This window comes from Ceratotherium simum, chromosome 30 (genome assembly GCF_057802395.1).
Source record: "Ceratotherium simum simum isolate JZ-2026a chromosome 30, ASM5780239v1, whole genome shotgun sequence".
In the NCBI taxonomy this organism is placed as follows: domain Eukaryota; kingdom Metazoa; phylum Chordata; class Mammalia; order Perissodactyla; family Rhinocerotidae; genus Ceratotherium; species Ceratotherium simum.
The window spans coordinates 8,526,156-8,658,934 of NC_141929.1; the positions used below are offsets into that span (position 1 = coordinate 8,526,156).

Genomic DNA, 132,779 nt, shown 5'->3' on the forward strand with positions numbered 1-132,779 from the left:
GACTTGGAAGCAACCTAAGTGCCCATCAAGGGACGAATGGATAAAGAAGCTGTGGTATATATACACAATGGAATACTACTCAGCCATAAGAAACGACGAAATCCAGCCATTTGTGACAACATGGATGGACATTGAGGGTATAATGCAAAGTGAAATAAGTCAGAGGGAGAAGGCCAAATACCGTATGATTTCCTTCATTAAGTAGTAGATAATAACAACAATAAACAAACACATAGGGACAGAGATTGGATTGGTGGTTACCAGAGGGGAAGGGGGGAGGGTGGAGGGTGAAAGGGATAATTCGGTACATGTGTGTGGTGATGGGTTGTAATTAGTATTTTGGTGGTGAACATGATGTAGTCCATGCAGAAATAGAAGTACAATGATGTACACCTGAAATTTTTGCAATGTTATAAACCAATGTTACTGCAAAAGTTAGATAGTTTTATGATTTATACTTAGATCTATTATCCATTTTGAGATTTTTTTTTTTTTTGGCATATCGATGGCCAGTTGTTGCAACATTATAGTTGAAAAGACTCTCTGCATTTAATTATTTTTGCATCTTTGTCAAAAATCAATTGGCCGTGTTTATGTGGGTATATTTCTGGACTCCCTATTCTGGCCTATTGATCTATATGTCTCTCCATTCACCAATACCAAACTGATTCCTATAGCTTTATGGTAATTTTTAAAACTGGATATTATGATTCCTCCACTTTATTCTTCATTTTCATAATTGTTTTAGCTATTATAGTTCCTTTGCATTTCCTAATAAATTTTAAAACCAGCTTGTCAATATCTATAAGAAATCCTGTTCTAGATTCGTATCTTGATATTCAGCAGTTATTCCTCCGACTTCTTCTTTAAAATTGTCTATCTATTCTTGGGCCTTTGTATTTTCATTTGGATACATTTTAGAATCCAAAAAACTGAAAAGAGTTTTAAGAAAAGAATTATAATGTTATAGGCACATAGTCTTATCTTCCTAAGATCTAGGACTTCCCATTCTCAGGGGCCCTGGACTCTATTTTCAAGGACCATAAATGTCCACATTTTAGGTGGTGACATTTATAGTACATAAAGGTCACTTGCTTTATATGTCACCTCTGATGATACCGGACCAGTGTTACCAAGACATTACTACTGGTCATCAAAATCTAGTTTCCTTTTCCTTCTGGAAATACAGGAGGAAGTATTATCCCCCCTTCTCCTTGAAGTTAGGGAGTACCTTGTGACTTGTTCCAGCTAATGACATGGGGTCTGAAGTCATATGAGTTACTTCCAGGCAGAAGCATCTAAGAGCCAGTGTGTGATTCCCCATGTTTGCCATCACATTCTGTCATCACAGTTGGCTATGATGGTGCCTCCATCAGTTCAAGTTCCAGAGTGAGGATAATGCAGAGCAGAGTACACGACATCATACAATGGACGTGTAGCATGAGTTAGAAATAAACTTTTGTTGTTTTTTATCACTGGGAAAAAAATCAGGATTGCTTGTTATTGCAGCATAATCTTGCCTATCTTGACTACTACTAGGTAGCTGAGGCTAACAGGGACCATGCCAAACTGAAGTGTACCCTGGTAAGGCTGCCAGGGCAACTTTTTCCAGAAATAACTCGACAGCCTGAGCCATATCTGGGGCAAAATAACAAACAAAAACCAAAACAAAATTTTAGAGTTTTATGGGGATTTTTTATTTATTTATTTTTTGGTGAGGAAGATTAGCCCTGAGCTAACACCTGTTGCCAATCTTCCTCTTTTTGCTGAGAAAGACTGGCCCTGGGCTAACATCCATGCCCATCTTCCTCTACTTTATATGGGATGCCGCCACAGCATGGCTTGACAAGTGATGTGTCGGTGCACTCCCGGGACCTGAACCGGCGAACCCCAGGCCGCCACAGCGGAGCACGCACACTTAACTGCTACACCACTGGGCCGGACCCGTTGGGATTTTTTTAATAAATCCATTTCTCACTTCACTTTCATTAAAATGATAAAATAACCATATTATCACCTTGTTGATCAAAGAAGATCAAAGAATACAAAGAAATACAGAGGCCCTTTCTGTACTAGTATGGATGGTATTTCTGTCTGTCTTTTCTTGTCTTCTGCTGTCCTTTTTCTTAGCTTCTCTTCACCTACTAACCTTTTGGAAATGTCTTTATATTCTTGGTCAGGCGGTCTCTTTTTTTCACATATGTTTTTCTTGGGGCAGCATTACTTATTTGCAAATAGTAGATATGGTCATTGTTCTTAGTTTACATTGATTTCAACCTCTCCCAGCCCATTTTAACTTTTATACAACACACCATGAGGGTAGCAACAGAAAACGTATCCTTTCGCTGGATTTGGTTGTAATATTCGTGTGCCTCTGCCATTGACCAGTGGTAGCTTAATGGAAGTCTGTTCATTTCAGGAGCAGGACACTTAGTATTTTAAGTTACAGAATGGTTAGGGCGTTAAAGCTACATTGATTTTGCCAGATGTATAACAAAGAGGCATTTGGTAGTCTCCGTATTTCTCTGTTCATTAACAAACTGCATGATCATACTATAGAGTCAGAGATCCAAAAGGTAATGTCTATTTTTTTCTGCATTTCCAACCCTTTCTTTTGCTGTTCAGTAAATTCAATGAGAAGGCTTTGAGTACTTTGACTTAAGAGTAACTAGACCATTATTTATGGAGTTTCTCTAAATCACCTTCATAAACTCTGTTCTCTGATTTTTTATACCTTTGTTGTACATCAGTTCTTTTTCAATAAGTCCTTGTTCAAGGTCTCCTAGTCTAATGTAAAATTATACAAGCCGTGTTATCTATTCTTTGATACATTTATGTCAGTTTGCTTAAGGTCAAAATTCATGGTATGCTCACCACCACCATTATTTGACATTCCATTTCTTGAACCACTCTGGTAACGTAATGGCTTAAAAAACATTTTATTATGACAAATTTCACACTTACATAAAAGTAGAAAGAATAGTACAATTAACCTCCATGCCCTCATACCCACCTACAACAAACAGAACTTGTGGCCACTTGTATTTCATCATTCTCTCTCTAACCACAACCACCCACCTCCCCTTGCAGGATTATTTTAAAGCAAATTATAATGGCTTATATTTGATTGGTAAAGTAAAATAAAACGATTTTACAGTTTTGTGGCTGATCATTTCCTTTCCATTTGTGTCTTTAAATGCTACTAGAAAAGATTTTTTCTGGATCATAGTGAGTTTCCATAGGCTCTGTTTCTTAGACTCTCATTCATCTTCTTTATTTCATTTCCAAATATCTTAGTTCCTTGATCAATTTTCCTTTGGGTTTATTCTTGTTTATCCAAACATGTACTCTGGGGGCTTGGACCGCAGTCAACTTCTTTGTGCATTTTGGTTCTCGTCACTTCGATAGCATAAGTCATAGGGTTTAATACCTCCTGGCCTACATCTGTGTGCCTTCCTGCTTTGTGCTCCAAATTCAATTTTCTAGTTGCATCTGCAAATGCATTTTCCTGTGGTAGCATTTTCACTGTGATTTTTGTGTTTTCTTGATGTGATTTTCTTGGAAAACATTAGTATGGACTTTGAGATATGCTTTATACCAGGGATGCTCAGACTGGATCAGGTATTAAAGCTCCAGGAAAGTCAAGTGGAATAGCATGAGCTAGATTAGATTTACTTCAAATCTGTAAACTAGGCATAATTCTACTATCAGAAAATATGAGTATTAGATCAATGCAGACTTCTGCATTCCAACATAAAAGTAAAACTGCATACAATTTGTAAGAAATCACATATCCACATTTTTGGTTGATCTTTGCTTGCTTCTTGTACATTTCTATTTTTCCTCTCTCACATGAGCTGGAAGACAAGAAGGGGCAATAAAAGTTGAAGGCATGTTTACAGGAGGAAAGCTTAAAATTAAGACTATTCTTTCCACTAACTAAATTTTTTTTTCTAATTAGGAAAAGACCACCAATATTCTTTCTTAGTAGTGGAGAATTTTGATCCAGCCTGAAGAACATCAGTGTTCCAGCAATCTGGTATGCAGTAATCTCACCTTTTGGCTAAGAACACTGCATTTACTGACTCAGAGATGATTCTTAGTTTTCGGTCATAAGGAGATCATAGTTCCCATGAGCTCCCATTAAATGAGTAAAGTACTTATAAAAATGTAGTATTTATAACTAATATGTAAAGTGCTTATAACAGTGCCTGGCACATAGTCAGAGCTATGTATCAGTAAGTATTATTATTAAATTATTATCGTTACCTGGGTTCCTTTTGGCACTTTGTAATATAATCTGACTGGAACCTCTTCTGGTGCCCTTGCTGGGTCCAACTTCTACTGACTCCAAAACAGAGGCTTACCCAGTATCGCATCTTTGGCCTCTGCTGTTTCTCTCTCTAGATGTAGAGATAGAGATAGAGATCTAGTCTTCCCCTCAGATTTCACAGATTCTCATGACATGTGAGCAATAGTCGAAGGAGCTGGAGATGGTTAACCTGAAAGAGAAGAGTACAGGGGACGTTGTTGTAGGGCCGTAGGGAGACTGAGGTAGTGGGCCGTCTCTGGATCAATGATTCTTCCACCTTTCTTGGTGGCAGGCTGCTTTGTAGCTCTGATGCAAGCCCTTCCCTGAAAAAAGGATGGAGCATTTTCAGAGGTGTCATAGACCTCCTGAAGCCCAACCATGGATGGGAAGGCTGCCCATCACAGAGCTTGCTCTGGAGGGCAAAACTAGGACCAGGGCGTGGAGGATGTTGATGGGGCAGGGAAAACAGTGTTGGTTCCATATAAGGAAGAACTTTCAAACAGAGCAGTAGTTCTCCAACTTGGCTGGATTTTAGAATCACCTAGGGTGATTTTAAAAATCCTGATGGCCAGGCAGTGCCCGGACTAATTATAATCAGAATCTCTGTGGGTAAGGTTGGGGCATTTTTATTTTTTATAAAGTATTTTTTTATGACTCCAAGGTGCAGCCACGTTTGAGAAGCAGGCAGTTGGAGCACTTTGCCATTGGAACAGGCCTTCTAAGTAGTGAGGGCCTCATCAGTGGAGATGCTTCAAGCACAGAAGATCTTTCTTACTGATTTGAACATTCTAACTATACTTAATCTCTCCTAAACAGTATCTGTTTCTTTGCTATCTTAACCTCAAGTTTAAATTTATTTTATGATTTAATAAAATGGCTTTGCTTTTGATTCTCTGCTTTTTTCCTTTTGAATTGTACACTTGTTAAGTCTCTGGGGTGCTGTGGTACAAATGCATTGGTAATTCAGAAGAGAATGAGATCTGAGTGTACTTATAGAAGCTTCTTTGGCCTGGGCAGTGACCGAAATGAAATTTCACAATATGAAAGATCAGGCTGGTTTGCACAATCTGTCTGGTGCTTAATCCTGCTTCTGTTTGTAAACAGAATAGCACTTCTAGTTTTTAGTCACTTGTAATATCGTTTTTTTTTTTCCTTTCAGATTTCATTCATTTCCTCTGATGTCATATTGGAAAACATTAGGATGTCCACAGATCTTTGACCTTCCATAGGTAAATGGAATTTTATTACTATCAAAATGCCATTTTAAGCCTGTATGAAAAAGCCAAAATGGTAATTAGACAGATATTGTTATAAGAAGTTACTAATCTCTACCTCAACAGAAAATGAAAAAAGTAGATTTCTGGCAGGGGTCACATTGTGGTGAGAGAAAGCAAGGTGTGTGGTCCCCAGTGGCCTTTGTCTCATTACAAGCAAGAAATTCCTCAAGAAGGTACTGGCTGTTCATCAGTACTCAGCTGGACCATTGGTGGTCACTGCTGAGGCCTTAGAGTTCATCTGTGCAGCTTGAGAGACATACATAGAAGGAAGACCATGTGAAGACTCACGGGGAAAAGATCGTCATCTACAAGCCAAGGAGAGAGGGCTGGAATGAATCCTTCCCTCACAGCCCTGAGAAGGAACAACCCTACCCACACCATGATTTTGGACTTCGAGCCTTTAGAACTTGAGCCTTTAGAACTGTTTTTTTGGTCTCCAGGAGGTCCCCAGGAGGAGCCATTGTCTGTGGGAAGGTATTATAATCATTCCTGTTTTATAGATGAACAAACAGACCCAGAAAAGTCACTTGCCCAAGGCCACACAGCTAGTAATAGGATTGGAACCCTGGCTGTTTGGCACCTGAGTCTGTGCTCCTGATCAGGATTATAACTTTCCTAACCCTTTGACTGGATTATAAATGCCAGGTCCCATTTTTTCAACCCAGAAAAGCATCAGTTAAGGATAGATAGTATCATTATCATCACCACCACCACCGCCGCCACCACCACTTACTGTGTGAGTCAGCTAGGGCTGCCATAACCAAGTACCACCTTCTCAGGGCTGTGAGGGAAGGATTCATTCCAGCCCTCTCTCCTTGGCTTGCAGATGACCATCTTTTCCCTGTGTCTCTCACATGGTCTTCCTTCTATGCATGTCTGTGTGCAAATTTCCCCTTTTTATAGGACACCAGTTATATAGGCTGGATTACGGCGAACCGACTGACTTAGCCCAGACCACATGCTCCACCAGCTTCCTCAGAAGCCTAACGATCCCCAAGCTGATATCCAGAGTTGTTGGGAAGGGAAAGAGGTGGAGGCTGGTGTGCATAAGTCACACACATATCCATGATGGCTCTCTCGACATTGGCACAATACCTTTTGGATGTTTTTGGAGTGGAGGGTAGGGATGCTTACACCTACATTCCTTAAGGCACTCTGTACCCATCACGAGGGTTACAGCCTGTGCTAACATCTTCCTATCCTCTTTTCTTCACCCCCAACTTTGGTCTTTCATTAAATCCATTAGTCTTTAAAATTAGCCTTATCCTTTATAATGTCAGTAGTTGGCAATGAATGGTTTTGTAATATTTCTTCTCAGTCTATTCCTGAATGTGTCTTGAAGATATTTTGCCTGAGTTATTGCATTGCTTTAAAAAAAAAAAATCAATATTAAAAACTGAGTTTAATCTGTATTTCCAACTACAGGAAGAAGATGTTAAAAACTTTAAGCAACCATCACAGTAATGGATCTTGGTCAGAAAAATGAGACTGAGTTAGAAAATAGTGAAAATAATGAAATTCAAAGTACAGAAGAAACTGAATTAACCTTTACTTGTCCAGATGAAATAAGCGAAAAGAATCATGTTTGTTGTCTTCTCAATATCAGTGATATTACGCTTGAACAAGATGAAAAAGCCCACGAGTTTGTCATCGGAACTGGATGGGAAGAAGCAGTGAGTATCTTCTTGAGTTAGGTCTCTTGCAGGTCAGTGTTTTGATGCAAGCTTTTTCTTTGGCTTTTTTCAAAAATAGTTACTATTACCAAAAAAATGTGTAAACAGTGAGATACAGAAACCTTTGGAACAGAGGTAAAATATTAATGACGATAATAGTAGTACCTTTTATTGGGTATTTATGGGCACTTAGTATTGGCAGGCACAGTCAATGCTTCATATACATCAATTCATTCAACCTCACAATAGCCCTATGAAGCAAGCATTCTGAACAGCCTCATTTTTTGGACAAGGCTGCTAAGTCACCCAAAAAATGAGATGACGTGCAAAGATCACCCAGCCAGTGGCCAAGGCAGGGCTTGAATCTGGGTCTTCTAGACTCCAGAACCTGGGCTTCTTAAGTGCAGTGCTCAGCTCCCCAAGAGACCTGAGATTTGTGTCTTACTGGTTCAACTCAGAACCCTGTGGGTTTATTAAACTATTCTTAGAATCAACAATAGAATCCTAAATTGAGAACTAAGGAAATTTGAACTAATCCAGTGATTCTCAGGTAACACTTGGCGATGTCACACCTGGGGTTGAGGGAGAAGGGATGTTACTGGCATCTAGTGGGTTGATGCCAGGGGTGCTGCTCTACAATGCCCAGGATGGCCCCCATCCTGTCTTAGTTCGAGCTGCTGTAACAGAATAGCATAGACAGGGTGGCTTAAGCAACAGACATTTATCTCTCACAGTTCTGGAGGCTGGAAGTCCAAGATCAGGGTGCCAGCATGGTTGGGTTCTTGGTGAGGGCCTGTTTATTTCTTCACATGGCCTTCCTTGGTGTGTGCAAGCAGAGAGAAAGATCCCTTGTCTCCTCCTCTTCTTATAAGGGCACTAATCCCATCATGAAGGCCCACCCTCTTGACCTCATCTAACCGTAATTACCTCCCAAACGCCCTGCCTCCAAAAACTATCACATTGAGGGTTATGGTTTCAACATAGGAATTTTGGGGGGACACAAACATATAGTCCATAATAAGCTCCAAATGTGAGTAGTGCCAAGGTTAGGAAACCCTGATCTAATCGGTTTATTTTATAAATATGGAAACTGAGGCCAAGACATGGCAGAATGACTCACCCAAGTCTACTCGACAGTTGAAAGAATCATGTCTTCAAGAGCCCTTCTCTAGTCCCCTGTCTACTGTACTGCCTCCACCGCCACTCTAAGCATTTATGACCTTCCATACACGCACACCCATGCCAGATAAGTCAGGGTTGGAGACAGTTCTATTTAAGAATTAAAAATGTTCTAAGTTTAGAGGGTTCAGTTTACTATTGAAGGCAGCTACTTTGGAATATATATCTAAGGGCTGTTGGAGAAGAATTTTCTTTTAATTGGAAAAAATCCCCCACATGCCCGTAGCTTAGAGTATGTTTGCTGTCACACTCTGTCTGGGGATGGTCGTGCCACCTCATCTCCTCCTGCTTGCTGCTCTTTGCTCCCCCTGCCCAGCCCCCTACCCATGCCCACCTAGCCCTGCCCTGCCGCAGCAGGAGGCCTTGCTTCAGGAGGGGAGACGGAGGCCTGTCCTGCCAGAGGCCAGCTTCCTGCACTGGCTCCTGGCCCTTTGACACGTTCTGCGCTGGAGCCAGGGACCCCTGGCCAGCATTTAAAGGAGGACAGAGAACACTGTGCTGGCAGCAATTTGTGCGAGTTTCCTATGCTTGCAGAGCCAAGAGACAGGAGATAGACGACGGGCTGCCTCAGGGGTGTGCGTGTTTGACCCAGACTGATTGGACACAAGGCCTTTCCTGTCACTACACTAGTTTCCACATTAGCAGCTCAGGTGACTCTCAGGGTCAGGCAAGTGGAGAGCATTTGCTGACTCATCAGGTGGGCCTGTTGGATAGATTCAGCAAGACAAAAGTGCAGGGGTTGCTCCAGAATTTGTTCCCCTCAAGAAATACACAATTAAGTAGAAGTTGGCTTGCTCCAAGCACAGCCTGGAGACGAATCTCCTTGTCTGGCTGGAGGAGGGAACTGGGGGACTGTCTCATTCCAGCTGAAGCCACCATCTGTCGAGAGGCCTGTCACCTGAAGACCTGGTAGCTAGCGGGCTGGGACCCTTGCCTTCCTGCAAAAGCTGGAAAACCGCTTGCGGAGCCAGGACCGAGAGCAGAGAGATTTGAGACAAGCAGCGGGGTCCTCTAGAAGAGCTAGTGCCAACTGGGCATCACGTGAAGGGACAGGGTTCCTGGAACAGCGGCGGAGGGAGGGAGTGCCTGGGGAAGGTGTCCTTCGTCTGACTTGGTGTGCAGCACGGGGCAGCAACCTTGCCCCTGTATATAATCACCGTCTAAGAACTGGGACTTAACTATGCAAAAGAAAAGGGGTTTTTGGCTGGAATATATGCGAGGTATCAGGGTGGCTTTGGGAAGAACTAGGACCTTGGAATAAGAAAGAACGATTCAAATCTGCCACTCACCGGCAGCTAACCTTGGGGAGGGTTCCTGTCCCTTAGCTCCAGGCTCTTCATCTGCAAATTTGGGCCACAGGGGTGTAGTGAGGAGGACACAAATGCCGCATGCGGTGCCAAGCACTTACTAGACTTCTTTTTAAAGTGATGCTGAACACTTAGGAATTTTTAACTGGAGGCATTTGGGGAGCTGAGCACATGAAGTGAGTGAGGGGAGGGTGAGGAGGGAACGATGGTAAAGGGATGTTTTGTGCAGGATGACCAGAGGCTGGCCCTATTGTCAGGCCCTGGAGACACTGCCGCTCCTCAAGGCCTCTCTTTGTCCTTTGCTCGGGAATGCACAGACTCTCTGAATGTGCCAGAACTTGCCATTGGCTGTAACAATGTTTTGAGCCTCAGTTTCCTCCTCTGTAACTGGAGTATCAGAATGCCTGAATTGTAGTGCTACGGTGAGAATTAAATGCACGATGCCAACAGATCCTCAGCTCAGGGCCTGGAACATGGTAAAAGCGCAGAAGCTACTTTTGCCTTTTTTACACATAAGGTTGCCAGATTGAGGAAATGAAAACAAAGGACACCCGGTTAAACTTGAATTTTGGTAAACAGCACCTAGTTTGTTTAGTATAAGTATGTCCCAAATGTGGCCTGTATTTTCAGCTGGCAACTCTATTTAATGGTGACCTCTGCGGCAAGGTCAGCCAGGGGACTCCTGGTGTGGGCGGGGGCGTAGGTGTGCCTGGGCTACCCCACCAACTCCAGGACCTGCCTTGGCTCATCTGCTCCCCCTCCAGCCCCTCTACACAGCGGTGTCTCGGGTATGGGAAGCAGAGCCTGGAGGCACATGAAAGCCTGGTAGGGAGGACAAGTACAAACAATTTTGATTTTATTTTAATGGTTCTGAATTTATTTTAATGTGCATTTGAAAAAATACACAGCACATCAATGTGGCCACAGATATTTACAGATACTATTGCTTAGTATTTTAGTATTAACAATTCCCATGGCTAGTATTTCGGATTAACAAATGCTATTACAAATACTATTGCTTGGTATGAGGCTAAAATAGGTATTAAAAGTTAAAAAAAAAATGGTGAATCAATTTTAAGGAAAATATTACTTCAAATAGGAGGGCCAAAATGGGGGATGTAGCCAAAGTTGGGGCAGCTCGGCTGAGAGTAACGTGCTGCTTTATTTGCAGGTCCAAGGCTGGGGCAAGACTTCACCAACCGCCTGCATCTGGCCCAGAAAGAAGCCTAAAAAGGCAAGGGCGGGAGAAAGTGCCAGCAGCTGCTTCCTCTGTGTCAGTCTCTCCCAAGGGAGCTTGGAGGCCAGGCCTCAGTTGGAGGCGGGCAAATTGGAGTCAGGGGCTCCGGCTGAGGTGGGCCCAGAGAAGGATCAAGGCAGCCCCTCCCAGACTCAGGGGCGCCCCCCTGCCTCCAGGGAGATGAGCAAGATCTGCTTTCCCACCTACAATCAGGGAGAGAAAAAAAGTCTGCAAATAAAGGAGTTTATTTGGTGCATGGAAAACTGGGCCATCCCCGAAACTGTTAGGGGCAAGGACCCCAGAAATCCCAGTGGAGGCGCTAACAGAGGTCCCTTCATTTCAGACACCTTGACTTCCAAGGCCTTGTTAGTTCTACCTCCCCTGAAGGCTGCACCCCCAAATGGCCTGGATGATCTGGGTAAGAAGAGTGAGAACTTTTTCTTGGAGCCGGAAGAGAGGGAGCTGAATGTGGAAAAGGATGAATGTGTGCCTTGTGCATATGGATTGAATACAGTTGATGGGAAAGGTGAGAAGAGACCCACTGAGCTGGCCAAACACCTTAAGGTCAACGACCCCCCGCCTTTCCCTCCCCCGGCGGCCCGGACATCCCTGCTGGCCAGTCCTGAGCCGTGCTGCCTGCACTGGTCCCTCCTGCCTGAGAAAAACCTGGCGTGTCCTCCCAACTCCAACAACGTTCGCTATCTTGCTGCCTTGCAGCTTTTGCAGAAACAGGGAGTGCAAAACCACAAAGCCAAATTCAAAGCCAGGGAGCCGAGACCTCCCGTGAACACCCAAAAGCGCGCTCTCACGGAGGCCAAGCAGGAAAACAGGCACCAAACGCTGGAGACCAAAGTGTTCTCAAGATCTCCCTTGCCGTCCGTCACAGTGAGCAGGGTTGTTATTCCTGTCTCCTCTCACAGATTCCTCTGAGTTGCCACGATATACTTCCCTGGGAATAAGCACGGCTTGAAATTCATTCATCCTCTTTCCTGCTCCCACCCTATTCTCCTTGGCTCTGGCTCTGTCTCCGTCTCCTTTTCGTTTGGTCTCCCATACTCTTCCCTCCCTCCCTCCTTCCCCTGGTCCTTTTTTTGTACTAGACCGGAGGACATTGAACCTCATTGTATGAGTTTTGATTTATTCTCAAAACCCCCATATTTATGTGTTACCTGCTTCTGTTGCTTAGTTATTTATACAATGCAAACTGGTAATGCCAGTCTCTCAGTCTCTGCCTGCCTTATCTCTCCACTCCCACTGGAAGCCAAGTGGATGGTGGGCAATCCGAAGGGCCTCCCTCAGTGATGCCCCCATGTCAGCCCCAAACTGACTGCCCCACCCTAGTGCCGTAAGCTAAGTGTACTGGGCTTGTTTAGATCAAATTGTTTCGTGATCTTTTGAACCAGGCAGATATGTTGCCTCATTTTCTCTTGCAACAAAGATCTGAAACATTGCTTTAATAGAAAACTCCAGCCTGTGTCCAAATGAATATCCTTGTGTCCAAGGTGACATGTACTTATTATTGTAGTGTCATGCTAGTCTCTGTGTCTGGGAAGTTTTAGCCATAGCTCTACAAAATCTATCTTGGGAAGAAGGTTAACAATAATTAATTATTTGAAAAAAAAAGTCACTGTGATTATTGTCACCTCATATGCTTCCTCCAGCCTTAACTTGCATCTAATATTTGGGAACTCTACAACCCCAACAGACACTTGGGAAATGGGGCTATTACTTTCTCCCTTCTCCTGTCCCCCCACCCCTCTCATTTTATCCCAATGCATATTTCCTGAAGTTGTATATAAATTAAGCGTTTGTAAATGTTATACTTTAAATGCCAGGTGACAATGCTATGTAGAGAAATGCTCTGAAAAACCATTTTGTGATATGAATAACCATTTAGCCACTCTGTAATTACATAGTTTGCATTTGCTTAAGGTAGGTTGTACTTGAACTCTGGACTTTCCATCTCCTAAATGATGGGCAGACAGAATATATGACCGTGTTTGTAAACATCTGCTCTCCATGACTGGTCTTTGTAATGTCTTGTCTGTTAGTTTTTTTGTTTTGTTTTGTTGGTTTGTTTTTATGAAACACCAGAAATGCAGGAATGATTATAGGACAACAGTCATCAAAAGGTATACTTTGCCCACTGAGGTTGAACACCTCTTTACAGCCTAGAAGCAATTCCTTCTTCCCTTAATGAAGAAATCATCTGGATTCTGTCCCCCAGAGGAGGCCCCAATTCCCCACTGTGTCTGGACAGTGAGGGTGTAGGAGCTGGTACTGTTTGAGGACCCTGCAGCCTGCCCACCTAAGACAGTGGTTTGTCAAGCCCCCTTTACAAGCAGCAGCATGAGCTCAGTATGTAAAATAGTCAAAAATGTTTGATTGGGAGGGAAGGGTACGGAGCAGTGTGAGTGGGGACAGAGCCCCACCTGCTCAGCCCGGACATACTTACCTTCTGAGAGCTTGAGGCAGTTTGAAAACACTGATCTAAGATACAACAGAATATTTTTTTTCTTAAGAAAAACTCGTTTGTTGAGATAAGGGTTATAAATTCTGTAGATTTTGGGGTAAACATATAATAATTTAGAATTAAGGGGAGGGCCCAATTTAAAGATTTGTAGTATCCTTTTTGGGCAAATAATTAATATGGGCAGAAAAATGTTGACTAGATGATTCCTCTGTGAAGAGGTAAGAATGTTTTACATTTGGCATCTCTTTGTCTAGATAATTATTCAAGTACCTGATAAAGGTATCGCTCTGGGATCTTATTTGCATTAGCCCAGGTTTAGCTTGTTTCTCTGCAGATAAAGTCACTCTAGGCCTTGTCCCAATGTCCACTCAGATTAAATCAAGACATCCAAACTGGTCTTTGATGTTCAAACCTAGATAAAGGCTGAATTTTTACAGAATGTAGTCCTCATTAGGGTTCTAGGTCACTAACAAGACTTTGAGTGGAAATCCTGCCATTTTAAGGAGCTAAGCATGTTATAATGTAGGTGCCAATGGCCCTCTTCCTACCTCAAGGTGATGATCTCAATTAGGTTTTAGTTCCTCTAGTCCTCTCCAAACCAAGCATGGAGGGCTCTGTGTTTCATCCCTCATTCTATTATTTTTGGATGCCTCAGTAGTAAAACTTTCCAAACTCCTATTTTTCTTGAAACCTTAAAAAATCACCAAGTGGAATTGTGGCAGCACCTGCCACAGGGCTCCTGCTGGGCTGAGGCCAGGGGATGCTGCTGAGGGTCTAGGTACGGCAAGGGAGGCCCCGGAGGGGCAGGAAACCTCAGACAGACAGAACGTCGACAGGACAGAGACGTGAGGGGTAGCGCTCTTGAAGGGAAAGAGGAAGGCTTCAAGTCAGAATAGGGCCTGGCTACATTTGGACAAGTACGTAGGACTTTGCCTGCTCCGGGAGACTTTCCCCAATTTTTAGCTTTATTCTTTTTATTCTGGACTTTGCCCCCTCTTGTGAATTACCTGTACTTCAAAGACCATGTGATAAAATGATTTGAACCTAGAATCATACTTGCTTTCACTCTCCCTCCATGTTCAGGAGCTTCAAGACCCAGAGAGACCACAGAAGCCCCAGCCCGTCTCCCTTTGGGAGCCCCCAGCTGACCAAGCAGGCAGAGCTGCACCACTGGAGGCCTCATATTTTGGGCTTTTTCGGGTGCCTGGGCTTGGGTCCAATGCAACCCTGATGCTGCTGTTGAGGGGCTACTGAGAAGCAAGGTGGGGAAGAAACAGTGGGGTTCTTGTGACTGTGACCAATGGCAGACAAGGGCAGCCCCTGGTACCATAGGGAACACTCTCCCACCGTCTGCCAGGCTAAGTGGGATGCTGGAGCCAGGAAAGACTCAATGCCATGCTCTTGATGCCCAGGCTAAACTCTGCCCTGAGTCCTAAGCAGCAACATGTTTGAGATGCAATCAAAAAACCAGATATTTCACCCAGAACAAGGAAAAAGCAGTGGATCACCAGAAAGCAGAGAGTAAACAGGGGCAAGCAGAAGCAGTAAGAAAATGCCAAGCTTGGAACAAGGTCTTATTGACACATACCATGCTAATATGCTCACTCCACTGGGCCAAAAAAAAAAAAAGTGTTAGTTCACATTAAGGTAACATAGGTAATTTTGAGAATAACAAAGTCACCATGGAGATACAGTTTTTCAAAATTTTTTTCATTTTCTGAAATATTTGACTCTGATGAACTAAAAAAGAGTATCACTTGTTTTAATTTTGTTGTATCTTTTTTGCAGCCTTATGTCCTGTAATATATCTTGCTTGAGAATAAAGTACCAAAAAATAGTGGAAGGGCCTTGGGAATAAGTTTCTCCTATGCCAACGTTCACTATTTTTGAATTCGTGCATTTAGAACAAAGTTACAAACATGTTTGTTATTTATTAGTAAGGCAATATAAAATTTAGTTTTTTCTGAAGTTTGTTGAAAGAACTGAATGAATATTGGTACTCTTTCAGTTCAAGTATTATAGATAATGCTTTTTATTCATTCACAATTTGAGCATTTGCTTCTTTCAAACATGCATATTTTTAAATGACTTAGTGCCCACATTTGTTAACGTTTAAAATAATCCTCTAGGGCCGGCCCTGTGGCTTGGTGGTTAAGTGCGCGCGCTGCAATGCTGGTGGCCCGGGTTCGGATCCCGGGTGCGCATCGAGGCACCACTTCTCCGTCCATCCTGAGGCCGAGTCCCACATACAGCAACTAGAAGGATGTGCAGCTATGACATACAACTATCTACTGGGGCTTTGGGGGGAAAAAATAAAATAAATAAAATCTTTAAAAAAAAAAAAAATAATAATCTTCTCCACTTGCTCTTCAGCCTGCTCTCAATATGTAAACTAATATCAGTGTATCTGCTAATAAATACAGTTCACACAACTGAGAACTCTTTGGATTTTAACATTGCAAAACAATGGTCTTTAGTTGACTCTTCTTGGCCATGAGAACATCATAGTAGCCAGCATCTTGCTGAAGAAACGAGACTAAAAATTCATGTCAGTTAACAAAGACTTTTAGATGTTGGGAGTATGAAGCCAGAAAATTAGCTATTCTCTCCTACTGTCAAATCTAATCAGTGGCACTTGAACACACTTCAGATGAGAACACACACACGTGTTGTGAGATATAGGGAAAATAAAACTGCATGATTCTTGAGACTTCAAAAGCTTCATCCCTAAATCCCTCAAAGCTACATGTTCCTCTTCTTTCTTTAAGAGTCTTCCAAGGACAAGTTGGAGAAGCACTGCTTTAACTATACCAGATAGTAAGTGCTCTTGGGAGTCAATATTAGATAGCAGATTTTGATGAGCAGGTTTGGACTGGAATTGAGATAAACATTCCAAAATTGAGGCCATAAAGGATTACATGAAAATATCACCCTGTCATTTTCTACTATTACTGAAACAACTCAACTTCATCACTAGACTGACACTGATACATTTTCTCTCAATCAAAAGTAGCTTCAAACCTTACTCAGCATCTTTAGGGTAAGTCTACAAAATTTTTTTTAAATTTTCCCTTTATGTCAAGGGAATCAGAAACTCACAGATTTGGCTTTCCTGCAAGTTAGTGACTGAGCAAAGAATGACTCATACTCTAACACTCTTATTTTTGCTCTTAAACCAGAACCACATCATTTACGAAGATAAAATGCACCCCATTATAAAATGGTAACATTTGGCAAATACATGAATTGGAGTAACTACCTTTGAATATATTTTCCAAAACTTAAATCCTAAGGTGTAGAGTTTTTATCAAAATAAAAACTTTACATCAAAATAGAAACTTTGGGCTGGCCCTGTGGCTTAGCGGTTAAGTGCATGCTCTCTGATGCAGGTGGCCCGGGTTCGGATCCCAGGCGCGCACAGACGCACTGCTTCTCTGGCCACGCTGAGGCCGCGTCCCACATACAGCAACTAGAAGAATGTGCAACTATGACATACAACTATCTCCTGGGGCTTTGGGGGAAAAATAAATAAATAAAAATTAAAATAAAATAAAATAAAATAAAATAAAATGTCATGACCATTAAAAACAAAACAAAACAAAACAAAATAGAAACTTTGGTAATGGAGTGTCTTTTCATTTTCTATAAGAAAAATTATTAGCATATTTTCACGAACAAAGGTAAAACAATAATGAAAATAACTAGGCACATCATTTCATTGTGTGACTTTCAGATGATGAGTTTGTGAAAAGGCGACAAAATAAGTCATTATGAACACGTTGAAGAATTCACACAAAAAAGTAGAATTCTGACTTCTCTTTAATCACTGAATTTCAGTTTTTACAAATATCTTAGAACAATTCAGGTAACTAAGGTTTTTGGGGGAAACAGTTCTTACTTGTACATGAAGAATTATTACATGCTCCATTTTTCTGTAAATAACTCTATTGGCTGGATTAACAAACACTGTCACAGAAACAATTCTTTTTAAAGCCATAGATCACTGCATTTATATTTACAAAAAACCATAAACAAACATGCATTTCTCCTTTACTAGGAGGACTTGAATAGATGTTTGAACATTAAGGCAGTGACGATTCTAAAACATAATGAAATTCTAAGTTAAGGCTTTATGTTTGTTTCGAAACCCATGTTCATAGGCAACTGTGACCCAAGCAAACTTAACTACCAGGTTGAGTTCATCTGCCCAGGATATGTTATTTATCTATTACCAGCAATTCTTCTATGGGATAGGAATTAGTAACAATGCCATCAGCTTGCTTTAATGAATTATTAGTTCTCTCCTTAGGTTTTATTTTGAGGATTTAGCCTTCAGCAACACAAGCATGTGCCACAGAAGGAACAGAGCTTTTTTTTTTCTTTTTTTTGGTAAACTTAGAAAACTTACAGGCTGCACTGATTTTTACTTGCCTGAAAGTTGATCAACAATCAAGAATTCAAGATCTCCTAAATACAGAAAACCCCAAAAAGCATACTTGACCATACTCCCATCTCAAAACATAGATGTTCTTGATTATTGAAGCAACTGTCTTCATCTCGTTTTCTTTGAAGAAGACTGTTTGGTATTACCCTCTCTAAACAAACAAATAAATAAAGCGACAAAATGCAGAATACTATATTTCAGATGAATCTATTCTATAATTGCTCTCAAGGAACAAATATCCTTGCTAGACTAATGTCTTTCCTTACTCAAAAGATGAGAGGTGGATGAAAAGAAGATTCACTTTAAAATAATTACTGATTGCACTCTTGCCCTATCAAGCGTATGCAAAGTAGTGAAATTTAGGGGGGAATGTCCTTTTCTCTTTCCATTCTTTTTTCTACCATTTAGAGCAACAAAACTCAGAGGCAGCCTGTTGGTGCACTTCTAGCAGCAGCTCTGGAGCACCACCCGGCCCACGGGAGAGAGCAGGAGGCATGTGCACAGGGCACACTCCAGCAGGAGCTAACAGGCGTGACTCCACAATCCAGCACCTCCATGGCTGGGGTGACTTACTCTTGTCTAGACTAGAAGGATCACTATTTACACTAAGCGCTTGCCTCTACTTCTTTAAGCAGTAATATTACAGCAACATGTATGTCTTGTGAGGAAAGTACTGTACACTTACACTGGTATCAGTAATAGTTCATGTAAAGAAGGAATGGCATTGATTACACAAAAACTGTCTCAAAAGCTCAAGACAGCTGTAGTTTTCCTGTGTCTTCAAATCAGAAAAGAGTGAGATGTCAAAGCAGATGCAGCTGTAGGCAGCACGAGTCTCAAACCACCCAAGCACTGGTGTTGAAACCTGATGGTGCAGCATCAGAATTCTTTAGATATTACTATTAGGAAACAGGAATTTCTAACAAGCACTGTCAAAAATATTTTAGGTACAAATTTAAGCAAGTCACACTTTGACTAAAATGTTTTGAAGACTTGAAAAGTTTGTACCCTAGTACCTGGTAAGCTTGGCTTTAGATAAATGGCTAGATGGGTTTTAAAGGTGAAATACATTTTTTTTAAGATGGGAAGACTAGCTGTGAAACAGCAAACGTCGGCAACACAAAAACAATCATTTTTAGATCAACATCTTACACTTTACAATACACTCACATTTATACACAAATTTCATGTTTACAAGTACAAAAGGCAAAGAAGCTCAAAGAATTGAAATAACTGCATCATCAACTACATTCAATAGAGTTAATACTGTTGTCCCCATTCTCCATTTTCTAAATCCAGAAGGAAATCGTAAATGCCAGCCCACACAAGGCCTCCACGTTTAGAAGTTGGAGACTGTGTGTGGTTCTGCACACGTCTGGGTTTCTACAGAGCTGAACTGAGATTCCATCGTATTCCAGGCCAAATCGGCCAGAAGAAAGTCATCCATTGCTGTTTGAGTTTCATTGCTGGTAAAGAACAAGCTCCCCAGGGTTTCAAAGCCAGAATTCATGGTCTGCGTTTCTGTACTGTTCAACTGAACTTTGCTTTCTAGAGCAGGTATGTTTTTAGCAGCGGAGATTCCTTCAGTTTGGGTCTCTGTGTCAGACGAATCAGTACTCATGGAAAAGCTGGAGTGTTTCAGAATACTTCCCAGAGGCAGATGAGGGCTACTGTCTAAAAAGAAGTTTAAGTCTGTCTGCGTTTGCGTGTCAAACATTTCAAGGCCTAAGAAGTTAGAATTTCCCCTACAACTGTAGGACTGGGCAGAGGTGTCTGCAAGTAAGAAGTCAGTTTGGGTCTCTATGTCCAGTGATTCCAAGACTGGCTCAGTGGTCATGGTGCTAAGCTCGCTCTCTTCAGTTTGAGTCTGGATATTTGAGGCCGAAAAGAACTCTTCAATATCAAAATCAATTGCAGGATTCTGGGTTGGGCCAGATGGGAGCTGGTTGTCAGGTCCAGTATTTGTGTCAGACAAAAGACTACGATTGTCCAATGTCTGACCAGGCAGATTACCTGACAAGATGTTTTCTAAATCACTTAATAAATCTATGGTTTGGGTCTGATTATCTGTCATGTTCTGTGAAGGAAGCATACTGTTCTGTGCACTGAAGTTTATAATTGGTGCAGATTTCTCAATATCTTGATTTAAAGTCTTAGGGTGGTTCTGAGGTAACAAACCATGAGGTACAGTCTCTGCTACTAAGCTGCTGCTTATAATACTGTCTGTAGAAACACCGTATGATGAATGGACACTCTCAAAAATGGCTCCACACATTACAGCTTGGTCCATCTGTACTCGGTCATCTGTTGGACTTTGCATTCCACTGGTTTGAGTTTCTCTGGAGATCCCACCTGACTGGAAGCAGGCATCTACAAACGCATCAGTTTGAGCAGCTATAGATGTGGTTACCTTAGAATCAGGCAAAAATGTTTGAGTATGAACACTAATGGGAAGGGAAACTTGAGAACCAAACGTCAAATCAGTTTGAGAACAAGACGATACAGAGGAATCAGGGTTAGCCCACTGTGCAGAAGGTATAAAGTGTTGTGTGGCATAAGACAGATCTGTCTGTACATTGATTGAAGAAATGCTGTTCTTTTGACATGCATTCCCTAGTTCTTGTAAAGGAGCAGATGAACTTTTACCCAAGTTCACTTGAACACCTGTACTAATTGGCTCAACAGCAACAGGATTTACAACTTTTGAAAGAGGGAGGCTCTCCTTAAGAGAGCAAGCGTCTGAATCCAGGCCAAGGATCAGGGTTCCTATTGACAAGGGCAGTAAGTGCACAGCGCCCGGGGCAGAGCCCTGATGATCAACACTGAGCACCACAGGCTGGGCAGAGGAGTCGGCTGTAGGCACAAAGACAGGCAGAGGAGAAAACTGCATAATGGGTAGTTTAACCAAAGCCACTTTGGGCTTTGGTAAAAGCAACTTCTGAGGATATCTCGGAGGTGTTGTAAGAGTCTGCTTTCTGGAATTAGAGCTGCAAGAGTCTTCAAAGGAAGCGACTAGCTTTATTTCTGAAGTTTCTAGTTCTTGAGTGTCTGCTCTTGGGGCTGGTTGGTTGCTCAACGATTCAATGGTCTTACTGGACAACTTCTGGTTGTGCAGGCAGTTTTCCATTTTCCTTTTCTTACTAGGTGGATCCCTGAGAACAATGACAGAGTAAAAAGAAAAAAACAATTTTAAACTGCAGCCTTCCTCAACCCTGGCACTGTATCTTCACTTACAAACGCTATTTCCCACATCTACAGCAGAGGTCAGATTCAACCCAGTGAAGAGAAATCCATTCTTTCCTAACTCTTTGAGAAGTGAGCCTACCATACGGAGGCAGAAGTTCAGATACATGCAAACAGGGAGGGAGGAAGCACATCTATTTTCTGGTAAAGCTCTAAGTACTAGAACTCAACCTAGATCTGTAAGCATAAGGAAAACAGATTATATAATGCGACTTTTATCATTTCTCAAGTAGGACGCTATTACTCCAAATATAAATTTGACCTTTAAAATGAAGTACAGTTTCATGATAAAACTTGACTCTTCAACAATCTAATATCCCTCTAGTAGAAAATGCTGGAAGTTGAGATTTTCAATTGGGAACAATAAGGGACCCTCAAAAGGAGTTAGCAGAAAGAATAAGGAAGAACAATTGGGTCAAGTAGATGCTGATGCTTTGGTAGCACTGCTGCCATGTCTGAGAGTTCCCTTCTTCCATATCACATCTTTTCTCCATTATTCTAGGAAGTTTCACATGAAACTCTTCCCACAGCTGTTGACTTTTGGGCCACCATTTCTTCCCCTTTACCTGTGTTCTGCAGGGATCTCATGGCCAGTTCGGTAAATGTGGGACTGTAATGCAGTTCTACTGGCATAGGGACAGCCACACGTGCACTGGAAGGTCTTGCCACAATCCTCTGCGTGTCTTTTCAAGTCCCATTTAGTGCCATAAGAATTGCTGCACTTACTACATTTATGCTTCTTTTCAGCATGCATTTTCATAAAGTGCTAGGAAGAATACAGAAGGGACTAAAATGAAAAACTGCAAATGCTCAAAACATTTCAAAAACCACCAATATACTCAAATTAACAACGATTTTAGCTGATAAAATATAGCAGTCCAAATCAAAAGAATGTAAAAGCAGGCAAACTGCAGTTTATTATATGCCTCTCCTATCACTTCTGCTCTGTGAAAAGTAAGGAGACTGTTTTGGAAACAATCCATGGTACACACCATTTAGGTTTCTGATCTGCTGCAGACAGAGAAAAAAGTTTGCAACACTTTGTTCAGGACCCCCTCCAGCGAACCCTGAGGGAAAGATTTAAGTTGCCAATCTCTTCCAGTCCTGAATCACCTCTTTCCCCAGTCCCTCTCCTTAAGTAGCTGCTTCTGAAATTCTTCTTTCCCAAATTTGGGGAGTTTCTTCCTCCCCTGAGAGAACAATTCCTTTGTGCCTTTGCTCTCTAACCTTGGAGGCATACAGATTCACACTGAGATCTGGAAGTACACATGTTCTCATTCTTTGCTGAATTGGTCTTCTTTTCTTTCTCTCTGAATCCACTTCTGGACATCTTCCCCTCCAGAACAAGCCCTGTTCCTTCAACTGCATTACACCCTACTCACTGTTTCCCCAACTGAGAGACTCTTGGGTGGCTGTCCTCACAAGCAGCTTTCTGCTCAATTCTCTAGCTACGTTTGGTAAGTAATTAGAATGCACATTAAGTTTATAACATCTGCATCTCATCCTCAGAGAAGTATACTTAAGACAAGTAAAATACCTGTTTTACGAGAGAAAATTGAGAAAATGGTCTGTCAGGGCCTCTAGGGCATCCTTCAATTGGACAACAGTAGAATTTTGGTACAGTTTTCAAATCTTTTCTTATTGTTGGATTTACTATGCCATCCTGCAAAAGAAAACTGACTTTAAAATTTTCAAAAAACATATTCTTTAAATATTATTTTCAAAATATTCAATATTATTAAATATTATTTTCAAAAAACCAATAGGACAGGCCGGGAGTAGAAACAAGGAAGGACTAAAGATGGGCACAAGACATCTTTTTAGGGTGATGAAAATGTTCTAAAATTGGATTGTGGTCATGGTTGTACAACTATGTAAATCTACTAAAAATAATTGAATTATTCACTTAAAACGGGTAAATTTTCTGGTGTGTAAACCATAGCTCCATAAATCTTAAAATTTTTCAAAAAAACAAAAAAACAAGCAAACCATGTTCTTTAAAAATCTTCTATCTATTCCTTTAAAACTCCTTCCTTCTAAACAAAATCTCTGCCCTTAAAGCCAGCTTCTCTATTTGTAAGTGGTAAATTTAGTTTCTCAGGCTCAAGATTTTGGTATCATCCTTAAGTCTTCCCTGCCCTTTTATCCCACCCCCAGTGAATTCGTGTGAGCCCTTGGAACAAAAACCTCCTGTGACTATGATCTAGGCCTTCCTGATAAATAGCATTGTGACTTTCTTTCATCATCAATCACACTGCCCCCTAAAGTAGCTAAAACATGTTGACAGAACTTTTATAATAGCAGTTTGAATATAGGCCCCATGCTATGTTTGAAGATTAATAATCCTTATAATGGCCAGTACTAACATAGCTTTTACTACTGTGTCAAGCACTGTTCTAAGCACTTATATTAACTCATGTTACTCTAACAATCCTTTGTTATTAAGTATGTGATTGACTTTTTGGCTTGGAGTTTTAATATAATTGGTGAGTTAATTTAGCTTGACATGCTCTGTCTTGTTACACTTGATGAGCCCACATACCTTAGGTGTGAGACACCTATGACCTCCAGTTTAATTCTTGTCTGGCTACTCCCAGCTGGCCCCAAAGCAAGGTAGGGGTTGACAGACTGCTCTACAGGTCACTGGAAACAATGGGACATGCGCTCAGGCCTCGACACAGCAGCACTTAGACATTCTGGTCCTCTAGTGTTCTGATGAGAAAGGACTCACTACTTTTGGAACATGCTCACCTCCTTCTCTACCATCAGGGTGTACCTAGAAAAGTGGGAAATTAATAACCGTGTGGTGAAGACTCTCCCTTTGCTTTTCCACTGAATCTCAAGAGGAACATGTTGATCTTGTTGAGTCTGTGTCCACTCATTTAGAGGGGAAAAGAAGCTATTCTTGTTTTATTTTTAAACAAATAATTTATCTTTCAATGATATCACAGCTATTCCTCCATGTATTCCACACTGGTCCATCCTTTTATAATCCTACTGTACTACACTGTCTAGATATTTATATTCATTTGGATTATTTAAATAGTCTCCTGAATAATTTTCCTTCCTCTTCTAATGTTATAACAAATTTGACAATCCAAAAAATTATATGTATATATCACCTAATGGTGTTTTTTAAAAAAAGGTGTATATAATAAAATCCCAACTCCTCATTATACCTCCAATCTACAATTATAACCATATCTTTTTCTGTTCCCTTTTCATACACTACCCTACTCAGCCTAACATTCTTCCCACCTCCAAATCCATCCTCTATATCCGTTCTTGGGTGATTGTCCTTGAAGGTCCAGTTTGTCCCACATCCTCCTGTCTCCTTTCAGGCAGAATGCAATGGTGGAAAGAGCGTGTGTGAGAGATGTGTAAGCCATTTCTACCATTGACTAGGGGTGTGACCAGGGACAAGGTCTTTAACCTCTCTGAGCCAGTTTACTCACTTCTAAAACAGAATAGTTAACACTCAGGATTATCTTGCATTGGATTAGCACAGAGCCTAGCCCAGATCACATTCTCAATAAACAGCACTCCCTTGTTCTGCTTACCACCTGGATCTAAAGACCTATTCCTTGTCTAAATTCTAAGATATTACTTAACTTAAGCTATCTTAAATACTATCATTTTCTTCTACAGTTTCTGTCTCCCTAAACCAAATTTCTTAAGGGCAGAGATTCTTTTATACACCTCTTGGTATTGTCTTCATGCCTAAAGAAGAGAGCAACTGCACACTAAATGCAGAGCATTTTTACAAAGGCAGTCCAGTGTAGGGCAATGGTTCTCAACCCTGGCAGCCTATGAAGAATCACTTGAGGCACTTAAAAAAAGTACCTATGGGGTCCAGCCCGGTGGTGTAGTGGTTAAGCGTGCAGGCTCCGCTTCGGTGGCCCAGGGTTCACCAGTTTGGATCCCGGGCACAGACCTACACACCACTCATGAAGCCATGCTGTGGCGGTGTCCCACAAACAAAATAGAGGAAGACTGGTAACAGATGTTAGCTCAGGGACAATCTTCCTTACCAAACAAACAAACAAATAAACAAACAAAAAACCTACGCCTGGTCCCAGCCTCAGGTATTCCGAAATAATTAGTTTTGGGTAGGGATTAGGGATCCATATATTTGGTTTTAAAATCTCCCCAGATGAACTCAACGTGTAACCTAGCTTAAGAACTGCTGATGTAGTGGTGAAACCCATGGGTTCTGCAATATGGAATGTAAGTTTGAATTCTCTACCTTGCCACTTTCCTATGACCTTAAGAAACATAACTGTCTTGGTTTCCTTATCTGTAAAGTAGGCATAATAACAGCATCTCCTTCAGGGTTACTGTGAGGACTTAGTTAATAATGTACAGGGTTTAGAACAGTGCTTATCACATAATCTCTTAATTAATTATAGCTGTTAGTTATTTGCTATGGAGATTTTTGTTTCTTCTTTTGCTTTTTGCCAACCAACGTAATGCCAATAAGCTAATCTAAACTAGTACTTTACATTAAATACTGTCCTGGTGAATGTCTGATTGAAATGCTGCTTTTGTTAAAACACTAGCATCTGCTAGCTTTAATGACAACTGTCATTGTTTCTGATCACCAAATTCATCCCATTCACCAATTCATCTAGTGTTTTTCTTAAATGAAATACTTTTAAGTAACATATTTTTTCCGTCTAGTGTTATCAGCGAGAGAAAATGAAATGTGGGGAGAATATTAAGGAAGATTCTAAAATCCTTCATTCACTTAACCATTATCGAATTCTTCTTAGGTATATGCCAGGGAGATGGCTCCCTTCTATGTTCTAGGCTATCAAATGTTCCATAAAACTCTGCCTACGGGGTCACTACAAAATTCACGCTCACTTCTAATACATCCTCAGTTCTGCTTAGTAACCCTTTTATTATCCCTTTTCAAACACCCTATCATGTTCTCATATACCCGTTCACTTCACTTTTTATAAGATTAATAAACCTTATTTTTTTAGAGAAGTTTTAGGTTCACAGGCAACATTGAGTGAAAAGTACAGAGAGTTCCCATATAACCCGTCTCCAAACATGTACAGCCTGTTCCACTATTAACATCCCCCACCAGAGTGGTACATATATTACAATTGATAAAATCTACACTGACACATCATTATCACCCAAAGTCCATAGTTTACATTAGAGTTCACTCTGGGTGTTGTACATTCTATGGGTTTTGACAAATGTCTAATGACATGTATCTATTGTTATAGTATTGTACAGAGTATTTTCACTGCCCTAAAAACCCTCTGGGCTCCACCTACTCATAGCATCCTTCCCATTAAGCCCCGGCAACCACTAATCTTTTTACTGTCTCCATAGTTTTGCTTTTCCAGAATGTCATATAGTTGGAATCATACAGTGTGTAGCCTTTTCAGATTGGCTTCTTTCACTTACATTGCATCTGAATTTCCTCTTTGTCTTTTCATGGCTTGATAGCTCATTTCTTTCTAGTGCTGAATAATATTCCATTGTCTGGATGTGCCACAGTTTATTCATCCGTTCACCTACCAAGGACATCTTGGTTGCGTCCAAGTTTTGGCAATTATTCACTTCTCTTTCTAAATATCTTCTACCACCTCCTCACTTTTCCTTTCTCACTGTTGCCATCATTAGTTCAAGTCCTCCTGACTCTGTTATCAACCTCTTAACTAATTTCTAGACCTTCAGTTTCTTTTTCATTCACACTTTGTCAGATCCGTCTTTCTACAGTATATCTCTGATCATGTCATTACTTCACTCAAACATTTTCAACGGCACCCCAATACTACCCAGGTCCAAATTTCTCTAGCCTGGGACGCTCAAAGTCCCTTACCATGCATGTAGCTTCAAACCACATTTCTCTTCTGTCATTTCTCTGTTATATCTAATGGAACTATTTAAAATTCCCCAAACGTTTTCAAGGGGAGGAATATATTTGTATCTTTTATTGCATTTGGAAATGTTTTGAACAGAGTAAATGTTCAATAAAAACTTGTGGCATTATACTGAATATGTTTATGTGGGGATCTAAGCCAAAACTGTATCATGCACCAGGATGAGACACTAAAGATAGCCATACTGGACATCAACAATCTCCTTGTTGCTGTTATTACAGGCATGGCAACAACCTGACACTGTTCACTTTCCTGCTCTCTGAGGGCCAACTCCTCAGCCCTCCCCATCACCACCTCTCCACCCCAATTCCTGGGCCTTCTTCTCATTCTTGTCCTGAGACAATAAGCTCCAAGGGTAGGTTGGCTGAGAAGAGAATAGGGGAGATAAGAAATGGTGATGGCACAACAAAACAGGAATTGCAGTGAGAAAGTGATGTTTTTGTTGTGAAGTTCTATATACATCCGAGAACAAAATTTACCAGACTTTTTGTACTTTATCTTTTGTGTGATAACCAAAAAAATATGTACACAAAAAATATCTCGTTTGGTGTACTTCTTTTTGGCAGCTGCTTACAAAACATTTTAAAGTAAAAAAAAATTTCATAAAATGTTTATGAAAGATTTTAAGTAAAAGAGTTTGAAAAAGAACCTATGAGAGGAAACAATTGAAAACAAGATGGAAAAAAGCAAACATACAGAAGAGAAAAGCAAGAGGAAGGATACAATTGAAGAAGAGAGGAAAAAAGGAAAGGACTGTAAGAATCATGGCAAAAATTGGAAAATTAGAGGCATTATAGCTACTCTAGCACCTGACTGTCTTTACAGACAGCACCCAAGAAGAAAAGTATTTCACTGTGTTGACTTCTTACTATAAATTTAAAATTAGAAGCTCTTGTACCATATGGTCTGTAGAGCAACTTGGAATCTTTCTTTTCCTTTGCTTTTAAAGAAACTTTCTGGCAAATCATTAAAAGTAAACCCCTAGACTGAAGACAACACAAAATCCTCTAAGCTATGTTTTAAGAACATAAATGTTGCTGGATAAGAGGTTCTTTAAGGTCCCTCCTGTCCCCTTCACTGCTTTCAAATATGAGGAATAAAAGAATCTCTAGCAATCAAGAAATGTCCATTTACTCGTATTCTTCCTTTCTCTGAATCAGCAGGTTTCATTCCTCCATGGATTGCCCTGTAGGCAAGGCCAGACTAGAATATAGTATTTCCAGATTTCCCTACAGGATATGAAACATAGACATATATCTTAAGAACCTACATAAAACCAAAAGGCAGTACATACTCGACACCTTACGGTTCAATCCCCACTCTTATCCATTATCTTTCAGAAGAGTCTGTTAATCATTTATGTTAAGAAAGGAATATTTGGTTGGGGACGGGGTTATCTTGTTCAGAAAGATTAGAATAAGAACCATACAGCAACAAATGGGGAAGGGAATAAAGATTATAATAATCTAGAAAAAATAAAAACTAGGAAAGAAACTAGAATTATGCAAGTAACTGTAACCAAGAGAATGAGGTATTCCACCAAATATTATGCAAATCTGCCAAGCAGATATGCTCAGACTAGCTTCAGGGCACACTCAACTGGTAGTGGAGTCTCTGGTCCAAACACAGACAGCTTTCAAAACCACAGTCAGCTAGGCCCGGTGGCGCAAGCGGTTAAGTACGCGCGCTCTGCTGTGGTGGCCCAGGGTTCACAGGTTCGGATCCCAGGCGTGCACCGATGCACCACTTGTCAAGCCATGCTGTGGCGGCATCCCATATAAAGTAGAGGAAGATGGCCACGGATGTTAGCTCAGAGCCAATCTTCCTCAAGAAAAAAGGGGAGGATTGGCATCAGATGTTAGCTCAGGGCTAGTCCTCCTCACTCACTCACACACACACACACACACACACACACACACACACACAAACCACAGTCAGCTGGTTTTGTGGTTCCTAAATGCTCCCAGTCAGCTCTTGTCCCCAGGCCTCCTTCTCCCTCCCTCCTTCCAAACTTTGAGAACATCAAGTGTCAAGAGTAATGTTTGAACTCAAGAGCTTTCTACTTGGGATCCAGACTGAGGGTAGAGATTCATCACACTGGGCCACCACCATGGAGATACACTATTTTGTCACACAGGCCACCTTCGTTAAAGAAAATGAACTCCCTTTCCATCAAGACAGCAGATGCTCAGGGGGTGCTGGGCACCAGGGTTAGAAAGGCAGAACAAAGCAGGAAAGTGAGCCTGTTTGACAGGAAAAAATAATGATGGTTCCGGGTGAGGTTTCTTTAATTTCTGCTGAAACAGGCTCCCCAGTGACCTAGGAAGGAAACTCAAGAGAGTCCATTTTTTCCTTGTTCAACGTTTTCAGTTCAGAAAAGGATCTTGAGTGCACTGTGCTGTCTTCAGACAAGAGAAATCCAAAAAATGACTAGAAGTGGAAGAATGACTTCACACAGTTAATTCTAAGCATGGGAGGATACCGATACTCTGAAATGCTCAAGTTCAAGTAAAAATTTGATGTCAAAATTTGTATTTGCCTCAAACGTATTCCTCCTTCTTAGGCCTCGTATATTTTATGTATTGGTATCTTCATGAACTTTACATATTTTACATATTTTAAAAACATAATTAGAAATAAACATATTGTATACTACTAAACTAGTCCTGTTGAGTAAATGGTATCTTTATGCTTACAGATGCTTCACAAAGTCTTGAGAGATACAGAGCTCCAGACAGCAATTCCAGAGAAAAGAACAATATAGACTGTTCAGGCCAAGACCAGGGTCCTGGTCAGACTGACAGACTGACAGCTTCACCTGTGCTCAGAGACATAATGCCTGCCTCTGCTGTCTATCACTGAGGGGATGACAGCGAAGGTGGGTGGTGGCTGTTGTAGAAGAGCTCAAGAGAACCAAGGGATTAGGGTGTAGAATTCCTACAAATGTATAGTTCATCCACTCAAGATAAAATATGGATAGGAAAAGGAAGGACTTACTTATAATTTAGTATCAAAGAGAAAGCAGGAGATGGAAGACCACTCCCAGAGTTACTGCACTTGTGTCCCGGAAGGACATCAGAACTGTTTTCTGAGGAAAACTGCAGCCCCACCTGCAGGGTCCTCCTCAGCGTCTTTCTACGGACGTTTCCTGACTGGGCTCCCGAATCCTCAGGAGAACGTCGCTGCATCTCTGCTCCGTTGGCGCTAGAAGGGGACTGCCCCACTGGAGACTATAACCCCAAACTTGCTGCTGCGAAATTCCTGTCAGAGCCTGACTCTAAGCAAGTTTCCAAGGAGGACTTTCCCGAAGGAGAGGCAGAACACGCACTGCGGGAGGCAACCTAGGCTCACTCCTCCACCAGTTCGGGCCATCAAAAGCCACGTACTCACGAAACGCTTTCAGCGACACGCGGTGGCATTATGTCTCTGTGGGCACAGAAAGACTAAGAAGTGGTGGAAGGAAACTTCCTATCGTGATGACTGAGAAACGATGACTGAATAGGTCTGGACGTCTGGGTTTCTAACGAGCTTTCCAGAGACGGGCGCTAAAGGTTGAAAATCTCCGCCCCACTCTGCACAAGGGGGACGGGCTGTTCAGACCGCTGTCATGCTATTATGCAGTGTCCCCTCGTAAAGAAGACCCACGGCGCAAGTGCCCCCGAGGTCTCACTCCCGAGCAGAGCTGGGTTTCCAGCACCGTGACACTCGTCCCGACGGCGGGCCGGACCGCAAGGCCCGGGGGCGGTACGGCGGGTGTGGCGGAGACCGGGCTGCAGACCCAGAGCCCAGCTTCACACGGCCGCGCGAGTCCGGGCGCGGGACGGCCCCGTCGCCAGCAGGGGGCCGAGGCGCTCCTCGCGAAGTCGCCGTGAGAGCGCGGGTCGGGGCCAGCAGCGCCGGCCGCTGCAGCCTGACAGCCGAGCCGCGGGACACGGTGTTTGCTGCCGCCGCGCCTCCCCGTCGCGGCCCCGCGGCCCCCGGCCGCGCTCCCTCCCCGCCCGGCCCGGCCGTGTCCTCGGCAGCGCCTGCGAGGCGGCGGGGGCTGGACACACGGCGCCCCCGCCGCGGGCCGCGGCAGGCGGTGCGGTGCGGGTGCGGGCCCGGCCGGGGGCCGCCGCGCGGGCTCACCTGCAGGCGGTGGCTCTTGACCAGGTGCATGTTGAGCGCGGGGCTGTTGGGCAGGATCTTGCCGCAGCCGCGCACGGTGCACAGGATGTTGGTGCGCACGGCCCGCGACAGCTCGCTCACCGACGGCTGGATCAGCTCCCGGGCCGGCGGCGCCGCACCCGCCGGCGGCTGCCTCGCAGCCGCGGGCCGCGGCCAGCTGCCCCTCAGCCGTCCCGGGGGCCCCCACGGGCCCGAGGCGGCGGCGGCTCCCCTCGCGGCCGCCGGGACGGCCGGGGCGCCCGAGGCCAGAGCCGCGGGCCCCGCCGCCGCCGCCTCAGAGGCCGCCATGGCTCCCGCACAGCAGCCTGGCCGAGCTCGCAGGCCCGCCTCCCGCCGCAGCCACTTCCGGCAGGGGGCGGGCAGCCCGGCTCATTAGCATCCGGCGGGGCCCGGACGGCCGCGGCGCCCCCTGCCGGCCGTGGAGGGCGCGTCTGCGGAGAGCCGGCGGGTTGCGCAACTTCACATGGTTCCTGCGAACAGGCAGAAGGTATTGGTCCAGCTGATCCATTCCCAGAAACTTGACCTCGGGCAATAATCGGATAGAAGAAAAAGCCATGCGTCCAAGAACTTCACTTCCCAAAGATTAGAAACAACCCAAGTATTCAGCGGCAGGAGAGGCAATAGTATGTTATTCAGCGGCAGGAGAGGCAATAGTATGTTAATTACGGTTATCGTTTCTTGAGGGCTTACCATGTGCCAGACACTAGGGAATGCACTGTTCATTGAGTATCTCATTTGTCCTCAAAACAACCGTAGCGAGTATGCACTATAAGTTTTCCCCCATTTTGCAGAGAAGTAACTAGCCCTAGGTCATTTATACAAATGAAAGGATTGTTATAATTGACAGAGTTAATCATTTTACAGAGGCTGGATTACTCGCCTGTACTTGAACGCTGAAATTCAATTACTATTTGGGAGACAGTGTATCTCAGGGCAAGGTTCCAAAACCTAAGTACCCAGAGGAACTAGGTAGGTCATGTAAATGGCGGAGGCCGGCCAGGTGTAGACAAAAGGGTGGGGCGAAGACTGCAGTGAAATGGGAGATACATCCATTGTTTAAAGGAGGCAGCTGCTACTCATGGTTGGTATCACTAGGTTTATTTTTAAAGATTTTTATGTGAAAACTTCCAAATTTTATATATCAGCAGATGTATTAGTTTTCCATTGCTGCAATAACAAATTACCACAAACTTAAGTGACTTAAAACAACACAGCTTTGTTATCTCGCAGTTCTAGAGGTCAGAAGTCTGAAATGAGTCTACCGGGCTGAGATCAAGGTGTCACAGGGCTGCATTTCTTCTGCAGGCTCCCTGCAAGAATATGTTGACCTGCCTTTTCCAGCTGTGAGAGGCCGCTTGCATTCCTTGGCTCATGGCCCCTTCCTCCCTCGTCAAGGTCAGTAATGGTGAGCTGAGTCTTCGTCACATCACTCTGATTTCTTCAGTAGTCACATCTCCCTCTGCTCTCCTATTCCTCTTCTAATTTTGAGGAGCCTTGTGATTACACTGGGTCCATTCAGGAAATCTAGCATAATTTCCCCATCTGCAAAGTCCTGGTGCCTTGTACCATATTTACAGATTCCAGGTATTAGGATGTGGACATCTTTGAGGAGGCGGGCATTATTATGCACACCAGAGGAACTAATTCTGATTTAAAAAGTGCTGTGGGCCAAAAGAACCCCCCAAACCTCTGTGTGGGGTAGATAGCATCCATGGGCTGTTGTTTCTTTCTGCAGGGTGTCTAAGAGTGCAGGCTCTGGAGTTCAACTGCCTGGGGCTAATGTGGGCTCAGCCACTTACTAGTCTAAGTTTTGGTGTTCACTTCAGTAGAATAAGACTAAGACTGCTGCCTGCCTTTTGGATTGTTATGAAAATAAGATAATGCATATAAAATACTTAGCACGGTGCCTGTCACATAGTAAATGCTCCATAAACATTGGCTATTATTCATTTTGGAGACCCTACCTAATGTGCAGTAAATTCCTGTGGCTGTAGAGGTCCTTGGATCTGCATTTACCGCTCCATATGTTCCCCAGACTACGTTTGAATGCAGTATGTGTCTCTGAACCATCAAGCACATAATAGATGAGAATTCCATGTATTCTCATTTCCTTAAGCAGCAGCCTGTCTGGGAGGGGCACAGAATGCAGCCTCAAGTGATTCCTCCATAGACTGGAGAATACAATTAGTGTTTCTTGTTCGGGCTCCAGTTGCACACCCCTGCCAAGCACCAGGGAGTGCTGTGAGCCTGTGAGAAACCATCCTGGGAACTGCAGAGCCTCTGTGCAGACCTAACACAGGCATTCAGGCACCGAGCAGAAGTGCCTACCACGTGTGTGCACATAGGGACAGATGTTCTAAACCATGACTGTGGTCTACAAGGAAATTAGCATTATTAGGTCCCCACAGACCCAGTGCCTTTCTCTGAGATCACTGAAGTATCTATGCCATTTGCTGATTACATCTAAAAACATATTTTTCACATAAGATACCTACAATCTGTAGATAATGCCATTACATCATAAAGCATTGTTTAGCCCTTTTTTTTCTGCTTATACATAAAATCTGTATATTAAGCCTCTTTTTGATTTTCATCACGAGTAACTGATGTACCAGTTTTTAAATATCTTCATTGACAATCGGTATTTTCTTCTCTGCTTTGGCCACTGGCTAACTCCACTTCAAATTTTCAGTCTTCTTCTAGCAGCTGGAGAGGCACTCGTACGTTCTTACGTGGTAATCTTATCCCTAGCTTTATTCTGTCCTCCTATTCTTTTATTCTCCTCTCATTTGCCCAGACTTTCTCACTTTTTAATTTTATCATAATTGTAACATATGTTTTTATAACCCCAAATCCTTTGTGGAATAAGATAGGGACTAGATTTTTAAATGTTATTATAAGAGGACATGCTATTTAGTGATGATCACTGAAGAATTTTCATCAAAAGTAACGATATACCAGTTTTTAAATATCTTTATTCACAAATCAGTATAATATTAGTCAGTTTGAATGCCATACATATGATAAAACAGACTATGAAAAGTATCATATTTACAACAAAACCATTATTTTATATAACTGGGATCATGTGATATGCTACCTCCTACATTAATTACTTAATGGACCCAGCTCTACCCTCTGGATGGACCAATTTTATGATTCTCCTAGAAAGTTTTGAGTTGGGTATAGTTCCTTGGTGCTTCTTTCCATGATCCAAGGCTTAAGAGAAAATCCCTGGAAACCAGCAATTGGAACCAGACCTCTCCAGGACTGAGGAGAGACAGGAGTGAGTGAGAAGAAGGACATCCTGTAACATCTTACAGACCCACAACTGCTGTGCTTTGCAGGATATGGGAGAGATGGGACACATAGTGGATGAGGAAAGAATCAGTCACCAAAAATTATATTGAACATTTCTAAAATGTCAATATTAAGAATTTCTAAAACACAAGTTTATAGACAGAAGCTATTCAGCTAGCTGTTAACTGACAGTGTATGCAATATAGTGAAGGAGCTGCTATGCTTAAAAAACCACATACATCTTATTTATCTCTAATTTTAAAATAGTTCATTCCCTTGTTGGGTATGCAAGTGAGCAATGGAGAAAGCGGTGCATCTGCAATACCTGAAATTTAAAAAAAAGGAAAAGAAAAGACAATGAAAATAATCACGGGGCAAAGATTTGAGTCAGTTTAAAAATGGCCAATATTAGAGGGTAGATCATGGACCCCCATTATGTGCAGAAGCAGAATATGCAAAACAGGGCATGATGGGATAGCAGGCTAGAGCCCCAAGAAAGCTCAGAGGTAATTAGTCAGCGAAGAGAGGATTGGATATAGTATGTTGTTCATTCTTACAGCTTATAAAATAAGCTGACCACTTACCAGCTGGTGCTAAGGATTTCAATGCTTCCAGAAGATTTGGGCTAGAGAACTTGATTAGGCACCGGAGGGGTTCTTCTCTCTCGGCCAAGATGCCCCCATTTAAGTCACTTTTGAATTTTGTTTCAAGCTGTCAACAAATATATTTATAAATGACTACTATATATAACAGTTGGAATGGCAAAATGTAATGAAATTAGATTACTCATTTCATTAATTCTCATCATCAAGAAATATAAGGATTAATGGGAGTGGGATCCATTTAATTTGCTAACTGCAAACATAGAGGGAAACCAATAGATTAAACGGTATCACACACAAAATGCCAAGTGTACACAGTGTCTGACACATAGGAGACCTCGGAGGTGAGTTCTGCCTGTGGGTGACCTTTACAGTTTGCATTCTTAATGGAAAATTAGCGCTATTTTTTGTAATCTGTCATTTCAATGTAAAAATGTCATGTCTTTTGAGTCACTATCATGATTTCTTTTTAACTTCTTCTTATGGAAGATTTCAAAAATATACAAAAGAAAGGAGCACAGTATAATGAGTCGCCATGTGCACATCACCCAGCTGAAACAATTATCAGCTCGTGGCCAGTATTCTTTCATCTATTACCCCACCTCCGCTTCCCTACTGCCCACCCCCACTGGATTATTGTGAAGCAAATCCAAGACACCATAGTATTCCATCTGTAAATATTTCAGTATGTATCTAAGAGAGACCTAAAAAAGACTCTTTTTAAAAACATCACCCCCTTCCACTACCACACCTAAAAAAATTAATAACAATCCCTTAGTATCATCAAATATCCAAGTACTACTACTTTAGTAGGTACCTTGGCTCTTAGTCTAATTTCAAATTTTTTTACTTAAAGTGATCTTTAACATTTACAGGCAGAATGCTGAAGTATTTAGAGGGTGATTATTGTATACAACTAACTCAAATGGTTCAGAAAAAGAGAGAGAGAAAGAAAGCAAATGTGGCAAAATGTTAACAACTGGTGAACTGAAGCGAAGGGGAAATGGATGTTCATTGTAATGTTCTTGTAAGCTTTCTGAACGTTTGACATTTTTCAAAATAGGTAAGGTAGGGAAAAATTGGTAGCAGGTATGAGTCAATGTGCACCTTGAATTATAGAATAGAGCTATTCTAAGACGTGCATAAAGCGAAGGTTTGCGGATTAAATCCCACCTATGCTCGCTCAGTGGTTCTCTAACTTTAGTGTGCAGAATTAGGGAGAGGGCTTGTAAAAACAGAGGGCAGGTCCCACCTCCTGAGTTCCTGATCCAGTAGGACTAGGGTGGGGCGAACAAGCTGCACTTCTTACCCATTCCCAGGTTATGATGACACTCCAAGGACTACACTTTGAGAACCAGTGTCCTAGAGTATGAGCTGTTTAAAGGAACTAGGTTAAAACCTGACATTCAGGGGACCCAACTTGAAAAGTGTCAATCAGCTATTCTCACTAAAACCAATCACACCAAACAGGCGTGAGGCCTGAGCGAGCAGATCAATGGCAGATTTAAGGTGTGGCCCATAGCTGTAGGGGGCCAAAGCAGAAAGAATTTTATTGGAGGGTGTGGGAGGAGAGGTGTTGTGAGGTGTTATGAGGATAAGCATGAGAATTAGATTAGGGTGATCATGATAGAAACCTTAAATTCTTCTTATTGTGGCCGTGGACTTGCCCCACAACTGGCCTTGCTGTTGGGCAGTGGCAAACTCCCGGAATGAGCTAGGTTAGCAGTTCTGACTAGGCTGCTGGTGTTTTCCCATGTGATGCCAGCTGGACTATGTAATGACTTATTTATTCACTCTTTTATTCAACAAGTATCCTTTTTTTTTTAAATTTTATTTATTTATTTTTTCCCCCCAAAGCCCCAGTAGATAGTTGTGTGTCACAGCCGCACATCCTTCTAGTTGCTCTATATGGGACGCGGCCCCAGCATGGCTGGAGAAGCGGTGAGTAGGTGTGCGCCCGGGATCCGAACCCGGGAGCCAGCAGCGGAGCGCCCGCACTTAACCGCTAAGCCATGGGGCCGGCCCTCAGCAAGTATTTATGAGCACCAATTACATGGAAGTATTGCTCTAGGTGTGGGTGGGCTAGAAAGATATAACCTACAATTTTTTTCCCTCAAAAGTACAGATCACAGCCAGTTATGCATAACTGAATTAATATGTACGATGAAATGAAAAGGCAAATTCAAAATTTCCAAAAGTCCTCTTCACTAACAGAACTTACTAAATATGATAAAGAAGTCTATTTTAAGTCATCAATTTATTATACAAAATTAAAGTGATAAATGAAAAAGAAACAGTTGCTTAGAACTGTTTTCCACTAAAAGTTTTTGTTTTTAACCTGTAGTTCATGTTTATAGCAACATCCTACCTTATATTGTGCAAATTCTAGTCGTGGTTGAGGATAGTGTCCAAAAGTTTCTTCAGTCACTCTTTGGACTCTCTCTTTTTCTATTCTGTTTTCATGGATGATCCTTGAATCCACTATAGATGGAAGATTTCAAAAGAAACAGCTGTTAGGAATATATTTCATTCATAAAGTATCCTCCTTGCATTCCTAACCTTTCAACTTGCTTGTATAATTTTTAAATGTTTACTGTTTCTTCTCTTGATTGTAATAATTTCTTTTTTTTTTTGTGAGGAAGATCAGCACTGAGCTAACATCTATGCTAATCCTCCTCTTTTTGCTGAGGAAGACTAGCTCTGAGCTAACATCTATTGCCAATCCTCCTCCTTTTTTTTTTCCCCAAAGCCCCAGTAGATAGTTGTATGTCATAGTTGCACATCCTTCTAGTTGCTGTATGTGGGATGAGGCCTCAGCATGGCTGGAGAAGTGGTGTGTTGGTGCACGCCCGGGATCCCCACCCGGGCCGCCAGTAGCGGAGTGCGCGCACCTAACCGCTAAGCCACGGGGTCGGCCCTGTAATAATTTCTTATTGTAGAAAAGTTGGAACTACAGGCTGATAAAAAAGAAAATAAAAATCACCCGTAATTCTACCACGCAGAGATAAGCACTATTAACATTTTAATATATTTCTGTCAGCCCTTTTTTAAGTGAACAAAAAGATATGTATTTTTTAAACTAGGATTATAAAATACACACAATTTTGTATCCTGCTTTCTTTATTTAACATGAAATCAATACCAGGTCCTATGCCCTTGGAAAGTCACAGAAATGTTTAGTTCATAACGGCTGTACCATTTCATTTTATTGTCAAATCATTGGTAAGAGATAGGAAAATTTTCATTTTCATAAATTTATATTGTGTCCTACCACTTTTCTGAACTTTCTGATCCACTTTAGTACTTGCATACTCTACTCTCTCGGGTTTTCTAGGGAAAGACTCCCTGTCATCTGTGGGTAGTAATACAGTCATAATTCTGCTTCTTTAAGAAGCAGTTTATCCAGCACATTAAGAGCCTGGGCTCCAGACTCGGACAGATTTGGATTTCACTCCTGGCGTTGCCAATTCCTAGCTGTGTGACTTTGCCTTGCAAGTTACCAAACGTCTCTGAAACCCCGTTACCTGATGAACAGAGCTTATTCATGGGACTCCTGGGAAGATTAAGGAAATAATACATATAAACATCTTAGTATGGTGCTTGGCACAAAAGAAATGCTCAATGACTATGAGTTAATTTTTGTTTTTCTTGTTGTTATGATTAGATGCTATTCCAGCAATTCTAGCATTCTAAAAGAGAACTATGGTAGCTTAGCTTCCCTCCTTCAACAGAAATTTAATTTTCAATTTTTCTGAAAGCAGTAAATAGTTCTGAATAAGGATCCTAATACATAAATATTTTATGGAGTGACAGAAATCTAAAAAGGAATGTACTTCCAAATTTCAGTTTTTATCTTGAAACACACATACTATTTATATCTAGTCCAAGGCTTCTTTCTTGTAGAGGTGTAGTAGAGTTGTGAGTTTCAAAGGTCTAGAGGAAAAAAAAAAGAAAAAATGAGTATTTTCCTAGTTTTAACATCTTGAAGTATAGATATTGTTTTTAGTACATAAAAGTATGTCAAATCTTATCTTTATTTTTTCCAACAAAAGGAGATTTGATGCCATATCCAGGCTGAGTTGAGCATTTCTCCTAGAGCAGGATATGGGCAGAGCCGGCTGGGGCCAGCAACAGGGCTGTTTTGTTTGAGGAGCTCTGTACTTTGTTAACATAAAATGGGTCTGGAAGGAGTATGGGTGGTGAGTGCAAAAGCCAGAGGAAGCAAAGGCAGTATCTGCGACGTGATGTTTCAGCTTTATAGCTATGCCTTGATAACTGTGAAAACTCACTGAGAGACCTTTTGGAAAAAGCTTTCCTGCTGTAAGTCTGAATCTCTCAAACCACCTCTCTCACTTTCCCTCACTAAAGCCGTTGTTTTTATAATTAAGTGTTTGACAATGTGAATTTTCCTAGGAATGCAACTGTCATAGCAGATCAGTGATACCATTGTGGTGGGAAAGAGGGGAGGGGGCTGCTATGGAAGAAAATCATTTTCTAACTTCTTAATATTAGATTTTTTTCCTTAAAGAGTGGCTTGCAGAGAGCCATCACTCCTTTCTACTTAGAACAGATGAAAATACATAAGTATAACATATCTAAGGGCTCAAAAATATACACAGAGCATTAAAAATCCACCTACAGGGGCCAGCCCAGTGGTGTAGTGGTTAAGTTCGAGTGCTCTGCTTTGGCAGCCCGGGGTTCGCAGGTTCAAATCCTGGGCATGGACCTACACACCGCTCATCAAGCCATGCTGTGGTGGCATCCATATACAAAATAGAGGAAGACAGGCATGGATGTTAGCTCAGGGCTAATATTCCTCAGCAAAAAGAGGAAGATTGGCAAGGGATGTTAGCTCAGGGCTGATCTTCCTCACGCACACACACGCACACACACACACACACACAGACACAAAATCCACCTACAGCTCAGCACCTGAGCATATTAGCACACAGATGCCATGCGAAGGAAAAAAACCGTGAGCCTGTGAGTAAGGCCAGATCCATTCTTATCATTAAAGGGAAACAATGCATTCAAATGATTTTAACAAATAAACAAGTGGTGGGACCTAATAAACCAGTGCTCTCTCCTTTACTAACCGCTGTATCACCTGCTTGACTGATGGGACAAAAAGTTAATTGTACTTTTCTCTTGCATAATAGAATAATATAATTAGCTTCAAAAGACAATGTCAAGTTACTCTAAAGAGAAAATAAATTCTAATTGGAATAGCTGATTTGGAAACGGGGATCTATAACATAGAATCAATGAACAGTATAAAACACAATACAATTATAAAAAGATGATAGAAATTATTTTGTTTCCTTTCATCTTAACTAATTGAAAACTTTCTCCACTTCAGTAATATCTGAAGTGCTCTCCTTTTGTTGGAGGTGGACTTTCCCACCTGCTCGTAGCTTCTAACTCACGTGTGAAAGAGACAATGGAGACTTAACGTTAAAGAGAATCATTGACCTGCTCACCTGATTATACTGTTTAAAAACAATAGCCTTGAGAGAGTCCAGATATCGGCTTCTGAGGTCCATTTTCACAATCTGATGGTGCTTGCCAGCAACTGTCAGTGCCTTGAAATGAAAATTAGCAAGACTGTTAGGGTTAATGTCCCTGTGTTTATAATATTTGTCAAAGTAAAATGTAGGGGCTGCAGTGAAGTTTCCACTTGAGTGAAAAGAAATTCAAAACAATTCAATCTCATGACCTGTTAGTAAGCTTAAAAAACAAAAAAGTGGCTAATGGCATTAAGATTCTCATAAATGCAAAGTCTTTTGTACCATGTTTAGAAAAGTGATTCGGTTTAAAGTTAGGAATTATAATAAATTAAGTTCAGACTTAGGAATAAACAATAAATGCTCAAAATGTTACTGTTTTAGAATATCAATCATTTAATACTACAGTGATACTGCCACATAAAAATGTATGCTTTAGGACAAATATTGAAGAAAAAAGTACATATTAAATGCAATTTATAAAAGCTTTTCATCATCTGGGGGAACAAATTAAAAAACTGAAACAGAATTAATAAAATAAGATATATACCTGGAACTAGAGGGTAGAATTAAGTTTCCCTTAAGACACACAACAGAAATGTACATTAGCTTTTGGGGTAACATTTAAACTAGTTGTGGCAGGGTGGACTCACCTGGCTGTAAGTGGTTGAACAACTGCTATGTATTATAAAGGAAGAGACCCCAAATGTAAAGTTGAATTAAGTGTTAAAGGGAAGTAGAAGCCAGCAGCAGGAGAAATCTTTCTGCCATTTCAGTAAACAGCCAAGGAATTTAAATGACAACCAAGTCTGCCCGCTGGGATCCTATAGCTCGTTGGATCCACAACCCTGGAGTGCAAGGTGCTTCACTTAGCAATAGAGATGATGGAGCCAGGGTGGCAGAGATGCTCACCTATAACCAGCTGAAGTGCTAGCTCTGGAAGCAACGTGAGGTGCCACCGTGTTGTGAATGTTAACCGACAGTCAAAGTGGTGGGAGTCGCCAGGCTAATTTAGGGATGGCTTATTTTGGGGGGAAGATGCTAGGAAGCCCATGATACCAAAGGAAGAACCATAAAGAGAAGCAGACTCTGAACAGAGGCTCCTTCTTGTGTTAAAGCAGTTTTCTTATGTACAGAACATGGGGAAAATGGAAATGAAAACAATGTTCATCAATAGGCAAATTATGCAGTCATGAAAAAGCAGTGAGGTATATTCACATGTAACCACATGGAAATGTTCTGTTAAGTTAGAAAAGCAAATTGTAGACACTATGTACCACTCTGATTTTATAATAAAACATCTTCTGAAAGGAAATAGCAAAACTGTCAACAGTAGCTATTTTGGGTGAATGGGACTGGAAAAAGGGGTATGAAGATTTAGAAGAGTGTTTATCTTTAGAGACTTCTATGTTGGTTGAATTTACATTAAGCATGCATTATTTCTAGATTAAAAGACGCTAATGAAGAGTCCAAACCAATGCTTATGTCACGTGCCCACTTGTAGAATAACAACACTTTCTGCTCCTTATTTTAGGAGATCAAGAATTACATGTGGTAGTTTATGTCAGATGCTCACTGAGCAGTTTAAACCTACATACATATTTGAGGTAAAGATAATAAAACATTATAGCTTATAGTAATTGATTCCATACCTGACCCAGAAGGGGTATATTGCTCCTCAGCCGGGAGGAAGAAGTGAAGGCATATGGAGTCTGGGAATAATATACCACGTAAGTAGGTTTGTACTGGTTTGGCTTTCTATACTGTGTTCCCCAGGCAATTCGAATCCATACTGCATTCTCCTCAGCGTCTCTGAAGCTGACTGTCACCTTATTAAAAAAAGATTTAAGTCCTAATTAAAATCTCATTGTGGCACTAATGACACGTGCTTTTTAGGAGTGATGGATGTCACTATCATCTTGCACACAGGCTGAGATCTGGCAGCAGTCTTTTCTCCTACTTTTCATTACAGTGTTTTGGGATCTTTGGGAAGATATTTTGTGGTTGTTTTGTAAAGACACATACATGCCTTGCAAAGTCTTCTGAAAAAAAAAAAAAATTTAAAAACCTACAGTCAGAGTATGACATCAAAATTTTTCAATAATTTCTTTGGCTTGTCCTGAAAAACTGTATTCTTCTTATGAAGTAAGGCAGCCTTACAAATGATACCTGTTTTATAATGAAACCTTTTCAGCATCAAGCACAGACCTAGAGTGTACTATAAAGTTTAACAGTAAGATTTCTATGTAGTAATGGGCTTAAAAATATGCTAATCCTAATGCTTTTATGCATTTAGCTCAGATGCTAAAAACTACTCTAAAGGAAAGTCATATGGCAAGAATATAGGAAATTCTCCTTGGTTTCCATTTCATGGATAAAAGACAGACCTTCCTAAGCTTTTAAATATGAATGCCAGTTGGTCTGGAATTGTATAGCCCGCTCCTAGACTGTTAGCTCCTCCTGCCTCAGCTTTCCCCTGGAGCTGAGACCCTGGAAAGGAGGCATTAGAGACAGGTGCACTTGCCCCACCCACGTCTCTTTATTTCCTCCCTCTTGTATCTGACTCCAGGAAAAGGAAATTGTAACGTGGCTGCTGGCATTAGCCAAGAAGGCAGTTACTTTGACTGCCCACTCTTTATCTGGCTGCTTTTCCAAATTGCCTCAGTGCATCAGAAAAGGAACTCTCCCCGTCCGGGGTGTGGAGGGCGTGGCTCTGTCTGACCTTCCCCTGAGTGAGCAGCATAGCATTCAGCCCCAACAGGCGCTCAGTGGACCTCTGCTGGCTTGAATGGAAGAGGACAGGGTCTCATTCTGAATAGCCTCTGCGTCACCTTACAAAAGCAAAAATGCCTGTAAAATCAAGATTGAATGTAATATACGGAGAGCACATTTTTACTAGAGGGAGCAAATTGGTAGCACTCAACATATTTAGGTAGTCTCTCTAGACTAGAACGAGGATAATTTAAGTGAGGGCTCATGAACGGGCTGAAAGAGGTCTGTGGCCTCCTGAATTGAATGCGCAGTCGAGTGTGCATGTCTAAGTGTACACTTTTCTGGAGAGAGGTGCTGTTTCATATAGGTCTACGATCCAAAAAAGGTTAAAAATCAGTGGGCTGGGCCGGCTCCGTGGCTTAGCGGTTAGGTGCGCGCGCTCCGCTACTGGCGGCCTGGGTTCGGATCCCGGGCGTGCACCGACGCAATGCTTCTCCGGCCACGCTGAGGCCGCGTCCCACATACAGCAACTAGAATGATGTGCAACTATGACATACAACTATCTACTGGGGCTTTGGGGGGCGGGTGGGAAGGAGGAGAATTGGCAATAGATGTTAGCTCAGGGCCGGTCTTCCTCAGCAAAAAGAGGAGGATTAGCACGGATGTTAGCTCAGGGCTGATCTTCCTCACAAAAAAAAAAAATAATAAATTAATTAATAAAAAAAAAAAATCAGTGGGCTAAGAGAAAAGGATGTCCACAGAGTCAGTCTAATCCTGGCCCAGATGGCTTTCAGATGTTCCATCCCACATTCCTGGAGTAAAGATACTGAGATACCTGAAGAGGTAGGGCCCAAATATAGACCTTTATTATTATCCAAAGAAACTATCTCAATAGATATCACCCTGCAATAGCAGGGATAAAATATTTTTCACAGAGGATAGCTCAGATTAACATTGCTCAAGTTTAACTAGGTGACTAGTTCAGACAAGGGTCCTAACTGGTCTGGTTAACCTGGGACTGTACTGCTGGCCAGGGTACTTCTAAAGGCTATAAACTGTCAGCCACCTGTCACGACCCATAAGCTACTGAACATGTTAGAAAAAAGTTTAGTGTAAGAATCAAATGAAACTTACAACACATAGAATTGTCACATATTTAACTATATTAACATATTTAACACAGACTATCATTATTATACCACACGATACACAGGCATGAAAAAGGAGAGTAAATGTGCTCCCTTTTTACAATTGATATGTATTTTTTAGTTTGTCTCTTCTTTCTTTGAAAGTTTTCCAAGAATATTGTATTTTGAATAGTTTTACCTGGTAAGATATGCAGTTAATCCTTCCTTCTCCCTCCCTCTCTCACACACACACTCTCACACACACACACACACACACGCACTCAAAGGCTCTAGATTGGATCCCCTGAACCACAGGCTCCACTCATCACTCTCCAGTGATATTCCCCGCGCCCTCTCACACAAGCTTCTCTACTCAGTTGGTTCAAGCGCAGGAGTTCTTAACCTGAAGATCTTGGTGAGAATTCAGGGCATCTACGTACTTGGTGAGGGAAAAAAATTACATCTTTATTTGTGCTAATTTCTAATGAAATTTAGCATCTCCTTCAATTGTGAAGGTAGGCAACAAAATAGTAGAATTTTAGGACCTGCTACTCTGTTGTCCATAGAAATCCCAACTATTTTATCACATTACAATTGTTGCACATGCCTCAAAAATAGTACATCACTATTATGAAACTAGTTATTTTTAGAACCACTGTAAGATTACCTATTGTGTTAATAAAGAAGCACATGTATTACTATATCACAATTTAGTATTTTAATACCTTAACAGCTGTATTTTAATATAACTGGTTTCCCTGGTAATTCTATGTATTTTATTTTACAGCATTTACAAACACTCTTCTGAGAAGTGGTCCATAAGCTTCACTAATGGTCAAAGGGTCCCTGGCACAAAAAAGGTTAGGACACCTGTCCTAGAGCAACAGATGAGTTACTCTTCACTCCTGGGCACCAGGAGACTCTACTTGGCAGGATATCACCATCATCAGCCTTTGGGAAAGGGGGGTTATCCAGCTGCTAGTTAAGTTATGAGGAAGAAAGTGAATATGAGCTGGAAGTCCTTGGTCAATTGAGAATAGGCATCAGGACCTGTGGGCCAGCTTGGAGCAGGGGAACAAGGGACAGAGAAGACACAGGAGCTTCACCTGTTCATCCTCATCATCTAAAACCTACAGTGCACAGAGCATGTCTCTCTCTAGCCAGCCTTTCAAACAGGACAGATGTGATCAATAAAAAAGCTCCTTTGTTCCTCCAGCCTCCCCTGCTAGTCGGCCTGAAATTCACTCAGGAGGCAAAAGCTTTTGGAACCCAGCAGTGATGACATGAGAAGAAATCTAACAGCTGAAGTACAGGGGCATTAAAGGAGGAGGAAACACAAGGGTTCAGGCTCTTCTTGTGGAACGGCAGGGGCGGGAGGCATGGGGTTCAGAGAACAGAAGTTCCTGGTGCCTAAAAGAGGGGCAGGAAAGACATCATATGGGAAGAGGGCACCGAGAGAGGACGCAAACCCTGAATTAGAGCCGAGAGAGGAGCTTTCTAGGAGGTTTCCTGTTTTGGGTGCAGTCCAGTGGGGACATTGCCGCGAGTGTTGCTCGAGATGAGTTAGCCAGGAATGTTCAGCTTCATAAAAAGGCTGGTTCCAGAAGGGTCCAGACCACACATCCACAACACTTGTGGAGAGCCAGCCAGGGATTCTGTGCCCGTGAGGCTTTGTTTAAAACAAGTAGCTGCATGTGCCGCACTCACAGTCCAGGTGGGCTCTCCTTTAATCTCTAGAAAGTTTATAATTTCATGGTAAGAATAGTTTTCAAATAATGTAATTAAAAATAATTAGGTAGAAAAAAGTGCTTATTCACAAGACGGAAACAAAGGAGAGACATACCTTCTCTTGGCTCACAAATCTTGAACTAATTTATAAATTAAATGGACCCTCACTCAAAATGCTGATTTTGTTTTGTTTTATAAACCTGACAAATTGATCCTAAGGTTCTTCTGGAAGAGCAGTCAGGACATTTTTGATAAAGAATTGTCAGTGGGGGTAGGCGCAGGGTAGACTTGCCTTAACCGATGTTAAAATATTTTAAAAACTCCAGCAATGAAAGGAATGGAGAGTTTGCAAAGAATGCGCCCAATTCATTTACTCCCCGGCATTTGTTTAGCCCTCACCTGTGTCAGTGGGGAGCAGGATGGTCAGGGTGCTGCTCTCAGGGAGCCTAGCAGTTAAACCAGAAAATGGGACGAGTATGGTGACAGGAGCACAGGACAGGGGGACAGCCAGTCCAGGGGGTCAGGGAAGCACTCTCTGAGGGAGCACTCTTTAAGTGGACGTCAGGAGGATGGGGAGGAATGAGCTGTGCAAAGTCCAGGTGGTGGAGGTTGTTCCAAGGAGAGGGAACAGCCTATGGCAAGTTGAAGAACTCAGAGAAGTTTAATTCAGTCTGGCTGGAGTGTACAGTACAGGTGCTGACACATGAGAGGCAGGCAGTGGATCCAGGAGGGCACGAGAAGAAACAGATCAATGAGTAGAATACAGACTCTTAAAAGTATGAATGAATGGGAAGAATACGATGATGTTAAACCAGTGGAAAAAGCTGAATTAATCAACCAGTGGTGTTGGGACAACTCATTAGCTTGTGAAAGAGAAATTATAAAGCACTCTATCCTGCCTCCTTTAAAGTACTTCCCTTCTTTCTCCCACCACAGTAAATTCTCGTAGCTTAACCTCATTGGAGGAGGGCTGGGTGCAGAACCTTGTGAGATGCTCCAGCAAAGGGAGAAGTGAAAGAAAGGAGTTAGTCATGGAGACAATAGGATGGGCAGAAGACAACCAGAAGACAGAGATTCAGGAACAAGAGAGTTGACTGGCAACTGTCTGAGAGTATGACCTTCTTGAGCACAAGAAATGGATGGTCAACATATAACTTATAGTACCAAGAAACTGTGACTGGCTCATATCTGCAGGCAAGTGGCCCTCCTGATATCCAAACCCAGAGTCAGGCAGTTACCCAAATGGTTGCTGGCAGAATTACTCTGGATGGCCTCCCTTGCCCCTGGAGGAACAGACTAGAATAGGTGTCCTCTGCTCTCTCTTAGGTTAAGTCAGTGCCCCTGCCGGAGAACGGTGAAGCGGGGTGGTGAAGAGGGGCCAGCACTACTGTGCCAACAGGACTTCCTGCACACGAGGGACACATCAGGAGCAAGAATAAATATCTTCCTCCAAGAATCTTGTGGTAGAAAGAACAGAGCTTGAGGATGAGCATGGGGAATGGATGTACTTTTACTGAGACGTAAGCATGTTTATGAGCAGTAGAGCAGGAGATGGTAGAGGAAGAGATTAAGAATGTGAAAGAGGACAGAGAAAAACGCAGCAGGTAGGCCCTACGAGGATGTAGGAGATGGATTCAAAGCACACACGGAAGGGTCATTATAGGAAAGGAGATGAGAGAATATGCTCCGTGACAAGAGGATAAGTAGAGAGTATGACAGAAGTTATGGACAAAGGGTGAGGTAGGGAGATGGAAAGTCAGGTCAAGGAGTTTGTGTATGAAAAGAGGGGACACTACTGTTTTAGAGAGGATGGCCATAGCATGGTGAATGTGACAGATTTTTTGGCATGTCTTTATATGCAAGGAGGACTGAAGCAGATAAGGTGGCAAGAGACTGAAGTAGGGGAGGCTGTTAAAAAAATAATTGCATCGACCTACAATAAGACATTAAAGTGGCGCTTGTGGAAATGGAACGGCAGTAGAAGATTCTGTGGGTGCTCTCGAGCTGCACTGACTGACACGGTAGCCACTAGCCACCCGTGACTGTTTAAATAAATTCATTACAGTTAAATAAGATTAACATTTTAGTTCCTTGGTCATACTAGCCAGAATTCAAGTGCTCAGTAGCCACACGTGGTACTAGCTAGTGTACTGGACAGTGCCGATACAGAACATTTCCATCATTACAGAGTTCTGTTGGTCGGTGGTTCTTAACAAGCATTTCGCCTGAAACTGAGAAGTGAGGGGAGATGAAAGTTTTTACAGTTAGAGTTTGTCTTTGATATGGAATAAAGTAGTACGGAATATCACTAATTGAAATTCTTACAGATAAGAAAACAAGGTAGTAGCAAATTTTAAGTGCACAGATACCATGAAATTGAATTTCATGGAAATTCAGATAAATTTTATTCTTACATTTTTTAATGCTCTCTGAAGAATTTTCTTAAATGAACTTTTGAATTGTTCCATATCAAAAAGGTCACTGTCTTCACCTGTCAAAGTGAAAAGAAAAATCAAGAAAAATCAAGGGAGCTACAATGTCTTCAATAAATACATCTGCATAGACCCTGAAGGTAAGCATTTTGGGTAACCTCAAAGAGCAATAATGATCAAATCACACAAATGCTGCAGGTACCTCCAACACAGCGTCACCAAATATATTTCTCATTTTCCCATCAATGAATAATAATCACCTCATTTTGAAAGAGAAGAGATTTAAGAGGAACATACTATTCATTTTTAAGTTGTCAAAATATGAAATAGAAATGTTCAACTTAAAATGGAAAACATTACCTGGTTCTTTACTCATCCGAAAAACATCCCAAACCTTCTGGTGCCGATGAAATTGAGTATCTGAGAGGGAAGAAGAACTTATTACTATTATATCACAGAACTTTCAAGTAATATGCTTGTAAAGACGTATTTTTAATAATATGGAAGTAGAGAAAATAACAGTAATTTACAAATAATCTTATACAGATTTTTATTCAAAATATAAATTTTATATGGATTAAATTTACTCCAGACAAATAAACCAAGTCATAAAGAATTACTCAATATATGTAGTACAGATGTAGCATTTATTCTTACTTAGTCAGACCATTTATTCTACTTCCATACTGGTCTGTTCCTCAGAATGCCACATTTATCCGGCATGCCAGGGGGGACATGCTCTCCATAACTGGTGTTTGCACTGGCCGTTCCTTTGTCTGAGCACTCTTCTCCTAGCTCGTTACACACCTCTATTCCTGCATCTCATTCTGTTCTCAACTAAAATGCCACCTACACAGAGTGGCCCACCCTGGTCACCCGACCCAAATCGACCCCCCATCCCGCTCTGCTTTAATTCCCTTCACGGCACTTATCACTGCCTGACATTACATCATAGATTTAGATGTTCAATTGTGTACTGCTTGTCTTCCCAACTAGAATCCCGTGGAATACAGGACTTTGCTTATTCACTGTTGTATTCCCAGCATCTAGCCACTGGCTGGCATTAAAAAAGCACTCTGCATATATTTGATGAATGAATGAATGATATAGAAGACACCCTTCAGGAGTTAAAAACTTAAGAGTATCTTGGGGTAAAAATGGGCTTAGGAAGTTCTCAAGTTCAATCCCACCACATTATCATCCTGGCTCTACTCTGTCCCTGCGCTGACCTCTGTCTGTCTGCATGTCTGTCTTTGGACCTAGGACCAAGGTGCTCTGCACCCCATAAAGAGGGGCCCAACATGCAAGGCTTGCTCTGCTTTTTGTACTTATTACTTTTCTTGTCTTTTCTTCAGTTTAGTGTCTTTTTTTTTTTTGGTGACTTGGTGTCCCCATCTCCCCCCACCCCACTCCATTTATGGCAATGGCCTGGCAATTCTTTATTTAAAATTATTTTTATTTATTTTTTATTGAGGTAACATTGGTTTACAACATTATATAAATTTCAGGTGTACATCATTGTATTTCAATTTCTGTGTAGACTACATCGTGTTCACCACCCAAAGTCTAATTGCCATCCGACAGACGGCAGTACACACGTGCCCTTCTACCCCTTTCGCACTCCCTCCTCCCCACTTCCCCTCTGGTAACCACCAATCTATTCTCTGTGTCTAAGTGTTTTTGTTTTTTTTTTAATCTTCCACACGAGTGAAATCATATGGTATTTGGCTTTCTCCATCTAACTTATTTCATTTAACATAATGCACTCAAGGTCCATCAATGTTGTTGCAAATGCAAGATTTCATCTTTTTTACGGTTGAGTAGTACTCCATTGTATTGATATGCCACATCTTCTTTATCCATTCATCATTTTCTGGACACTTAGGTTGTTTCCAGGTCTTGGCTATTGTGAATAATGCTGCAATGAACACAGGGGTGCATATATCTTTTCGAAATAGTGTTTTTGCGTTCTTTGGATAAATACCCAGGAGTGGTATAGCTGGATAATGCGGTAGTTGTCTTCTTAATTTTTTGAGGAATCTCCATACTGTTTTCCATAGTGGCTGCACCAGTTTACATTCGTACCAGCAGTATATGAGGGTTCCCTTTTCTCCACATCCTCTCCTACACCTGTTATTTTTTGTCTTTTTAATAATAGCCATTCTGACGGGCATGAGGTGATATCTCACTGTAGTTTTGATTTGCATTTCCCTAATAATTAATGATGTTGAATATCTTTTCATGTGCCTGTTGCCATCTGTACATCTTCTTTGGAAAAATGTCTGTTCAGATCCTCAGCCCATTTAACAGGGTTGTTTTTTGCTGTTAAGTTGTATGAGTTCTTTATGTATTTTGGATATTAACCCCTTATTGGATATATGATTAGCAAATATCATCTCCCAACTGTTAGGTTGTCTTTTTGTTTTGTTGATGGTTTCCTTTGCTGTGTAGAAGCTTTTTATTTTGATGTAATCCCATTTGTTTATTTTTTTCTTTTGTTTCCCTTGCCTGGTGAGACATGATATTCAAAAAGATACTGCTGGGCCTGCCCCATGGCTTAGCGGTTAAGTGTGCACACTCCGCTACTGGCGGCCCGGGTTCGCATCCTGGGCGCGCACCAACGCACCGCTTCTCCAGCCATGCTGAGGCCGCGTCCCACATACAGCAACTAGAAGGATGTGCAACTATGACGTACAACTATCTACTGGGGTTTTGGGGGGGAAAAAAAACCAAACAAACAAAAACAAACAAACAAATGAAAAAAACCCAAAAAGATACTGCTAAGACCGATGTCGAAGAGCCTACTGCCTATGTTTTCTTCTAGGAGTTTTATGGTTTCAAGTCTTACATTCAAGTCTTTAATCCATTTTGAGTTAATTACTTATTTACTTTTTATTTTTTTGGTGAGGAAGATTGGCTCTGAGCTAACATCTGTGCTCATCTTCCTCTATTTTGTATGTGGGATGCCTCCACAGCATGGCTTGATGAGTGGTGCATCAGTTCGAGCCTGGAATTCGAACCTGTGAACCCTGGGCTGCTGAAACGGAGTGCATGAACTTAACCACTACGCCACTGGGCCAGCCCCCCATTTTGAGTTAATTTTTGTGTATAGTGTAAGATAACGGTCTACTTTCATTCTTTTGCATGTGGCTGTCCAGTTTTCCCAGCACCATTTATTGAAGAGACTTTCCTTCTCCATTGTATGTTCTTGGCTCCTTTGTTGAAAATTAGCTGTCCATAGATGTGTGGGTTTATTTCTGGGCTTTTGATTCTGTTTCATTGATCTGTGTGTCTGTTTTTGTGCCAGTACCATGCTGTGTTGATTACTATAGCTTTGTAGTATATTTTGAAATCAGGGAGTGTGATACCTCCAGCTTTGTTCTTTATTCTCTGGATTGCTTTGGCTATTTGGGGTCTTTTGTTGTTCCATAAAAATTTTAGGCTTCATTGTTCTATTTTTGTGAAAAATGTAATTGAGACTTTGATATGGATTGTACTGAATCTGTAGATTGCTTTAGAAAGTATGGACATTTTAACTGTGTTAATTCTTCTAATCCATCAGCATGGGATATCTTTCCATTTCTTTGTGTTGTCTTTGATTTCTTTCAGCAATGTTTTATAATAATTTTATTTATTTATTTATTTTTCCCCCAAAGCCCCAGTAGATAGTCATATGTCATAGCTGCACATCCTTCTAGTTACTGTATGTGGGACACGGCCTCAGCATGGCTGGAGAAGCGGTGCATCGGTGCGTGCGTGGGATCCGAACCTGGGCCGCCAGCAGCAGAGTGCGCGCACTTAACCGCTAAGCCATGGGGCCGGCCCTCAACAATGTTTTATAGTTTTCAGTGTACAGGTTTTTTACCTCTTTGGTTAAATTTATTCCTAAGTATTTTATTCTTTTTGTTGCGATTGTAAGTGGGATTGTATTCTTGATTTTTCTTTCTGTTATTTCATTGTTAGTGTATAGAAGTGCAAGTGATTTTTGTATGTTGATTTTGTACTGCAACTTTACTATATTCATTTATTATTTCTAGTAGTTTTTTTGTGGATTCTTTAGGGTTTTCTATATATAAAATCACATCATCTGCAAATAGTGACAGTTTTACTTCTTTCTGATTTGGATCCCTTTTATTTCTTTTTCTTGCCTGATTGTTCTGGCTAGGACTTCCAATACTATGTTAAATAAGAGTGGTGACAGTGGGCATCCTTGTTTTGTTCCTGTTCTTAGAGGGATAGCTTTCAGTTTTTCACCTTTGAGTATAATGTTAGCGGTGGGTTTGTCATATGTGGCCTTTATTATGTTGAGGTACTTTCCTTCTATACCTATTTTATTCAGACTTTTTATCATAAATGGATGCTGTATCTTGTCAAATGCTTTTGTCTGCATCTAATGAGATGATCATATGTTTTTATTCTTCATTTTGTTAATGTGGTGTATCATGTTGATTGATTTGTGGATGTTGAACCATCCTTGCATTCCTGAAATAAATCCCACTTGATCATGGTGTATGATTCTTTTAATCTATTGTTGTAGTTGATTGGCTAATATTTTGTTGAGGATTTTTGCATCTATGTTCATCAGTGATATTGGTCTGTAATTTTCTTTTTTGGTGTTGTCTGGTTTTGGTATCAGGGTAATGTTGGCCTTGTAGAATGAGCATCCCCTCCTCTTCAATTCTTTGGAAGAGTTTGAGAAGGATAGGCATTAAATCTTCTTTGAATGTTTGGTAGAATTCACCAGGGAAGCTGCCTGGTCCTGGACTTTTGATTTTTGGTAGGTTTTTGATTACTGTTTTCGATATCCTTACTAGTGATAGGACTATTCAGATTCTCTATTTCTTCTTGATTCAGTTTTAGAAGGTTGTGTGATTCTAAGGTTGGAGAAATTCTATCCATTTCTTCTAGACTATCTAATTTGTTGGAGTATAGCTTTTCATACTATTCTCTTGTAATTCTTTCTATTTCTATGGTCTGTTGTAATTTCTCCTCTTTCATTTCTGATTTTGTTTATTTGAGGCTTCTCTCTTTTTTTCTTGGTGAGTCTAGCTAAAGGTTTGTCAATTTTGTTTATCTTTTCAAAGAACTAATAGCCTGACAATTCTGGATTATCTAGTTTTGTCTAATATAGGTGTAATCAACTACAATGTGATGCCTGCCAAAGAGACAGCATCCAAAGGGTTTTTGTTTCTTTCTGGTATTTTCTTCCTTGGTTCTGTGTTTCAGTTGAGACAGCCCGCTAATTGATCTCTGAATAAGCTTGTTACAATAATAATGGGAATTAAAATTTTTTGTTGTTAATTATTCTATTAAACATCATGTAAAAGTTCATGGTAAATGGCAAAGACTTAAATACAAATGAAGACATTTCCTCAAATAGAACCCCTCCTAGACTAATTCATGATCTTTGTGATAAACTTGTCTATCTCTGATGTTCTCTATCTTAGCAAGGGGCTCTACTTTCCTTCTAGTTGCATGCACATGCAGAGCCTGGAGCAATGAGTATCTCTCCCACTGAGTCCCCTCTTGATCACACCACATGCAAGTCCAGTCACTTTTAATCCTTACATTCCTTACAAGCTGCACTGTAATAAGAACAAATTCTCAAAAATATACTTTCAAATTCTGTTAATAATTCAAAGCCTAACAAATATTTGCTATGTGCTTATTATATGCCAGTTACTGTGCTAAGAGCTTTTCAAGCATTATCTTATTTAACTCTCACAATGATGCTGTGAAGTTGGTGCTATTATTATCTCCATTTCACTTAGAAAAAGTCTGAGGCTTTGGGCCGGCCCGGTGGCTTAGCGGTCAAGTGTGCACGCTCTGCTACTGGCGGCCCGGGGTTCGATCCTGGGCGTGCACCGACACACCACTTCTCCAGCCATGCTGAGGCTGCGTCCCACATACAGCAACTAGAAGGATGTGCAACTAAGACTTACAACTATCTACTGGGGCTTTGGTGAAAAAAAAAAAGGAGGAGGATTGGCAATAGATGTTAGCTCACAGCCAGTCTTCCTCAGCAAAAAGAGGAGGATTAGCACAGATGTTAGCTCAGGGCTGATCTCCCTCACAAAAAAAAGAAAGAAAAAGAAAAAGTCTGAGGCTTAGAAAAGGAGATGTGACTTGGCAAAGGACACAAGACTGGTAGGTGACAGAGCTGGGATTTGAAACCAGGTCAACTTGACTCTAGAATCTGAGTGCTTATATAAAAATTGCCTCTGTGATGAAACTGGATTGCTTAAGTGTAAATAGAAATCACCAAAACTTACAAACAATGTCTAAAAGGGCTGCGTCATTGAGACTTGCTCGCTTCTCCTGAAAGAGAAGATAAAATACGTAGTAAACGTGATGATAAGCTTGGTTCTACCCCATGTACAGCACATTTTAGGATTGCTTAGAACAGACTATGAGCACCCTCTCAATACTTTACTGACAACCTGTCTCCAATCTATGCTCTCCAGTTAAGTAACAAATACACCATCCGATTCATGTCTCTGTACAGATACTCATAACTGTTCTTCCACAATCTACTCCTCATTTATCACTTTTAAATCTTTTTTTTATTGAGGTAACATTGGCTTATAATATTATATAAATTTCAGGTGTACATATATTTCAACTTCTGTATAGACTACACCATGTTCACTGTGAAAAGTTTAGTTGCCACCCGTCACCACACACATGTGCCCCTTTACCTCTTTCTCCCTCCTCCCACCCCCTTGCCCCTCTGGTAACCACCAGTCTGTTCTCTGTATCTTGTTTTGATTTTTAATCAACTGTATCCTTCTAGACTTCCTCTACACGAAGATTTCTCAACCAGGCACTACTGACATTTTGAGTCAGATAATTTTATGTTGTGGAGAGCTGTCCTAGGATGTTTAGGAGCATTCCTGGCCTCTACCCATTAGAAGTCAGTAGCACCCCACTCCTACAGTTTTTTTTTTTTTTTCTGGGAGGAAGATTAGCCCTGAGCTAACATCCAGGCCAATCCTCCACTTTTTGCCAAGGAAGACAGGCCCTGGGTTAACATCTGTGCTCACCTTCCTCTACTTTATATGGGACGCCGCCACAGCAGGCTTGACAAGCAGTGTGCACCCAGGATCTGAACCTGTGAACCTCAGGCCACCGAAGTGGAGCAGGCGCACTTAACCACTGTGCCACCGGCCCAGCCCCGAACTCCCACAGTTTTGACGACCAAAAATGTCTCCAGACATTGTGTCCTCTGGGACACAAAATCGTCCCAGCTGAGACTATACATATACATTTATATGTATGCACATTATATAGTTTCTTTCAATGTCATACACAAAGATCTAGTTTATTGTTTTTAATTGCTGAAGAATACTTTATGTGGTTGTATCATTATTTATCTAATCTCCTAAATATAGTTTCCAATGTTTTGTTTTTTAAACAATGCTAGTTAACATCTTTATTTATAACTAAATATATAAATGTTTCTCAATTATAATTTTTATATACACCTCCTTATTTTTTATTATTTTCTCCATATAAATTTCCAGAAGTGGAATTGCTGGGTCATAAAGTTTATTTACTTAAAAGTGAATGAGGAGGGCTGGCCCGGGGCGGGGCATAGCGGTTAAGTGCGAGCACTCTGCTTCCACAGCCCGGGGTTCACAGGTTCGGATCCTGGGCGCGCACCGACACACTGCTTGTCAAGCCATGCTGTGGCGGGGTCCCATATAAAGTAGAGGAAGATGGGCATGGATGTTAGCCCAGGGCCAGTCTTCCTCAGCCAAAAGAGGATGATTGGCATCGGATGTGAGCTCAGGGCTAATCTTCCTCACAAAAATAAATAAATAAATAAATAAAAATGGTTTAAAGAAAAAAGTGAATGAGGGACAGGTACACCAGAATATGGGAAAATTTTTTGTACTATACTTGCAACTTTTCTGAAAGCCTGAAATCATTTTAATACAAAAAGCCAATAATACATGTGAAAGAATGTCTCTTTCCACACAAGTTGACCAACACATTTGAGTATTATTATCTTTTCATCTTTGACAATCTGATAGGTAAAAAAAGAATACTGCTCATTATTATTTTAACTTGTATCAATTGTTTTTTCTCCCGTGGTGTTCACTTTTTTTCCTTATTGATTTGTAAGCATTCTTTGTAAGTTGAAAAAGCCAATTAAAATTAGTTTCTTCTCCACTATAGTAGTACATAGCCCTCATCACTTCACAGCTTAGCAGCTGCCTTAAATCTCTGTTGGACTAAGAAAAGAAAAAAAAAAACCCAAAGGGGTAGCATGATGTTTAAGGTGAATCATTTTGGACATCGTTACCTCACAAAGCAGAACCAAGTCCTGAACAAGAGATTCCTTTCTCTGCCGCAAGTTTACAGTCTGCAGTTGATTTTCAGACAGAAAACCCCAGGTTTTGAGGATTGTCATCATTTCAGTCATTGGGATTTTCAAGATGATCCTCTTGAAAAACTCGGCAACAGTTTCATCCATCTCTTTGCCACTTTAATAAAAACAAAAATAAAAACAGCACAACAAAGTATTAACCAAATACAAAAGTTTAACTTAATGGTGAATTTTTTAGCATTATATTTTTAGCTGGGATTTTGATCTGTAGGTCAAATACTCAAATGTTTACCTTTTTTCAGGCACTCTGCAAAGAGTGTTTCAACTGGAGGACTTTGTTTTCTCCTTAAGTTGTATATTTAAATATGTTTAAGTTTTTAAAAATTACTTTTCTCTCTCCTTTCTTGGCTAGAGTATTTTGATCTTTTTTGATGGCAATGATATGTAAATCATTCATTCATGTACTGATTTGTGTAACAAATTACTGAGCATCTGTGTGTGCCAAGCACTTTTCTAGGCACTGGGGATAGATACATCTTTAACCAAAAAGACAAAAATCCCTGCCAGTCGGGAGTGTCCATTCTACCTGGGAGAGAGAGGCAACGGGAAAATCACAAAATGTGTTAAAAGTGATAAGTGCTGTGCTGAAAAAAAGGAGCAGTGTTAGGAAACTAGTAGAAGTGAAAATGGAGCAGGCTGGGGGGAAGGTGGGGGTGGTGGGGGTGCAGAGAGTAGGCCTCAAAGAGAGGGTGACATTTGAGCCAATCCTTGCAGGAGAGAGAGTGAGCCATGTGGCTAGCTGGTGGAAGAGCTTTCCAGGCAGAGGGAACAGCCAGTGCAAAAGCCTTGGGGCCTTCAAGGAACAGGGAGAAGGAGGCCTTCAGGAGGCCGGAGTGAGGAGGCACAGAGGAGGAAGTGAGGCCAGAGATGATGGAGGGACCTGAGGGCCACTGCAAGGATCATGGCTTTTATTCTGACAGAAACCAGCTGCGGGAAGGTCTTGAGAAAAGGCTGGATATGCCCTCACTTAGGTTTGCTACCGGGATCAGTCTAGCTCGTGTTCTGAGAATGTAGTCTGGGAGGAAGTGTGGAAGCGGGAGGCCAGCTAGCAGCTACATTATTACTGCAAGAATGTAGGTAAGAGATGATGGTGGACCCAAGTGGAGGTGGTGGGAAGAGGCCAGATTCTGGATATACTTTATTTATTTATTTATTTATTTATTTCCCCCCCAAAGCCCCAGTAGATAGTTGTATGTCATAGCTGCACATCCTTCTAGTTGCTGTACGTGGGACGCGGCCTCAGCATGGCCGGAGAAGTGGTGTGTCGGTGCGCACCTGGGATCCAAACCCGGGCCGCCAGCAGCAGAGCACGCCCACTTAACCACTAAGCCACGGGGCCGGCCCTGGATATACTTTTAAGAGGGAGTCCACAGGATTTCCTGATGGATTAGATGTGGGGTATGAGAGAAAGAGAGGAATCTAGATAATACCAAGGTTTTACCAGGTAACTGGAAGAACAGAGTTTCTACTGAGGGTGGGGGCAGAGGAAAGCTCAAGAATTCCGTTTTGACCATGTAAATTTTAAGGTTAATTGTTAGACTCCAGGTGGAGATACTGAATAAACAGCTGGATTTATGAGCCTACAGGACTCAATAAGACTGGAAGAGGAGAGGACTGCAATCTCTTTCTCCGTTAAGGCCTCGCCAATTAACGTAGAGCTATTACCTCACTTTTCCTGCCCCAGGTCTGAAGGCAAGATTCTTCAACTGTCCAAAAGGTCTTGAGCTTCAAATCTAGTGTGGCTCCTTCAGCAACAGTCAAGGGCAAAGATCTTCAGGAGCATGACTTAGTGGCTGTCTTCAAGTTGTGGCATAGGGAGGGGGGATTCTGAGCCCTTTTATTACTTTCCTCAGGGCAGAAGCTGTGGGCCATGGGTGACAGCTGATCTCAGCTCTGCTACCTGATTTGGGGTCACTGATGGACATCTCTCTCTCTCTCTCTTTTAAAATAGAGAACATAAAAAAGCAAGCAAGCATGATTTCTAAACAAAGATTAAGCAGGATATCTGCAGACTTTAAATTCCCTTAACAGCCTATCTTCTAGGAAAGAGCCTACAGACGCTGGTGTCCATGTTTAAGATAAGAGGCAGCAGTCAGTCACTCTCATCTGCTTCCACCACAACTACGGGATTTCTGAGGACAAACACAGGCATATCCCCCTACAAGAATCCTGGCTGTGACTTATTTCTACCATTTAAGTGTTTGTTGAACACTGCATATAATTTATTACCATTGACCACTTCCAAAAAGATATGGGTAGTTAACTATATTTTAAAGACACTGAAAACAATAGTTGAAACAAAAAGAGGAACTCTTAGGAGTGGTTTAGCAAGAGAAAAATAACTGAATTAAGAACAAGAGAACAGAATCAGGATCATGAAAATTGAGCCTGATCTATTTCCTTGTCCAGATACAGGACAAACCTACCTAAACGTCAAGACTAAAATCTTCACCGTGGCTTTCAAGGCCCTGTGTGGTTTGGTTCTTGCCTCCCTCCCCATCATCTACCACTTTCTCCTTGAGGCTTTCTGAGCTCCAGCTACTTTGGCCTTTTAGTTCCTCTACTACAAAACAATCTTTCCAAGGAAGGGCCATTGTACCTGCAGTTACCCATGCCTAGAAGGTTCTTCCTGCACATATTCACACGGGCAGCTCTTGTGGTCATTTAGGTCTCAGCTTTGATGGCTTCTACTCGAGAGACTTATTCTGACCACCCATTGTATAATTATTCCCCACCTTCCACTGCTTGTCTTTACAGAACTATCTGAAATTATCTTGCTTATTGATGACTTTACTGCTTTACAGTATTTTATTGAGCTCCACTAGGAGCTATGTTTGTGTCATTCATAGCTATATCCCTAGATGATGAACACTTGTGGAATGAACTATTAGATGCTCTCTCGGAGCAGTGTGCCTAAGGAGATAAACCACCTGGGAAGGATTACTGTCCAAGAGTCAGTGAAATATCGAGCCAACTTCTCCCATCACAACAGGGGGATTGGGGGGGGGGGTGGGCTTGCTAAAATGCTGATTCCAGGGCCCCATCCATTTAAACTGGGGGGTAGAAGGGCACCGGGATTTTGCATTTTCAGAGTGCCTCAGAAGTCTTAATTCTGGGTAAAGCTGGCAGAATGCTATCCTAAAGAATTCTGGTGGAAAAAGAGCACTCAATCTCACCAATAAAATTGGAAAACTCTTGAGTACACTCTTCTGATTCCCTGTGATTATCTAATTTCTTTTCATTTCCTGGCATTCAGCAGTACAGTGCAAACAGCAGAGGCTCAACATACATTTGTTGAATGAAAGCACGACAAAAAACAGCCCTTGTAAGTAACTTTCCTGTAGATCTGCACCGCTGAAGAGCTGCCACAAAGAGAATAAGGAGTAATGCGAGAGGCTGCATCGATGGAAAAGGATGGAAGCCAGGGTTAACCAAATACCAAAGCACCCGACTCGGGACATAGCAGCCACCCAACGCGGGGACAGTCCTCTAGCTCGTCACGTGACAACTCCGGCGGCTCCGACACTAACGCCCGCCCTACGTAACACCCCGCCCCACCACGGGCGGATGTGACATCACGAGAAGCATCACTGCCCGCTCTCCCCTCAGCCTCAACCGTAGTCCTGGTCCCCCGCCTCCAGCCCGAGACCTAGCGGCAATCCCGCACCTTGGGACGGGCGGCAGTCGCGAAAAAGTCACCCCAGAGGCCTGGGATGGGCTTCCTCAAGGCTCCCGCCACCCTCCGGGGCCCGATCCCAGGCCGGCAGGGGCTGTCTCACCGTCCCACATCGCCAGCCGTGCCTCTCCTCAGCAGCCGTTCCCGCCCGCTGCACCTTCAAAGCCACCAATTGCAGTTCCCGCCGCCCTCGAGCCCCGCCCACTGGGGGGGCCCAAACTTTGGACTGTACCCCAGCGCAGGGGGCCGCTTGTGGGGAGCGGCTGAAGTGAAACTCGGCAAGCCCCCATGTCACTCCTCTTAGCAGAGAATATTTTTTAGATGCAGTTAATCTCAGTCACAAAATCTGGCTTGTCGGTTCGGCTTGTCGTTTAGGCCCCGCCGTGCCTCCGTGGACTCGCTCTCCCTCCTCCCTCAGTGCCCGAAAGTGGGCCCGTCCAGCCAGGTGGCGCATGCGCCCCAGGGCCGCGAGCGGCCGGGACCGGCCGAGCCGGGTCAGCCGGGGAGGGCGCCGGAGGCTTCGCGGCGAGGAGCCCGGCCGGCTCTGGCCCCCCAGGCAGCCGGCCTGTGGGTCGGGCGTCTTCGCTGGTGGATCCCGCTTCAGCCCGCCCGGTGAGGCCGCGAGTCGGGTGAGTCTCGGGAGTCCGGGTGGTTCTGAGGAGAGTGTGTTCCTGGCCACGGCGTCCCGGGAGGCCGCGGGACCCCCAGTCCGTGCCCCCGTCCCCGGCTCGCGCGCCCCGCCGTGCTCGTCCTGCCGGGACTTCCCGCCGCCCTCCGAGGTGCGACCTGGAAGGCCCGCCCCCAGCCCTCGCGGCGGCCGTTCTCCCCCAGCCCCGCGGCCGACCGCGGCGCCGGGGATTTCGCCGGGGTGGCCGGAGGGGCCGCCTGAGCTCTCCGCCCTCGGCCGTCTGCTGAGGACGCGCCGGGAGCTGGGAGCAGGCCTCGGCCTTGACCTTTCACCCTCTGCTCGAGTCGGCCCCGCCACCCTCGAGCCTGGTGACCTTGGGCGCTCCTCCCCTCCCGGAGCCTCGGCTTTCTCGCCTGCAAAGTGGGTAGAACCCATCGCACCGATTGTGGGAAGGGAAGCCGTTATCCCCGTGTGACGCGGTGAGCGCTCATACATTGCCCGGCGTGGTGGTTATCGATCATCTGGGAGTCTAGAACTTGCATGTAGAAGGTGGCGGTCCGGTAGGGCGCGTCTCAGCTGCAGGGAAAGTTGCCACCAGTCCGTCTTGCGGTGTGAGAATCCAGTTAGTACCCGATCAGTACGCTCTTCAAGGAAAGCGGACCTTCCCATCCCTTTCAGTGGGGTGAAGATGACCGTGCTCGTAGTTTCACAGTAGGTGCTTTATGAAGAGTCTTAAGTAAATCCGAGTTTTGGAAACCTTCATTTAAAATGTTCAATGCCTAGGGGCCGGCCCGGTGGCCTAGTGGTTAAGTTCGCGTGCTGGGCTTTGGCGGCCGGGGTTCGCAGGTTCGGATCCCGGGCGCAGACCTACGCACCAATCATCAAGCCATGCTGTGACGGCGTCCCATATAAAGTAGGGGAGGATGGGCACAGATGTTAGCCCAGGGCCAGTCTTCCTCAGCAAAAAGAGGAGGATTGGCAATAGATGTTAGCTCAGGGCTAGTCTTCCTCACCAAAAAAAAAAAAAAAAATGTTCAGCGCATAAAAGAAGTTTGCACCGGCAAAGGAATTCTGTGGTGACACCCTTTGCATCTCCTTTCCTCTACATACAGGCTTCTGTCCTTGCTTAGTTGACTTAAAATGAGCCTCATTTCCATCCTTTTTAAAAACCTACGTTGAGATCTGAACCAATTGCCAAATCTATGGTAATCCTAAATTCGACATTCACACATTTATTGGGCATTTACTAAGTGCATTTACAAGAATATTCCTCACTACTCTGTGCGTCTTTGGAGGTGTATGCACTACTCTTTTGCCTCTGAAGTTCAGGTAATTTGGCAGAGTGTACTTAGCCTGTAGTAAGTGCCAATAGCTGTTTGTTCAGGAAAAGCTACCACTTGGCCCATTCCTTATGAGATTATGTGGTGGAAGTTCAAGTCCTGCAGCCCTCCCAGGTTGCTCTCGGTGCAGTGGGGCACGGTCTGTACTCTGGGAGCACTAGTCACCTCTGGGAGCACTAGTCACCTTGTAGCATCTGTTTAGATTTGGCCACTTGGCAGCTGTGATTCATAGAAGTGGGTAGGGTGGGTAGTGCCCTGCTATGTCTGCTACTTCTGCTGAATATGCGCATAGTTTGAAATAGTTGGAGAAAAACTAATTTAACTAATTCCAGTGCTTTCTAAAATGTAGGCTTTTAAAAAATATATTTTAGAAAGCATTAAGTATTAGTTTACAGTTTTTCCTGGTGAACATATTCCTCACATTCTGAACAGGAGACTTTTCTGGCCTCCTTTTTTGCCTGTTTTAAAATGACATTAGAAATTGCAACTGTAGTGTGAATTTCTTTCCGGTGAAGCCAACAGCAGAATCTTTCTGAAGAAAACCCAAGTGGCATTAAAATATAGGGTTTCCTCCATGTGATTATAGATCTGCTGAAGTGTGTTATTAGAATGCTTACTCCCTTTTTTTTACTAGAGTTAATGTATTGCTTACTCTTGGTTTATTTATTTTCTAAAATTTGTAAAACCACCGCCACCTGGTGGTTGAAATCTTCAGTCTCTCATAGAATATTCGCTGGGAAGATTTTTACATCAGAGCCTTGGTAGAATAAGGTGAAGGAGTGAATAAAATAAAACTATGATTTCTGAATCTTTAGTGAGAGTACCCTACTGCCTCTACCCTCCCAGCTTACCCCCAAGTAAAAGTTAAAATTGCTTTGCAGGGGCATATTAGCTGGTTATCAAAACATCAAATTGTCACAGCTAAACATTTTTAAGAGTTTCAGTGGACTGTTTTGGTATCAATGGGTGCACACTTGAGGAAGTGGGTGGGCTTGGCAGGGGGTGGGAAGTATTGTTAATTGTGACAGGTTAACCCTTCTGACATTTCCTAAATGCCAGTATAAAGATGGGACTGAAGTTTTATGTTTAACTAAATAATGACAGTTTGAGTGGAATTTATCCCTCTTTCACACTGCAAACACCCATGCATGAAGTATTAATCACAAATGAGTGTTTCCTTCTCTTTTGTAGTGTGGCTGAGGTTCATAATTCCTGTGGCACTACCGTTTTGAAATCATTTTCTGCATTCTTAGTAGTCACAAGTGTTTATCCTTTGAGTGTGAATTTTATTTTTGGAAATAGCTAAAAATCATCTAATTGTGATCTTAGATTTGAGAAGAAACTTAAGAATGCAATGCAAGAATATACTCTTGATATCCTTAATTGATGTAGCCAGTCTCTTGGACACATTAGGACGGATAACCAAGAACTTCACTTAGCATCCTGTTTCATTGTCGGACAGCTCCATGAAGATGACATCTGCCTCTGACTTCCACCCTTTGATTTCCAGTCCTATCCTCAGAAACACCTCAGTAGATTCAGTTCAGCCTTTCCTGTCATATGACAGAGCATCCCAGATATACAAATAATATTTTACATATGTCACACTCACTGTTCACGATTTCAGATACTCTCACATATGTTATTTTAAACCTCCTGGCAACACGGAGATATAGGTCAAGGACTAATTCCATGCAAGAAGAGTCTTATCTCAGATTAAGTAACCAAAGTGATATAACTTGTGAAGAGCTGATTCTGCACCTTTTGCCTTCAAACCCAACATCTTTTCCCTTCAAATCCGTTGCTTATCCTACTTAACCAGGTTGTTCTTTTATCTATCTCCTCTGTTGTGGGCTTCCCTAAATTGGTAAATATTCTCAGTTTCATTAATGGTTTTCTGTTTAAACCTAGCGTCAGAGCGATCTTCATCCTGAGCACTCCCCCTAGGAATATTCAAATTGTCAGTATTCCGGACGTGGCTGATCAGGACGAACACAATACTGTTCTTTTTCTTGACGTAGACAGACGCTCTATTTCTAATGATACAGGATAATGTTACATTGACTTCTTTGGAACCTAGGCCTAGAATTAGGGCCCCGTTGAACTTGTAGCTAACCAGAGGATCTTTGGGAAATAGTTTTTTCTATCTGAATTTATTTCATTCACAAAGTGCTGGGAAAGCATATCTTTCCTATTTTGAACATGGGAACAATCTGTCGTGGTGAGAGATTACGTTGAGTAGTAACTCTGACACTTACTGTGTGACCTGGGGCTTAGTTTTGCTATGAAAATTTGAGTAATGCATATTTTGACCTACAAAAAGGCAATTTCTTCTGGTTCAACTGAATTTAAAAAGGCACCTACTTCCTACAGTTATTGGGAGGATTATAACAGTTGTGCCTAGCACATGGTAAATGTTCAACAAATTATTTTCTACACTAATAAAGTATATATATTCTTATGGCTTTGAAGAAATTTTAAAAATAAGAATATGGAATATATATTTAGCTTTTCTTCAGTTCATAAACAATTACTTTGAGTTATAGTGTTATTAGAATAGGCTTTTAAAGATGACTGCTGGAAGGTATCAGCACTCATTTAAATGTGTTCTAAGAACAATGCCATTGTTTTATAGTTATGCTTTGTATATTACACCCAAGAGTACAGCAGTACATCTGTGCATGCACCAAAGGGCAAAGCCAGATGACACAGGGTGCATGGAAGGGAGCATAGGGAAAGGGTGAGTAGAGGGAAAGGGGAAGAAGAGAATCTCTTAACTAAAAAGATAGCGGGGAGGAAAGGGGAATGATTGGTAAAGCAAAGAGTTTGTTAGATAAGGGATAAGGAAAGTGTTTAGAGCTTTGGTTAAGTGGTAGCTTTTTACCAAGAAGAGTAGGAAAAGGAAACTATAGGAAACCATTTTCTTCTTTGATATAGTCATCTAGAATAAGTAAGTAGGAGGAAAGACGTCTTATTGGTACCCTGGCTGGGTCTACAGTAGCATACATATTTGAAGTAAACTTTTGTTTATGGAGGGGGAAAAATATATAACATGATATACATTTACGCTTATGTGCAATGTGCATGTATGTATTTATATCAGCAGCCAAGTGTCTTCCCAAGTGTTTACTTTGCCAGTTAAAGAGGTCATTTCACTACATCATAAGGTTACTTCTGAACAGTTAACGCATAAATTCGAGGGCTGGTTGATAGAAATATACACAAATATTTTGTCAAATATATTTACAAAATAAAATGTTAAAGACATTTTCTAGATGACTAAACCAAGGTATATCTTCCTTCAGAAAAAATAAGTGAGACATAAACCAGATAACTAATAGTATACATAAATGTAGGTGTATAATATTGGTACAATATTAGATGACTTAAATTGCTGGACTATATGAGACCTCATTTTTCTGAGGCAAAAAATTTATGTCGTTAAAAAGACTGTGATCAGTGGCAGGCAAATAAAACTGGAACTTGGCTGCATTTCCAGTTTCCATTTCAAATACCCAAATAGCTGGGCACCACTCTTACAATATGTACTGTAGTCTTTTGAATCTTGCTGCTTTCATTTAGCTTAGTGCTTTTGAGGTTCACCCAGGTTGGTGCAGGTGTCAAGTTCATTCCTTTTAATTGCTAAATAGTATTCCATTGTATAGATATACCACATTTGTTTATCCAGTTACCTAGTTTTTGGACATTTGGATTGTTTCCAGTATTGGCTCTTTGAATAATGCTATGAACAATCACATACCTGTTTTTGTGTGGATATATGTTTTCATTTCTATTTAGGAATGCAATTTCCAGGTCATATGATAAGTTTGTGTTTAACTTCTTAAGAAACTGCCAAATTGTTTTCCAAAGTGTCTGTACTATTTTACATTCCCAAGAGCAATGGATGAGGTCCATTTCTCCACATCCTAACCAATGCTTGGTCTTACTTTTTGATTATAGCTATTCTGGTAGATGTGTAGAGGTATCTCATTGTGGTTTTAATTTGCATTTTCCTAATGACTAAGGGTGTTCAGCTTCTATTCATGTGCTTAATTAACCGTTCCTGTCTCTTCTTCAGTGAAATATCTATTCAAATCTTTTGCCCATTTTTGGTGTCCATTTTATTTTATTTTTTTCTTTTTTGCTGAGGAAGATTTGCCCTGAGCTAACATCCGTTGCTAATCTTCTTTTTGTATGTGAGCCACCACCACAGCATGGCCACTGACAGATGAGTGGTGTAGGTCCGTACTTGGGAACCGAACCCCGGCTGCTGAAGCAGAACATGCCAAACTTAACTACTAGGCCACCAGGGCTGGCCCTGGGGTCCATTTTAAATACTGGATTGTTTGTTAGCATTCTTTATATATTCTAGATACAAGTCTTTTATCATATATGATTTGCAGATATTTTCTCCTGGTGTGTAGCTTGTAGTAGATTTTATTTTTTAGAGCAGTTTTAGCTTCACAGCAAAATTGAGCAGAAAGTACAGAGATCCCATATGCTCCCTGCCCCCGCCCCCTCAGAGCCTCACCCACTATCAACATCCCCCACCAGAGTGGTATGTTTATTACAATTGATGAACCTACATTGACACATCATTATCACCCAAAATGTGGCTTGTCTTTTCCTTTTCTTAATGATGTTTTTTGAAGTGGGAATTTTTAATTTTGATGAGTTTTTACTAATTTTTTCTTTTATGGATTATGGTTTTGATGTATCTAAGAACTCTTTGCCCAACCTAAGGTCATGATTTTCTCCTGTATTTTCTTTCTTGAAACTTTTAAAAGATTAAAGTTCTTTCTTTTGGTAATCTTTTCTGAGTTAAAAAAAAAGAATAGGTGAATAGTACTACATAACTATAGCAAACACCTCAAGATAATACTTTTCCTTTGACCTTGGCTGCTGATTTTCTACTTTGTGAATGAACCATTTAAACTTAATTTCAGGTTCTTGTTTTCATTGTAATAATTGCATTTTATGGATATATCTGCTAAAATTGAAAAAAAATTTTTCACATCTGCCTCTCGTTTTTCTTCATTGTTTAGTTAGATTTTTCTCAGCCAGATTTAGGAAGAAAGACTATGTTAATTCACACTAATGTGAGACTGACTAATGGCCCTTTAACCCTCTCAGAGGAATATACATTTTAAAAGGTTTAATAAGCCAGTTCTCTTAATTGGTAGAATTTCATCTGAACAAAATGAGTTGTAATCAATTTCAGGAATGTGGGGAAAATAACTGAAGTCGGGCTTATTAATACAGGCAAGCTGTGTCTGCTTGAGCACTTATTTCCAGGATTGGCTCTCTTGAGGAGTCCTGCTTTTTTCTGAACCTGCAGGTTCTCTAAACACTCCTGATAACTTGCTGAATCTGTTAAATCATTGGCTAAGGAATCTAAGGCTCAAGTTTAATAATTTGCCTAAGGTCAACATTCTTTTCTGGTAAAGATCACTGCGGGTTCTTACTGAAAATAGTTTTAGGTTGCATTAACAAATATAGTCACATGTATTCAAGACACTCTTGTATCCACAGGTTGCTCTGCTGTGCTCCACCACCTTCTCCTAAAGATGCATCCTGACTTATCTCCACACTTGCACACTGAAGAATGCAACGTCTTGATTAACTTGCTTAAGGAATGTCATAAAAATGTAAGAGTTCAGAAAAATGATCATAAAGCAAAAATGAAACTTAGGTACAACACACTGATGTAAAATGTTATCTCCATTAATGGAAGGGAATGATAATGTCTTAGTAATGGATCTTAGCTTAGTGAAGGTTAGCAACTAATGCTTATGATTTTTCAGAAACCATTTCCTGGGCCGGCCCCGTGGCTTAGCGGTTAAGTGCACGCGCTCCACTCCTGGCGGCCCGGGTTCGGATCCCGGGCGCGCACCAACACACCGCTTCTCCGGCCATGCTGAGGCCGCGTCCCACATACAGCAACTAGAAGGATGTGCAGCTATGACATACAACTATCTACTGGGGCTTAGGGGGGAAAAAATAAATAAATAAAATTATAAAAAAAAAAGAAAGAAACCATTTCCTTTTATGATTAGTAAAAATCAAGCATGATAGTTTGTTAGGGAACTTCTGAAATGATATGTAATACTTAGAATCCATGTTCTTATGATAAAATACTTAGAATCCATGTTCTTATGATAAAATACTTAGAATCCATGTTCTTATGATAAAATACTTTCCTTTTCCTAATTTCAGGGCACTAGGACAAATTATGTTCAGCTCTGACTCCTCTGATTGTAATGGAATTCTAAGATTTTCTACTCCTTGATGTCTACCATTCTGTGTTTAAAGGAAATTGAAACTTTTTTTTTTTTTGTAAGGAAGATCAGCCCTGAGCTAAATCTGCCAATCCTCCTCTTTTTGCTGAGGAAGACTGGCCCTGGGCTAACATCCCTGCTCATCTTCCTCCATTTTATATGGGACGCTGCCACACCACGGCCTGACAAGCGGTGCCTCGGTGCGCGCAGGGATCCGAATCTCAGCCGCCACAGCGGAGCTCAGGCACTTAACTGCTACACCACTGGGCCGGCCCCGAAACATTTTTTGTAATTGGGTATTAACTAGATTTAAATTACAATTGGTCAAATTTATCAGATTTGCTTAATTGTTAGTGGAATGGAAATAAAATTCCATGGTTAAAACCAAAATAGAGGAGCCTCCCGGTGGCGCAGCGGTTGTGTGCGTGCTCTGCTGCGGCGGCCTGGTGTTCCCGGTTTCCATCTGGGCGCACACCGACCCACCGCTTGTCAAGCCATGCTGTGGCAGCGTCCCATATAAGGTAGAGGAAGATGGGCATGGATGTTAGCCCAAGGCCAGTCTTCCTCAGCAAAAAAGAGGAGAATTGGCATTGGATGTTAGCTCAGGGCTAATCTTCCTCTCACACTCACAAAAAAAACAAAATAGAAAAGAAGCCCAATTTTAGAATGCATTAAATTAAGCTGATATTTTTACAGATGTCAAATATTTAGCTTTTTTTCCATGTATTTGACACGAGACAGTTATAAGGAGCATTTGTGTTTTTCTTTAACTTTGTATGATGCATTATTTTCCTCATGATATTTGTACACTGTAGATATATCAAACGATATAATAGTATCATTTAAATGAGTACAATTTTAAGACTAAAAATAAGGTAGTAAGTAATACACACGACCTATGAAGTCAGATATTTGTACTGGTTCAAAGAATGTTGTTGATGACAATATACTTTAGGCAAACTATGTTTATAATACAGCTAGATGAAGAATTGATATAGTAAGTTTTTTTAACTTTAGTGATTCTATGGGTGTATAGTAGTATCTCATTTGGTTTTAAGTTGTATTTCCCTGATGGCTGATGATTTTGAGCATCTTTTCGCATGCATATTGGCCATTCAAGTCTTGCCCATAGTTAAAAATTGAGTTGTCTTATTATTGAATTGTAAGGATTCTTTTTATTATTTGGTGTATAAGTCCTTTGTCTGATAAGTGTATTGTGAATATTTTCTCCCAGTCTATGGCATCCTTTTTCATTTTCTTACAGATGTGTTTCAAAGAGCAGTTTGTAAGTTTGATGAAGTCTAATTTACCAATTTTTTCTTCTATTGTTTGTATTTTTTGTGTTTTAAGGATCTTTCTATATTTCCTGGTCACAAAGATTTTCTTTTTTTTTTCTTCTGGAAGTTTTATAGTTTTAGCTTTTTCATTTTGGTGTGATTCATTTCAAGTTAATTTTTGTGTGTGTGTGAGGTTTGAGTCAAGGTTTATTTCTTTCCCTATGGATACCAGTTATTCCAACACCATTTATTAGAGAGTCTATCCTTTCCCCACTAAATTACCTTGATGCCTTTGTCAAAAATCAATTGGCCATATGTGAGTGGGTCTATTTCTGGGCTCTCTAGTCTGTTCCACTGATTTATATGTCTATTCTTAACACCAGTTAATTCCAGTGGTATCTTACCGGGGCCACCTGGTCCCCTGACCGTTTGTCCTCTTTTCTGTCCTAATTCACTTTCCACACTGTGTCTAGAGTGATCTCTCAAACATCAGTTTAATCATTGTTCCACTTTAATGGCTCCCTTCACCCACAGAATAAAATCTAAATTTCTTACTTTGTGTATCAAGACCATCATGAACCCGGCCTCTACTTATCTCTTGGGCTTCCCCACTCTCCTACACTTCCCTCCTCCTCTCCGCTTTCCTGCGTGCTTTTTTCTGCAGGTGTTCTGGAGCATGTTTCTCTCTTCTAAGCTTTTTACTTGCTTTTTCCTTTGCTTAACTTAGAGCCTTCCTCACTATCTCCATTTCCCTTTGCTAGACCAGGTTTTATCAACCTCCAGGTTTTATTCAGCTTAATTTGTCGTTTCTTCTTCCTTTTCTTCTCTCCTGGCGTAGATTCTCTTGGTATCGTCACTCTGTACTTCAGTGACATCATACATAATACATTTCCTACTTTATGGCAGTTGTTCTCACACTTTTTGGTCTCAGGACTCCTTTACACTCTTAAAAATTATTGAGGACCCCAAAGATCTTTTGTTTATGTGGGCTATATCTACCAATATTTACTGAATTAGAAATTAAAACTTAGAAGTTTTAAAATATTAATTTATTTAGAAATTACAGTAAGCCCCTTACATGTTAACAGTTATTTTTCATAAAAAAGATCTTAGTTTCCAAAACAAAAAAAAAGAGTGAAAAGAATGATATTGCTTTTGCCTTTGTGCAGTTCTCTTTAATGTCAGGCTTAATAGAATATAGCTGGATTCTCATAACTGCTTCTACATTCAATCTGTGGTGATATTACACTTCATACAGCTTCTGGAAAATTCCACTGTACCCTTGTGAGAGAATGAAAGTGAACAAACCAAATAAGATCTTTGATTATTAGGAAAATAGTTTTTACCTTATATGTCCCCTGGAAAGGTCTTGGGAACTGCTGTGTGTCCCTGGACTCTACTTTGAGAACCACTGCTTTATAACAATCACTTCGTTATTTGTCTCTTCTTTCTGACTGTGTGCTATGAGAGTAGGGCCCAGGTCCACCTTGCTCACTGCTGTATCCCTAGTGCCTGGGACATTGTCTTCCAGACATCGATTCATTGATTCACTTATTCAATCAATTGCTCAGCCAGTTGGATTCTCTAGAAATAGACATTAGGTTCTAGAGGCTTATGCCACGTGTATACAAAAGAATTGCAGTCCATGGACATTTCTTTTACCAGTTCCACTGGGGCATTTTGGGTTTGTTTTTTTTTTTTTTTTTTTTTTTTTAAAGATTTTATTTATTCATTTTTTTCCCCCCAAAGCCCCAGTAGATAGTTGCATGTCATAGGTTCACATCCTTCTAGTTGCTGTACGTGGGACTCGGCCTCGCGTTGGACGGAGAAGTGGTGCCTCGGGGCGCGCCCGGGATCCGAACCCGGGCCGCCAGCATCAGAGCGCGCGCACTTAACCGCTAAGCCACGGAGCCGGCCTGGGTTTGTTTTTCATGTAATGTCACAAGAGTATAATTCTTATTTGGGCTTAATGTTGAGGTGAAAGCAAAAGTATAAATTAGTTTTTGTCTTGGATCTTTAAAATAAGATGTATGTATCTGGAATGATACAAATAAATGTAAACTAAGCTGTGAAATAGTGCCTTAAAAGTCTAATCCTTTCTGTTATTTCTACTTGTCTAGAAGGTGTGTGAAAATGCATTGTCCCTGTTTATTTGTTGTCAAGGAAGTAGTTTAGGAAAAATACACAAGAAATAATTATTCTGAAAAGGTCATTAGGTAACCAGTAGGAGATCTTAGTCTGTCTTAAATGCTTGCCAGAAAAATGCTGACCATTTATTCAGTGTGGACCAGAAAAGTACATTTAAAGTGGCAATGAAGCAGGAAAAAAAGAAATAGCATGAGGCATAGCTTACTAATTATGTGGTGTCTGGTTTCCATGAAAGCCGTAATTAGAAAGAAAAGGAAAAGATGTGCTTATTATTACAACTACAAGTTCAGCTTACATAGCATGTCATTATAGGAGATCACCATGCCCTCTGACCCACCCTTAAAAGTTGTGACGTGGAAGCACACTAATTATGGCTCTACTAAAATTCAGGTTCTTGACTTCAGTCATCATCTTAATCTGCTTTGGAGCGTTCATACTTTTTGCCATGATAATAGTCATAGGACTTGAAACCACTAGGGGATTTTTATTTTTGCTTTTCAGACAAAGCAGACTTTGAACTTCAGACATAGATTTCCTTATATTGTGAATTGGTGGCTTATTTATATGGCCAATATAGGCCCTCTAATAGTAATGTTAGGTGTTTCTGATGTATTTTGATGACATTTTGAACAGAGTCAAATGAGAAAATGGCTTTGGCACCAAGCATTTATTAAGTGAACTCTTCTATGGGACAGTGTTTGCTAGTGAAGGAAGGTGCTTGTTGTGTTAATATGGCCACGCTGCACTTTGACATCATTCCCTGTAATAGAGGATGGATTGTACTGTGATTTTAATGCCCTTAAAGAAAGGGGTATTAGGAAATAAAATTGTTTACAGTCGGTCATTGTGAGGATTTGGTGGGTTAATAGGCTTCCCTTTTATCAAGGGAAAGTTTTTCATTTCCACTATAGAGCATTTATCCCTCCTTTGTAAGAAGGCCAGTATAAGCCTGTTTATTTGTGTATGTTATACCTGTGATTTAACTATTTGCTTATTAACAAGGTGACACATTAAACCCATTTCTGTAGGAATAAGTATTTAAACTCTATGCCAGAGACCTTAGCATATTATGGGATGAAATATTTTATGCCTTTTCTTCCTTTTAGCACAGCATTCTGAAGTTTTTTGGTCATTGCAATGATCTTGATCGGGAGATGAGAAAATGCTTAAAGAATGAGGTAAGAAAAGTGTTAAAGGATGGAAATGGTTGAACAATAGAACAGAACATTTTTGAACAATATTATATATTACTGCCATTATTAAATTTTTTTCCAAATTTTAGTATAACAGAAAAAATTGACTTTATATGTATGTCCTCCCCTAAAACCAAGAGGAGAAATGAAACCTCTTCTGGGGATAATTTTAGAACACTACTCTGTTTTTGCATGCACGTAAATGAAAACAACTTCCTTATTATAATCACTGTAAGTTCTCAGATGAATTTTAAGGTTTGGGAAATTGAATCTCTGTTCAGCAAAAAGACTTATGTCAGTCAGCTACAGCAGGTAACTAAAACTCTCTGGGCTTCAATTTCCTTATATAACTTGTGGTGGCTCTCTTTCTAGCTTTAAAATTTTTAATTTCTTTATAATTATGGTTTGTACAAGCCATAGGGATCAAGTTTGACTTGTTTGGAAAGAATCATTTCCTGAACCCAATTTTAGGCTATGACTTGGTCTTGGCAAATAGCCAAAGTACGTAGTTCATTGTCTTTTTACAGGTACTGCTAACCAAGCAGAGTGCATTTTAAGTCTTTGAAAAGAAATTTAATTCCATTGCTGTTTTTTTCCTACATCAGATGTTTTATGTCCAGAACCTTTAAAAGTCTAACTACTAAAAATCTGCCTTTTAGTTTTCTTTCATTTTCTGTAGTTTTGAACTTTTTTTCCCTATTAGCCTCATATTGAAAAGTATTACATATATTTGAAGCTGTCCAGTATCTATCTTTCTTCACTTTTTGTATTTTCCACTTTAGGGCCTTTTTTTTTTTTTTCTTCCTGGAATCCCTTTCCAGTGTCTTCACTGTTAGAAGAACTATCTGGAGTTCGAGTTGAGATTAATAATTTTGTGTGCACAAACATGTACACATATAAGTGTTTTAAACTGATTTTTGAAAAGAATTTTTCCTTCATATGTGAAGGCTAGTTTATATGGAAACTAAACCTAGGGCTGTGTTCCTGTTTTAATAAGATTATGGAAAAATAAAGCCCATACTATTTTGTTCGGTATAGCTGTGTATTTCTTACATGCTTTCAGTTGTATAAGATAGCTTTTTTCCTAAGTTTAAAATTTTTTCTCCTTACAGTTCAATAATTTTGCCATTGGTTTGGTGATTAGATTCTTCATATGAAATTTTCTTCCCAGGTGATCCTGAGCTGTTTATTTGATAGAATGTTGTAGATACTTTTCTTATTTTGTCTGAGTTTGTTTTCATATAAATTTCAGATTTTCTCCTTGACTTATTTTCTAAGTCCTCTATGTGGTTTTTATGTTGCTTCATTACCTGATTTATAGATATTTTTCTGTCTGTTCTTTCATCCTTCAATCCTCTGAACCTGTGCTCATTTCTTTCCTCTCTGCTTTTAATGCTTTCTAGTTTACCATTTATTGCTTCTAATGCCCTCCTCCTACCATTTCCTTCATGTGTCATTTGAGTACTTCATTCCTTGAAGCTTTTAACTAGGAAAAGGGTCTGGCCAGTTCTAGTGAGCTTCTCTTTGCTGCTGTGTCACTGCTTTTATTCTTTTATTTGAAATATTCACTAATATTACTTTTGCAGCATCTTCTTTTGTCCCTCTTAATTGTTTTGTTTGGTTTGGTTTTTGGTTAATTGACTTTCCATTCTATCAGCATTGTTTGGTAGAGTTTTGTGAATAACATCATAGTCATCCTTTTTTTGTTGTTCTTTTATTCAAGGGTTGTCTTGACTCTCTTTGGAGATATCTTAACATATATATGTATATGTTTGTGTGTGTGTGAGGAAGATTAACCCTGAGCTAACATCTTTTGCCAATCCTCCTCTTTTTGCTGAGGAAGATTGGCCCGGGGCTAACATCTGTGCCCATCTTCCTTTACTTTATATGGGACGCCACCACAGCATGTCTTGATAAGTGGTGTGAAGGTCCATGCCCGGGATCCAAACCTGTGAACCCCGGGCGGCTGAAGCAGAGCACGTGAACTTAACCACTACGCCACCAGGCCTTAACATATATTTTGATATAGACTATATTTTAATTTGCTCTATGACTTATTTTATTGGCCTGCTACAAAGTATTGTCTTCTGAAGACTTGCTGTTAAGACCCTCCTCCCAACCTGATTGCTGGGTGCAATCCAGTATATGTGATTAAAGATAGATATCAAATATTTTTCTCAGAGCAGGTATCCCTCCATGTGCTAGAATAGTGGCTTTTTAAAAGAAACTTTTTAAAGCAATGACACACACTGTTTCCTCAACAATCTTAGGAGGAAAATTAATGTATGACAGATGAAAGGAATGATTTTGGTTAAAGGGACCTGGTGCTTTCTCTGTAATTTGAAGTGGCCTGTTGATGAGGAAGGAAAAAAAGTTTGAAAACTACCATTCCAGAAGATATGTTAGAACCCTTCAACCAAAACTTTAGACCTAGAAAACTTGTTAAAGAGTATCTAGCCCAGCTCCTTACATTTGAGGTTACTGAACCAGAAGATGAAGTAACTCAAAGTCACAAATCTTCATACCATAGTCTCAGGGGTCTGGGGGAGGGGATACAGTCAAGTCCCTAGTTAGCTCTCTATCACTAGTGTTTCGTTTCTGTGGCCTCTTTCTGTATCTCTGACTCCTAAAATATTTTGATGTCCAGTTGTTCACATATACTCAGTTTTATCTACTTGAATTTACTTTTCCCCCCTCTGCCTAGGGATCCTTTATTTGCCTTTAAAATATGTCTGTATTGGTGTATATATTATAAGCCTGTAAATATATTCATAGATAAACACTTATATTCAAGTTTCTCTGCTTTAAACAAGTGTTCTTTCTAAGTGCCAGGCTCTGTATTTCCTATTATTTATAACCTACTGGCCAGACCAAAATACTAGGCTGAAAACCTCCAAGATGAAAACTGCATTTAGATCCAATTGATTATAGAAACATAGGATTTGAGGAGAATCAGATTTGATGACTATTCATGATGAAAAACATCCTGGGAAGTTCAGCTGACTATAAGTTTCCGTATGAACCAATAGGATAATATGGATGCTAAGAGCCAGTTATTTTGATAGGATTTATAGAAATGTAATGTGTCTAGGTCATAAGAACCAGTAGGCCCACTGTAATCCACATCTGTCAGACTACGTTTAGAATACTGTATTTAATTCTGGTTGCGGTTTTTTTTAATAAGGAGTATTGATATTTAAGTGCTTTATAAAAGGTGCTTTATAGATAAGATATTAGAAGGCAAAAGCCATGTTCTGTGAACCGTTGTAGAAACCAGCGATGTTCAGCCTGAAAAAGAGGTAGCAAGTGGGTTATCTGTAATGAGATATTTGGAAGATTATAGCAGGCAAGAAGAAATGGAGGGCAGTAGGAGAATTTACAGAGAAACACTTATTGGTTCAACATAAAAAACTTTGGAACAAGTAGTAATGTCTAGTAATTACACAGGCTATCTCTCAATGTAGTGAGCTCCTCATAACTAAAAGTGTTCAAACAGAGGTTAGATGACTTGATTGATTGTGACCTCCTGGAGAACAGGGACAGAAGTCATCCATTGTAAATATTTAATGAATTCATATTTTGGGAGGAAATTAATTCGGTAAATATTTGTGCACCTATTAGGATGTAGGTGCTGTACTGTATTGAATGAAATTGTACTAGATAGCCTCTCTTGTCACTGTTTCCAATCTCAGATTCAGTGAAAATAAAAGACAAATAAGAATTTTGTTAGCAAAAACATTTTTATTTTGCAAATATTTTTAAATACTTAACTGATATAAATGGTGATATAATCTGCTGTCTCTTTTCTCCCCCTTCCTCCTTTTATTTTCCAGTACATGGAAAAGAGGTCCAAGAGCAGGGAGCATGGCAATGCGATGCGAAAGAGACTTTTTAATCCTCCAGAGGAATCTGAAAAATAAATTATATTTTCACTGGATGCCTTGGCTGAGAGAAGACCTAAAGACTCTTGGTTGATAACCAAAAGAATCCTATCTCATTTGGTCTCCAGAATCTTTTGAATGGAAAGTGACTCATGAGAAATCGAGCCATGGAGAAATATGGAAACCCTGGATTCTGACTATTTGTTGGACAGAGCCTTTAGTACTCTCTCCTCTACCAACACACCTGGCTTCTAACACGTTTCTTCCCTTTGTCTACAGCCAGTTAACATTCGAGTAACTTATCTCCCTCAATAAAATAATTGACTTTAATCATATTTTCTCTGTTCTCTTAGACTCTCCTGGAACTAGGGCAAAATGGCCCCATTAGACTTTCCTTTTTGACAATGTAGCAATCTGGAGCTTAAACATTGAAGACATGAGCTAGGGCAAAAAGAGGTTGGGGAACTCCTAGCTATGTTAACTATATGAAAAATGGTCCAACTTGATTGTTTTTAAGGAGCTGTTTTCTAAAAGGTTAAATGCTTAACATTGATGAAATTGCAACTGGTTAGGATTTAAGTCTTTGGCAGACTTTCTTTCCCCATTTGGTTGAATGTGCCCACCCTGGGTGGCAGCTAACTGTGGGCATTAACCTTAGGCTGGGAGGTCTCCTCTCTGCTGGATACAGGGCTCTTCTTTTCAGACTCATTTCTAGCAGTTATCCTGCCAGTGTTATTTCTGCCAGGTGTTTCTGAGACCTGTGACAATCTGGAAGTCAGCAACTTGCAGCCATGGCCACAGCAGGGGCTTGATCTTCTTGTCAGATAATGTGTCAACAGACTGAGCTGTGAGCTCCTTCTAGTGAATTCTCTGTATATGTCCAGCATGAGGTCTTGTTGGTGTTAGTGGGTAATAAGTGATTTTCCCATCACAAAAGGTGTTTAAGAAGCTGGACATTCACTTAGCAAGGTGGTTACACAGGATAACAGACATTTGATGAAGGGAGGAGGAAGAAGCAGAATTAATTCTGAGGTCCTTTCAATACTCAGATTTATGAATATGTATTCAGCTCCCCCACCCCCACCAGTGTCAGGCAGTACAGGTACAGAAATGAGACATTTTGCCTTTAGAAGCTTGTGGTAAACTGACAGATTGACTATTAAGTGGTGTAGTAAGTGCTATGATTAGGTAGGTGTCATAGAAAGCATAGAAGGGGCATGCATGCCCAGCCTTCAGGAAGAAGGAGCCATTCCAAGAAAGCTACTTAGCAAAGGTGACCTTTGACAAACAGAGTGAAAATGGAATACATTCTGGGGAACTTCAAGTCGTTTAGCATGACTGGAATACGAGAGCTGTTGGTGGAGGAAGATCAGAAACAGCTTTGAATTCTGCTGGAATTTTATCTTCAATGCTGTGGTGACCAGTTGCAGATTTTAGTATGTGATTAGGGATTTGTGGAGGAGACTTAGTTGGAAGCGTGGTATGTTTGAATTTGTATTTTAGTAAGATTTTTCTGGTTATAGTTTGGGGGATAAATTGGAAGAGAAGGGAGATTATAGGCAGAGAGACCAATTTCACTTTTGCCCCAGTTTAGGTAATAAATGAGGGCCTGAATTAAAGAAGTGGCATGAGAGTCAAGAGGAATGACTAGATTTGAGGAGGATTTGAACATAGAATGAGCATGACTGACTAGGTGTAGGGTTTAAGAAGAGTCTAGAAGTCTCAGGCATTTGATTTGTGCTGCATGCTGATGGTGCCCTGCCCTGACGGGGGGTGCCGTGGGGAGAACAGGAGAGGTGCAGTGTGAAGTGCAGAGCGTGTGGTGTGGTGGAGATCCAGGTGGAGATGGCTTTTAGGCTTCTGAGTATTCAGATCTGGAGTTCATTAGAGTCACCTGGACTAGAACCGAATTGGGAGACAGCAGCAGGCAGATGGTAGCTAACGCCCTGTGGGCCAGTGTTGATAGTGGACCGTGTGAGTTGTTTACTTGTAGAGCAGAATGAAACTTTGGGGGTCGCTTAACTTTTTAAGTTATATAAGTACTACATTTTTATGGAACATTCAAACAATGTATAAGTTTTACACACTAAAAGCTATCCTTTTTTATACCCCAATACCACTTGTCTTCTCAGAAGTATTTATAATTGACAGTTGGGTGGATCTTCTTTGCATTTACTTAAATATTTGAGGACAGGAGAGGGAGCCCCATAAATGGAGAAGGAGCAGGCATGGAGGTAGAAGGCAAACCGTAGAGAACGGTGTCACAGATTGCCAAGGGGGTTATGGAGGAGGGAGTGTCATTGGATCAAAGTAACAACTGAGGTGCCAGTTGATTTGGTTCCTCCATCCTCTGTGACCTTAGAGCTGTTTGGTGTGGTGTGAGGGGTGGATGGACGCCAAAGTGGAGCTGGGGGATATAAGCACATTGGAAAGGCTTGGCTCTGATGGGAAGGACAGTGTAGGGTTGAGAGAGGGTTTTCTTACAAAATCAAAAGAAAATGGTGAGTAACACTTGGGAATGAATATATGCTGAAAAGAATGCCAGAAAAGAGGGAAGGATTAATTTATGGAGTGATATCTTCAAGGATCTAGAAATGGATGAGATTCAGGGCCAATGTGACAATGATAATGTTTATTCCAGAAAACAAATTAGAAACTGAAAACTTGAAACACTACAGAAAATGTAAAGTTTTCCTTTCAAAGAGCAATAAATACCTGTTTGTGGAGGATGCAATGCTGTTTCTTCTGCAAAGAATTAAGAGCACAAGGCTCTGTTTCTGCTCTCTGAGGACTAAAATCTCAGACACTAATATGGTCACCAATAGCCAGTGGTAATGCTGGTAAATGTTTAATAATAGGATCTTTAAAAAAAAGGCACTAATTTGTAGCATTTGCCATTTTCTGTGGTGTAGATACTCCTGCCATGGCAGGTTACAAGCTACCCAGCTGACATGGCTGAAGGTGGAGTTGGAAAGACATGCGCACAGTAGGCTCTCATGAGCTGGTCCAGCTGACACCGGCCCACTCTGGCACACCACTGCCATGCAGAAGGAACTGCAAAGAGTCATCAAGTTAATTGCTTGCCCACTGATTATCACCTTGCCCACCTCTAGCGTTTTGTCAGTTGAAAGTACCTGTAACCTATGATGTACACTGAAGCAAGACTGATGTGACTTCTGTGACAGAGGAGCTATAGTCCAGGGCTATTGGAGTTGAAAGAGTGTCCAGCAGCATGTCATTTTGTAGAAGAGTGAATAACCATATGCCAGGGGGATTAGGAAGGACATGAAACCTGCCTCTGCCATGATGGTTGGATTTGTGCCCCAAGCGCAGAGTTCAGGTGCTCGGATGCCTCTTGCCCTCAACCCTCTTCTCCGCAATCACATTACCCTAATAGCCCTCTCAAGGACTGCTGGGACCTTCAGAAATGGGCACGGGCTGTCCATAAGCCCGTGCCCTGGTTACCTTGCTGTGTGACTTCTCACAGGGTGCTCAGTCTGGATTTCACCTCTTATTTCTAAAATGAGACTGTTGGACTAGTAGTTTACTGTGTTGTTTACCGCTGAATCCTTAGTACCTCAGTCCTGAGCACTAAGTAATCAGTAGGAGATAACTTTGTTTTGCAATGAAAAATGCTGGGACTGTGAGGGCAGTTTGGCCTAGGTTTTTTTACTTTTTTGTGTTGTTTTTCCTTTAAAGTTACATCCCATCCAGGTCTCAGCTTCCTATCCTCACATCTCGGGCTCACCGCTGTAGGGTGCCACCTTTACTAAGAGGAGTATTATCATGTCCTTCAAGAGTGTTGAGGTTAAATCGAGGGTCACAAAGTCCTGTGCAGAACTTCTCTCCCTGCTCTGGTGGGGCTTCCCTCTGGGTAACCCTCACAGTGCTGCCAGGGAAACCCCACACACTGCTTTTAAGGTCTTACTCTCAACATCCCAGCTGTTCCTAATCCTTTTAGAATAACGTGCACACTCAAGGCCTTGGCACCATGAGCCCCTTCTACCTTTCTCGTTCCTTCCAGGGAGGGAGCTTGAGAAAGAAAATGCTGTGGAGCTGGAGCATAGTGAGCAGGGAGGAGAGTGGGATGAGATGAGGGGAGAGGTGGGCAGGGGCCTTGGGAGCCGCAGCAAGGAACTTAGATTTTATAAAGATATGTATGGCTGCTGGGTGAAGAGTGGTTTTCATTAAACTAATTCAACCCAAGTTTAGTTACTTAAAATTTTTCATGCCTCAGGTTCTAAATCTGTAAGGGATGATATCAGTACCTGTCACGTAGGGTTACTGTAGTTGAGATAAGAGTGTAAAGCTCTTAGCAAATTACCCAGCACAAAGTATGGACCACTCACTATTGTTATTTGTAAGTGCATCCAAACTGAAGTGTTGGAAACACTTCCTCTGCAGTTTGGAAGAATTCACCAAATCACTTGGGGTGGTCCCATTTGGGCAGGGCCCAGCAGTTGTGTGGGGGACCAAAAATGGAGGGGCTTGTTATGAGTCAGCAGGAGGGGCCAGGCTGCTGCTGGCTCCTAGAAACTCATCCCTCCTTGGCTCCCTGTACAGCCTGCCTTTTCACAGAGCAAGGGAGTCCCAGTGTGTATCTCTTTCTGTTGTCACACCGTGACCTTCTGGTTTAGGTCATGTCTACAGTCTCACCTACTTTCCCCAGCCCTCTGATCCCTGTGGATCAGAGTGAAATCACACAGTTTTCTCCTCTAGAGCAAGCACACTTGCCTGCTGGAGATTTCTGGGTTTTTAATTTATTTTTATTTTTTTATTGCCACTTGTAGTAGAAGCCTAAGAGGCTGGAGGGAGATGGGGTAAGGAGGAGTGGACGTCCTATGTCCTCTTGCCTTTATCAAGCACCTGGCACTGTGCCGGGTGCTGGTGATGCAGTGATGGACAAGCTGGACATAGGTGAGGGCTCGTGTCCTGAAGGACCACCTAAGTCCTGGTGAGCAGTTTGGCTTTCCTTTCGAGGGCACTGGGAAGACATTGTAGGGTCTGTGCAGGATGCAGAGGGAAGTGGTCGATTTACTTCACTTAGTGTCGATTTCCAGTGCTTTTGGGTCATAAAGGACTGTTTCTTGAAGAGCTCTGAAAGTATACAGGCCAAGATATTCCTGAGAAATCTAATTTTGCAGAATGCTGTGAGCCTTGTTGCTGTGGTCGCAATAAATTTATTAATGCTTTATTGCGAGAAGCACTACACAATTTTACTTAAGAGTAAGGATAGAAGATTGTTTTTCTGACCCTTCATAAATGGAGTTTGAAATCCGGTTAATCTCCATGGAGTTTTTAGCCCAAAGCACAGAGTTAGTTTCCTGCGAAAGAGTTTGGGCTAAACTAAATAAGAAGTAATGTCATTGGCCTGCCAGGTGGACATACCAGAGATCATTCTGTGCTTAGCAAAAGAACAAGTCCCCAGGTGAGCTGCCTTTTCCAACCACACTCTGAGGTGAAAATTGGTGCCACTTAAATGATATTATATCCATGGTTTCAGATATGCCAAATCCTGCCTTACTCTATAGTCATGCCTGCCTCCCCCATTGAAGTCACTGAAGGAGTCATCTATAGTGGAGAGCGCAAAGAGATGCTTTATTGTTACCAGTCTCTTGCCTTGATGGTGTTAGAGATGGAGCAGGTGGGCTAGGCTGCAGCCCTGTGGGGCAGCTTCCTTCCTCTAGGCTCAAGTCTGATCTCACCAGCAGCTGGTCACATGGAAGACAGGAGGCTAAAAACGAGACTGATGGTAGAGAGAGAGAGGGAGATCGAGTGGGCTGAGCTGCTCTCGCTAATAGGAGAAACTGGCTCAGTGTACCACCTCTGACACAACAGAGAGAGGAGAGAGCCACATCCACGTGGATGACCTTTGTTATGTTAACACTGCCATTCTTTTTGTAAAGGAAATATTTCAATTTACAGAAAAATCTACAGACTATGTGAATGCCCCATGTACCCACTATCTAGCTTTATGAATTTTAATATTTTTACATACTTATTTCAGGTTTTTTTTTTTTTTTTTTAAGAAATAATACATTACAAATGTGGGTGAAGCTTCCTGTATCTCCCCCCCAATCCCATGCCCCTTCTTCCTTTATCAGAGGTAACTACTACCCTGACTTAGATGCATTTCATTCCCATGGATGCTTTTATACTTATATATGTAAGTGTCCATAAACCATATTATTTTGCATGTCTAAACATTTTACTTAGAAGTCATCATGATGTGTGTAGCCTTCTGCAGCTTACTTTTTTCACAAAATATTATGTTGATAAATGAAGCTCTATTCATCTTAACTGCTATATAATGTTCCATTGTATGACTGTACCACAGTTTGTTTATGCGTTTTCCTGTTGATGGTCATTTAGATGTCGAATTTTTGCTACTCTAAACAATGCTTTAGTTAGCATTCTTACATGTCTTCTTGTGAGAGTGTCTCTTGGGTATAAACCTTGGATTTTAGTTGTTGAGCCGTGAGGTATGCATCTTCAACTTTATTAGAACTTTCTAAATTACATTTCAAATAGTTATGTACATATCGTTAATACATCTTAATGATATTGTTTTTCTGTCTATGAACATAGTATATCTCAATTTATTGAGGTCTTTTAGGTTTTTAAATAATTTTTTATGTTTTTTAAATAAAAATCTTATGCATAATTTGCTAGATTTGTTCCTAAGTGGTACTTTACAATTACATATTCTATTTTATTATTACTGTTATTTAGGAATGCAATTGATTTCTTTATATTGGTCTTATATCCAGAAAGCTTATCGAATTTTCTTATTAATTCTCATAGTTTATAGGTTATCGTAGATATTTCTATGTAGACAATCATGTCACTTGTGAATGTCAGCCGTATTGCTTCTTCCTTTCCAATGCTTATACTAACTTTTTAAAAAAAATTGCACTTAGGGCATCTAGTACATGAAGTACAAGAACCATCAGACTTCTCTTGTTACTGACATTAAATGCTAACATTTCACTGATAAGTAACATGTTTGCAGTAGGTTTCTGGAAGACACTCATACCTGGTTAAGGAAGTTTGTTTTTCTGGTAGATAGTGTTGCTCAACCTCAGTTCCCCGTGCCTCCCCAGACTGCTGAAACTGGAAAGCTAAAACGCTGCGTTTTCTCAGTCTCTTACAGTTAGGGTTTCAGATGTGAATTGGTATCCATTAATCAGTGAGACCTGAATGTGGAGTTGACTTAAGATGGGGGAGAGGCAGGACGTAAGGCGTTCATTTTGCTGGGCGGATCATAGCAGAAGTGGAGTGGTCATGGGGCCAGCAATTGTTGCTGCCGTTGTCCCCTTTTTTGCCTGATGCTCCTAAACGTTCCTAATTGTGTCAGGAACATTTACTGAGCTCTGCAGTGTGGCTGTGGGAGTTGTTTCTGAAGTTTCTTCATCCCTCTCAGTAGCTATTTAATACATTGAGGTGAATATTTTTCTGTTTTTTTTAAATTAATTAATTAATTTATTTTCCCCCAAAGCCCCAGTAGATAGCTGTATGTCATAGCTGCACATCCTTCTAGTTGCTGTATGTGGGACATAGCCTCAGCATGGCCGGGGAAGCGGTGTGTCTGTGCGCGCCCGGGATCGAACCCGGGCTGCCAGCAGCAGAGCGCACGCACTCAACCGCTAAGCCACGGGGCCAGCCCAGAGGTGAATATTTTTCTGCCATTACATACTACACTCTTTAACTCACATTGCATAAATTGTAAGTATATATTTAATGCTCACTGCTAGTCTTACTTTAATATCTCTCTAGTCGTTTTGGTTGTCTGAAGCTCGTTCTCCAGCAGATTCCTCACGAAGATCTCACGGGAACAACGTTCCCTGGGTTTTGCATGTCGATAACAGTTTGTGCCCTTATAGTTCCTGACCTTGTGGAAGGAGTCTTGATTCAGATCATTTTTCCGACTTCGCAGAGTTCCCTGTTTTATTGCTTTTGTGTAGTATTAAAAAAAATACAGCGCTTGCTTTCTGAGGTTTCTTGGCCTTGTTTTCCTCTTCCTCTTTTATCTGGACCTTCACTTTTCTTCTCTGTTGTCCCTATCCTGCTTAATTTTTATTCCACTTCCTGCATTTCCTCCCTGGGGTGGGGTCTTGTCGGGGAAGGGAACATAGAGGGTGTGTTTTGAGAGTTCATGGAGGCTAAACTGCTCCAGCCCTTCTCCCACCTTCCGGTGGGCCCCTTTCACTTGCCCACTATTGAAGGGGGCAGAACCCCTCCCAGTTTCAGCTGCTAGTCTCAGATCGGTCTGCCAGGCTTCGCAGTGAACAGCCGTTAGCTGTTTTGAGTTCGCCAGCCCTGGGGTGCTTCAGATGCCCCACTGCTTCTCTGTGCTTCTTTCCATGTGGATGCTGATACCTCACAGGTCTTGTGGCTCTTGATGATTTGTCCTCACTCGTTTGTATTTTGGGATTTGTGGGTTACCTTGTTAGCCATTTGTGTTAAGTATTGTCCATAGTTTTGTTTTCGTTATCTAGTTTCTCTGTTTTTATGTGGGGATTTAGAAAAATCCAAAAACTTTGCTTCCACAGCCATAACCATCTTTCCAGAATTTCCCACCATTAACTTTTTGGCATGCACACTTGACTTAACAAAGGCCAGATTCAATCACTATCTCTACCCTCCTCCTGAGTAGAATGTACTTTAACTCCCTTCTTACACTGTTATTTTCTGTTTCAGAGAATTCTCTATTTTTTTATCCCTTAGAGTAGTGATTGTTTTGTTTTATAAATTCAAAATGTGTTTAGGTTTGCCATAGTTTGCTGATCATTCCGTCTTGTATCCCACTCCTTCTAGGTTTAATTGCTTTGTTTCTGAAAAACAAATCTTAGAAGTTCTTTTAGTCAAGGTCTACCAGTTGTAAACTCTTTCAGGATTTGTCTGAGAGCATCTTAATTTTGTCCTCACCTTGTATATTTTGGCTGGCTATAGAATTCTAGGTTATCATTTTCCCTCATCATTTTGAAGAAATTTTCTTATTGTCTTCTGGTTTATTGTTAAGAAGTATGTTGTCAGTCTAATTGTTGCTTCTTTGAAGGTAATTTATCTTTCCTTTGGTTACTTTTAAGATCTCTTTGTCTTCAGTGTTCCACGGTTTCATTATGATTTGTCTTTTTTTTTTAAACAGATTTAATTAATTAATTTTTGTGAGGAAGATTAGCCCTGAGCTAATATCTGTTGCCAATCTTCCTCTTTTTGATTGAGGAAAATTGTCCCTGAGCTAACATCTGTGTCAATCTTCCAATATTTTTTCATATGTGGGACACCGCCACAGCGTGGCTTGATGAGCGGTGTGTATGTCCACACTCGGGATCCGAACCTGCGAACCCTGGGCCACCAAAGCAGAGTGTGTGAAGTTAACCACTGTGCCACTGGGCCGGCCCTCATTATGATTTGTCTTGATGTGGATTTTTAAAATCTTGCTTGAGATTTTGTCTGCTTTCTGAATATGAGGATTCATGCCTTTCTTTGAAAAATTCTCAGCTATCATTTCTGTGTTTCCTTCATTCTCATTATTTTCTACTCTTAGAGCCTCTGTTATACATATATTGGACCTCATTCTCTTTTCTATTCTCTCTTAAACTTTTTTAGATTTTCTATCACTTTACTTTTCTGCACTGCCTTCTTGTTATTTTCTCAAATCTATTTTCCAGCTTATTAATTATCTCTTCTCTGCTGTTTAAACAATCTCTTGAATTTTTTATTTCAATGACTGTAATTTTCCCTTTCTAGAAGTTCTATTTGGTTCATTTTCAAATTGACCCATTCTATTTTGATAAAGATAAGAATCTTATATTTCAATTCTTTTATGTTTTATTTTTAAACAGTTTTCTTTTAATAGTTTTTATCCAATAGTTCTATTATTTGAAGTTTTTGATATCTAATACTTCTGTTTGTTTGCTCTCTTTTCCTCATGGTAGATTGTTTCCTTATATGTTTTTAATTTCTTTATTGTTAGCATATCTTTAGCAGAGTTTATTTAATTGGACTTTGTGCAATGTAACTTGAGGGTGTATCTCTACTGAGAGGTCTTGTATTTGCCTCTTCTGGGCACTCCAGAGGTATTACTAACTCAGAGCCACCTTTTGTGCTAATTTTGCCATTTGGGAATTCCTGGACCACTTGAGTAATGAAAATTACTTAAGTTTAGGTGGCAGAAGACTCATGGTTATGAATTCTAGGTGAAAATTTTTTTTTCTGCTCAGATCCCAAGATGATTCAGGCTTTACTCTTGTCTCCCTGTGCTGGTGAGTGGATGTTTTCTAGTTACCTTTTCTTAGAGGGGGTACCGGTACCTTTGGTAGTCCTGGCACTATGTGGTATTCTTATTTCTCATACCACTCCTCATACAGACCCTATGTCTTCCATCTTTTTCCAGTGTGTGAATGAAAACCTCAGTTTCTAGGTTACTGGAGCTGGCTCAGGATGCACGGCCTCTGATGATGCTCTTAACTTTCTGGTTTACAGTTTTCTGTTTTCACCCCCCAGGGATTTTTACTTTCTTGTGAGCTCAACTGTACCTTAAAAAAATGCATTTGAGGGGCTGGCCCCGTGGCGTAGCGGTTAAGTGCGCCCACTCCGCTGCTGGCGGCCCGGGGTTTGGATCCTGGGCGTGCACCGATGCATCGCTTGTCAGGCCATGCTGTGGCGGCGTCCCATATAAAGTAGAGGAAGATGGGCACGGATGTTAGCCCAGGGCCAGTCTTCCTCAGCAAAAAGAGGAGGATTGGCAGATGTTAGCTCAGGGCTGATCTTCCTCACACACACAAAAAAATGCATTTGAGATATGTTCTCTAGTATTTTTAAATAGTTTTTTAGCAGGAAAGTTTTCAGATGATTTAATCAACTATATTACCAGAAACAGTCCCATGCATAAAATTGTAACTTGCAGAGACTCTGCTCACTAGGAATGGCTGTATTTTGAACAGTTAGAGGACTGACTCCTCATTCCTAGAGGGAGAGTGGAAAATGAAAGGAGTTGGGAGAATGGGGGGAGGTGGGAGAGGCGTGGCAAAGAGAGGAGTTGTAAGGGGGCATTCTCTTCCCAGACGCCTTGATCTGCATTTGTACTCTTTCTCCTTAAACTTTTCAGCAGTTTTAGCATCACCTGGGAGCTTGTTAGAAATGCAGAGTCTCAGGCCCCACCCCAGACCCCCAGACCTACTGACTGAGAATTCGTATTTTAATAAAATCCCCAGGTGATTTGTATGCACATAAAAACATGACTTAGACTATTTCTGGTGTACCTACCTTCCATAAAATGACTACTTTGAGGTCAGAGACCTTCCTCCAGTCTTGTCAACCACTTCTCTAGCTTAGTCTCTTTTCTCCAGTTAACTTTTAAGCATTTTTAAGCACTTTCTTCACATGGTTTTTGGTTTATTTTTTTGTGTGTGTGAGGAAGATCAGCCCTAAGCTAACATCAGATGCCAATACTCCTCTTTTTGCTGAGGAAGATTGGCCCTGGGCTAACATCCGTGCCCATCTTCCTCCACTTTATATGGGCCGCCGCCGCAGTGTGTCTTGACAAGCGGTGCATCGGTGCGCGCCTGGGATCTGAACCTGTGAACCCCGGGCCGCCGAAGCGGAGCGCGTGCACTTAACCGCTGCACCACAGGGCTGGCCCCTGAGATGTGTTTTGTACTGAAGTTTTTGTGAACAGTTCATATTGGTGATATATTGAGGAAGTGTTAATATGACATATTGTCATATTGGATGTGACAGCAAAATGTTACTTTATTCAAGAGCAAAGCCATTAAGCCATTATGAAATTCTCAGGGCATTTCCTTTCTACTCAACCCTGCAGGGTAGAGAACTGAGAAAGTGAAGCATTCTGTATCCAGAGCTTTAGACCTTGTTATTTTTCACTGGACTATTTGCACAAAGAGCATCCATATTTCCCAGTATCTCAACAAAGCACAAGGGTTCCATTTTCTCCACATCCTTGCCCATGCTTATTATCTCTTGTCTTTTTTTGTGTGTGAGGAAGATCAGCCCTGTGCTAACATCTGCCAATCCTCCTCCTTTTTTCTTTTGCTGAGGAAGACTGGCCCTGGGCTAACCTCCATGCCCATCTTCCTCCACTTTGTATCGGACGCCGCCACAGCGTGGCTTGCCAAGTGGTGCGTTGGTGCGTGCCTGGGATCCGAACCAGTGAACCCCGGGCCGCCACAGCAGAGCTCACACACTTAACCATTTGCGCCACTGGGCCAGCCCCTCTCTTGTCTTTTTTATGATGGCCACTCTAACAGGTGTGAGGTAACATCTCATTGTGGTTTTGATTTGCATTTCCCTGATGATTAGTGATGTCAAGCATCTTTTCATGTACCTTTTGGCCATTTGTATGTCTTCTTTGGAGAAATGTCTTTTCAGTTTCTCTGCCCATTTTTTAATTGGGTTGCTTGTTTTTCTGCTCTTGAGTTGTATGAATTCCTTATATATTTTGGATAGTAACCCTTTATAAGATATATGGTTTGCAAATATTTTTACCCATTCTGTAGATTGTCTTTTTATTTTGTTGATTGTTTTGCTGTGCAGAAACTTTTTAGTTGGATGTAGTCCCACTTGTTTATTTTTGCTTTTGTTGCTTGTGCTTTCGGTGTCATATGCAAAAAATGTTGCCAAGACCAATGAGCTTTTTGCCTTATGTTTTTTTCCGGGAGTTTTATGGTTTCAGGTCTTTAAGGTTTTAATCCATTTTGAGTTCATTTTTGTGAGTAGTGTAAGATTAAGAGACTTAAGACATATAAGAACCAAATGCTACATATGAATCTTGTTTGGATTCTGATGAGAAGAAACTACTGAAAAGAGATGTTTTTGGGGACAGTTGGAGAAATTTGACTATGATTGGGTTTCAGATGATAAGAGATTACTGTAATTTTGTTAAAATGTGCTAATGGCATTGCCATTATGTTTAAAAAGATGTGCTTATCAAAGATGCATTATTGAAGTAGTCACAGGGGAAGTGATAGATGTATGGGATTTACTTTAAAATACCAGCAAACAAAGTGAGTGGAGGGGGATCAGATGAAACAAGATTGGTTAAGAGTCGATAACTGTTGAAACTTAATGGTAGATTCATAAGGATTATTATACTTTTCTCTCTTCTTTAATGAATACTTGAAAATTTCCATAATAATTTTTTTTTTTAAAAAGAGTCCTAGATTCTTAGAGTCAAGAAGCAATTTCATCTAGAAATATAACTTGCCATAAATATGTACTTTTCTGAGAAAAGGACTCAGAACTATTGGTTCTTGTTTTCCTAAATGCTTAAGATTTATTTTGATCTTTTGACTCTGAAGGTTCTGGGTTTTTCTGCTGAAGACAAAGGGCAGCCTTTCCAAAAAGACAAATGTTGGGGCTGGCCCAGTGGTGTAGTGGGTAAGTTCACATGCTCTGCTTCAGCCGCTCGGGGTTCGCGGGCTCAGATCCTGGGTGTGGACCTACGCACCGCTCATCAAGCCGTGCTGTGGCGGCATCCCCTATACAAAATAGAGGAAGACTGACACAGATGTTAGCTCAGGGTCAATCTTCCTCACAAAAAAAAAAAAAAAAAAAAAAAAAGACAAATGTTGACAATGGAAATTCTAGGAGTGGAATAGGAATATGTTCAAAATATGTATATGCCCACACAGAAACCTACTCATAACTATTATGAAGGTCTTTTTTCTCCCCAGGGCCTTATTTTCCATGACAAATTTCCATAAATCCAAAAAGTCTATTTCAAATTTTGTTGAGAGTCAGAATAATGCCATGGTCAGGAGTTTGGAATCAGACAGACCTATATTCAAATCTCAACTGTGTTACCTATGAGTTGTGGTGATGGAGGGCAAGTTTACTTCAACTCCCTGAACCTCGGTTTCTTCAACTGTGAAATGGGACTAATTATAGTACCTGCTTTGTAGAGTTGTGGTGAGGATTAAATGATTGCATTTCACATGTGGTGGGTGTAAATTATCATGTTCTTGGAATACTGTGAATATCCATAGAATCCTAGCTTGTGTGTGTGTGTGTGAGTGTGTGAGAAAACTGGAAACTCAAGAACACGGCCATGTGAAGACAAATGCCTCTTGTCTGCCTTTAAAACTCCATCTCGATAGCGATGCATAACTTCTCGTGTCAGCATAAGGAATTCACTCCTCTGAAGTGAATTTCTACAAAATTCCTATATTTCTGGAGTTGACTACTCAGAAGTGCAATTACAAATATTTGTCTCATTTCCCTTTAGACTTGAATTGTCTTCTGAACCTCCCCCCTAGAGAAGAGTGAGATGTGAGAACCAGGCTTAAGGACCGCTTGATTGAGGAAGGTGCTGCTGGCTAGCATCTGAGCTGCACAGATGAGCAGGACCCCACCTCTGTCCTCGAGAAAGCCTGTGTGTCTCCAGGGAAGGAGGAAGAAGAGGTGGGGTTGTGAAAGGCAAGTTTTAAAGTCAGAATTTTTCATTGGAATCTTGGCTTCCCTGCGTATCTTTGGCAAGTCACCTCACCTTACTTCTTTGAACCCAGTTTTCTCAGTTGTAAAATGGGGATCTCTGCTTCACTGCTGTGTGATCAAAGGTGACCATGGCATTGCTTTTGAACTAGAAAGGGCCATACAAATATTAGTTGATATTTTCTAGAGAGAGTGTGTCAGCCTTCTCTTGGCATCTCAGGAGGCATCAGAACAAGCTGGCAGTGGCCCCTGAATGCCCTGTAGACTCTCTTGGGCTCTCTCTCTCCTTGTAGACTGAGCTTGGTCTAGGGAGGGTCTGAAGGAGAGTGCTAGCCTCCTTTGTCTTGTTCTTGGCCTTCCTGTGCTGCTCCTGGGCCCAGACAAGGAATCTTCCCAGGATGTGGTCCTTGGCCCATATTGCAGCATCCCTCGCACACAGGAGAGCCCTACTCAGCAAGGAGAAGGTGTGAGGGGTCACAGCCCCTGGTGTCATTCTGCACCTCCATACAAGTCCTTACAGGATTCCCAAGGCATGCCGGCCAGTGTACTAGGAGTTGGGAATATAGTATGAACAAACATGGAGTTTATAAGTTTGGTGAGAAGTCTGCTGGGCCTTCCATGTGTCTGGTCCACACTGTCCAGTAGAACCTTCCTATAACGATGGAAACATTTATGTATCTGTGCTGTGTAATTCAGTAGCCACTAGCCACATGTGAGTGTTGGGCTCTTGAAATGTAGTTTGTGTGACTGAGGAACTGAATTTTAAATTTTATTTAATTTTAATTAAATTTAAATAGCCATATGTGGCTAGTGGCTACCCTAGTGGACAGTATTGGACAGTGCTAGAGACATTCTGAGAAACCTAGAAGGGCAGCCAAGCAGGCCAAGGGCTTGACTTCCCTTCTTAAGAAAGAGCTGTGAAATCAGAAGACCTGGTCCTAGCCTGCCCCCCACTGTGTGTGTGGATTTATCGTGGCACTCGGCCTCCCCTCTGTTTAGCTTCCTGATCTGTAAAATGGGAACAGGAGGAGGATTGGATTCTTTCCAGTGCTAAACTCTTGACTCTGTTGGATTTGCCTTTTATTTGTGTAGTATATTATTGTGTAGTATATTCCTGTGGCCACTGTAACAAAATACCACAAACTTAGTGGCTTAAAACAACAGAAATTTATTTTCTTTCAGTTCTGAAAATCCAAAGAATTCAATTTGATTCAATTTAATTCAGAATTCCAAAATCTGTTTCACGGGGCTGAAATTATGGTGTCAGCAGGACTGTGTTCCCACTGGAGGCTCTATAGGAAAATCTGTTCCTTGCCTCTTCCAGCCTCTGGTGGCTGCTGACATTCCTTGGGTGGCGGCTGCATCACTGGAATCTTTGCCTCCATGGTCGCATGGCCTTCTACTCTTTTGTGTTTGATCTCCCTCTGCCTCTTTCTTATAAGGACACTTGTAGGGGCAGTTAGGGCCTACCCGGATAATCCAGGATAGTCTTTCCATCTCAAGATCCTTAATTTAATCACATCTACAAGACTCCTTTTCCATGTAAGGTAACATTTATAGATTCCAGTTATTAGAACTTGATATCTTTGGGGGCCATTATTCATCCTACTACATCTAGTAATATTAATAATAGTGGGTTTTGCTTTAAATTAAATACTGTGGCTGTGTAATTGGATGTGTGAAAGTTGCTGCCTGCCCACATGCTCTCCGAGGGAGAATTTTCTCAGCTCTCTGAATGGGGACTTGAGTTTGATACGAAATATTCTTTCCTGCTCCTACCTTGATTTGTTTGTCAGACCATCTTTACTAAATGATTGATTAACTCCTGAATGTGCCCCAATTCACACACCACCAATATTGAAATATTCCCCACATCACCCCCAGTCTCCAAAACATGTGGAAGGAGGCTTTGACTGGGATCTGAGCCAGGAAAACCCAAACTGTATTGCATCCAAGCGAGAGGAGAGAGCATTTGTTGGATCAGCTTGGGTAAGTGATGTTTCTCTAGTAGCGTACTCATAAATTTGAAAATATAAAGGACTGGCCCTGACACAGCTCAAAAACAGCTTGTAACTCTGATTTGGAATATCATGTTTTACTGTTACTTAATCAAATCTGAGAGCAGTGGTTGGGGAAGTGGGTTTTTGTAAATATTGCTCTGAAGCTTTCACCTTTCAACAGAAAACAGATGCCAAGTGTTTTCATTATTATCAATGTTCAAAGTTATTGGAATAAAACACAAATCTACTCCTTGGTACTGCAAAATGCCAGCAATGGCCCAGGGTGGAGGGAGGGTGGAAGGTGGAGGAAGAAAAATGAATTCATAAAATTTGAATGAGGGATAAGTTGGCTGGAAGACCTTCATTTTTTGCAAAAGAGGCCTAAAAGTGAAATATTTATCACCAGAGGGTTATAGAAACACAATTATAATTTTTTTTTTTTTTTTTTTTTTTTTTTAAAGATTTTATTTATTTTATTTTTTCCCCCCAAAGCCCCAGTAGATAGTTGTATGTCATAGCTGTACATCCTTCTAGTTGCTGTATGTGGGACTCGGCCTCAGGATGGACGGAGAAGTGGTGCCTCGATGCACACCCGGGATCCGAACCCGGGCCACCAGCATTGCAGCGCGCGCACTTAACCACCAAGCCACAGGGCCGGCCCCACAATTATAATTTAATATGAGTCACAACATTGTGTTGTTCAACCAGGGAACAAAATGACTTAGAGGCAGAATAAAATTGCTTCGTGTCTCTTAAGAACACGACGTTCTGTTGGTCATGTCCTCGGGTAAAACGGCCAAGTGTCTATTCTGTTCCACAAGGCAGTCAGTGGCTTTATTACTGGCTGTTCGTCTGCAGTTGATTTTCAAAGAACTAATAATAATAATATTATTATTATTATTATTATGTTTATTAAGTGCTAGGAACTATGCTTTGTGCTTTACTTGTATTATTTCATTTAATCTTCACATTACCTGATAGGGTAAGTATCATTATCCCCATTTTGTTGATGAGGAAACTGAGGCTTGGAGACGTTTGGCAACTTACCCAAAGTCTCCCAGCTACAAGGTACCTCAGCTGAGGTGTGAACCAGTGCCCTCTGATCTGGAGCCCAGCTCTTGGTGACTTGCCCTCTCCTCTGCGGGTAAGATGGGCTTGGGAACTCGCTTCACCTTGTCTTGCAAGCCCATGGAACTGCTCTGGCCAGTTTCACCCTGCAATGTTCATTCATGATCACTGTCGTTAGCGGGGGACTAATGTGCATAAGGTTCTAGCTGATTTGTAACGTCTGAGCATTTATGCATATTTTTACTGTGACTATATCTCTTCAAGCCCCCCTCATATTTCTAAATGGGAGAGGAGACAAGATTCCATAGCTTCCCGGGGATAGGGAACAAAATCCTTTCCCCACATGTAAAGAAAATTTTCCTTACTTCCGGACATGGGGAATGTTTTTCCTTTGGATTCTTAGTTTGTTTCTGACTGATGAGTTAACACCCTTGTTTTCAAAGTGTGCTCATAGGGGGCATTTGAGTTCTGTGTGCTGGTGCCATAGAATACTGCGTTCACATAGAATAGTGCCTCACCTCTGGACTCCCAGAGCCTGCAGCATTTCCAGCGAGGGTACTATTGGCATCTTAGGCCAGACAGTTCCTCACTGTGCAGGTCTGACCTGCTCATTGCAGGCTGCTCCACATCCCTGGCCCTGGCCGGCTAAATTCCCAAGCAGAGACAGCTAAAAATGCCAGCACACATTTCCATAGGCCTCCAGGGGGCGCTGCTGCCCCTGGTTGAGAACCACCGCAGGGAAGATGGACTTGGAACAAACAGAAATAAATTTGGAAGCAGTCCCCACTGTCTTGGGTGTGGTGCACACTTGTCTTTTTTCTAGGAATTTGGCCCATACAAGTTAGGACAATAGAAGGAGGTATTTGAAAAAGCAGAGGGAAAACCAAATCCATTTATCAGCGTCCTGTGCTGAGTTGGTGTGTTTAGATGCTCCCTGCTGACGCTAGACCAGGAAGGCTGCTTTCCTCCTCCTGTTCTTTCATGCCCTCCCCCCTGCTCATCCACCTTCCCTACCTCTCAGCTCCATCAAAAGGTAAACCAGATGGACCTGAACAACTGAGCCTGAGCCAGAAGCTGAGGAAGACCCTGGCCGAGAGGGATACTGAGGGGTTAAGTGACCCAGAGCACCATGGGGGAGGGAGGGCAGAGAGGACTGCTTCATAGGACTGATAGGCAATTTGAGGACAAAGGTAAAGATGTCTTTTCCCCATCCTCTGGATCCTGTGTGTGTGTTGATTCAGCTAATAGCAAGATTTTCCCAGTAACTGGACTGTACCCTCCCTCCCTTCTTACTGTTAACAACATAGCAAAGGATTTGGACAGAGAACAAGAATGAGGCTGGGACCCTGCTCTCAAAGAACTCAGCATCTGACCCATCGCTCCCTCATGAAACCTACCAAGTGCTGGCTAAGCATTGTCCAGGGTCTGGAAGTGAATGAAGTAAAAACAATCTATGCCCGTGTGGAGTTTAGAGACTAACAAGGGTGACAGACCATTTAAAGAAGATTTACGAGACTAACACATTTTAAAGTTGGACTCAGTATGTGCTGGCAAGGGTGTGGAGGGGCAGAACCCTCATACACAGCTGGTGGAGATATGACTCGGTACAGCCTCTACTAAGAACAACAAAAGTTAAAGATGTACACACTTTATGACTCAATAATGCCACTCCTATTTATAAACCCAAAAGAAAGTCTCCTAGGAATACACAGTCATGTACTAAGAATGTTCACAGCAGCTTTCTTTGTAGTCGTTAAAGAGAAAAAAAAGCATCAACCTAAATGTTCATAAACAGGAAAATGAATGAATACATTCATACGGTGGAATGCATCCGTGAAAATGTGTGAACTGGAACTTCACATATTCCTGTGGATGTGTCTCATAGATCTGAAGATAAACAATAAAAGCAAGTTTCAGGAGAGTATGTACAGTATGATCCCATTTATATTAAGTTTAAAAACTTATAAAAGAATGCAACCTATTGCTTAGGCATAAAAACATATATAGTAAAAATAGAATGAAATACATGGGAATGATAAACCCTAAATTTAAATTAGCAGTTAACTCTAAGGAGGACGAAGGGAATGCAGCTGTGCGGGGAGATGCAGGGATCTTCAACCATGGCTGTATATTTTAAGATGGATGGGACGATGGGCACGTTACATTATTATTTACATACAATACCTACCCATCATCTGTTCTCCTCCTTGTCCTTCCTGACAGAACCTCCATTTTGTTTAGGTATCTACCCGTCCCTTTATGCATCCTATGGGGGCCTTGGGGAAGCTGACCCATCCTCAGGTTCAGGGTGCATGGCTTCATTAGTTTAAGGATGACCCATCATTCTTACCAGCGACTCATTCAAAAAAGGGCACGTGGTCCAATTTTGGCCAGTTAAACTTGGAGAGGTTTGCTGAAGTTTTCTGGGAAGCACTTTCTCTAAGGAGAGAGCTACAGGAAGCCTCTCTCTCTGTCTGTCTGTCATTCTCTGACTCTCTTCCTGGACCTCAAAGAGGGAGCATGTAGCCCTGCTTGCCCATGTATCCTTCCTCCAGCAGTGGAATCGCCTTAAAAAGTAACCAACACTGTAAATGGCAGAGTGGAGAGATGATGACATCTGTCGACAGTATCACCCTGGCTCTGAAGCCCATCCCACCTTCGCTCTTCCAGAATGTGAGGTTCTTGAGATTTAAGCTACTTTGGTCTGGGTTTTCTGTTGTCTTGTAGCTGAAAGCATTGCTAACTGTACTGCACAGGTGGCTATGGAAGCCCACAGTAATCATTTTCCAATCAGCAGAGAAATTAAGTGGTCCTTAATTTAGTCAATTTTAAGTTCTTCTCATATTTTTACTTAAACATTTGTAGCCTGCTCTGATGGCTGGCTATCCGTACTAGCAAGGGTTGGCCATTGAGGAAACTCATGAACAAGAAGATAACCAAAGATGAATGGAAAAGATCTTGAAGAGTCCAGTGTGGTTAGTGTATCAGCTTGTCTTTTTCTTAGAATATGTCTATTAGTTTTCCCTGTCTGCTGTAACAAATTACTACAAACTAGGTGTCTTAAAACAACAAAACTATTCTCTCACAGTTCTGGAGTCCAGAAGTCTGAAATCGAGGCGTTGGCAGGGCCGCACTTCCTCCAAGGGCTCTGGGGGGAGATTCTGTTCCTTGACTCTTCCCGCTTCTGGTGGCTGTTGGCGTCACTCCAGTCTCTGCCTCTATCTTCACATAGTTTCCTTGTGTCTCTCTGTCTCTCCTCTTCTGTCTCTTGTAAGGACAATTGTCATTGGATTTAAGGCCACCTGGATATCCAGGATGATCTCATCTCAAGACCATTAACTTAATTACATCTGCAAAGACTGATGTTCCAAATAAGGTCACATTCACAGGTTCTAGGGGTTTGGAAATAGACATATCTTTTTGGGGTGCCACAATTCAACCCACTATAATAGAATTAGTCTTTGTTGTGATTTTATAGTGCAAACAGATAATGTGGTTCTATTTTTCAACCTAAAAAGTGGTTCCTGATTCATAAAAATAGGAATAAATAGATCAGTATTCACTGGTGTTCCAAGGAGAGCATTGTCTTCTGTTATCCAAGTTGGATCATCATTGCTTAGTTAACTTGACAGATTTTTTAAAAAGATTTTAACAGAGGAAAGAAAGTTGTGTGATGTAAATATTGGACAACATGTTCTTGACAGTGTAAGTTTCTGGCTCCCTGGGAGAGGGGCGATGTTCAGCCTCAGATATGTCCCAGGGCAAATGTGGACAAAGAGGCCCAGCACCAGATACAGGTTTGCCAGAAAGGAAAATTGTGAATAAAATCAGCAGAGAGCAGATGGGTATGAGAAGCGAAAAACTAGTCACATTTTGAGGCTATTTAAGCTCCTCCTAGAGGTGGTAGATAGATCCCAAAAAGACAGCTGTGGATGTTGGAAAGGAAAGAAAAGATATTAGACTTGGAATCAGATAGACCTGATTCATGTTTCTGACATATTTCCATATGATCTTGGGAAAGTAATGTGCTCTCCTTGGATCTGTTTTATCTCCCCTAAATTTTTGGAAAATTACACTCCCTGACACGAGTTTATTTCATAAAAAATGGAGATGCTGATGCATACCTCTCAGAGTTGTTGTGAGGATAAACTGATTTTTCCTCTGTTAGAGAACCTTGACCATGATGGTGGCTCAGGACATGTCCATGAATGAGAATCTGAACTAGAAATGTCTTCAGTGAGTGACAGGTTGGGAACACCTACAGTGTGGGTGAGCTATCATAGTTCTTCAGAGTCACCAATTTCTACAAGGCGTCAACTAGAAATAGAAAGGCCAAGATAAACACACTGGACTTCAGTTTCTAGTCATGATGGAGTGGACACAGTGGACAACAAGTATAGCAAGAGTGATCCCCGAGAGATGGGAAACTCAAGAGTTGAGTCCTATAATCATCCAGCTCCCTGCCTGGGGACTATATTCCAACTGTGGCATAAAGAACTGGAATTTGAGCAGAGCACAATGGTCCCACTGACTGAAGGAGGTAGAGATCAGAGATCAGAGTTCAGGGCAGTTGAAGAAGCTGGAATCCATGAGGCAGGGTATTGGAGAGGAGGTATACAGAGAGAGCTGTGTGGGAGGCCCCTTTAAGTCTGCAACTGGGAGACACATATGCCAACAAGACCACCTGAGGCTCACCAGAGAGTGACTGCTACAGGGTTGAGAGCAGAATATAGATACTAGAGGATGAGCAGGGCTGAGGCTCCTTGGATTTTCAGCTCTGCCAGAGTAGAGAGATCTCATTAATGGCTTGTTAATATCCCTGGCATCCAGCTGAGATGCTAGAAAGGCCATACCTTAGGATTAAGGACTTTGTTCTAGAACAGAGTTTCTCAACCTTGGAACTATTGATGTTTTGAACAAGAGAGTTCTTTGTGGTGGGGGCTGTCCTGTGCTTTGTAGGATATTTAGCAGCATTCCCGGCCTCTACCCACCAGATGCCAGTAGCACCCCACCACCAACTTGTGACAACCAAAAATGTCTCCAGACATTGCCAAGTGTCCCTGAGGGGCAGAATCACCCCAGTTGAGAACCATTGCCCTAGGGTAAGATCTACTTTGTACCTTCCCTACTAAAACCTAAAATAGAGTCATGAGAAGATTTTCAGTAGAGGCAGAGTTTGGAAGTTGAGTTCTACCAAGTTGGAGGGGCTTGGAAACACTTTGGGCTTCCCACCGATCTGAACTAAAATCATAAAACTAAACCTTCACTAGATCAAGATGATTAGCCAGTAACTGAACTGCGGAGTCAGTGCCTTTCAGGAGATAACAAAAGCCGGATACGTATACAGTAATACATACCCTACTATGTATTAATCCCAATGTCCACTTTTCAATCAAGAAACACTAGACATACAAGAAAACAGAAAATGTTATCTTTAGTCAAGAAAAAAGCAGACAACAAAAACTAGACCCAAGATGGCCAGATTTTGGATTTAGAAAAGGAAAGCTTTAAAGCAGCTATTATAAATATGTTCAGAGACTTAAAGGAGTAAACGGAGAAGTAATCTTGGCAAAGAAATGGAGACCACAAAAAGAACAAATGGAAATTTTAAAAGTGAAAGTAAAAACTGAAATGAATAATACCTGAAGGTATTTAGCAGCAGCTTTGAGAGAGCAGAAGACAGGATCAGGGAAGTTGAAGGCAGATGAATAAAAATGATCCAATCTGAAGAACAGAGAGAGAAAAGATTTTAAAAGTGAACTGAGCCTCAGGGACTTGTGGGACAATATCAAATAGTCTTATCTATGTGTAATTAGAAGGAGAAGGAGGCTGAGAGAATTCATCTCTAGCAGACCTGTGTTACAACAAATGCTAAAGGATATCATTCAGGCATAAGGGAAATGATACTGAAATATACAGACCAATCTAGGGACCATGTCATATTAAAGAAACATATTAAAACAACAAAAATTGTGAGGTCAAAGCAAAAATAATCCCAAGCCTCACGTGCAGTCCCCCAATAATATTCAAGGGAATCAAATTCACAATCCACAGCAACACTCCCTTAAATCCTTTTGGTAGTTTTAAAATATGTCCATAAATTCTTTGACACTCTCCCTTCAAAAGGTGGAGGCCAATTCCCTTCCCCTTGAGTGTGGGCTGGACTTACTGACTCCTTTCTAATGAATAGAATATAGTGGGAGTGACGGTGAGAGATTTCTGAGGCTGGGTCATAAAAGGCCTTGCAGCTTCCTGTTTGTTCTCTCTCCTGGATCACCTGCTCTGGGGAAGCCAGCTGCCCGTGCTTTGAGGACACTCAGGCAGCCCTCTGGGGAGCCCTGTGGTGAGGAACTGGGGCCTCCTGCCCACAGCTACGTGAGTGAGCTATCTGGGAAGTGGGTCTTCCAGTCTGTCAAGGCTTCAGGTGACTTCAGCCCTGGCTGACATCTTAACTGCACCCTCGTGAGAGACCTTGAGCCAGAATAACCCAGCTAAGCCTCTCCCAAATTCCTGACCCACAGAAACAGTGAGATAATAAATGTTTACTGTTTTGAGCTGCAGCAGTGGATAGCTAGTTCAGTCCCTCTCCTTGGAGCACCTTGATTACCACCTCTCTCCCACTATGCAGCAGCTCCAGAATCTCTCATCCTGCTGCTTACTTTCCAGTCCTCAGAACTTTCATGAATACCCCCACTGTCCAGGCCCACTTCTCCCCATCCCTCTGCTTCTCTCTCGCGCGTGTCTTGTTTGTTTGCTTGTTTTTGTTCTGTTTAGTCTTTTCCATTGCAAGTCCCTATCCCTGTTTCTTTGGTTCTTCTCCCATTGATTAGCAGATTTCCCCAATAAGACCCCAAGTGGAGGAAAGTGCAGCAGAAGGAGGAAATGTTGACCACGTAACACCAGCTTTTCTTCGACAGGACAGGAAGGGGAAAAGCTACAAACACACCTATATCAATCATTTTTCTCCCTACTACATGAGCATTTACAACCAAAATTTGTTATTTGCCTACTGTATGTCAGGTATGGTGCTAGGAGCTTTAGAGGTGTGTATTGAATCCTAAAAACATATCCCAGTGAGGTAGATGCTGTTATCCCATTTTTCAAGGAGAAAATTGAGGCACAGAGAAATTAAATTACTTGCCCACAGTCAGAAAGCTGTCAAGCGACAGGGCCAAGGTTTAAAGGTCTGTTTAACTCTAAAGCCCATGGCTTAAGTCCCTATGCGTATTGTATCAAATTGGGCTCAAATTGGCTCAAACTCATTTTTAACTTTTGTAAAACCACAGGGCTGATTTCTCACAGATTCAGTGCTAGCCAAGGCATTTTTAAGCCCATGTTGCCTTCTTGGGCCAGAAGGAAATCCAACTCATACCGAATTCATGGTGGCCTTTCTCTTTTTTCAATCTCAGATGAAATCTGTGAGTGGAAAATTTCTGGAACATCTAGGTTTTGCATGTGAAGTCTAATTTGTACGCATGCACACACACATACGCACACAACTCTAGGAGAAAGATTGTCCTGACCACCACCTTTCCATGTGTCAGGCATTACAGTAGGCAGCAGGACCATTTGCCCACAGGATTGAAATTACACACCCTTGGTGCATCATCCGACATATAAACCTTCCTCAATATCGTGAGGTTTGGCATTGAAAAGCAATTGCCTCTGCTGCCCATGCTGTTTTAGGCTTCAGGAAGGGCACGTGTCTTTTTAAAAAATAACTATTTTTATAATTAAGAAAGTAGCATAATAGCAGAATAGAAAACAGAAGGGGAAATTACTCAGAACCCAACGCCCTGAAACAATGATTATTCTTATGACACACTCACCAAGCATCCCCTTGGGCCATTGTATTCTGGCCTTCTGTGAGGGCCTTATTTGGGTTCCAGGTGTTGAAAGCTTTAGTTCTCAGGATTTTCTGTTTTTGCCTCTGAAACCTGGCCTCTCTGCAGCTGAGATTCTGTCTTTGCTCAACTCACAAGTCTGGGAGCTTTGTGTTCTCCCATCAGCCCTGTTGGAGGGCTCCTTGCAATGAAAGGTAGATTTGTCCTATGGTCTGTTATTCCAGCACATGCTTGTTTCTTGCTAATGACTGATTGTGTTATTGTTTGCAACCATCTTCTTCCTCTCTATAAGGGTATTATATATCCATACCCTTTGCTGCGTGACTTCCAGGAGTGATTCGAGTGAGTGGAATATATTTCTTCCAGGAGTTATTCCAGGAGGTAGAATATATTGTCAGGCTTGGCCCTATGACTTGCTTTGGCCAATGGAATGCGAGTAGACATGATTTATGCCATGTCTGAGAAGAAGCTTTCAATGATATTGCATCGTTTGGCTTGGCCTTTTGCCTTCCTGCCTTCTGCCAAGATCGACGTGTCCCAGGTGGTGGCTGCTCCTTCACCCCGAGTCCTGGAGTGAGAAGACATGTGGAGCAGAGCTGAGCAGAGATGCAGCTGAGCTGCACACCTGAGTGCAGGAAATAAACCTTGTTGTTGTCAGCCGTTGAGACTCTTGGAGTTGTTTGTTACAGCAAAATGCTGACTAATACATTGGTTCTATAGGTAAGCAAGGAGGTGTCCATCCTCTCAGGTAAACTCTCCTCATTGGAGGGATCTAAACTACTTCCAGCTCCCTCCCAAACTGAGGCATAACATCACTCTGCTTTCACTGATGGGATTCAAATATTGGCATGCACTTTCATCGTGTTGGTGGAAAGCAATCTAACATGGTGATTGAGTTAGAGCCTGCCTCCTAAGTTCTGCTCTGCCACTCACCTCTGTTCGACCTTGGGCAATTTGCTTAATCACTTTGTTCCTTATTTCCCTCATTTTGATAAAAAGAATAGAACCTACCTTAGAGTTTTGATGTGAAGAATAAATGCAATGAAAGGTAGCTATAAAGTTTGTTATCACCCTTCCACCCATTGGCTGACTCTATCTGTCTAGGCTGTTATGAGAGAAGTTCACAGAATGCAAAGAAGAACTTCCAGAACTGGAACTGGAGGCCCAGTGCTGCTGGAGCTCCTGCTGCCCATCTCTCATCTCTTCTCATTTCTGATTGACTTTATTCTCTCCTCTTGAAGATTAGTTTTCTCCAAGACCCAACAGGCAAAGGGCCTTCTATACTATTTCCATTTACACGATCCAGGGAAGAACTCTGATGGCCCTGACTTGGGTCATGTTTCCATCTCTAAATCAATCTCTCTGTCCGGGGGGGACCCCAGGCAGCCGTGCCTGGGTTCACATACCCTGTGGCCAGGTGTGGAGGCAGGGTCCACTGCTAGAAACATGTGGAAGGGGTATCAAGACAATAGCACCATAACCAAAGTTACCACTAAGACCAACATGTGGTCCTTATCGCTAGGTTATGGTTTGTGGTCATTGTTGGCAGCATGAAAAACACCTGGTCTTGGAAGTCAGGCAGCTGTGTGACCCTGAGGAAAATTCTTAACCTCTATAAACCTTGATTTCCTCATATAAAAATGGGAATAATAATTTCTCTCTCACAGGTTTGTTATGATTAAGCGAGATGACATATGAAAGCGCCTGGAACATATGCTCAACAAATACTGGTTATTTATTGCCCAGGTTCTGTTATGCTTGCACCTGCACTGCCTGGGAGAGTGCATTCCCTCCTTTCCTGATGTCCCCGTTTCTTACTTCACAATGAGAAACACAGCTCTCATGTGGAGCCAAGTGCCCCATCAGTTGCTCCCTGCGTTCTCTCCCTGGAGGCAGGCCACATGGGAAAGCTGATTATCAGAGGGTAGTGTCCTGAGAATGAGACTGGAATATACAAAAGAATTTGAGTGGTTTTAAGAAGAGTTTCTCCACTAGGATGCCTGAAACGCTTTGACTTGCTACATTAGCAATTCTTAACCTACTTGGCCTAATGAACCCTTCTGAGAATCTGATTGAAACTGGACACTTTTCTCCGAAAGATGCACAATTGCACACACAATTTTAGGAGGTTCGCAAAACTCCAGGAAGCCCAGCCATGGGACCCCAGGTTCAGAACCCCCACACTAGATGGGGAATCTTGCCAAGGAAACTCTGAAACCTGTTAACCTGGATGGTGTTCGGATGGGCACTGCCAACTCTTCCTCCACAACCCTCCTTTGTCCATGCACCCGTGTCTGACCCACCTGCCTTCTGAGGGACACTTTCTATGTCAGGACACTTTCCATGACACTTTCCTGTCGAGTCTAGCATGATGTATGCCCCCAATAAGTCTTTGTTCAATTAGGTTGCAGTCAAGTCTTGCCAGCCACAGGGCCATTCTGTCTCTTCAAGTTTATCCCATACTCCTATTTTGATGCATGACATATGGATTTTAAAGTTTTTCTCTCAAGGGTTATTCTTATTTCAACGTTCTTTAGGGATATCAGGATCCTTTGCTTGCAATAGATGAAAAATCCCCATTCAAAATAGGCTAGGCAAAAAGAGGGAATAGCTCACACAACTGAAAAGTTCAAGAGTCATGTCTGACTTCAGGCACAGCTGCATCAAGTTCCAATGTCACCATGGGAACTTGGTCTCACTCCATGTACAAACTCTGTCTTCCTTTGTTTGAGCTCTTTCCCAGGCACTGTGTTCCTTGTCATGGCAGCATGGCTACCACTGGGTCTAGGCTTACATCTTATTCACTCTCAGAAACGTAAAGAAGTCCATTTCAAACCAGCTTCCCATGATCTACGTGGGAAAAAAGCAAACCTAAGACTGTCACCATTCCCCATCTCCAACCAGAATATACTCCTTCACTCATCCTACTCTGAGGTGGAGTGGTGGTTAGATGGGGCGTGACTTGTAGGAGAAATGCAATACAGTAAAATATGTGTATAGTAGAACTGGTGAATAGATGTAATGGGAACTCAGAAGAAGGAATGGTAAGTTCTGCCTGTGAGGGTCAGCGAAGGCCTCCCTGAACAGGGAATGTTTGAGCTTGGTCTTAAACCATAAGGAAGAGTTTTCTAGGTAGAGAAGAGGGTAAAGGGCATTCTAAACAGAGGAAAATAGCATAGGCAAAGGCTTAGAGGCTCAAAAATGCAAAGAATGTCCAGGAATCAGTGATGAATTTCATGTAGCTCAGGGAGGGTGCTTAGGTAGGAGTGTTGAGAGATGAGAAGAAAGAGGGCAGAGTGGCAAGGGGTACAAGACCTTGTTTATCACAATGAGGAGTCTGCGCTTCACTGAGGAGCGGGGGCAGAGTATTGACGAGTTTCAAGCCTCTGATGTAACCAGATGGGAGATTTTAGAAAGATCGTCCTGGCTACAACATGGAAGGTGGGTTGCAGGAGAAAGGCCTAGAGGCAGGAGGCATCTTCCTGGAGAAGCTATTGCCATCTTCCAGGAGAGAAAGAGTGAAGGCCTGAACTGAGGCAGATGAAGAAGGAATGGGTTTACAAGCTCTTTAGGAGGTAGAATTGACAGACCTGTAGACCAGCTGGAGGGGGGATGAAAAAGGAAGGGCCTAGGGTAATTCCCAGGATTCTCCATTGGGGAACTGGGTGAACGGTGGTGGTTTGAACTGATACAGGGAGTGGGGGAGAGGAGCAGGTTTAGGGGTGAGGGGAAGATGATGAGTTCAGTCTTAAACATGTGAGTGCCCTTGGGACATCAGGTTGCAGCTGTCCAGATGTCAGCTGGGTTCCTGCCTCTGGAGAGAGGCGGGCCTGGCGGGGCCGACATGAGGCTCGTGGGCTGTGGGTGGTGGTGGAGGAAGCAATGATAACCTAGATAGGGCGTCACCACTAGAAAGAAAATGCCCCACTGTTGTTATTGTTATTGTTATTATTAATGTTATTGTTTTCTTCTGTCCTTGCATGTTCCCTTCATGATTCCAAGCCCTGGGCGGGGGAGAGTCCAGCTGGCCAGTTGGATCATAGGCCCACTCCTTGGCTTGGGGAGGGCAGGAGACTTTGATTTTCAGCCACCCAAGATGGCATAGTGCAGGCGAGGTAATTTCCCCAGAAGAAATCAAGATGATGGTAACCATAAAAATGGGGAATGGATGCCCTGTGACCCCAAAATGACAAATGCCCACTTGTTCCTCCATCACTTGTTTCAGCCTCAGTTTTCCTGGTCGTGGTTGCTGCTGAGAGGCTGGGAAGTATTTCACCTAAAGTTCTGGCACCCTCCATCTGCATCATAGCAATTGCTTTTAAAGTGTTTATTATTTTTATTTATACCAATAATCCAAAACATAGTTCTTCAGGTAGTGGGCATGGGGCCAAACTATTTCATAGGAAATATTTCAGAAAGGAGGCATTTCCCCAAGCACTTGGTTACTTCACATCTCCCCTGCATAAGTTAACTATGATAACATAAATCACTCCTGATAGGTTTGGGTAGAGGGAGTGGGCCAGCGCCTGGAGCCATCAACGGTGCCCCCTGCAAAGCAGCTTGCTTATGAGCGGATAAACTAACATTTATCTTGAGCACCCACCATGTGCCAGGAACCCACAGCATGTGCCTGCTGCCACTCCAGGCACTTCCACATGCGTTATTTTATTTAATCCTCACCCTGACCCTGAGATGTAGATGGCATTTTCTCCATTTTACAAACAAGAAAGATGGGACTCCGAGGTGTCAAGAGACTTGCCCAAGGACATAGAGTGGAAAATGGCAGAGCTGAGCTGACAACCTGAGCCTCTCCGCCTGCAAGTGCCGGGCAGATGCTAGGAGGCTGGCTGGACCGGGAAGAAGTGTGTGTGTGCGCGCGCGTCCGTGCGCGCGCGTCACCACGGGGGCCTCCCTGCGGCCTGGAGGGACCTGGAGGGGTTATAGCCGGAGAGCCTAGGGTCCCTGAGCACGAGGGTCTAGTCCTCTTCCAGGGAGAAGGGAGTCTGCTCTCTTGCCGGAGAGCCCATGGGGCAAGTCAGGTTTAACCGACGAAACCCGCTGATCTCTCCCCAGAAGCCTGGCCCCGGAGTCTGCGAAGGGGTTCCCCTTTCCGGGGAAGCCGGAGAGGATGAAACTGACAGCTCCGGGCGCGGAGGAGCAAGCAGTGGCGGGAATCCGGGTTGGCTTCCTCCCGACTCGGTGCGTCTCACCGAGGCACCCGGCGGTCTCCACAGTAGCTTTGGCTGCAAACAGATCCGCCCAAGAAAAGTAGGTCAGCGTGCGGCCAGGCGGCGCTTCCTGCTTCTCCCGGCGCCCTCGGGCCCGCCCCTTCTCCTCGCGCCCTCCCTCCACTCCCTCTCCTCCTCTCCCCAGTTCTCCGCTCTGCTCTTCCGTCTGCGCTGCCGCCTCTCTTATCCCAGGGCTTCCCCCTCGCATCCTGCTTCCTGCCGTCTCCTCTTTCTGGTCCCTTCTCCTTTCTCTCCTCTGTTCTCTCTCTGTCCTGACGCCCTTCCCTCCTTCCTCTCTTTTTCTCTCTCCTCCTCTAACATCTTGGCGTAGTCACTTCTGGTATAGTCACTTCTGGTAGTTAATAATACAACCAATCTATTGTCTTTTTAAACAGACAATGTGCTTGTTGTTAAAAAAAATCAAAAGATGCAGAAAAGTTTACACGTGAAAAACGGAAAAATCCCACCACTCAGAAGTAGCCACAGTGAACACTAGGTGAACACTGCTCCCGATATATTTTTATGTATATATGTGTATTTTTTAATGTATTATGTATATGTATACAGTTAGAGGGTAGATATAAATATAAAAATGAGATTAGAAAATAGATGCTATTTTTATTAAAAAGGATTCAATTCAATAATTTTTGTATGAATTTAATACAAGAAAAGAAATTATAGTGAAATGGAAAGAACTGTTGAATTTTAAAGATTTTATTTATTTTATTTTTTCCCCCCAAAGCCGCAGTGGATAGTTGTATGTTGTAGCTGCACATCCTTCTAGTTGCTGTATGCGGGACTCGGCCTCAGGATGAACGGAGAAGTGGTGCCTCGATGCGCACCCGGGATCCGGGCCCGGGCCACCAGCATCGCAGCGCGCGCACTTAACCACCAAGCCACAGGGCCGGCCCAACTGTTGAATTTTAAATGTGTGTCTTTACTACAAGAGATATAATAAAATATTCCTTTAAGAAGAGGGAAAGGAGGGATAGAGGTGGGAGAGAGAGAGAGAAGGAACGAGAATTAAGTGGTTGGAGATTTTAAAAAGCTACGTGTTTCAGTTTTTAGTTAGTATAATTAATCCTTGCTAAGAAAGATGAGAGCATTAACATTTATGCATTTCCTCCCATCTCTTCTCCTTTTGTGTTTCCTGATTTTTAAAAGTTGCACTATGATTATTTTTTATTTTTCAGGTTTATAACATACACATTCAGTTATACAAATACATTTCCCATAGTTTTTGACTATTGGTTCTATATTTAAATAGACTCAGTTCTCATCACCAGCCCTTTTCCTATGTCTTCTGCATTCCTGAATTATTTATTTTAGGTCATCTCTCAACTGTCTGGATTTCATTTTGAAGTCATTGTTTCAAGAATGACTTAGGGGGTCCTGTATTTCTTGAACAGCATCATGGGTTGGGTATAACATTCTTGAGATATAATTTCTTGCATTTAGAACTTTGTAGACATTATTCCATTGTCCTCTGGCATTGAGCACTGCTGTGGAATTGTTTGAGGATAGCTAGATTTGTTTTCTTCCTTGTAGGTAATTTACTTTCGTTCCTGGATGTTGAAAGAATTCTTTTGGATTCTTTATCATCCCAGCTTAACTGGGATATATTTGGTATTGAGCATTCTGAATAAAATTTTCCTGCAATGGATTGTGCCCTTTAGAACTAAAAAGTCATTTCACTCTCTATTTCAGGAAAATTATTTGTATTATGTCTTTAAGTACATCTTGTTTTTTGCTGAGGAAGATTCTCTCTGCCTGAGCTAACATCCGTTGCCAATCTTCCTCTTTTTTTTCTGTGAGCCATGGCTGCAGCATGGCCACCAACAAAGGAGTGGTGTAGGTCTGCGCCTGGGAACCAAACCCAGGCCGCTGAAGTGGAGCATGCCAAACTTAACCACTAGGCCACTGGGCCCAGCCCTAAGTACATCTTCTTAAAACTCTGTTGGATTATCAATTTAGGAATCAAATATCCATATGTTGGATAATTTTTGTCTTCCATATCTATTATCTTCTCTCTAACAGTTTTAAGATGTTTGTCATTTTAATTCTAATGCAAGCCTTTTATTTCAGTAATTCAATTTTCAGGACAAGATCTATTCTTTCCTTGCAGTCTGGAATTATTTATTAGTTCCATAATACTGTTGTTTTGGTCCTCAGTTTGTTTCTTTAGTTCTTCAGTCTCCATTTAGAAAATCTCACTCTGTTGATTTCTTATCTTGTTTGGAGCTCCTGCTTTATTGAGATTCATGTTCTTATTTGCTGCTGTAAAGTCCGAAGTGCTTCTTAGGGATTTCCTTCTCTTTTTTGAGTCATGCTTTCTTCTTGGTTGAGTTCTTTGCTTTGTATTTGCATGTCCCTCCCTCCCTCCCTCCCTCCCGTGTTCCCTTCCTTCCTTCTTTTCTTTTTTGCCTGAAGTCTGCATAGTTTTTATGACATTTCTTTTCATCTTGTTTATGCTTGGGCAGCTCTGAGCAGACATTCTATTTGCAATTATATGGTGTGGATGACTTCTTCACTCTCTTCCTACCCTATCTGAAAACAGATTGTTTCCTCTCCAAGCTATGTTTTCAGGGCTAGGTATTTTGTGTTCCATCTACCTGTCTGTTCCCTGGGGGAATGGTGGAGGGGGAGAGGGATCAGCAGAGCAAAAATGCTTTCTGTTAGAATTGGCTGGGCTCTATTCCCTCTTCTAAATTATGCCAAACATCCTGGGTCAAGGTTCACTCCACTCAGTTGGGGGTGTATGCTCATTTCCCTGGGGGTTGGGATATCCTCGTGTTTGTTTTCCAATTCAGCATGTAGATTTGGAGCCTTTCTTTCTATCTGTTCACTTTTCTCTGCTGTTTCCTACCGACTCCCTTTTTCTTCTCGGCAGCCCTTTCCCCTATTTCCTTATCAGAAAAGAAAAAGATAAAAACTGGGGGATTAAATAAAACTTCTCTGGATTTTGTTTATTTATAAATACAACTTTTAGGGGAGGAGGGTGACTTGAGAGCTATGCCATGTTGTACTCTTTCCTTTACTCCAGAATTTTAGTTTCTTTCCTGATCTTTCATTAGTTTACCCTTTGGTCTTCTTTGAATGCTATTGATGACTTTTTGTTTTTTTGCTGGTTTAACTATTTTGCTTATTGTGTTCAGTGTTGGGGCTGGGAAATTCTGAGATGCAATTTCCATTACCCTCTTAACCTGGAATTTTGGAAGTTGTGCCCTGTCCATGACAACCAGTTGCCCACAGGCCCACCAGTTTGATTAAAAAAAAATCCTCCCAAGGGCCAGCCCAGTGGCGTAGTGGCTAAATTCGTGTGCTCTGTTTCAGCAGCCCGGGGTTCACAGGTTCAAATCCTGGCATGGGCCTACACATTGCTCATCAAGCCACGCTGTGGCGGCATCCCACATACAAAATAGAGGAAGATTGGAACAAATATTAGCTCAGGGCTAATCTTCCTCAAGCAAAAAGAGGAAGATTGGCAACAGATGTTAGCTCAGGGCCAATCTTCCTCACACACAGACACACAGACACACACACACACACAGTCCTCCCTGGTCCTTGTCCATATTCATTCATTTGTTCATTCATTCACTCATTCATTCACCAACATTTGTGTACAAGACACTGTGAAAATTATAATATTTCTTCCCTGCTGCTTCCAAATTGCACATACTGTATGTCCCCATTTCAAATTGATCCAAACAGTTGAGCTGAATTGAGAGTATTTTCACATCATGTAAGAACTACCAAAGAAATGGATAATTTAAGAAACTTTTTCAAATTGTTAAAAGGTAGTTTAAGTTGTAAACATACTCTTTCAATTTTAAAAAGTCTTATAGCAAATTTCACTTTAGAACCAGCTCATAAACATACACACACACACCAAAAAAATCCCTGAAGTTGTTTAAAACCTATGTCATCAGCCCTGATATTTATTAATCTCCCAACTTCCTGTTGAAACATTCCCTTGAGTTTTTACTGTTTCCTGATAATTGCAACATTTTGTTTATATGGTACATTATAGTTTAGAAAGTGTTTTCTCTTGCTTTTTTTTTTTTTTTACTTGACACTAGTTATTTACCTCAATTTACAAATGATGGAACAAGGCTTAGAAGGTGTGACTTTCCTACATAGCTGGTAGGGGAGAAGAAATAGAAGAAAAGTGGAATTCATCAAAGTCCCATACTTATTTTCCAAATATCATTTGCTCCTTCTGTCTTGACATATATGTGTTTTTGTTTACAGAGAATAAAATTTAGTTCTTGCTTATGGTGAAAAATCATTGTACATACAATTTTGTATCTTTTTTTTTAACCCAAGACTACATCATTAGCATTTTTTAATTCTCCTCAGTGTTCCAGATGTCATTTTTAGTGGATATGTCATAAGTTACAATACAGTTCTCTAGTGCTGGACATTTAGATAGTTTCTAGTTGTTATTTTCCTATAATACCAAGAAAGTAATAAACGTATTTGTGACATACAGCTTTTTGCTTTTGTTGAATTATTTCTCTAGGATAAGTTTCCAGGAATGAAATTATTGGGAATGTTTTATAATATTGCTTTCCAAAGAGATCATCTTAATTTGTAATGGCACGAGTAATGAATGAGGTTCTAGTTTCATTCCAACTTGGCCCACATTACATACTGTTTATATTGTGAAATTTTGCCAAATCGGGCAGATTTATAATGATATGTCAAGGTTGCTTTAGCCTGCATTAAAATTTAATAGCCTGGATTTTTTCCTCATTCTTTTTTACCATTTGTATTGGCCCACATAAATTATCTATTTATACCCTTTACCTATCTGTCTATTGAGTCTTGCAGTATCCATATAAATCTGAATTACCTTGGGGTTGACATATTTAATCCAAATATTTTCCTCTGTCTGTTTTTTCCATACTTAAATTTTTAAAAATTGAGGTACAATTTACATATAGCAAAAAACCATCCTTTTGGGGGGTTTTGACAAATGCATACAGTTGTGTCACCACCACTACAATCAAGAACAATTCCATTACCGGCCAAATCCCCTCATGAGCCTTTGTAGTGAACCCCTTCCCCCAGTTCCAGGCCCTGGCGACCAACAATCTCTTTTTCTGCCCCATAGTTTTGCCTTCTCCAGAATGTCATATACATGGAAACACGCGCTGTGTAGCCTTTTGAGTCTGGCTGCTCTCCCTTAGCATCGCCCATTTGCAATTCGTCTTGTGTTCTTCCTCACTGCTGAGTGGTACTCCATTGTACGGCTGTAGTGCAGTTTATTTATCCCCCTTCTGCTTGAACCCTTGTATTTTTAGTTTTGTGACATCCCCATTTCTAAGATTTTTGACTTTTAAATATTTAAGTCTATCAGCCAATCTTTTCCTTTGCAATCACTTCTGTTGAGAATATTTTTCTTAAGCAATGCCTTTTCCAAATAGAAGAATTCTGAGAAGCATAATCCATACATTTGTCCATGCTTCTTTCATAGTGGCTGACATTTGTCAATACATCATCTTCCACCTTGACTATGGGCGAAATTCTGGGCATCTTGGATAAAGTGGCACAACCCTGAGAGCTCTCTTGCTGTGAGCTCTCAATTTTAACAGAATTTTAATCATTAGTGGCCGAAATGAAAATTAAACATCTTCTCCTGGAGGCAAGAGTGAATGCCTGGCTAAGCAGGGACGCAGCAACCCTGACGAGGGTGGAGAAGGGAGGGGGCATCTCATCTGGTTGGGATACCTTGGCACACGGAGAGTGAACATTACTTTAAATTGAAGGATGTGGTTTGTTTTTATATTAATTGAATACTCAAATAATCAAACATTCTCCTTGGCAACTTCTTAAAGCAGGTGCTAGATTATTTCCAATTCCTTGTCCAGGCCATCATTAGGATGGAGCTTGCATGGCTTCCTTGGAAATATGTGAGAGAAGTAGAATGCTCAGGGGACCTGATTTGCATGAGGACTCGTACCCTATGGGAAGGGGAGCATGTGACAGAGTCTGAAGGTTTTCCAGATCTCTGGTCATGTCCAGAGATGCATGAGACACTCTCTTCTGTTCCCCTTGGCAGGATGCCTTGCTGAATAAGAACAGCCTCCTTGAGCCCCAGGATTAATGCCTGTTGCTACCATTAGACTACAGCCTCCATGAAGGCAAAAGCTACGTGTGCTTTTGTTACTCTTGTATCCTCAGAACATAGTGCTTGATAAATATTTCATTAATTGGATGGTTGGATGGATGAACAGACGAACTAATGAACTGAAAACTTTTTGGTCTATTTCCTGAAGCTACAAAGGCTTATATCACATAAATCCATTCAGGAAGCTGGCCATGTTCCCCTCCTGGTGCAGTGGGAAATGAGTTAGGAAGGCAGACCTTGAGATGGGGGCAAAGGAGCCACCTAAGAGGCTTTTGACTGTAGCATCCAAGATGCCGAAGAACTGGATCAAAACTGACCCCAAACCTGTGCTGGGGGTGTTCAGAAGTGTACAGATTCTCCACGAGGAGTTAACCCAGCAGGTTTTGGAGAGTCTGCCTGTGGTTCACTTTGACAGTCAAGGCTAGAAAAGCAAGGCTCAGCCTGATGGGGGATCTCTCCCAGATGCAGGGGGAGGGGAGATTCAAAGGAGCAGACATAAGACAGTTCCTTGGCACAAGGAGGTGCTACACAGGACCATTATTTGAGTAAAATATTGTCAAATCTTCTGAGCCTGTTTCCTGAGGGCTGACAGCCTCTTCACATCCCTAGTCTTCCTTTCTTCCCTGTGAAATGCCTTGTAGTTACCACTAGGAGCTGAGTCTTCGGCCAGCTGTGGAATACGGGGCTTGTCCTCATGGATTGTTGTTCTCAGCCTAACCTGAGTGACGCTAACTCAGCAGTGTGACTTCTGAGCCCCAACGGAATGCAGATCTGGTGATGTGGGTCCCTTGGTCCCTAGCTCCCTTGGATAAAAGGGAGGGGCTGTCCTTGGGTTAGCAGATGCTGTGGTGGGTGGTATACGAGCCCAAACACCTGTGTGAATCCACTCCTTAGTTTTTGTTTTGAATGTTAATACTGTGTACACAAAACCACAAACTCTTTGACTTTTTCCCTTTGTAACCATTTGCTTCAGAATTAGGTAAGGACCAGAGTCCAAAACCCAGTATCTAAGCAGAGAAAAAGCTAATTACCAACATAGAGAAGTTTGAGAGGGACAGATGCTATGCAGGGAACCTGAAAACCAGCCACAAATGACAGAAACACAAACTACATTCACCTCCCCACTGTTCAGCTCCAGCTGAGTATCCCCTAGAAACCTGGGGCTCCATATGTCAAAACTGAACTCATCCCACTCCCTGGTGCCCCCTCTCTTAGTGACTAATACCACGAATATATCTACTTGTTTATGTGGAAACCCATGAATCACCTTCGCCTTCCCTCTTGCCTTTACCCCCACAGCCAGTCACTCACCAGTCCTGATGATTCTACCTCCTAACTATCTTTTCAGTCTTTCCCTTCTCTCCTTTCCTCCACTGTCCTCTAGCATCTCTCACCAGGGCGAGTGAGTGAAGAATCCTCCTCGCTAGTCTCCCTGCCTTTGATATCTCCCCTCCTCAAATCTGGTCCTACCACAGGCCACAGACGTCCTGCGTTCTCTTAGGATAAAGGTCCTTCAGGTTCTTACCTTTGTGAGTCATCTGGCTTTATGTCCTGGCTTTCCCTTCTTTGCAATCTAGGCTCCATCCACATGAACCTCTTTCAGTTCCTCCAATATGTGGGCTGCTCTCTGCACTTCCCCTCCAACCCAGCCCCGACACCTTATTCCCATGGTCTGGCTAATTCCTACCCATGCATCAAGTCTGGTTAGACATCTCTCCTTGGCCCCCCAACCTGGCAGGGTCGGGAGCCTTCCCATGCACCCCTATCACGCTCTAATTTCTCCGCCCTGGCAGGGATCAGGCTGTATTGTAACTGCCTGTTCATTGTTGTAGCTTCATTGCCTAGTACAGAGCCTGGCACAGGTAGGCGCTTAATAAATGTTTGTACAACGAATGAATGAACAAAAATAAGAGAGAGATTGGCTGGGCACCAAATCAGCGTATTAAGACCTGATAGGTTACCAGGATGTATTAATGAGAAATTGTGACCTTCTGGGTAATGATAGTGGTTATTTCTAGTTTCTTCCCCAACCCCCTTGCCCGTTCTTTGCCATCTCTTCTCCTCCTCCCCCTCCTCCCCCTTCTCCTCCTTCTGGCTTACGTATTTTCTAAAGTTTCTACAATCAACATGTATTTATTTTGTAATACTCTAAGAAAAACTGATTCATTCATTTTATTGCTACAAAGAATGAATTTTGCATTCTGGATTTGAGTTTTGTGTTGCAGAGATGAGATGGTGAGCCCCAGCTGCTGCTCCTTGAAGGCCAGCGGCAGCCCTCTCTTCGGGATATATTTTTCTCCTTCAGCTACATTTCAGCATTTCAAGGATTTTCAGCCAATTAAGATGGATGTACTCGGATGAAATGGCTAAGAAAAAAAAAGACTTTAAAATGCTAAAAGTAGGCAAAACAGCAAACGACATTTAAAAGGAAGCAAAAACACTCTGAAGGGACAAAATGCTACATATCATGGAAAAATGAATTAATTTTGACAAACACTTGCTACAAATATGAAATTAAGGTGGACGTGTCCTTGGACGAATAAGCTGAAAGTGCTCAGAGGTAGAAGCGGGGAAATGACTCTGGCGTGTGCGCTGTGTGGGGCCATCTGGGTGATGGTGCTGCGTTCTGTTTATTCTATACGGTCCTTAAACAAGAGGTCCCGCCCATGCCACCTGTGGGTAGGCGGCTCCTGCCTGAAGGAAAATGTCAATCATCTGGGTGTGAGCGGGTCCTCAGATAGGACAAGGGGGGCCCGAAGTTTTATCTCAGGTAGGGGAGAAAGAGCACCCTGTTTTGTCTTGCGGTCTTGCTCTTTGGATCTAGACTTAAGGAATTAAAATATCTAGCAAAACGCTTCCACTCTGCTTCTGCCTCCCGGCCCCTTCATTCTCTACACAGCCGTTTGTTCTGGTTACCTGATGCCGCAGAATAAATTCTCCAAAACTTGGTGGTGTCAAACAAGCATTTTTTGAGTTTATGGATTCTGTGGAGGAATTCGAACAGGACACAATGGGGATGGCTTGCCTCTGTCTCCCAGTATCTGGGGGCCTCAGCTGGTGCAGCTCCACAGGCTGGCTTCTGGACTCATCTGTCATCTGTCTGGCAGTTGACACTGGCTGTTGGCTGGGGGCCTCAGTTCCTCTCCACATGGTTCTCTCCCTGTGGTCTCTCTACCAGGGCTCCTTCCTCACAGTATGATGCTGGCTTCCCTAGAGCAAGCATCCCAAAAGGGAGGAGCTAGGGAGGAGCTAGGGAGAATCTGTATCCTTTGGATGACCTGTCTTCTGGAGTTGCATAACACCACCTCCACTGGGGAGAGCAGTGCCAGCCCCTGCCCTGACTTGGGGGGTGGGAACATGGACCCCACCTCTCAGTGGGGGGTGTCCAAGTCACAATGGAAAAGCGTGTGGGATGGGAGGTCTTGTTGTGGTCATTTAGGAACTCCCCTGCTTAAAGACCTTTAGTAGCATACCATGACGAGTCTGGGATAAAGTCCAAGCTCCAGGTCCTACAGCCTGGCCGCTTCTCCCTTGCCCTCTGAGCAGCCCTCGAGCCGACTTCGTGGTTCTCTAACAAACACATCAAGGCCCTGCCAACCCAGGGCCTTCACACAGGCTCTCCTCTGCCTGGTAACATCTTCATTACATCTTTACAAGGCTGGCTGCTCCTCTTCAAGTCTCAGACCTCAAAGAGGTCTTCCCTGGCGACCCTAAATCAGCTCAGATATTCTCTATGGCCACATCCTCTTCATTTCCTTTCCTGGCCTATTCTGCTTTGGGATTATGTGTTGATTTCTTGGTTAAGTATAAGATATATGTCTATTTTATTCAAAATATATCCCCATTGCCTAGCATAGTGCCTGGCACATGGTATTCGCCCAACAGAGATGTCTTAAATGAACTAATAAATGCCACGAGGAGCCTACCTCAGAGAGGCTGGCTGAGAGCTGGATTCTAGGGCTAGTCTACGGCCCCAGATGATCACATTTCCAATAGGAGCTGTGTTTAGTTCCCCTTTGCTCTTCCCTAGTATTTGCCAACCCCCATTCCATGCTTCAGCCTTGACTCTTCTGTACTAAGGAAGTGTTGTGGTTCCTCATCAAGGCTAGGAGAGTGTTAAATGGGAAGCAACGCCCCCTAGCGGTCAGCATGCTGGTGGCTGTGACAGATCCCAAAAGGAAGACAGTCTCTGGGAATAAGAGTTTAGATATCCAGCTGCCCCTTTCCAGGTGGAGATTCATTGAGAATCTCATTCATTCATTTTCCTGTTCCAACCTTGGGGAATCTGGGTTTTATTGGTATTAGTGAAGGTCGATTTTTATTACAATTGGCAATATAGGGAAAGACCCCATCACACGAATGTTTTCACGAAAGTCTGCTGTGTCATGTATAAAATGTTGCAATTATTAACAACATGACTTTTAGGGAGCTCTCACTAGGTGAACTGACTTAAAGCAGCTGTGACTTACCTCTGGCTCATAACTTCCATTAATAAGACCACATAATTACGGCTTGACCCCATTGCTCGTCCTCTTCCCCTCACGCACTCTGCTCTGGCCTCTTTCTTAATCTTGAAACCCGTGCAGAATGCCCCATCTGAGGGCCTTTGTGCTGGCTGTTCTCTGCCCCAAGAACTCTTGCCCCAGGGGTTTTACAGCTCACTCTCTCATCTCCTTCAAGTCTTTGCTCAAAGAACATCTTCTCCATGAGGCCTTCCCTGACCATCCTATTGAAAATTGCAACCTCCCTGCCAAGGTGAGCCCCATCCCCCCTCCAAAAAACTTAGCCCCTTTTAATGTCATATAATAATAACTATTATTATTTTCCACTAATTATCTGACTGCTCCCAGCAGACGTTAAGCTCTAGGAGGGCAGAAATTTTTGTTTGCTTTATTCGCTGCCATATCCCCAGCTCCTGTCCTTGTGCCTGGCACATGGTACATCCTCAGTAAATCCTTGTTAAATGACTGAGTAAACAACTCTGTTAACAACCATCCTTTATTATAGGTATTTAACAAATAGTTTTGATAATCAACACCAGCAGCCTATGAGATATTTCTTTTTGTCTCTCTTCTAAAGAAGAGGACACTGAGAATCAGCGAGTTCAAGTAATTTGCTGGGGGAACACAGCTTCTGCCTGGCTGAGTTTGGAATAGAATTCAAGATCAATGCACTGTTTAGTCCTGCATTCTCTCCAATTGATGCAGACACCCAAAAGAGAGCCAGTCCCACTGTGTGGCAGGGCAAGGATAGGCAGGGTCAAAGAAGAGCAGACATACAATTCCAGAGTCAGGAACTACCTGGGCAGAAAGCATAAGGGATGCGGGCTGTTCAGCCCAAGGGGGCCTGTGCAAGGTTTGGGTGAAACACCAATGGATTGTTCTCCACGTCATCCCCCAGAGGCTGCAAACCAGAAGAAAGGGACGTGAGTTTCAGGATAGTCCTGTCTGTAGCAGCCTGGCCTGCAGGAACTGGGAAGAACAATCCCCCTAGATTACATGCTGATCAAATTCCCCAAAGAAACTACTTTTCTTTTTTTTTTTTTTTAATTGAGGTCACAATGGTTTATAACGTTGTATAAGTTTCAGGTGTACATCATTATACTTCTATTACTGCGTAGATTACATCATGTTCACCACCCAAATGTGAATTACAGTCCATCACCACCCACATGTGCCTAGTCATCCCTACTATGTTTCTGAAATAGTGGAATTCAAGGAATTCCATGTCTCATATTGATAGTCATGATTATAAATGATTATAGGCTATATGATGATAAGTATGGAGAGTCTTTTTAAATACAAGACTTTTTTTTTTTTTTAACACAAGACATTTTAAACTAAGTGCCTGCTGTCGGACTGCTCAGTGCTAGGTCTCAGGAGAGAGTCAAAAGAAGAGGCCAAAGGATTCCTGTCTAATGCTGTGAGGTTCCCTCTAGTAGCTTGGAAATAAGCTGGCCTGAGGGATCTGAGTTCTAAATGGGGCTCTTCAGGCGCCCTGAGCCTGAGCAAGGAAGTGTGATGGTATACATCTGTGACTCTCAAATGTGGTCCCTGGACCAGCAGCATCAGCATCACGTGGAACTTGTTAGAAATGCAAATTCTCCCCTCTCCCTTCCACAGTGTTGATCTGGGGCCTGGCAGCCTGTGTTTCAACAAACTCTCCAGGTGGTCCTGAGGTTTGAGAACCACCGGTTTATATATTAATGCAAAAGTAGGGCCTCTGCCAGACATCCTTACTGTCCATGATAATCAAGATAGTGTCTCCCTCTTGAGAAAAGGGCAGGCATGCTTGCTGCTCATATAAAGATTGGGGTTCTCTAAGCTCAGGGTTCCTCTCCTCTAGGGCAACCCTCTATGTGTGCATCTGACCCTCATGGCCCTGTGGGAATTGGGGCTTGGTGAACTGGCTGGTGAAAATGCCAATACTCTAGCCACTGCTATTGGTATGAATAATAAAATCCTTTGTTTCTGGGGGAAAAAAAAAAGTAGAGCCTCAGTGACCCTCTGGTTCCTTCAATAATATTTGTCCCCCTGCAGCTGTGCTGAAGGATCAAGAGTCAGATCTAGGTTTGAATGCAAGGATAGTTCATTTCTCTAAGCCTCAGTTGCCTTATTTGTAAAATGGGGATAAAGAATACCTGCTTTATAGGGTTCTTATATAAAGTTAAAATTAAATGAGACAATGTGTGTGAAGTTCCTGGCACATAGTAGGTATTCAATACCATCCTGCCTCCTTCCTCCATTAGTCTGGACTTTTCTTTTTTTTGGTGAGGAAGATTAGCCCTGAGCTAACATCTGTTGCTGATCCTCCTGATTTTGCTGAGGAAAATTGGCCCTAGGCTAACATCTGTGCCCATCTTCTGCTACTTTATATGTGGGACGCCTGCCACAGCATGGCTTGATAAGTGGTGTGTAGGTCCACACCCAGGATCGGAACCTGCAAACCCCCGGGCCGCCGAAGCGGAGCATGTGAACTTAACCACTACGTCAGCGGGCCAGCCCCTAGTCTGGACTTTTTTTTTGGTTATGAGCAACAGAAAGCAATTCACAATAGCTTAAGGAAAAATAAAAACTTGATGGGTTCAAGGAATTCCTCGAAGACTTGTCCGTACTTGTTGCCTCTAGTTTCTCTCATACCACTCATTCTGGAGCCCACCCTCATCAGGTTTATGTACCTCTACTCCACTGAGATTCTACTTCTCCAGGTTTCCAGTGGCCTCCTTGAGGCTAAATCCAATGGTCCTTTCTCAGCCCTTATCTGACATACCCTATCAGTAGTATTTGACACAGCTGTCACATTTTCCTTGACATGCTTTCTTCACTTGGGTTCTGGGACAACCTCCTCTCCTGATCCTTGTCCCATTTCTGGGTGGCCAGACTACTTTGCTGAGTGTCGATCATTCTTTAGCTCTCCAAAGGTTGAAGTCCCCCAGAGCTCAGGCCTGGGACCTCTTCTCTCATCTGTCCTTCCTAGGTGGTCTCATCCAACTTCTTAGTTCTAATCCCATCCATGTGCTGCTGATAACTTCCAAATTTATATCCCCAGCCTCGACCTCTCCCCTGAAGTCCACTCTGGAATAGCCACCTGCCTTCACAGTGTCTCCACTTAGATGTCTAATAGGTGTCTCAGACAGAGCTCCCAATGTCCCCCATGCACACCAAATCCCGCTCTGCCACAGTTTTCCCATCTTGATTAATGGCAGCACCATCATTCGTGTAACTCAGGCCAAACACCCTGGCTTCGTTCTTGATGCCTCTCCCTCTCTTGTATTCTACATCCAAGCAGCAGTAAGTCCTGTTGATTTACTTTCTGGGTCTATCCAGAATCCAATTCTCACCCTCTGTTTAGGTCAGTGGTGTAGGTCACCATTGTCTATTGCCTGGATTTTTGCAGTGGCCTCCTAAATGCTTATGCCCTTGTCCTCCCTACAAGTAATTTCCACACAGTGTTCAGAGAAATCCTGTTAATAGGTAAGTCAGATCATGTAACACCCATGTCCCAAATCCTCTAATATGTGTGTCTCCCATTGCTTCTCTGTATCAGTGTCCCAGAGCTGCCAAAACAAAGTGCCACAGTCGGTAGCTTAAAACAACAGAATTTTATTCTCTCACAGTTCCAGAGGCCAGAAGTCCAGGATCAAGGTGTTGACAGGGCCAAGCTCTCTCTCAAGGCTCTGAGGGAGAAACCGTCCCATGCATCTATCCTGGCTTCTGGTGGTTCTGCAATTCTTGGCGTTCCTTGGCTCGTGGCTGCGTTATTCCAATCTCTGCCTCCATCCTCACATGGCCTTCCCCTCTATGTGTCTCCCTGTGTGTTTCTTCTCTTCTTATAAAGACCCCAGTCATTGGCTTTAGGGCCCACCCTAATTCAATATGGCCTCATCTTAACTAATTACATTTGCAAAGGCCCTATTTCCAAATATGATCACATTTTGAGGTTCTGGGTGGACATGAATTTTGGGGGGGCACTATGCACCCCAGTATACTTTCTAACTTCATATCCTGCTACTTCACCCTCCCTTCAGCTTCATCCAGTGTCCTCTTTGCTGATCCTTGAACACGCCAGGCATAGTCTCACCTCAGGGCCTTTGCATTCTCTGTTCTCTTTGCCTGGACTGCTGACTCACTCAAGTCTTTTCTGAAATGTTACCTTCTCAGTGAGACCTTCCCTGGTCACCCTGTCTGAAAACCTAACACCTTCATCAAATTTCATATTCCTCTTTTCAGCTTTATGTTTTCCTCTTCAGCATTTATCACTTTCTAACACACTGTATGTTACACTTACTTTCTTTGTTTGTTGTCTGTATATGCCAGTAGCATGCGGGCTCTCTGAAGGCAGGGGTTTTGTTTGTTGTGTTCACTGTTCTATTCCCAGCACCCAAAACAGTGCCTAGTACATAGTAGGTGCTCAATAAAACTTAGTTGGAAATTTTTTGAATTAATGAACTGAATAATCTGGGAGTGGGACTAATTCGGCTATTAAAATTGTCATTTAAATTTAAATATAAACACTGTTCATGTCTATCTTTTGGCTTTGCCTTTCTTTCTGTTGGCTTCATTTTCAGGTGGGTTCTTCTCTTGTTTGGGGGCAATGGCCACCAACAACTCTAGGTTTGCATCTTACCAGCTTGATGAGAATCTTAGTCAGCAATTGCCACAATCACACTGCATAACAAAACACCCCACACTTAACGGCTTCCACAACAAGTGTTTACTTTTCTGGCTCCCAGGTGCTGGCTGGCTGGGACAGCTCTGCTTCCGGCTGGGGATTGCCTGGGCTCAGGTCTAGCCTGCAGTTTGGATTCCAGGCTACTACATATGTCTCCATATTCTCCCTGGATCAGCATCTACCCATGGAATATTCTCCTCATGGCAAATGGCGGGAGCCCAAGAGTGCAAGTGGAAACGTGTGATGCTTCTCAAGGCGTTGGCTGAGAACTGGTGCACTGTCACTCTGACCTCATCCCTTTAACCAAAAACAAGTCACCGGGGGTAGGGAATCAAACTCCAGCCACTCGCATACACTACAAAGGCACACGACGGGAACGAGTGAAGAACTGAGAGCAGTCGTCTGATACCCAATAGCAGGCTCAGCAGAAAGAAAGAGACACTTGTCCAACGTGCCAGTGAAGGTCTCGGGCTGACCCTCATTTGATTGACTTGGTTCATACCCATCCTTGACTCAATAACTGAGGCGTTGGGCAGAAAATACAATAATTGGTCAGACCAGTATCATGTGCTCATTCCTGGAAAGGGGCCATGGGGTGGGGGTGGTGGAGGTTACCCTCTCCCAAGCCACTGGATTGAGAATCAGAAAGAAGTGTCCTTCCAAAGGAAATTGGGGTTGCTGTCCCCATGAGAAGGGTTTATGGGTGCTGGGAAAACAAAATCACAAGTGCACTATTCCCTCTAACCCTAGAATTATTTGAGACATCTGGCAGGTGGCACTCTCAGGAAGCAGAGAACAGCATGCGGCACGTCACAGAAGCTATGGCACTTGGTTTGGGAGTCTGAAAGCCGTACCTTGCCTAGGAGTATGATGAAAGGGAAATCCACGGGCCACCTCAAACTGACATCTCCTGCCTTTTGCATGGGAAGTGGGCCATCAGAGCTTGAAGCAGCTTTCAGCCTCCCCAGCTCATGATTCACACTGAAGCTGGTCCAATCAGAGTAAAGCCCAGGACTTGCCCAGGCGTCACTCGGAAAAGAATTTCTCTCTCTTCTGCTGGGCTTGAACCTGGGAGGATGTGAGGGTGAAGTCTGTCTGAGCTGTGGCCAACACAGCAGAAGTCAAAGGTGACATTGTTCAAGTCCCAGAATCCAGCCATGCCTCAGTCTGCCATAGCCCTGGTCTTTCCCGTTGCATATCAATAAATTTCCGTTTGTGCTGAACTGTTTTGAGTCGACTCTAATTGAAATGCTGCCATCCTGACACAAGGCCTATGCTCGGGACCAACCCTGCCCCTTGCTTGGCCTCTTTTGATCCCATTGTGCATTGAACATTTGCTCCCCTGTGGCTTCAACATCTGTGCAATTTATCAAAGAGGACTGTAGACAAAGCGACAGGTCATTGACGACAGGTTTTCTGAGTGGAGAAAACTGTCCCCAAAATAGGATACTTTGTGTTCTTCCATTTGAAATGGCTTCACTGTCAAGTCACAAAGGCAGGTTTTGTCTCCTACATGTTAGGTGTGTAACATCACAACAAAGACCCAATTTCCCTTTTTTGGGAGGAGTAAATATAGAACTAGCCATTGCCAGAAACCAGTGTGCTAGATAAATGTACTCTCATAAGAAAATGATTTTTCTTATAATTTTACCAAATTAACTAGCATTTTGTAGTCTATATATAGTGCTTTGTAAAAGATTTTCATATATATCATCTGATTAAATCAACCCAGGTGAAAGCCACCCCAAGAGTTGGCTATTATAATTCCCATTTTATGGGTCTAGAAATTGCTGCTTAACGAGGTTAAACAGGTCACCCAAGTTCTCTAGCTAATGAGTGTCAGAGATGGAATTGGAACCCAGGTCTCTGTGATTTCAAAATCCCATGTGGTTCACACCACACCGTGCTGGCAGAACGAGAAAGCTTGTGGCAGTGTTAGGGGGATTTTGGCACGGAGTCCATTTTATATTTTTTGCTGCCAAGACAATCTCCATGCCATCCTTGGACTACTGAATAAGAGTCATAGAAAAATCAGAGTGTCCTCAATGGAAACCAGTATCCAGAATTAAGAGGTCACCAACCTGATCTTCTTCCCTCATCTTTACCAAGTCCTATTGATTTTACTTCTTAAACAGCCCTCAGATCTGTCCACTTCACTTCATCGCCAAGCCCCCATCTTCGTTTGCCTGGACCACAGCTACTGCCTCCTCACAGGTCTCTTGTGTTCAGCCTTATCAACTCCAACTCGTTCTCCAAAGTGCATGGGAGTGAAAGAAACACAAGCAGATTATGTCATTTCTCTGCTTAAGACCTTTCAATGGCTCCATCTTCTCTTGGGGTAAAAATCAAACAGAGGCTTTGGGGCCATGCATTGTCTGTCCTCTACTCCTAACTCACAGCTCCCCCTGATCTCTGAGCTCCAGCCACACTGGCCCTGTCCCAGATCCCTCAGTGTCATGACCCCTTTTCTCCCAGAGCCTGTTCCCTCACTTGGATGCTCTAACCACCCCTCTCCTCTGTCTCCCACATTCAACTCCTGTTCACCGAGTTTATCTTGCCCACCTTTCCATCTCAGCCTTCTCTGTCCATCCAGAGGAGTCCCCCAATTATCTATCCCAACAGCACCCTCTTCATTTCTTTTCTTTGTAGCACTTACCACAGTTTGTAATGATAGGTTTCTGTGGTCATTAATCGCTCTCTCCTCAACTGGACTGTAAGCCCCATGAGGACAGGGAACGTGTTTATTGGCTGCTCCAGTGGAGCCTGGTTGCTTGCTTTCCCTGTTTCCATGACCCCCTTCTCCTTCCTAAGAACACCCATGCTCTTCTTTGTGGAATCAGCTCTACCCTGTTGTGTAACATATGAGATCTGAGGGGGAGCTGACAACGTAATCTCCTTCTTACTGTAATGATTGGTACTTGGCAGAGAGTAATGCAGCCCTAAGCTAGTCCACACTTGTCATTTACCTGGCCACATTTGGTTTGTCTTTTCACTGGGCAACTTGGAACCGTTAATGGATGATTGAGGGAGCATCTTCTGATTTGCCTCCAGCCATCCTACTACCATGGAGGTAGCTTGCCTGAGAACAGATACAAAGCTGACATTCAGAAGAAGGTAAAGCTGCAAGCATTACAGAGAAACCAAGGCAGAGGGGGTTCCTAGCCATTCATGAGGTTACATTAAAGATGATGCCCCAATTCAAAGCCTCCTCCAGTTAGTTAAGGTCATTTCCATGGTGGCAATGTTTCTCATAGATGCTGGACCAAATCACTCTTTTTCTTTCTCTTTGGTTTTCTTCTCCTCACGTGACCCATGTCTACCTTTATTGCTGGAGTCCTGGGGGGAGATTCTTCACTCTTTCCTGCATTCACACCTTTGCAGGAAGTGGAGGGTATGTCCCCAACCCTTAACCATGCGACTTGCTCTGGCCAATGGTATATGTGTGGAAGTGACCTTAAGGAGGAGTCTCACACATTTCTGCTTGCTCTCTTGCTCTTCTGCCATTGCCATGAGAGGAACATGCCCTGGCTAACCTGGTGGTCCAAGGTAGATGAGAAATCCATGAAGTGGAGGTGCCTCAGTGGAGCCCAGCCTAAATGAGCCAACCTCTACCTGACTTGTAGACACATGAGTGATAATAAATGATCATTGTCTTAAGATAATAAATAATTGTTTTGGGGCATTGAGATCATTTGTTATACAGCGATAGCTAACTGATACAATCTTCTATGAAAACACTGCCCCACTGGGTATAGCCATTTCTGCTGGTGCCTTGTGGTTTGTGGCCAACTGTGTGTGACTATCTTTTTTCCCAACTCTCTTCCACATTTGGTCATGTGGACCCCACAGTAGGACTGCTTATGCTTAGCTTCTCAAACAGTCTTTCTTGAATGCAGCTCCTTCAATTTTTGGCTATTTCCCTTTCTTCTATGCAGGCTCAAAACCGGCTTCCAAGGCTGGGTTAAGAAACAGTACTCATGCCATCCTATCCATTAGCTTGCTCTCCCCAGTTCTCAAACCCAAAATTCCATCATCCTCTTTCATAAAAATAAATAAAATAAATGAAAGCATCCTTGCATTGACAGGCATGCAAACCCAAGCAAACACCTGCCTGTGGGCATCACTAGCCTATTTAATTTGGCAGACTGTCAGCTCTGTGTGATGGATTGGGTCTCCAAGAAGCAGACATTAAGGTGGGATTAGACAAGCAAAAGATTTATTGGGGGACTTGCCTGTGAAAGGCATAACAAGGGGGAGGAAGCAGGAAGAGGCAAGACGAGCTTTCAGGTTAGATCCAAATCTGACACCTGTGAAAGGAGAGTGGGAAGGAGGGAGGATTGGTCAGGAAGAGCCTCAGACCACAGCACAGGTCTAAGAATATTTTGGCCAGGTCAATAAGGAGTCCTCCAGCTAAAGTCACCCGTTAGAGGAGTCCCATGTCCTGTGGGAAAGGGCTGGCACTGTACTGTGCTGTGCTCATCACTGGGTGGAGTAGCCTGGGAAGAGTGTAGCCTCAGTGTGGACATGGTGCATCCAGACAGGTGGCAGCTAAGGCTGTCCGTCAACTGTGTTCCTGCAGCAGGAGATCTGAGCAGTGCATTTCCATGGCTGCCATACTCTTAATCCCAGATTGGCCCTCACTCGCTATGCCCTGGATAGAGAAATGTATTTAAATAAAATGTTGAGAGAATGGGTGGTCGGGGAGGGGAAGAAATCAGATCTCCAAGGAGAGAGTTTGGCCTTTTTAGAAGATAGTCATATGGAGCAGACATATGGAATACCTGACTCAGAGACAGGTACCCTGGGCAGAGTGTCTGTCTTTGTCTAAATCTGGAACACTAACCAGATGGCTTTGGAGCAGGTAGCAGGTCTTGTAGTTGTTCACCAGAATAATGTTGATTGTCAAAGGGTACATGGTAGCAAGACGGAGTACGGGAATCACTTCTGCACTTTCTCCTTCAAAGCAAAGGAGGAAGGTACACAAAATCCTTGAGACCTGCCTCTGCAGCCAGACTCCAGGCACAGGACAGAAGGTTCAGGGTTAGAATGGTCATTCATGAAACAAATACTGGTTTCATTCTTGTGCTCAGAACTGTGCCAGGTGCTAGGTGAGTGCTCCAGACAGCCTCCATTTGCCCCTTCATCCCCCCCTCCACCCTTCCCCACCTTGCTCCAGCCCCAGAAGGCTGAGTTGTATGGGCAGCATCAGGCTCCAGTGCCCTCTGGCTTCTGGTTGGGCTTGGCCAACAGGGGATCTTGACAGGAGATTGGGAGGAAAGAGCGTGGGGTCAGGCGCTTCTTCCTCTTGGCTCCCTCCCTGTGTGGTCACCTCACATCTCTGGGACTGGCCATCACTCTCGCTGTCAAGAGGGCTGACTTGACACAGCTCTCTCCTTGTGGCTTCCCTAATGACCCCTCTCTTCCTCCCTTCAAGCCTAGGGTGGTAAGGTCTAGGTCACTGCCCCTACATCCACCTCTTTGTGTAAATCAACCCTCCTCTGCTTATCCAATTCAGTGTGCCATCAGTCTCCTGTGAGGCCCGGGAATGATAAAGGAACAATAACCAGACAGTTTTGGTCTGTCTGGGGGCAACAGACATTGTCTTAATCAGCTCTGGCTGCCATAACAAAATACTACAGAGCGGATGACTTAAACAACAGACATTTATTTCTCACAGTTCTGGAGGCTGGGAGTCCATGGTCAAGATTCAGTTCTTTGTGAAGCTCTCTTCTTGGTTTGCAGACAGCCACCTTCTCACTGTGTCGTCATGTGGCAGAGAGCGAGCAAGAGAGCAAGCGAGCTCTGGTCTCTCGTCCTCTTATTATAAGGACACTAATCCCATCATGAGGTCCCCACTCTCATGACCTCATCTAAACCTAATTACATCCCAAAGGCCCCATCTCCAAATACCACCACACTGGGGGCCAGGGCTTCAACATATGAATTTAGGGGAGAGGGGGCACAATTTAGCCCATAGCAGGCATCAAACAAATAATTCCACAAACATTTTAAAGTACAATACAATAAAATCTACAATGGAAAAGTACTTGGTGCCCCTTGTCTGGGGTCAGCTGGTGGTCAGAAATGGCTCCCCTGAAGAGGTGTTTCATGTGCTTTGTGCTCGGCAAGGAAGGAAAGTTTCAGGCAGAGCAATAGCACACATGAAAGCCTGAGGTGGGAAGGAGCTGGGGGTGTTCCAGGAGCCAAGGGAAGGCTCGGGGGTGGCGGGTGGCAGCCTAGTGATGGCAGCACGGAGAGCGGCAGAGAGGAGGTTCTGGAGGTGGATGGGGACCATGGGGGGCCTTTTCCCAGGAGATGGGTAAGGCATCTGCATGGGAAGAGAAGCTCAGCCCTCCAAATCCCGATGTCCCGACCCCTCAATGGCATATGCCATCTCCATCTGGCTATTCCCTTGTCCCACCTCCTTGAGTCCTGGGATTCGGGGGTTCATTGAAGTTATTTTTCAGTTTATGTTTGATCAGTTCATACAAGTCTCTTTCTTTCTCCTTCTCTCTAAAGAAAATAGGCTTTAAATAGGTGTCCAGCTCAAGGTCAGCTACTGATCAGATCAGGAGCACCCTGGCTAAGCCAAGGGAAAAGTCCCCAGGTTCAAAATGCTGGGAAAAGGCTAGGCTGTTGCCTTCTGCTCTTCTTGTCTTCCTCTGGATTGCAGGGTGGGTGGGAGGATTAACTCCTTGTGGTGAGAGGGTCCAAACAGCTCGGAGGCAGAACCAGCCTAATGCGTAGAGGGCTGGTTATGAAAGGTTCCCAGATGCCAGGGCACGTAAGGCAGAGTGCACTTGGCAGGACACTGTGGAATCTCATTTATTGGATCCATTATCTGAATTAGGAACAATTTGAAATTATGACCACAAGATAGAAATAAAAGATAAGAGTGCTGGCAATCATCCTTGCCCCTGTTTGTCTGTGCAGTGGGCGTTGTGGGGCCTCTCCTACATTTCCTTATGTTTCAGATCATTTAATTAAATTTAATTAGTTTTTATGGACCCCAAAAAAGGAAGAAAGGAGCCAGCATTTACTATTGCTAGGTATTGCATTAAGCATTTTGATCCTGGAAGCCACACACAGCAGTTCAGTTTATGATTCAATCTTCCCAGCAGCTCCACATAGAAGGTATTATTATCCACATTCTATGAGTGGGGATATGCTGAAGCTTAGAAAGATTGAATAACCTAATTGTAGTCCCATAGTTAGAGTTATACATCCACCTGTCCATCCATCCACCTATTCATCTAGCTGTCTGTCTATCCATCTACCCATCCATCCGTCCGTCCGTCCATCCATCCATCCATCCATCCATCCATCCATCCATCTAGCCACCACTTGATCATCAGTACTCACTGATCATGTCTCATATGCTCTCCACTGGGCACTGGTGTATCACTGGGGAAGGAGACACTTCTCTCCTCGTAGAGCTCACAAGCTAGAGGGATGGGTACTCAGACCTCCCTGAGCCCCTTGGGTGGGATGTGTCAAAGAACTTCTTATCCATAGCTCCATTCCATGGTCCCCTACACAGTCCAGGTCTGGGCTTGAGTATCTGGAAAAACTTAGGGCTTTTCAGTGGCACATGAGTTACCCTCAGTCCTCAAAGGGAATGTATTTTAGGTGAGGAGTATCCCAGGATGTGGGACTTTTAATGCTAAAACCAGAGAGTCCTGGGAAAACTTGTACGGTTGGTCACCATGATTCATTGGTTCTCAATAAAGGGTGATTTTGTTCCCCATCTCAGGGACGTTTGGCAATGTCTGTAGACATCTTTTGCCAACACAAAACATGCCAATACAACTGGCATGGGGGAGCTGCTCCTGGCGTCTAGTGGGTAGAGGCCAAGAATGTTGCTAAACATCCTACATGCACAGGGCAGCCCCCTTCACAAACAATCATCCAGTCAAAAGTGTCAATACTGCCCCATACACAGGGGACAGGCTAGTAGTGCTGAAGAGTTACTAACACCAGGAGCAACGTTCAGCCAATGGTGAGTGGGAGTTGGAGGGTAACTACCCCAGCTTCTTCACCTGTTAGGTGGGAAAACTTGGATGCATGTTCTACGTTTTCTCCCAGACTTTCCCAGTGGAATCCAGCACCACACATTGCCCGTGGTGGTTGCCAACCCAGTAACACACCCCTTCATTGGCTGCCTTCCACTCCCTGACTCATTCCCCCCACTGCCCTACTGACACTCCCCCCAAAACTACTTGCACTCAAATTCTTAACTCACAGTCTGCTTCCAGTGGAACTCAATTTATCTTTATAAACAGAAAATCAAACACGCCCAATTTTATTGGAAAGATAACAGTGTGTTGGCCACTTGGAAACTCCACCTCCCCCATTTCTAGCCTCTAAACTCAGTTCCAAGGTCCTGCTGTGTAGCCAAATGCAGACATGTGAGAGCAGGCAGCCATACGATGCTGAGCAGGCTGTTCCTGCAGAAGCTGCCGCTGCCCGGCCCTCTTCGGGTGGCCTCAGGTGCACACAGATTTGCCTAAAGGGATGTAAGAAGGGCTGATGGTGTTGAAGTGAGACGTGGAAAGGGAAGTAGAAGCAATCAGGCAGGCTGGGCTTCCTTTGACCTTGCCTCATTGACAGAAGGCACTCATGTCTGTTGGCCTTGTGATTGTACATTCAGGCTTTTGTACCCCCAGTAAGCGTGGGTTAGTATAGCTGGGTGGGTCAGGTTCCAAGCTCTGGAGTCAGACAGAGGTGAACTTGAAAGCTGGAGTTGGAATTTACTAGCTCTTTGATCTTGGATGACTCACTAAGTCCCTTGCCTCATGTGATTGTCATGAAAATTAAATGATAAAATGCACATAGAATGGCATGCATTGTGCCTGGTATGCCATACAGTATAAATGTAGCAATGACAGTATTAGTGTGTGTGTGTATATGTGTGTATATGTGTGTGTGTGTGTGTGTGTGTATACACACACAAATATATGCAAATATAATTTTGCCATTTGCAAGTGTTCACAGAGCCTAGAAAATGTGGTGTGGCCGGCTCGTGCTCCAAAGTATATATCTGCAGAGAGATAAGACCCATGAATGCAGAATAAAAACCTATTTCCTTCAAAAATGTTTTTCAATATTGTAATTTTCAAATCTACACAAAAGTAGAAAAAATAATATAATGAACCCCCAAATACCCATCACCTAGCTTCAGCAATGATCAATATCTTGCTAATCTTGTTTCATCTATCCATCCTCCAATCTTTTGTTTCCTGGAGTATTTCAAGGCAGATTCCAGGCAACAAGTCGCTTCAGCTGTCACCTTCAGTTTGCACTGTAACAAGTTCAGCCTCATTCTTCTTCACGCAGGGCTGAAGACCCTCTGGGTAGTGCCATGAGGACTGGCGTCTGCCCTGGGCCACAGGGTCTCAATTGTCACCTCCCACAGCCCCAAGGACTGAGGTCCTCGCCCTCCATGTGT

At 42.4% G+C, this 132,779-nt stretch overlaps 4 protein-coding genes across 7 annotated transcripts; 2 read left to right on the top strand and 2 right to left on the bottom strand.

Annotated features, from left to right (window-relative positions):
* The first annotated feature begins 3,965 nt into the window (after positions 1-3,965).
* On the top strand, positions 3,966-15,431 carry C30H16orf46 (chromosome 30 C16orf46 homolog). Its single transcript, XM_087419888.1, has 4 exons — positions 3,966-4,039; positions 5,472-5,541; positions 7,015-7,262; positions 10,920-15,431. Exons 3-4 carry the CDS (start codon positions 7,053-7,055, stop codon positions 11,913-11,915), a joined length of 1,206 nt encoding a protein of 401 aa, XP_087276014.1. The 5' UTR covers positions 3,966-4,039; positions 5,472-5,541; positions 7,015-7,052; the 3' UTR covers positions 11,916-15,431.
* A 1,828-nt stretch (positions 15,432-17,259) lies between these two features.
* ATMIN (ATM interactor) lies at positions 17,260-31,503 on the bottom strand. The gene is made up of 4 exons (XM_087419889.1): positions 31,177-31,503; positions 22,683-22,808; positions 21,712-21,911; positions 17,260-21,054 (listed from the first exon to the last, which is right to left on the bottom strand). The coding sequence occupies exons 1-4, from the start codon at positions 31,501-31,503 to the stop codon at positions 19,242-19,244; spliced, it is 2,466 nt and encodes an 821-aa protein (XP_087276015.1). The 3' UTR covers positions 17,260-19,241.
* A 2,667-nt stretch (positions 31,504-34,170) lies between these two features.
* Positions 34,171-60,870, bottom strand: CENPN (centromere protein N). 4 transcript variants are annotated; one of them, XM_087419890.1, is made up of 12 exons: positions 60,680-60,783; positions 58,678-58,951; positions 56,929-57,109; positions 54,893-54,938; positions 48,981-49,040; positions 48,603-48,679; positions 42,274-42,450; positions 40,598-40,699; positions 38,987-39,050; positions 37,486-37,598; positions 35,100-35,226; positions 34,171-34,840 (listed from the first exon to the last, which is right to left on the bottom strand). In XM_087419890.1, the coding sequence occupies exons 3-12, from the start codon at positions 57,097-57,099 to the stop codon at positions 34,758-34,760; spliced, it is 1,020 nt and encodes a 339-aa protein (XP_087276016.1). In that variant the 5' UTR covers positions 57,100-57,109; positions 58,678-58,951; positions 60,680-60,783; the 3' UTR covers positions 34,171-34,757. The 4 variants fall into 4 exon arrangements, with proteins under 4 accessions (XP_087276016.1, XP_004437136.1, XP_014648152.1 ...); XM_004437079.3 differs by lacking the exons at positions 58,678-58,951; positions 60,680-60,783 and adding an exon at positions 60,792-60,870; XM_014792666.2 differs by lacking the exon at positions 58,678-58,951 and having other exon boundaries at positions 60,680-60,825.
* A 286-nt stretch (positions 60,871-61,156) lies between these two features.
* On the top strand, positions 61,157-77,763 carry CMC2 (C-X9-C motif containing 2). Its single transcript, XM_004437083.3, has 4 exons — positions 61,157-61,317; positions 68,189-68,304; positions 73,466-73,537; positions 77,386-77,763. The coding sequence occupies exons 2-4, from the start codon at positions 68,224-68,226 to the stop codon at positions 77,470-77,472; spliced, it is 240 nt and encodes a 79-aa protein (XP_004437140.1). The 5' UTR covers positions 61,157-61,317; positions 68,189-68,223; the 3' UTR covers positions 77,473-77,763.
* The last annotated feature ends 55,016 nt before the right edge of the window (positions 77,764-132,779 follow it).

What these genes read in the sequence shown, in the direction of transcription:
- C30H16orf46 (XM_087419888.1), top strand. Translation starts at nt 7,053, where the DNA reads ATGGATCTTGGTCAGAAAAATGAGACTGAGTTAGAAAATAGTGAAAAT. An exon ending in GAACTGGATGGGAAGAAGCA is followed by an intron (nt 7,263 to 10,919) that starts GTGAGTATCTTC and finishes CTTTATTTGCAG; the next exon opens with GTCCAAGGCTGGGGCAAGAC.
- ATMIN (XM_087419889.1), bottom strand. Translation starts at nt 31,503, where the DNA reads ATGGCGGCCTCTGAGGCGGCGGCGGCGGGGCCCGCGGCTCTGGCCTCG. An exon ending in TCAAGAGCCACCGCCTGCAG is followed by an intron (nt 22,809 to 31,176) that starts GTGAGCCCGCGC and finishes TTTCTTTTGCAG; the next exon opens with GATGGCATAGTAAATCCAAC. An exon ending in GAGATCCCTGCAGAACACAG is followed by an intron (nt 21,055 to 21,711) that starts GTAAAGGGGAAG and finishes CATTGTTCTCAG; the next exon opens with GGATCCACCTAGTAAGAAAA.
- CENPN (XM_004437079.3), bottom strand. Translation starts at nt 57,099, where the DNA reads ATGGATGAAACTGTTGCCGAGTTTTTCAAGAGGATCATCTTGAAAATC. An exon ending in TTCAGAGAGCATTAAAAAAT is followed by an intron (nt 42,451 to 48,602) that starts GTAAGAATAAAA and finishes TTTTTTAATAAG; the next exon opens with GTGACAGTCAGCTTCAGAGA. An exon ending in ATATACCCCTTCTGGGTCAG is followed by an intron (nt 40,700 to 42,273) that starts GTATGGAATCAA and finishes TTTCATTTCAAG; the next exon opens with GCACTGACAGTTGCTGGCAA.
- CMC2 (XM_004437083.3), top strand. Translation starts at nt 68,224, where the DNA reads ATGCATCCTGACTTATCTCCACACTTGCACACTGAAGAATGCAACGTC. An exon ending in TTAAGGAATGTCATAAAAAT is followed by an intron (nt 68,305 to 73,465) that starts GTAAGAGTTCAG and finishes TCTTCCTTTTAG; the next exon opens with CACAGCATTCTGAAGTTTTT. An exon ending in GAAAATGCTTAAAGAATGAG is followed by an intron (nt 73,538 to 77,385) that starts GTAAGAAAAGTG and finishes TTTATTTTCCAG; the next exon opens with TACATGGAAAAGAGGTCCAA.